Source organism: Macaca thibetana, chromosome 5 (assembly GCF_024542745.1).
Source record: "Macaca thibetana thibetana isolate TM-01 chromosome 5, ASM2454274v1, whole genome shotgun sequence".
Lineage (NCBI taxonomy): Eukaryota > Metazoa > Chordata > Mammalia > Primates > Cercopithecidae > Macaca > Macaca thibetana.
In genome coordinates, this window is record NC_065582.1 from 116,382,300 (window position 1) to 116,526,478 (window position 144,179).

Sequence of the window (144,179 nt, forward strand, 5' to 3'; positions counted from 1 at the left end):
TCTCTACAGGATGTGGATTTTTCCCACAAGAGACTTTGCAGGGCTATTTCAAGGTATAGTGAATAAACACGTTTTGAGTTATTTTTTCCTTGTCTCATAATGTTATGCCAGAGTCAGACTGAAAAGTAAGTCATGATATATAGGGTCAAATAAAGTCATCTGGTGAGAATTTATAGTTCGTAGGGCATGACTCTCGAGACCCTTTAGGTAGGAATTTGGGCAAGATAAAAAAAAATCAGAGCTTATTCCTCCATACCCCATCTCGGCCAGAAAGCATTCCACAGAATGCATATATATGCAGGCCAACAAACAGCAACAGGTTCCATGGCACTAGGTAGGCTCATTCCTACAGTTGAATGATCTGCTCATTTGGTGAGGTCTTATGGAACTAGAAAGGCTCATTCCTAGAGTAGTCTGCTTAGCGGGGATAGTTTTAAATATTCCTGATTTGGATCATGGGGACAGGACATGGTCTGACCTGATGTAATAGCCAGTAATTTAAGGGTTGAGATGGAGTCAGGCCTAGGGTTTACTCTAAAAAATTCCAAATCATATTTACTTTTTTAGCTATCATGATCTGGCTCTTTAATTGTGCCTTCTTTCTTTTCCTGTATCTGGCATAACATTTACAAGAGATACGTAATGCTAATACAGTGAAAAATTACCATAAAGACAGCAAAGATTAGCCATCCAAAAAAGTTATAGGTAGAGTCAGAGGGGAGTAAACAACCTGACCAGCCATGAAAACCACTGAATGCATCATCATATTTTTCAATCAGACTCACAGTGTGTTTACTTTCCTTATAAAGGGTCGTTTGGACCTTATGATAAATCTTATTTGAGGATTGTAGGATTGACACTAAATGAGAGACCAATAAATGTAATTTCTCTTCTGGCCAATTTATCTCCATAGGTATAACATCCTGAGAAGGGTATAAATTAAATGTAAGAAATGCCTGGTGCTCAATGTCTACATTGTCATAGGACTTGTTAACAGTGGACAAATCAATTTTTCACACCACTTTTGTATTGCACCATATACTGGTATTTGGGAGAGAAAAGGTTTTGTCACAGGAGAAGTCACATCATTCTACAGTGTTGTTTCGTTGTCCCACTCAACAGAAGTGGCCCTTCCCCATATACCAGATGCTACATCCCACAGGGGTGGATATTAGAGGCCAAGTTTGGGAAAAATCAGGGTTCCAAGTGGTTTGAAGGCATAGCCATTCTCCTTTTCTGTTTTCGCAGTCTGAAATGGAGATGGTATGCTATGTGTTATTGTCAGTTAAAACAGCCCACCTATTTCCTAGGGAGGGTATTCTTGTATTGTTTACCATAGCCCCAATTCCTACCAGTTGGATGACAGAGTACCTTTGAGCCTCATTTAACTTCAGTGTCTGTGCTCTGAGAACACAGTGTTGAAGGTCACATTTACCATCTGAAAATCTCCATAAGTTTGCGGGACCATATATTTTCCACAGGAGTTTGGATTGTGCCTCAGTACTGAAGACTGTAGGCCATTGCTTTGTAGCCACCTCAGATTCTATTTGTAATTAAACAGACATGGACCCCTGTTGGGGAAGAGTACATCCTCATTCCCATCTTTGGTTTGGGAGTATGTTTTCATGGTTTGTCTGGTTTCTTCTATCCATTTGATGAGTGCTGTATTATGTTTTAAAGCAGTTTCCCATCCTTTTCCCTCTTCCTGGAATAGCATGGCCTACTTTTGATAGAAAATTTTTTTTCTAAGGAATGTCTCTCTTTGTTAGTCGTGAACTCAGATGAGGGGATGTTAGATGAGGGGATGTTACACCTAAGTATATCCTTGTCTGGGCATTCCATAAGGCTTCCTAGAGGCACCCTGGTCTTAGGGTAGAATTTGTGCCATCAAGGACCTCTGTCCACCAACTGACTCCTATAAATAATTATTTAAGGGCGGTGTCAGTGTATTTGGTGTTGGATAGGGGCATCCAGCCTCAAGCACAGGGCTGGCAGTTATTTAGCAGGCCAAATTATGGCAGTTTACATAGGAGGCAGCTAGATTTTTCCCATTGTAACCAGGCAATTGTCTCAACTAATCATCCCCAATATCTATTGGTATGCAATGTTCTACATGGTTAGACCCCCTCATTGATCATCCTGAAGCACTTTTCAGCAGTATTCCTGCAGGGCATCATATTTGGTTGTAGACCCATAATAGAGATGCCCTAAAAAGGGGCACCTCAGGGAATGTTTAGAATGGTGCTGCTCCATATAAGAGTCTTCATTTTGTCCTGGTCTATATCATACCAAATGAAGTACGCTCTGCCTGCAGGAAGATTGCTGAGGTTTGCAGGGAACCAGGAGAAATGTTCAGGTTTGAAAAGAGAAGGAGTGTTGGGCAAGCAGACAGAGGAGATTGTGGTAATGAGAAAGAACAAGTAAAACATTTTCCTGACTTTAGCAAGCGACTGTATAGCTATATCCATTTAGAAACTTATATCAATGAAGACTGCATAGATTCCGAACAGCTTCTTAAGGGACTCAGTTAAAACATTCAGGGTTTTAGAAATATTCTTTAGTAAAGAAAGTAAGAATGAGAATTATTTTAGGTTAGAGTACTGGCCTGATCCTATGTCTCTGGAAGTATGTTGGTTTTGTTTTAGCCCTAGAGACTGACTGAATCTCCAGTATTCTCTAGATTTGCAGGTGGATATCAGAGACGGGTTCAGAAGTCTAGGGGTGGTCAGGAATGTGGTAAGGTCCTCATTTTAGGTGTGAAATGTGAATCCAAGAAGCAACTCCTTTAACTTTAAAGCATAAGACTTGGTGAAAAGCACATAAGATCCTTTCCAGTGGGGCTGTACGGAATCCTTCAGTTGGTGTCTTTCTCAGTATACAAAGTCATCTGATTGCTGTAATCTGTGGTCTTTGGGGTCATCAAGCCCCTGGAGCTCACCGTGGAAAGATTCTGTTACCAGCTTTGTTTTATTTGTTAAAGTTTTGAGGCACCCTTGAGAATAGTGCAATATTTTCCCTTTGAATGAGGCCAGTTCATATAAGCCCTCATGCAGCCTTATAGGTCTCCTTGTTTTAATTTCAAAGGGTGATAAACAGTGTTTTCCGAAAGTAGTGGATCTAAGATTAAGCAAGATCAGTGGGAGTGCTTTTGGCCAAGGGTGGTTAAACGCCTCTGTCAACTTAGCTAATTGAGTTTCTATTGTGCCATTTGTCCATTCCACCAACCCAGAGGATTGGGGATGGTGGGCACAATGGAGATGTTCTATTACGGGCCAGATTTTGCAAGTGGATCGAACAACTTGTCCAGTAAAATGAATCCCACAATCACTGTGCAGTTCAGAAGGAGTTACCCAAACTGGAATGATTCTAACAAAAATTTTCCCTACTGTTAAAGTGGTAACTCTCCAACAAAGAAATGCTTGTAGCTAATAAGAAAACATACAAACTAAGACCAGAACATATTTGAAAATTTGAGATGGCAGCATCTGAAGAAAATCCAACTGCCATACTTCAGAAGGTCCTACTGGCAAAGGAAAATGACCTTGGGAGCCATGTAAGGGTTTGCCAGGGTTATGTTTTGGGCATATAGTACATTGAGAGTACACATTTTCGGTTACCATGGGAAATGGTTTTCAAAAGTATTGTCTTCCTCATGATGCCATTTTTTCAGGAACCCAGTGGATCATGTCAGGAATAAACTGAAGGAAAGGCAATTGTGCACCTATGGGAACTATCAGTTTTTTGTTAGGCTCCATCCATAATTCCTTAAATGAGTCAAACATGCCTCCCTTATGCTGACAGGTATGTTTCTTTTGAGGGCTAGATGCTTGTTGATATTGAAAAAGAATGTTAGTGAGGGTATTTGGAGGATTAAAGATACATTCCCATACAGGATCGGCTATATTTCGTAGAGCAGCATTCTTTCCTGCAGCATCAGCTAGATTATTTATTTTTGCTTCTTTAATGTTATCCTTTGAGTGCCCAGGAATTTTTATGATTTCAAGTTGTCTTGGCATCTGAATTGCTTCTAGTAACTTCTGAGACTTGTTGCCCATTTTGTATGGGCTGTCCAGATGAGGTAAGAAAATCTGTTTCCACAGCATGCCAAAATCATGGGATACTCTGAAAGCATATCAACTATTGGCATATATATTTGTCACTTTTCCTTTAGCAAATTTGCAAGCCCTAGTTAATGCCATTAATTCAGCCTTCTGGGCTGATTTGACTCCTTGGAGTTGGGCACTTTTAATTATTTCTGTTATGAAAATGATGGCATATCCTGCCTGGTAATGCACCTGGTTGTCCCTTAAATAAGAACCAACCATGAACCAAATTAATTCAGCATTCTCAATGGGAGTTTCCCATAAATCTTCTTGGGGGAGAGTAACGTATTAGTAGGCAAATTGCAGTCACGTTTCTCTTCCTTTTGTTGTTTACCTGGAAGGGGGAGAAGGGTAGCTGTGTTAAGAGTGTTACAGTGCTTTGAAGTGATGTTGGGGGCAGAAAACAGGAGTGCCTCATAAAAGGTGAGATGGCTAACAGAATAGTGTCGAGTGTGGTGAGCACTTAGAAGATACCGCACTGAGTGAGGGGCATAGATGTTAAAGGGGACAGTAGGACAAATTCTCTGACATTTTTGCGTAAGGTGGCTGCAGCTGATGTAGCCCTCATACAAGGAGGGTGCCCCCCTGCAACTGGATCTGTTGACTGAAATAACTAATTGGTCTGTGATTGTCACCATATTTTTGAGTTAATACTCCTAGAGCATTACCGTTTATTTAATGTATGAAAAGGAAAACCAGAAAACTGTAATTGGTTTGGCCTAGAGCAGGTGCTTGGGTGAGAGCGTGTTTTTAGATCTTCTACATGTTTTTGCCTCACTTCCCAGTGGATTGGGTCCAGCTGGGTCTGTTTTAGTTTTTTTTATATAGGGTTTGGGACATTAAGGAGTAGTTTGGAATCCAACTCCTGAACTAGCCTGTTAACACTAAGAATTCTCTTAATTGCTTTTTAGTTTTGGGCAGGGCAAAGATGGTAACAGCAGAGATTCTCTCAGGGTTTATTAACAGCCCACTTGGGGAATTCATATGTCCCAAACATTTAACTTGGAGGAGACAAAATTATAATTTATCTTTCAACACTTTGTGTCTCTTAAAAGCAAACTGTTTTGATAGGTGGACAGTATCTCTTCTGCATTTTCGTAGAAAGGATGAACACAACAATATATCATCCACATACTGAATTAGAGTAGATTCTTTTGGAAATTCAATATATTCTAAGTCTGTCTTTAGTATTTGAGATAAATAAGTAAGACTTTCAGAGTAGCCCTGTGGTAAGACTGTCCATGTGTATTGGCAATTTTACCCAATGAAAGCAAAAATATACTGGCTATTTTCCTCCACAGGAATACTGAAAAATGTACTACATAAATCAGAAAAAGAGAAATGGCCAGCAGTGATAAGAATATTGGTCAGTAAGGTGTGGGGTTAGGAACAACAGGGTGTCTAGGAATTATTATTTTATTTATAGCTTAGGTCCTGAACAAATCTCCAGCTTTTCCCATTTGGCTTTTTAACTGGGAAAATTAGATTATTGCAAGGGCTGATGCAGGGTATTATGAGTCCTTTGTCTAAATAGCCCTGAATGGTTGGTTTGATTCCTAGTGAGACTTCAGGTCTAAGGGGATATGGCCTTATATTTGGCATAGGTTTGGATTATTTATGGTTATCTCTATAGGGACTGCTGATTTAATTCTCCCAATATCTGTGGAAGAGCTTGCCCACAGGAAGTCTGGTACCTTAGATAAGAAAGGCTCTAATTCTTCCTGTGCAGAATCTTGATTAACTTTCACAAGCATAATATTACATGTGGATTTTTGTGATATTCTATGTCTCCCAATTTGAAAATTATTTCCCCCCTTCTGTTAAAATGAGACATGAGCATTATGGGTCTCTAGGAAATCCCATCCCAGCAGGTATAGGGGGGCACTATCTACTTTAAGAAAAATGTGATGCTCCACTAGTTATCCTAATTGAAGTGGATTTGATTTAAAGGCTATAATAGGAGAGTTTGAAACCTCTACCATTTGGACTTTTTTGTTTTCACTCTGAGGGAGAGGGTTCTTAAACAATGTAGATTTGAGGACTGACAGTGTAGCGCTGGTGTCAACAGGGACTTTGGTATTTTCCCCATTTATGGATATTTCTACTTCTCCTAAAGCATTAGTTAGATGCAGGGGGAAAACTCTCTCTATTCCCTCGGAGCATCCCTATTCTGATTTTTGAGCTGTTCTGGTGCCTTTCTCTGGGGTGCTTTGCCCACTTTGTGCAAGCACCCATTTAAGCTTTATTTATTCTTTTTAAAAATGTTCTTTCTTTTTGAAATAATGGCAAATTGCTTTCACTTAGATCTCTGGGGATCATGGGACCATTTCAAACTCCCAACTTGGTTACTAAGCTGTTTTAGTTGTAAACTCATAATTTTAGAGACTGTTTCCTTTTCTTTCTTGATGATTGTGACAGTTGGTCATTTGGGTTGACTAGGTGGCCAGTAGGCCAGGAAGGCCAAGCAACATTGTTCCTGTTTATTAGGCTTGCTAACTCCGTATCTCAACCTTGAATAAACCCAGAATTTCATAAGGTGTCACTTCTACCATACTCAGAGGTTTCAGGATGTACTTCTGAAAACTGTTTGAATGTCTATTCAAACCTGATATAAAAGTCAGGCATGGTTTTGTTTGGTCATATTTTACACTTTTGAACTTTTGCCCAATCTATAACCTTGGGGAATATCTGTGGTACAGTTTCACAGAGGTGATTGCAAGTGTCTCTGCATTTCTCTCTTCCAGTTGAATCTATTCTGTCAAAATTTTCTGAAGACTATTTCCAATCTGCTACTCTAAACCATTCTTCAGTTTTGTTTTTGGGGACCAGTAGTAACTCAATAGCTAATATAGGTCAGAGAACTCTTAATCATAAATCTTAAGTGTTAATCAGAATTCCTTAGCAAACCCAAAGGGTTCTTCATTTGGACTGGGGAATTCAGATACCAGGTCCTTTAACTCTGATTTGTTCCAGGCGCATATATTATATTAGGATCCCCTCTGCCTGTGGGTTTTTCTCTAAAAGGAGCAACTGCTATATTATTTTCTCTAGCTATTTCTGGTCACCTGTTGCTTGAGGCAAGGGAGTAGGGGAAGGAGGAAGAAAAATGAAATTGTCAGAACAAGGAAGTTCAGAGAACAGAGGGTCTGGAGGAGCAGAAGGGGAGACAGTTTCTGTAGCCTTCCTGATTTCAGAAGTTACTTCTACTAATTTCTTTAATTCTGAGACAGTTTCATTTTTTTTTTTTTTTAAACTTACTTCTTGGAGGGATGCAAGCTTATTCCTTCTTTTTGATGATTCTAGGTATCAGCTGAAGTATGACTCACATTCATTTCCTTTTTCTTTTTTTGTTTTTGTTTGTTTTGTTTTTGTTTTTTGAGATGGAGTCTTGCACTGTCGCCCAGGCTGGAGTGCAGTGGCGCAATCTTGGCTCACTGCAAGCTCTGCCTCCTGGGTTCACACCATTCTCCTGCCTCAGCCTCCCAAGTAGCTGGGACTACAGGTGCCCGCCACCACGCCCGGCTAATTTTTTTGTATTTTTAGTAGAGACGGGATTTCACCGTGCTAGCCAGGATGGTCTCGATCTCCTGACCTTGTGATCCGCCCACTTCAGCCTCCCAAAGTGCTGGGATTACAGGCGTGAGCCACTGCTCCCGGCCGAGACCAAGTTTTTATGTGCAGAAAAATCTCTCAGATAGCAGACTTCAGAGAGAGAGAGAAGTTTGTAAAATGTTTCTTGTCAGACCCAAAAGGGTGCCTGACTCTTAGGTAGTTATCTCCTGAAAACCACCTAAGAAAGGAAGGAAAGCAAAGGAAAAAGGGAATTCTCTATAGGATGTGGATTTTTCCCACAAGAGACTGCAGGACAATTTCAAGGTATGGCAAAGAAATACATTTTAGAGTTAGATTTTTTTATTGCTATAATGTTATGCTAAAGTCAGATTGAAATGTAAGTAATGATATATAGGGTCAAATAAACCCATCTGATGAGGTTTTATAGTTTGAAGGGTACAACTCCCTAGACCCCTTAGGTAGTAATCTGGGGAAGATAGAAAATTGGAGCTTAGTCCTCAGAAGTAACTAACATGCTTTTGATTTTACAGGCTCATAGGCAGAAGGGACTTGCCTTATCTCAGATGGGACTTTAGACTAGGACTTTTGCGTTAATACTGGAATGAGTTAAGACTTTGGGAAACTGTTCGGATGGCATAATTGTGTTTTGAATTTTGAGAAAGATGAGATTTGAGAGGGGCCAGGGCAGGAATGATATGGTCTGGCTCTGTATTCCTACCCAAATCTTATCTTGAATTTTAATCAGAATTGTACTCCTCACATGTTGAGGGACAGACCTCGTGGGAGATGATTAGATTACAGGGGTGGTTCCCCCATGCTGTTCTTGTGATAGTAAGTGAGTTTTCATGACTTCTGATTATTTTATAAGGAAATTTCCCCCCTTTGCTCAGCACTTCTCCTTCCTGCCACCTTGTAAATTAGGACATGTTTGCTTCGCCTTTGACCATGACTGTAAGTTTCCTGAGGCTTCCCCAGCCCTACAGAACTGTGAGCCAATTCAACCTCTTTTCTTAATAAATTACCTAGTCTCAAGTGTGTCCTTATTGCAGCGTGAGAATGGACTAATGCAGTAATGTAGGAAAAATACAACAAAGAGGCAATAATAACAAAACATGCAATTTTACACTCATGATCATGTTTCTGGATCTTTACAGTTTTATTATAGTCTAGATCTGGAATGTATGTCTTTTTCAACTTGTTCTACTGTGGACTTCTGCCCATTTCTGAGATTATTGTAAATGCCATCATATTTTGTGTTTCCTCCAATATCCCTTTTAGAAGACGTAACCACTTTTCCACGTATGTTCCCAAAGTACTTAACAGTTATTACATTGGATCAGAACTAACTTTTTGCAGTCTGGTTTATTTCTGCTAGATTCAGAAATCATCTAGAGTATATGTTGTCTTATCCATCGTAATAGCACCAACATCTATCATGGAAGAAAATCACACAGTCAATATAATCATTGATTGATTCTTAATGCAGGGTCCACAGACAAAGGGAAAATGTTCATAGATAATGAACAGTGAGGAATCTTGGGTGGGACAAATAATTACACATTTATTTTAGCTAAAGTATAAGGGAAATTTAGTATTTTATTTAGCTACAAATATGAGTAACAAACTACATTGCTGTTAGCAGTATCTAGTATCCATGACTATCACTGTGAAAACTCAAATTGCAGTTTCTCTAGAGATCTTATTTGTGATTTAAGCTTCCTGCTTTGTTGTGGTAGTAATGACTAATTAAGTCACTATATCTTTTTATTTGTTATGTGATGTAGTTTGGATGTGTGTCCCCACCCACATCTCATATTGAAATGTAAGCCTCAATGTTGAAGGTGGGGCCTGGTGGGTGGTGATGGAATCATGAGGGTTGTTTCTTTTTTTTTTTTTTTTTTTTTTTTTTGAGATGGGGTCTCACTCTGTCACCAGGCTGGAGTGCAGTGGCATAATCTCAGTTCACTGGAACCTCCACCTCCTGGGTTTAAGGGATTCTCCTGCCTCAGCTTCCCAAGTAGCTGGGACTACAGGCACCCACCATCATGTCTGGTTTATTTTTTGTATATTTAGTAGAGACAGGGTTTCACCGTGTTAGCCAGGATGGTCTCAATCTCTTGACATCGTGATCCACCTACCTCAGCCTCCCAAAGTGCTGGGATTACAGGCGTGAGCCACCACACCCTGTTGAGGTTGGATTTTTATGAAAGATTTAGCACCATCTCTCTTAGTACTATCCCCATGATAATGAGTGAGTTCTCATGAGATCTGGTCATTTAGAGGTATGTATCACCTCCCCGCTCACTCTCACTCCTGCTTTTACCATGCAATGTGACTGCCCCTCTTTTGCCTTCTGCCATGATTATAAATTTGCTGAGGCCTCCCTAGAAGCTAAGCAGATGTCAATGTTATGCTTCCTGTACAGCCTGCAGAACGATGAAACAATTAAACCCTTTTTCTTTATAAATTACCCAGTCTCAGGTGTTTCTTTAAAGCAGTGCAAGAATGTCCTATGACACTATGTTAATAGAGAAGAACTAGAAAGCTGGATAGATGATTGCATTTTAACATAATTTTTATAATTTGAATTTATTTTACATATTTAAAAAGATTATTCTGGGAAGATGATCCATTAAGTTCACAGAAATGACAAAAAGGTCCATGGCAGGAAATGTTTAAGTTCTCCTGGAAACATGTTTGTTTGAAGGGAGAATGTCAGAAATACTTTACTACTGTTAGAAAATAACTTGCTCTCTTTTATATTTAAAATTAAATTTTGCATCAAGTTTTTTTGTTTTGTTTTGTTTTTTGTTTGGTTTTTTAGATGGAGTCTCGCTCTGTCACCCAGGCTAGAGTGCAGTGATATGATCTCAGCTCACTGCAAGCTGTGCCGCCCGGGTTCATGCTATTTTTCTGCCTCAGCCTCCCAAGTAGCTGGGACAACAGGCACCCGCTACTATGCCCGGCTAATTTTTTAGTATTTTTAGTAGAGATGGGGTTTCACCATATTAGCCAGGATGGTCTCGATCTCCTGACCTCATGATCCACTCACCTTGACCTCCCAAAGTGCTGGGATTACAGGTGTGAGCCACCGCGCCCGGTCTGTATCAGGTTTTAAGTTTATATCTTAGCCTAGCTAGTTCATTGTGGAAAAATGCAAACTGAGTTTAGCATTCCAACTTTTGGATCTTGAAGAACAGAAAATTTAGGCATTGAAGTATATTTTCTTATGCATTACATGACTGGACATTCAAATTGAAAACACTAAGCAGAGAAACTCCTAGAAAGTCTCATTCTACATTGATTTTTTTCTTTGCCTAACTTCCAAAAAACATGAAGAGTGAAAGCTTCTACCTCTTAAACTATACTATATTTGAAAATAGAAAATAAAGGGTAACCTACTGTATCTCTCTCTCTCTCTCTCTCTGTGTGTGTCTCTCTCTCCTTTCTCAATTTTTCTCTCTCTCACTCTCTTTCTCAAGAGATGCAGAAATGTTGGATGAATTATCCTCAGCTCTTTTAGCCATATTCAAAAAAAATTTAGCTGTACTAACAGTTTTCAGTAAGAACAGCAATTAAACTGTGAACCGTAAAACATAATTTGATTTAATAACAATGTAAGAATGATTCTATTTTCTTAATCAATTTGTGTTTTCCAATTAGATCATAAGCATGCACATTTAAAATTAACACGTAATGTAAAAAAATATTTTTCACTCTTTTTTTGATAAAGGCATAAGGACATTATCAGTTTAATCACAAAATTACAGAAATTTCAAGACTTTACAACAAATATGAATAAAATTGTGACTTAAAATAGCACACTTAATCACACACATATTTGAATCTCACCAAATGTTCAGTGTATTCAAATTAAATCACACATAAATTGTAATCTAAAAAGATCAAGAAAAATGTGCACTTCTCTCTACTATACAAAAACAAAGAAAGGAAGAAAGAAGGAGACAAAAGAGAGAAAAACAAAGAGAGGAAGGAAAGAAGGAAGGAAGGAAAAATGAAAGGAACAAAGGAAAGATGGATGGAAGGAAGGAAGGAAGGAAGGAAGGAAGGAAGGAAGGAAGGAAGGAAGGAAGGAAGGAAGGGGGGAAGGAAGGAAATGGGGGAAGGAAGGAAGGAAAGAAATCAGCCAAAAGCAAAACTAAAACTCAGAGGGAGAATGGGAAAAACAAAACAAAACAACAACAGGAAAAACTATAAGTACTTTTAAAACTATGTGCAGAACATTGTAACTTTACTACATTGAAATCCACTGCTCAAAAGCCTGTATATGTTGAAGTTCTTTACTGTAAGACACACTTTATTGCAGACCAAAACCCTTTTCTAGAATTAATTTTCATTTATTAGCAGGTTAACAAGAAGCTTATTAGCGTTTTTTTGTTGTTCTTTGGAGATATTCTAAAAAAATAAGAAACAATAATCTTGACACATGGCTTAAAATGATGATGAGAAACTTTACTAAGCCAAAAATGCAAGGAATTGAATGTATGTGTAACAAATATTTCCCAAAGGTATTAGAATTCCAGTGCACACTGTGCTCATACATAAAGCCAAAGGCTGAATTGTTGCATGTGAAGTTCCTTTGCCTATTATAATATCTTATCTACAAATTGAATATGGTCATGTGTCACATAAATTTTTGAATAAGAAGCTAAAATGTCAATTTTATCAAAGTTTCATCTGATTATAATGCAGAATAGCCTTAAGCAGAGGACTTTAAGGACCCTGCTTCAACTAATAGAGATATGGATAAATTATAAGCTTGCTTGCTGCGGAGACCATAAGTCATACTGTAGCCACTTCTGTAAGAGAAGCAAGGGAATGAAAATGAGATTTCACAACTTGAGCATTTTTTTATATCAAGGTCATTATACTAGTTGATGAAACTCATAAAATATTAACAATCAAACTAATTTACTCATAATCAACTCATTTAATTAAAATAACTTATTAAATTCAGAAAAGTTAATGTTAAGTTGAATATCATCAATACGTATAAAATAATAAAGACTTATAGTAATGAAATGGGTCCAGGCTTTGACATTTCACCAATTTTAGTTCAAACAACCCAAGCTATATTACTTTGGGGCAAAGTCATCTAGAACCAATTACATAAACTCCTGAATATAATTGTTCTTATTTATAAAATGATATTGGATAAAGTATACAAATTATTTTATTTTATGTATTTCCTTCTTTACAAGATCTTCTTCTACACACTGCCTGGATGAACAATAAGTAGAAGGATATGCATTATCTTATATAACCAAAAATTCAATAATGTAAAGCCTCGTAAAAAAATCTTTAGATTTATTATTTATGGGAGACTTGCAACTGTCTTGCTTTCTTAAAAAGTTGCCTTGAACACTGAATTCATGAATATTGAGGAAACATAGGAGTAGGGTTCTACAAGCTTCTGGCCATGACATTTTCATCAGTCTGAAACCATCTCCATAAACTTTATAAAATTAATCAGAGAAGAAAGGATGGGGGGAAATGAAAATAAACTAATCATGCAGCACATTCAGTATTAATCATGAGGTCAGCTTGCTCTCTTATCTACTTCCTCATAGGAGTTTGGTGACTACTGCCTCAGAATACATAGAGTAAGTTTCCCTTAAATAATGATTAAGTATTAATTTGAACATTATAAAATGCAAAGGCTTCATTTGAGTTAGTCCTTCATGTCTTGTGTACCAATGAATCTACTGATGTCAGTTGGTCTGTAGAATCCCACTGACACCAGCTGGTCTGAAAGACTCCATTGATGTTAGCTGATCTGAAGGACCCCGCGGAGCTGATTCACCAAGGAATCCAGTTTTCAAATCCTTATAATTTAATCTCCCTTACCCATCAATCAACAACCTCAATTTCCCAACCTTTTATATTCCAGGATCCCTTTACAAGTCCCAGCCCAGAACCCCTCAGGGAGATGCATTTCAGTGTCTCCTCCCATCTCCTATTTCAGCACCCAGTGATCAATAAACTCTTTCACTGTTTGGAAAAAAAAAAAAAAAAAAAAAAGAATGTGTTTTAAGAAATTAACTTATGCAATGTAACATATAACTATCCTGTGATTCCTTGAATAATGGCTATCAAAAACAAAGGACAAACTCAAAAATTGCATTCATTAAGAAATTCATTAGAAGGTCTTTGAAAACATTAATGTTAAACCATGAAATAATATGTATCTAGTCTTTGCCTTATTTCTTTTGATATATTTGCCATATTATACAAGTAGTTCCAGTTTCAAAGTGTGCAGTTAAAAATGAAGCATTGCTAATACAATTAATAATAAGATTGATATTTGATAGCTAATAGGCTTTTAATTGTCACTAAATTCCAACATAATTGGACTTCATTGTCTCAGAGTTGCTAAATTCTTTTCATAATAGAAGATTTTCCCTACTTATTTCTTGCTGGTGCTTTACATAGTAGCATGGTTCATTTCTCATCATTCTTTTCTGTATAAGGAGCATCTCCTTACAGGGGCCTTACTTGAATAATCTATCAGATTTGATCTTCTGCTATTCTTTTAAATCTTATTCTATATTTTTATTTATCGTTTTTAACCATACTTATAATTGCACATTATCTTCCTTCTTTGTTTTCTGTCACTTCAAAAACGTTGGCAGGTCTACTATATGAAAACCACCTTTGTATTCTAAAACTTATAGTCTAAAAACTAAAATAGTATTCACAAAGTAGTTGCTCAATATTTTCAAATTAATATATAATTGATGAATCATAATTGTATACATTTATGAGATACAATGTGATTTGTTTTGATATGTGTATACTTAAAAGAATAAGTCCATATGGCATATGATTTATGATTTTAGGATGTGATAAATAACATTTATAACTCCTTATATTTTTTAATTATTGGAAATTATATTGTATCCATGTAGACTCATACATTTTTAAAGCCTAGTAGACATGATACATTAACTATTCTAAAGCCATGATTTTCTTGTTTTTTCCTCTTTGCACAGCAGTCTGCTGCCTAGAAACTATGGACACTTTGAAAGCAAAAAATAAAATAAATTGAATTAACTTAAATATATATTTTTAAATCCCAGCCCCCTCAAAGATAAGGTTATCAATGCAATATGTTAAGGTTCATAATTAATCTCTTATAAGCATGCTCAAATCTATTGTCTTTTGCCCTAAGCAGAACTCACTAGGATCAAACCAAGATTCAGACCACTCAGGTGAGGAAACTGAGGAGAGATAATATTCCCAAATAAATATTTTAAAGACCTTGAATAAAGACAGCTTAGGCCTTTCTGATTTATTTATGCCAGAATTGTGAATGTAGGGCCTAGAAGTACAGTAGACTCCAGCAATATGAGAATTAAATCATATACTAATGAAAGAAGGAGAACCTGGTTCCCTGATAGCAAGGCAGAGCTGCAATACTACATCCAAACTGTCTTATCCCTTAACTTGTTTGTTAAGCAATATAAATGAACTCATTATCTGCTTTTAGTTATCCGTAGTGGATTACACTTCTAACATATGTTTTAAATATTCACATCACTTTGTCATATAATAGATCTTTATATCAATTTTCATGGAATTCTGCATTCCAAAATCATAAAAATTATAATCCCTGAAATATTGAAGAATTATATTTACTGTAGTCATGCTATATCTAAAGTATGTATTATATAAAATAATATCAATACTAATAATGAACACTTTTAATGAAAACCATTCATGTATTTAATGTAGTATTTTTTTCTGTAGTAGTACCCATTAATACATGACAACTTTTATAAATAAAAACATTTCCAACTTCTATACATTACCATTTATTTCTTTGAATTATGCTTAAATCTGCATAGCCATTATACACACTTTATCATTATGTGACAAATCCACATTATACATATTAGAAATATGAGTACATACAACAAATATTATCTTGAATATCCAAGAAACTAGTCAGATCTATATATGTTGTTTATTTAATGTTCTCAGAATATCTAAAACATCCAATTCAGTGCATGATATTTATATGAAATTTGCAGTTAATTTAAAAATTGACCAGTAGTTACAGATGAATACTATTTTTCATTTTGTTTCTAGACACTTTAATCAACCTGCTGGCATGTTGGGATCAATCACTTGTGGCAATTGTGTTCATTCATCTTCGTCCTGCCATTCATCCTATGGCAGCAAGGAGCACACTGTGTAATTGAATTGGTTGAAATCTAATATAAGAGCAAACTGTGACACAGTAGCTATAACCAGTTTGATTCAAAAATGTGAGCACATGTTTTTGTTAGTTGCTTGCAGGAAGAGGAATAGTAAACTGCATTCTGTAATAGTACTATAAATGAGAGCTTTGGGGAAAAGGCACACACATGCTTTAGGATATACCAGGTGTTCATGAATTCTCAGTTGAAAATTACATATAGTGAGAGGAAGAGAGCAATGAGAGCAATACAATGTTTATAGACTCGAAGGAAATAAGTCTTTAGGTTTAGAAATTTTTCCAGGTTGTATAAATAAGATAATGTCTTAGATGTTTCTATAAGCACTGTCACGTGTTTAGAAAATTCATGTGATGCAGTAAAGCTCCCTGTTTTAGAGATTTGGAGAGTCTGAAAATTATATTTATATTGACATATCTACCAATCTACAGCTATATCTATATCCATGTGTAGTTGTGTTCTGCAGCAAAGTTTTGCCTCTGGTTGTGTTTTTTTAAAGTTAATTTTGAAATCTGACCAAAGCTAGTTTATATGGATAAGACTAATCATCTTGAATTATTTGTTTTTATATTTGAGGCTAGTAACATGTTTCTTTGTGAAGAAGGTTCACAGTGCACTCGTCTTCAACTTGTCTCTGTCTTGCGAGGCAGAACACACTCATACACAACAAGTAACAGGAAGTGGATTTGTTGCTTCCATGTAGGTAACAAGGGCAAACAGAAGCCTAGGACCCATTGTCAGCTAGTCCCTCACAGCTAAAGAAACCTTCCTGGGTCAGATGGAGACTCAGCTTCTTGTGCCCCACTAGCACAACTGTTGAGAGACCCTGACAAGGAGTCCACTCTGGTTCATAGTCCTCAGGAGTCATGTGGTATATTGTGAAAAGCTTCGAAGGATCTTCTGCTTCCAGGAGAGAATAACAAAGCCTGGACACTCTCAAGTAGTTTATTCCTATCTTATAATAATGCATTCCCAGCACATTTTACAATTAGTTCTTCGAACCACAAGAAAGGAAGGGAAGACAAATGTGTCCATCCAAGGTCACCTGGGGAATTGTCATGCCATTCATCTCCTGACCCATATATCTCCCTTAGCAGAGCTAGTGCATGTCATAGAACCATTGACCTCCAAGATCTGGAGGCAGAGATTTGTCTTGTCATATAGACATAACACTTTCTCTGACACAATCCCAATGTAGAATCATTAAGTCATGGCCAGAATACACATTGCTGAGCTCAGGAGACTTACCATTATGAGCAGGATGACAAGGCCTTCCTGAAACAGTGACCTATCCCAGGGTCATAGTGATCCAATTCTTCTTTGACCTCTTAAGTGGAGAAAAATGTAGCTCTCAACTGAGTTTGAGGCACACTGCACTCCTTTCCTCATTATACTGCTGAGTGATCTATTTATGGGTATGAAAACATTGGCAATTACAAGTCAAGTCTCATTGATCACAGAGTTGCATAAATTCAGTTCACCCCATATGATATTGTTCATGAAGACCCTGCACAGAGGGCTAGAAACAGTCCAGTCCTTATTTTTCTTGTCATTGCTGGGACACTCCTCCATGTAATCAAAGTAGCTTGGTGCATCAAAGTACTAGCCCATTACACCTTGTTAGCTGTGGCAATGGCACTCTGCTACAGAGTCAAGTAAGTTAAAATAGGACACTTCCAGTTGCCTCCCATGTGGCAGGTGCCAGGTCTCCACTCAGTAAATCAAGGTTTAGGTTCTGTTGATTTACGTATAACACAGCATTAGGAATGCTATTGTAGTTTATTACTATAAGGAAAAGTTGGTTCCTCTGATTGATAAAAAAGGAGGTCTAAGATGACAGATCCAGCACTTTGTCAGATTAACCATGGTGGCCACAGCTTGGGAGAGCCTAACAAAAGTGTTATGCTTTTAGGCCTTTATTACCTCATTGTTGTGAAATAAGCATATTGACAGTTTAGTGCTCAACCTTCCACTCCTCTTGGCATCTCTGGTGTTCCCTACCTATTGCACAGGAGTTGAGCCAAATTGGTGTGGAAACCCAGTTTGTCTGTATCTGCTCTAAGGCTACTACCTCTGGTGGCACCCTTTCTCTTGTTGTTTGATTCAGACCTTTCAGCCTCAATTGTCTAGTCCATGAATAAAGGGAGGTCACATCTTGCACAAATTTGACATGTCTAGTAGCATCACTAAACTGACTGGAGGTATCACATGCCCTCAGCAACACTAGAGGAAACCTAGCACCTGGCTATTCCTTAGTTGCATCCCCCATTTTTATGAGATCCCATAAATGGGAGGCACCCTACAGAAGCATCACCTCCAGATTAGTGTTATGGGACTCTGCTGGGGTACTACAGCACCCTGAGCCACAAACCACACCCAAGACATACACTCTAAAGGAAAAACAACAAAGAATAATTGTAGACACTGAGATTGGCATTTTGCTGGCACAGCATAATCAGGTGGTTGACTTGTCCACATCTGTGTTAGTCAGTTTTTGTGTTTGTATGAAAAAAAAAAAAAAAAAACTGAGGTTGAATAACTTGTAATGAAAACATGTTTTATTTGACTCAGGATCTTCAGGCTGTTATCTGCATCTGGTGAGGACTTCAGGGAGCTTCCAATTATCCAGAAGATAAAGGAGGAGCCAGTGTATCACATGGCGAGAGTAGGAGCAAGGCAGAGAGTAGGGGGAGGTCCCTGACTCTTTTAAACAACCAAATCACACATGAACTGAGCAAGAACTTATCACCAAGGGGATTGGTGCTAGACCATTCATGAGAGATCCACTCCCATGATTCCAATTACTTCCCATCAGGACCTACCTCCAAAATTTCAACATGAGATTTGGAGGGTACAAACATTGAAACCATATCAACATCTACCTCCACTAAGCTCACTGATGCTCAGCATGAGCTGTAGTGCCCTGTTTTCTTTACATGAGTAGAGTGCAATATTTGGTGTCCATATTGCCCCAGTCAGAGTAGGGGGTTCCGTCTCACTGGTAGTCTGTCCTGATGTCTTCTCTCATTTGCTTTATAATTCAGATGTTTGTAAATTAAAATCTTCTGTAGCTCATAGATGACAGAGTATATGAAAAGTCCATTGTGCTCCATGAGAGTGTGACCTTTGTCATGTTGCTTGGGCAATGAAGAATGTTCTTTGGTTAGAGTGAAGTCTCCTGGAGTATCCAAAAAAAACATTATATAAGTTCCTCTCAAGAATGGCTGTGGTAGTTCCAGTGTCTACATGAGTCATATACGTTTGTCTCTTCCAGTTAGGAATCTGATGTGATAATCCTTATCCCCAACACAGAATCTTTAATAGTCCAGTCACTCAGTTGCCATTCTCCTGACCATATGGCTAGACTATTGACAATGCCCCATGGGTCAGTAAAATTGTAGCAAGATATGGTACTAAGAGAATGGCTTGCATGGCCATCACCATTTCATGTTGTTTGTTCCACTGGGCAGTAGGTCACCTGCAGTCTCAGACAAAAGATAGCTTTTTATCTGCCAGATGGCAGCCCAGCCTAATAGAACCCATTCACCTGTTATTTCACGGAGTTATCAGTTAGTCATGCCATACCATCATGATTCACGTCTGTAAATCTTTGGCCTCAGATAGTCACAGGAGGAGCCACAACACCTTCTGCAGGTTGCTCAGTCCCTTATGATAAGCTAGCCATCTTTTCACAGAGCCTATTAGTCCCTTGAGGTCCTGGCTGGGCCTAATCCTGAATGTACTGGTTCCATTTGATAACTGAGCTATGTAGAGCCTGTCTTATTTTACTGGTGGTTTTTACAAGCACTCAAGTAAGAATGGGCAGTTCATGTTGCATGTCACATATGACACTCCAGCTATAAGAGAATCAGTCTCAACTATTGCTCAATAGCAAGCAAGGAGTTACCATTTAATAGGGTTATATCTGGGGGCTGTCTGCCTCGGGCAACTTATGTGTCTAAAATTTGAGAAGTTGTTGCAACCTAGTGACAATTTTCTGCTGCTACAAATTTCAATTATCACATAAGGGGACTGAGAAAACTTGTAATTCCATCAGGTTAGTAGGCTTTAAGTGTTGTAAATAAAGTGTCTGGGCTGCAGTTTGTTGAATGGCTTCTAAAACCTGCTGTTATCAGGGGCCCCATTAAAACTCTGTGGCTGTGTTGGTCACGTTGACTAAAGAGGCCAAAAGAACAGATGGGTTGCGTGCTTGTATCCACTACTCAAAGAGAACTACCAGCTGTTGAGTATTCTTTTTATTAATGGGTGCTTCCCGAATTAAATGTTTTGTTTGACTGTATCTGGAATACTTGTTTTGGCTACCCACCCAAATGGCCTTGGCATTTAGTCTGTGATGGTCCATTGTTAGTCTCAAAGCCTCAAACACCTTTTTGACCAGCTATACTGGGCTGTTACTACCATGACTGGGCAGTTTGTACCAAGTCCTACATTTAAAAACGAATCCTCCATTTAATACACATTACTGTTTTGATGAATGACTCTTTAGGGATTGGGTAGCTTAGATATCAGGCAAGAGAAGATTATGCCCCACTATTAGGGCTCAAATTTTTAGTAGTTAAGGTGCATGCCTCTTCAGGCAGCAGAAATGTTATATGCCACAGTAACCAAAATGTTAATGCCTATAATGCATTTAGCAGTGGGAACCATGGTCACCAACATCCAAAACAACACAAACATCTCTGTTTTCTGTAGATAAGCACCATGAGTCACTGTGTTTATCACAAATTTCCTAATATCATCAGTTTAATTTTTCCACTAAAGGGACCTGGAAATATTATCAGGTGGGTTCCAGTATCCAAAAATGCCAGAAAACTCTGAATTACCTTCCATTCTTTTCTTACCTTGACAAGATTACTGGATCATTGACCTCTAGTTGGGTACCCAGAGACCTTGGCCCCATTTCTAACTGTGCCATTTAGCCCAAGACATTTAGATTTGTAATATTTCTTTATCAGACACATTAACCCGCCTATATGAGACTTTCCTATCTTTGTAGATGTAGACTTTGTCTACACCTATCCAAGAGATATTGAGTTTCCCTTTCTGTGTAGGTCCTCATCTTGCATGTGGGTTCCCTATCAGATGCCCTAGGGACCATTTGAAGACCTCTGCCTAATTCCCTCTCAGGTACCTGACGGTCTATTCGAGTACTCATTTCCCCAGATCTCTGGCACTAAAAGTGAACAATAACATAAGTGCCCAATAATCAGATAATCTTGCCTATTCTCCTGTTTTCACATGGTTTTTTTTTCGCTGTCCCCAGTCCATGTAACCAGCTCACTTACATCTGCAGGTGCTTGAGGAGAAACATCGAACTGCATGTTCACCACTTGCACCTCCAGGCTAATGTCTCCACCCTGGGTTGGGTACTGGGAAGGTGTATCACCTCCTCTGCTTCAACATTAAACTATGTTTCTGTCAGACCGCATCCTGCTCACTGTATCAATTTTTTAAAGCAGATTTACTGTGCACTGTTTTCAAACTTGTTTGACTGGGTGAGGCAGAACCACTTATATGGAACAAGATACATCATGAGACAGATTTAGTTCTTACAAGTAGTCAGAAAAGGACAGAAGAAGCAGCCTAGGATCCATTGTGAACCAATACCCCAAAGCTCAGGAAAGCTGCCCATGGTGGGTCGTTTCTCAACCGTACATGTTCCCTTTACATCACGGGTGAAAGGTCCTGAAAGGCAGCTTGCCCTGGGTTATATACCTCAGGGCAACATGACCCACCAAGGAAAGCCTTGAAGGACAATTTGCCTCCAGAGGAGAAAGGAACAAAATCTGTGTTTATTTTTATTTTTATTTATTTTTATTTTTTTTGGACTAGAGGTAGTTTCTCTCTACCTCAATATACATTCCCGGGAGGGGAAAGGAACAAGGCCTGGGCTGTCAGGCTGCTCCTCCCTATCTCAGGAGTTGCATTCCAGCACATTCTTAAATCAGCAGAGTTGTTTCCTGATCTTCCTCACAGGCCATGCGACAGGGGTGTGGCTCGCTTCTTTAGTGCGCAGCTGCTAAAACCCCTAGCTGGAGCATGCAGATGGGCAAGGCTTGGGAGCGTTTTTGAACTCAGACCCCACCGCAGCGTCTAGGACTGAGCGTTTACAGCTCCTGAAGCCCCAGTGGGCGAGTGTTACAGTTTGTGCTTTCTGCTTTGCCATCTGCAGGCAACTGGTGTTAATCAGCACAGTTAGACCCTCTATCATATCGCAATGAGAGAGGACTTTCTGAATCCCAGGTTCTTGCCCTAGAGTACCAGAAAAAAAATTGGATCACACGTGGACTTGGAGGATAGGTGCAAAGTTTTATTGAGTAGTTCTCAGTGAGATGGATGGGGAGGCCAGAAGGGGGATAGAGTGGGAAGATGGCCTTCCCCTGGAGACAAGCTGCACAGAGGCCAGATTTTCTTCAACCACCCCCAGCTGAATTCCACATTGTCGCACCTCGATGCCCTGCCTGTGGCTGCTGGTGTCTATCAGTATGCTCTTCAGCTCCTCTCGAGTCCAGTTACTTGTGTTTGTCTTTTAAAGGTCTCATGTTGGGGTCCCTGCCGGGGGTGGTGGAGAATGAAAGAACACACAAAAGACAAAGACACACAGAGAACATGGCGGCCGCGCTCAGAGCCTCCGCCTCACTTTATTTATACTCCATAAACCCCACGTCAGCAGAAAGAATGCAATGCAAAACAAACTTTCTTTTCCCAGATGTACCTTCTACTCAGTTCTTTGTTTCTATGCTCTTCCTTATCTGCCCGCCTTCTTGGCGCCTACGGGAGTTCATTAAAAGTTCAATTGGAGATACTGTCCTTGAGCCCTATCTATTCTCAGCATACTGTTTTCAAAGGCCCCTGCAGTCTCAGGCTTATATGGGCACAGGATGGGTTTGTGGCAGGTCAAAAGGCAACTTTTCTGGCACAAAAACGGAAATGCTTGTCCTCACTTAGGTTCGTACCTACAGGGCCTAAGGTGGAACCCTCGCCAGGACCTCCACCCTACTCTACCCAGCACTTCCCTGCCTCCCTGCTCCTGTATCAATTCTATAGTTATTCTTGAGAATAATAAGCAAGAAAGAGTGGAGAACTAATCAAGTTGGTCTAAAGCCAACTGAAGAACTATCCAGTGTTCTCCATTCCCCTTTCAATCAGGGCTTAAAGTAAATCTTCTTAGAGTATTTGAGTCTGTATTATCCACATTGTATTCAATACATTGTTTTATAGTACTTTCTGGATTATGTTTAATTTTTCATTTTCAATTGTTGAATGTTGTTTCTTATTATATAAGTATATACCTGGCTTAAGTAGGTAAATGTGTATGTCTTGATCTCAAAATAATTAAGACTACATTTTGAGATAAAATATACTCAGAAAACAAGTATTTCTGGTGGATTTGTTTCAGAGAAAAATAACAATTTTTCCTGTATTCTTTTTCTTAACATGACCACCACTTTTTCCTTAAAGAGTAGGCACTGATTTCATTTATTTACTCTGTGCTTTAATATGAAAAATAACCAAAAATATTTGCTTATAAAAGATTAAAAAATAGATTTAATCACCAGGTTTAATTGAGCACATAGTTAAATTTTCTTAATCCGTGAAAGAACATGTATTAGTCCATTCTCTCACTGCTATAACTGCTATAAAGAAATACCAGAGACTGGATAATTTATAAAGAAAAGGGGCTTGATTGGCTCATAATTCTACTGGCTATACAGGAAGCATGATTCTAGCCATCTTCTTGGCAATTATGGAGGGCTCAGGAAACTTACAATCATGGTGGAATGCAAAGGGAGAGCAGGCACGTCTTACATGACTGGCACATGAGGAAGGAGCTGAGGGAGATAATACTTACTTTTAAACAATCAGATCTCATGAGAACTCACTCATCACAAAAACAGCACTTAGAAGATGCTGTTAAACCATTCAAGAGAAACTACCCCCACGATCCAATCATCCCTCTTCAGCCCCAGTGTCCAACACCAAGGATTCCAATTTGACATGACATTTGGGTGAGGACCCAGATGCAAACCATGTCAGAACATATTTTCAAGTATCTTCCAATTCTAACATTTGATGAGTCTGTGACTATATAAATTACCTCACTTATTTCTCAATGATTTATCATACCTCAATATTTTATGTTTTGTTTTGTTTCTTTAAATTTTGTGATGCATTTGATTGATTACATCTTCTTTATCCATTTTAAATACCATTTTTATTATTGTTATTTGATTTTCTATGAAGAACAAATGGAAAGGAGGGCTTACAAGAATATTTTTTTTCCATCTCTAAAATCCTATTAAATATGAGATTGATCTTATTTCATTCCCTCACCTCCTGTGTGGTTCAGCAATTGGAGGGAAGAATGTGTAACAAAAAATACACCTAATTCATTGTCCCCACACAGAACTCTTTTAAAGACTACTTTGAGAGAGCAGCTTAGATTAAGTGGTTTTTCTTGTGGTTTCTATATTTGTTTTATTTTGTTTAAATTTACATTTTGATCTGCCTATAACATCTTAGAGTTTATAAAAAGCATATTCTTCAGGATTCCTTCAGGAGATTTGTGTATTTTCAATTAGTGTACATATGAGCTCTGATAAAATGTTAAACTGTTTTAGTGTGCCAAGTATTTTTCTGGGAAAAAATATGCTAAATTAGAAAATTTGAAATGCTATTGTTCCTAGAAAACATATGTAAGGATAACTTTCCATGAACAATGAGTTTACCGTTAGTATAATGTATTGAATTGTTTCATTAGTTGTGAAAATGTTTTAACACTAATTAACTCTTATTTCTTCACTTTTGGTTGGTAATATCAAAGTACTCAATATTACTTTATTGACTAATCTTAGTCAAGTTGTAAATAGATACTTCTTTTTTAGAAATAGCTGTATGGTTACATTGTTTTGAATTTAGTCCCTATCTGTCTGCAGTGGTTGAGTGTGTATTTATTAAATTTTTATTAAAAGATTTAATGATTTTTTTTACTAAGTATTCTTGTTTATTTCATTTTGTATTGGTTAAAATAAACGGATTCAATACAGTTTATAGAATCATCTGAGGAAGGAAAATAATGCACCGTGTAGACAGTCATAAGCCATAATAAGAAAAGCATTTTGTGAGCTGAAACACTTATACCTTGTCCCACTTTGCAGGTTTTAAGTAAAAAAGAAGTGTAATTATACTGAGCAATTTTAAATGCAAGAGTTTAGAACTTGAGTAAGTTTGGATATAAAATATAAAAGATTAATTCAAGACCATTTGTAGTAAGTGATAAATGGATGGTTCATAATGAATAGAAGATATAAAAATTCATATGTTTACCACCATTAGGAATGGGTAGGCTGGTAAAAGCAGAAGATAGTGGATAGCAGTTATAAATTTTAAATCATTTTTGAAGATAGAAGTAAAAATAACACTGAAGCCTTTTTGAAATTGATTTACCCTGATAAGATTCAGAAAATGTGTTTTCTGCTTCTGATACAAAAAACCAGTATTGTGATCTGTAACTTTATATTGCTACTAAAGAGTTGGATAAACAGGAAATGTCAGTCCATTTAAATTCAAGTGATTATAGGGCTATAGATAGTTTAACCCAAAAATGAGTATAAATTCATTTCTTCCAAATGATTCATTTTCTGTTTCTTCACATAAAAATAAGCAGTATTTAATACAATCTTTTTTAGTGCCTTGTAATGTGAAATCCTTCAAGAATTTAGTTGATATTAATTTACACATATGATTTTCCGTATGAATAAAAGTGTTTGCCAGAGTAATCAAATGGGAACATGTTCAGTATGCTGGGAGTCTTTTAAAATTGTATTTGATGTTCTTTACCAAGACAATGTGGATTAAAAATATCACTTTTCATTCTTCACTAATTGCTCAAGGTTTACAAATTGATATTGCTATAACTAATACAAATTTATTTAGGGAAAGAATGAAACCTTACACTCTGCACTTGGCAAATAATATTTCGTGTAGTGTTTGGGATATGGAAAGCTGTTCCTGGAAAGGAGTTGGGTAAATTAGCATTACAACCAAGTAACTGCTTTGCAGTAAATAAAATAATGTATTATATTTGTGTATTTGTGTGTGTGTGTGTGTGTCTGTGTGTGTGTGTATATATATGTATATATGCATAGTGTACACACAGATTGAGAGAGAGAGAGAGAGAGAGAGAGAGAGATTCTTTTAAGGAACTAGCTTGTCATATTATAGGGCTGGAAAATTCAAAATCTCCAGGGCAGATTGGCATGCTGAAGACCCAGGGAAAAGTTGATATGGCAATTTAGAATCAAAATACAGTCTTGAGGCAGAATTATTTTTCTTTAAGAGGTCTAAATCTTTTTCTTAAGGCTTTCACTTGATTGAATGAGACCTATCCACACTATAGAGGACCATCTGCTTTAGACAAAGTTTACTAATTTAAATGTTAATCATATCTTAAAAATACCTCCACAGCAACGTCTAGATTGGTATTTGAATAAAAGCTTGACATTATACATACCCTAGCCAAGTTGACACATAAAATTAGCCATCATGCATGAGAAAGACAAATCTAATTAACAAAAATTTCTAACCAATTTAACCAAATAATATTTTAAAATTCTCTAATTGCTTTATATGACAGAATGACTTAATTTAGACTTAAAGAAATATAAGCATAAAATTAAAGAAGAAATATTACATAATACTAATCAAAGAGCTGGGGAAGATATTATTAATATTAGACAACACATACTTTAAAGTAAAAATTGTTACAAAAGGCAAAAATAACAATATATATTGAAAAAAGTGTCAACTGTCAATTCGTAAACATCATATAACAAATATAAACATACATACATCAAACAATAGAACCCCAAAGTATATGAAGCAATAATTGACAGAATTTTTTAAAGAAATACATAATTTTGCGATAACATTTGAAGACTTTAATACCTCACTTCCAATAGTGAATATAGCACCAAGAATGAAGCTCAATACAAAAATAGAGAACCTGACTAACATTATAAAACAATTAGAACTGACAGGTCTATATAGAACTCTCTCTCTACCTAAGAATAGCAGAATATGAGAATTTTTCTTAAGTACACATGGAACATTCCAAGATAGACCATGTATTAGGACAAAAAGCTGCTCTCAATACATTTAAACATATTACAATTTTACAAAAGATACTATCTGACCACAATTCAATGTCAAAGGAATGTTGTAATGAAAACTAAAAACTCAACAAATCCCTGTAAGATAAACAGCACATCCTTAAACAACCAATTGATCCAATTAAAAATTTACAAGAGAAATTAGAAAATACTTTGAGATAAATGAAAACAAGAAGCCAACATTCAAAAACTGTGAAGTAAAGCCAAAGCAGGATCACATAGAATTTTATAGCTGCAAATACCTACCAAAATTATGAATCGCAAGCCCTGAAACAGAAAAACAGATCATGTTTCTAGTTATTTAGGATAAGGAGCCATTGCAGAGTCCTCTTACCTCTTCCACTTCAGAGACCTCAGTGCAGTTCACCAGGAGCTCCTTTCAACCACCCTCATCAGGACTGGTGCCTGTGTTCAGCCCTGGGATATTCATGGGCAAGCCAGAGGCTTCAGCTCTGCCCAACTGTATCCTGCTAACCCCGCAAAAGAAGTTCAAGACACCAGGCATCCAACTATCCAGCCCTTCACCTCAGACAACAGAGAGCACCTCATAGTAAATAAAGACTAAGTCTATACCCCTCTGCTTCTGTGGCAGCTGGATTTCACCTGAAAACACTATCTACTGGTCAGTAGGTCAAAGTCCACAGCCCACCAGAAAAACCACTGACAGAAGTGCATAGGAATGTAGAAGCAAAGTCAAAAGATCCTACCCAACACAACCCTCTCCAGATGAGAAAGAACCAGTGTAAAAATTTTGTCACAATAAAGAATCTTAATTTGTGATACCACCAAAGGCTCATTGTAACTCTCCAGCAATAGTCCCTAGTAAAAATGGAGGCACTGAGATAACAGATGAAGAATTCAAAGCATGTATTGCAGTGAAACTCAATGATATCCAAGATAATATTGAAAATCAACACAAAGAAACCTGTAAAACCATATAGTAAATAAGGGAAAAGGTAAATATTTTAAAAAGAAACTAATCTGAGCTACTGCAGTTAAAAAAAAAAAACTCATTTAAGGAATTTCAAAATGCAATAGAAAGCTTTATCAATACACTAGACTGAACAGAAGAAAGAATTTCAGAGCTTAGAGATCAGGCTTTCAAATTAACCAAGGCAAACCAATATGAAAATTGAACAAAGTTTCTGAGAAATATGGAACTCTGTAAAGCTGCCATTCCTAGAAATTGTTAGCATTCCTGAAAGAGATGGAGAAGTAAATTATCTGTAAAACATATTAGAGGAAATATTTTTTTAATTTCCTAATGTTGCAAGAGAAGTAGGCACCCAGATACAAGAATTCTAGAGAACACCTGACAGACATTATACAAAATGAACATCACCAAGGTATATAATCACCAGACTAAGATTAATGCTAAAGAAAAATACCTTAAATGCAGATAGAGAAAAAGGTCAGATCACATACACAAAGAACTCCATTAGACCAACAGCAGACTTCTCAGCAGACCTACCAGTCATGAGAGACTTGGGGCCTATTTTCAGCAGTTTCAAAGAATGATGCACCAACCAACAATAGACTTTAAACCAACAACAGTACAAAAGTACAAAATGCTACTACATAATGACGAAGCAGCCTTGTTGTCTGGGGTAAATACAAATGTTCTTGGTCTTATGTCCAAGAAGATTGAGGTCATGGACACATACACACAAATACACACAGAATGAGTTTAGAGCAGGAATTTAATAGGAAAAAAAAAAAAAGAAAAGAGAAGTAAAGAAAAGCTCTCCATCACAAAATGGAGTCCTGAATGGGTTTCCAAGTTGTAGTAAAAACATCTGGGTTTTTATAAATTGGCTGATGAGGAGGAGGCTAGTGAGGAGGGGATGTCACATCCTCTTAGGGTCCAACAATTTAGTTGGGACCAGGTGTGCTATCTGCATAGAGTAGAATTTTTAATGGGAATTTTAGTCTGTGTTGCTTATCTGGGAGGGAGAGTTTCTGTGTCTGTTTCCAGACATCTCCTTGCAGGTGCAGGAATCCCTGCCCCCAACCCCCAGTCTACTTTTAGCTTTCCTATCTTAGCGCCCCTAAAGGGGAAGGAATGTGCTTATTAAGGCCCACTCTTTTACTGGGGCCCATTGTATAAGTGTGAAATTCCTTCTCCTCTTTCTGTGCCCCAGCTGTTTATCTGTGATTTACAGTCTGCTCTTTGTTAGAAGAGAAGTGATCTCTTTGAATTGCATGAAATTAGAAAGGGAGATATCTCCGAGCTGCTTTTTGTTAGAAGGAAAGTTTTCTGCTAGGGACTCACTTTATCCTAACTGTCTGCCTAAGTAATTTCTTTTGGCTTCCTGTAACAATGATAAAGGGTTCAATACTACAAGATGACTTAACTACTCTCAATATATATGCACCAAACATTGGAGTACCTAGGGAGTCATACAAGAAACACTTCTAGACCTGTGAAAAAACTTGCAAAGATACACAATAATAGATAATATGGCAAAACACTAACAACACTAACTAAAAAGAAATTCTCGACTTAAATTTGGCCCTAGATCAAATGGACCTAATAGACATCTATAGAACAGTCCATTCATTAACCACAGGATATATATTTTTTTTATCTGCACTTACAACATACTCTAAGATCAAGCAGATTCTTCATCATAAGTCAATACTCAATAAATGCAAAAAATCAAAATTATATCACCATACTTTCAACCACAGTAGAATAAAATTAGAAATGAATACCAAGATCCCTGAAAACAACACAATTACATGGAAATTAAGCAAGTTGCTCCTGACTGATTTTTGCATACAAAATAAATTTAGGGAATAAATTAAAATATTCTCAGAAGTAAATAAAATCAGAAAAAAAAAAAACCCAAATCTCTCAGATGCAGCCAAAGCAATGTTAAAAGTTTAAAACAAGAAATGCCTATATGAAGAAGTTAGAAAGACCTCAAATTAATGACCTAACATTGCATTTAGAGGAACTAGAAAAACAAGAACAAACTTACTCCAAAGCTAGCAGACAAAAATCAAAGGTAAAAATTCGAGCTCAGTGAAATTGATAAGTAAATAGCTATAAAAAGAATAAACAAAAGTTAAAGCTCATTTTCCAAAGGAAAAGAAAAGATTGTGAGACAACTGCTAAGTTAACAAGAAAAAAAGGGAAGATTCAAATAAGCACAAGCAGAAACAATAAAGGTGATATAACAGCCAATCACATATAAATGCAAAAGATATTTAGAGACTATTTTTGAATATAGTCATTTTACACATCTTTAGATAAAACTGTTCTAAAATTAATACAGAACCAACAAAGAGCCCAGATAGCCAAAGTATCAGTAAGCAAAAAGTACAAAACTGGAGGTACCACGTTTCCTGTCTTCAAATTATACTACAAAGTTACAATAACCAAAACAGTATGAGACTGGTAAAAGCACAGACACAGGCAAATGGAATAGAATAGGGAACTCAGAAATAAAGGCACATACCTACAACCATCTGATCTTCAACAAAATCAACAAAAAGTAAGAAATGGGGAAAAGACCCCCTATTCAATAAAGAGTGCTGGGATAACTTAATATCTATATGTAAAAGAATGGAAGTAGACCTCTATCTATTACCATACACAAAAATTAACTCAATATAGATTAAAGATTTAATTGTATAAACTCAAACTATAAAATCCTAGAAGAAAACCTAGGAAATACCTTTCTCAATATTGGCCTTGACAAGGAATTTATGTCTAATGTCTCAGAAGCAATTGCAACAAAACAAAAATTGGTTAAGTTGGAACTAATTAAACTGAAGAACTTTTGTATAGCCAGGAAATTTATCAAGGGAGTTAAACAGACTCTTTACAGAATGTGGCAAAAATGTTCACAAACTATCTGAGAAAGGCATAATACACAGAGTCTATAAGGAACTCACCCAACAAGTAAAAAAATAAATAAAACCATTAAATTGTGGACAAAACACAGACACTTCTCTAAGGAAGACACACAAGTTACCAACAAACATAAGAAAAATGTTCAACATCACAGTAAGATATTATTTCACATGAATCAGAATGGTTTCTGTTAAAAAGTAAATAACAGACCTTTACCAGGCTGCAGAGAATAGTGGACACATGAACAGTTGGTGGATTGTACATTCTTTCAGCCCCTTTGGAGAGAATTTTGTAGATTTCACAAAGAACTAAAAGTTGAACTACAATTTAACCCAATAACACAATTACTGAATATATATCCAAGGAAAACGCATTCATCTACCAAAAAGGCATACATTTTTATGTTCATTGAAACACTATTCACAATAGTAAATACATGGAATCAACCTAGCAACACATTAACAGCAGACGGAATAAAGAAAATGCGATATACATACATTGTGGAATACTATGCAGCCACAAAAAGAATAAAATCATGTTATTTGTAGCAACAGAGATGCACCTAGAGGCCATTGTTTCAAGGCAAGTTTGTCCAACCTGGGCCCACAGGCCACATGCAGGCCAGGATAGCTTTGCATGTAACCCAACACAAATTCGTAAACTTTCTTAAAACATTATAAAAAATTTTTTCTATGCTTTATTTTTTAACTCATCAGCTATCTTTAGTGTTAGTGTATTTTATTTGTGGCCCAAGACAATTCTTTTTCTTCCAGTGTGGTCCAGAGAAGCCAAAAGATTGGACACTCTGTTCTAAGGGAATTAATGCAGGAACAGAAAAGCAAATACCACACGTTCTCACTTACAAGTGGTGCTAAACATTGGGTACACATGGATATAAAGATGGTAAAAATAGACAATGTCCACTGTAGACTATCAGAGTGGGGAGAATGGGAGGGAGACAAGTGTTAAAAACTACTTATTCATAACTATACTCAATACCTGGATAATAAGATAATTCATATACCAAACCTCAGTAACACAATTACCCAATTCTGTACTTATCATTTTGAGAAACCACAAAATGGTTTTCCACAGTAGTTAAGTGATTCATGTGCACACCAAACCTAAAATAAAAGTTGAAAAAAAAGTGAAAAAAACCATGTTGAATAGAAGAAAATATTTGCAAATAAAATATAGAGTTTATCATCCAGAATGTATAAAGAATTTCTACAGCACGAATACCACAAAATCACAAACGTGCAAACATCTTGATTAAAACATGAGAAAAATAATTGAACAAGCATTTCTCTAAAAATACACACAGATTGCCAATAAGTATATGAAAAATATTCAACATTATTTCTCATTAATAAAATGCAAATCCAAACCACTATAAGATGCCATTTTACATTCACTGTAAGACCTTAAAAAAAATGAAATTGTAAGCAGTGGAGAGTATATGGAGGAATAGAAATGTCATTAAACTGCTGAAAAGAATGTAAAATCACTTAACTACTGTGGAAAACCATTTTGTGGTTTCTCAAAATGATAAGTACAGAATTAACATATGACATAGCAATTTCACTTCCCTGTAATATCAAATATGGATTTAAAAAATGTGTCCACATAGAATCTTGTACCTGCATATTATTCAAAATAGGCAAAAGGTACAAACAACCCACATGTCCATTAATTTACAAATAGGTAAACAAATTGGAGTGCAATCATTCAATGAATGAAGTATTGAAGCAGGTTACAATATGGAAGTTTTCTTTTTTGTTGTATGTCTAGTCTGGTTTTGGTATCAGTCTAATGCTGACCTTGCAGAATGAATTAGGAAGAATGCTCTTCTCATCGATATTTGGAAGAGCTTTAGAGAGATTGGTACTTGTTCTCCTTTGTAATTTTGTTAGAATTCAGCTGTGAATGCTTCTAGCCTGGGGATGTTTTTGGTGGGATAAGATTTTTTTAAATTACTAATTCAATATTGCTATTGGTTACTGGTCTATTAAGGATTTTGTTTTTCTTTGTTTTTTTTTTTCCAGAAAGAATCTCACACTGTCACCCAGGCTGGAGTGCAGTGGCATGATCTTGGCTCACTGCAACCCATGCCTCCCAAATTCAAGATATTCTGTGTATCACCCTCCTGAGTAGCTAGGATTATAGGTATCTGCCACCATATGCAGATAATTTATTGTACTTTTAGTAGAAACAGAGTCTTACCCTGTTGGCTAGGCTGGTCTCAAACTCCTGACCTCAAGTGATCCACCTGCCTTGGCCTCCCAAAGTTATCAGATTATAGGTGTAAGCCACCATGCCCACCCTGTGCAGCATTTTTATCTCTTCCTGGTTCAGGCTTGGGAAGGTGTATATTCTTAGAAGTTCATCCGTTTTCTCTAGTTTCCAGTTTGTAGGTGTATACTTGTTCATAAGAGTCTCTGATAATCATTTTGTTTATGTGGCATCAATTGCGCTGCCTCCTTTTTCATTTCTGATCCTGTTCATTTGGATGTTCCCTCTTCTTTTCTTGATTAATCTAGCTAGAAGTTTATCAGTGTTGTTCATCTTTTCAAAGAAGCAACTTTTCATTTCCTTAATATTTCGTATTGTGTTCTAATCTTTGTTACTTATTCCCCTTTGGTAGTTCTGGGCCTGGTTTATTCTTGTTTTTCTAGTTCCTTGAGATAAAATAGTAGGTAGTTAGAAAATCTTAGGAAAACTCTTATGGAGATTGCTCTAGGCAAATAATTTATGACTAAGATCACAGAAACACACGTAACAAAAATATAAATGGAAAAATGGGGCTTAACTACACTAAAAGCTTCTGCATGACAAAAATAAATAAATCACCAGAATAAATAGAAAACCTGCGAAAGAGAAAATATTTGCAAACTATCTTATCTAAGAAGGGACTAATGTTCAGAATTTATGAGAAACTCAACTCAATGGCAGCAACAATAACAAATGCACAAATAAAAAGTGAGCAAAATACAGTTTTCAAAAGAAGACATAAAAATGGCCAACAAGTATATGAAAAAAATAATCAGCATTACTAATCATCAGATACATGCAAATTGAAACACAACAATATAACATCTTACATCAGGCAGAATGGCTACTACTATTTAATAGCCAAATGATAACAGATGTTTGTGAAGGATGCAGCAAAAAAGAGAATACCAATATACTGATAGTGGAAATGTAATTTAGTATACTGTCTGTGGAAAACAGCATGACATTTTCTCAAAAAACTAAAAATAGAACTATCATGCAATTCAGCAATCCCACTACTGAGTATCTATCAAAGGGAAAATAAATCATTTTATCAAAAAGATACCTACATTCATACATTTATGACAGTACTAATCATAGCAAATATATAGAATTAACCTATGCATCCATCAATAGATGACTAAGGAAAATAGAGCATAGATATACAATTGAATTTTATTTTACTAGCAGAAGAAAAGAAATAACTAAAATGAAAAAAACAAGTGAACTAGGCCACTTTGGGTTGGTTCCAAGGCTTTGCTATTGTGAATAGTGCTGCAATAAATATATGTGTGCATATGTCTTTATAGTAGAATGATTTATAATCCTTTGGGTATATACCCAGTAATGGGATTGCTGAGTCAAATGGTATTTCTGTTTCTAGATCCTTGAGGAATTGCCACACTGTCTTCCACAATGATTGAACTAATTTACACTCCCACCAACATTGTAAAAGTGTTCCTATTTCTCAACATTCTCTCTAGCATCTGTTGTTTCCTGACTTTTTAATGATCGCCATTCTAACTGGCCTGAGATGATATTTCATTGTGGTTTTGATTTGCATTTCTCTAATGACCTGTGATGACAAGCTTTTTAAAATATATTTGTTAATCACATAAAAGTTTTCTTTTGAAAAGTGTCTGTTCATATCCTTCATCCACCTTTTGATGTTTTTGTTTTTGTTTTTGTTTCTTGTGAATTTGAGTTCCTTGTAGATTCTGGATATTAGCCCTTTGTCAGATTGATAGATTTCAAAAGTTCTTCCATTCTGTAGGTTGCCTGTTCACTCTTACGATAGTTTATTTTGCTGCGCAGAAGCTCTTTAGTTTAATTAGATCCCATTTGTCAATTTTGGCTTTTGTTGCTATTGCTTTTGGTGTTTCAGTTGTGATGTCTTTGTCCATGCCTATGTCCTGAATGGTGTTACCTAAGTTTTCTTCTAGGGTTTTTATGGTTTTAGGTATTACGTTTAAGTCTTCAATCCATCTTGAGTTAATTTTTTGTATAAGGTGTAAGGAAAGGGTCCAGTTTCAGTTTTCTGCATATGACTAGCAAATTTTCCAAACACCATTTATTAAATAGGGAATCCTTTCCCCATTGTTTGTTTTTGTCAGGTTCATCTAAGATCAGAGGGTTGTAGATGTGTTGTGTTATTTCTGAGGGACCTGTTTTGTTTCATTGGTCTATATATCTGTTTTGGTACCAGTACTGTACTGTTTTGGTTACTGTAGCCTTGTAGTATAGTTAGAAGTCAGGTAGTGTGATGCTTCCAGCTTTGTTCCTTTTGCTTAGGATTGTCTTGACTATACAAAAAAGAGCCTGTATATTTTTACTTTTTAACAAAAGTCATTGTGACTCATATAAGATGATATCTCATTGTGGCTTTAATATACATTTTTCTGACAATTAGTGATGATGAGCATTTCTCATATATTTGTTGGCTGATTATATGTCTTCCTTTGTGAAATATCTGTTCATGTTCTTTGCCCATTTTTTAATAAGGGTGTTTTTTGCATATTGATTTTTTAAAAATTCTTTATGGATTCTGTATATGAGAGCTTTCTAGGATGCGTAGTTTGCAAATGTTTTTTTTTCCACTCTATAGGTGTCTATTTACTCCCTTGATAGATTATCTTGCTTTCTGTTACTGTCCAGAAGCTCTTTAATTTGATTAAGTCCTGCTTGTCAATTTTTTGTTTTGTTAGAATTGCTTTTGAGGACTAGCCATAAATTACAGGCCAAAGCTGTTATCAAAAATAATATTTATTAGGTTTTCTTCCAGGATTTTTATAACTTCAGTTTGTACTTTTAAGTTTTCAAGCAATCTTGAGTTAATTTTTGTATAACATGATTGGTAGGAATCCAGCTATGTTCTTCTAAATATAGATAGAAAGTTATCAGAGCACCGATCAGGCATTGTGGCTCATGCCTATAATCCCAGCACTTTGGGAGGCAGAGGTGGGTAGATCACAAGGTCAGGATTTCAAGACCAGCCTGGCCAACATAGTGAAACATCGTCTCTACTAAAAATACAAAAATTAGCCAGGTGTGGTAGCATGTGCTTGTAGTCCCAGCTACTCGGGATGTTGAGGCAGGAGAATCACTTGAACCTGGGAGGCAGAGGTTGCAGTGAACTGAGACTGCGCCACTGCACTCCAGCCCGGGCAATAGGGTGAGACTCCATCTCAATAAATAAATAAATACATACATACATACATACATACATACATACACACATACATACATAAAACCCCACAAGTTATAACAGCACCATTTATTGAATAGCGAGTACTTTCCTCATTGCTTATTTTTGTTGAGTTTGTCAAATATCATATGGCTATGGATGTGTATCTTTATTTCTAAGTTCTCTATTCTGTTCTATTGGTGTATATGCCTGTTTTTGTAACAGTATCATGCTTTTTTGGTTACTGTAGTCTGGTAGTATAGTTTGAATTCAGGTATTATGATACCTCTGGAACTTTTTTTTGGCTTGAGATTGCTTTGGCTACTTGGGATCTTTTTTATTTCATATAAGTTTTAGAATAGTTTTTCTTCTAATTTTGTGAAAAATGACTTCAGTAGTTTGAGAAGAATAGTATTGAGTTGGTAGATTGCTTTGGGAAGTATGGCTATTTTAAATGATATTAACTCATCCAATCCATGAGAATGAAATATTCTTCCATTTATTTGTGTCATTTCTGATATTTTCAGCACCATTTTGAAGTTCTCCTTATAGAGATCCTTCACCTCCTCAGTTAGACATATTTCAGTTTTTTGGCTATTAAAAATGAGATTTTTTTAAAAAAATTAGTTCTCAGCTTGAATCTTATTGCTATATAGTAATGCTGCTATTTTTTTCTACGTTAATTTTGTGCTCTAAAACTTTACTGAAGCCTTCTGTGGCACTGTTCACAATAGCAAAGCCTTGGAACCAACCCAAATGCCCATCAATGATAGACTGGAAAAAGAAAATGTGGCACATATACACCATGGAATACTATGCAGCCATAAAAAAGGATGAGTTCATGTCCTTGGCAGAGACATGATGAAACTGGAAACCATAATTCTCAGCAAAGTAACATAGGAACAGAAAACCAAGCACCACATGTTCTCACTAATAAGTGGGAGTTGAACAATAAGAACACAAGGACACAGGGAGTGAAACATCACACACTGGGGCCTGTTGTGGGGTGGGGGCTAGGGAAGGGATAGCATTAGGAGAAATACCTGATGTAGATGACAGGGTGATGGGTGCAGCAAACCTCCATGGCACATGTATACCTATGTAACAAACCTGCATGTTCTGTACATGTATCCCAGAACTTAAAGCATAATAAAAAAAATTAAAAAATAATATGTTCACAAATATTTTCTTATGTTGAGCAAATATATATAAACATTCTGTAAATACACACTCAAAAGCGCAATTCATATTAATATTACAATACCTTCTTGTGGTTAATGTTAAGGTTGGAGCATATTCGGTTAATTAAAATCTTGTACAAATTATGTGTAAAGATTTTATTGTTTTCATTGTTACTTGTCATTATTTTTGGTTCCTTCAGCTACCATGGTACAATTATTCAAGTGTTTAGGCTTCAATAAAATCATTACATGGCATCTAAGATTGATGACTCTGCTACTACCAATTCTTTAAATTTGTCACTGTAAATTCTCAGGATGATTAGAAATTACTCTTCTGGGTGGCTATTTTTTAGAAAAAGCAGCTAACCAAAGCATATCACACATAGTAGAGAAGAAGAGAATGATCAGAAAATGAGAAGCACAACACTATTAAATGCAGAGAATTCTTGACTGAAAAATTGTTTTGTTTCATTTCTTTCTGAATACAGATTTAGAAATCTTATGTGCATTGTACAACTGGTCCAAAACTATTTTTCCTGACAACACTGTGTATATTTTCTGATACTCATGTACTAATTAAACATGTATGACTGCTTGTTTATACAAAGCTGAAACTTAGCACTTGTTCAGGGTGATGTGTGGAATTCTAAGTAAGACGTAGGTCAGATAGGTAAGATAGACCAAGAGATGTCCATATAAAGAAGTGGATGTTGGTGGCTGAATCAGATCTAGAAAAGAATATTTGTGAAACAAAGAAACAAGGAGCAAATGGGAGGAAAAAACAACGTGTAAATTGGTAGATTAGCCCTGAGAAATTCTTGGGACTAGAACTGTTTTGGGGAAATTATGCATTTCTCTCTCTTTTTTTTTTTTTTTTTTTCTTTTTCTTACTCTTAATTTTTATGGGGACAAAGTGGGTGTATATATTTATGGGATATATGAAACATTTTGATATAGTCATGCAATGCATAATAATCACATAATGGTAGATGAAATATCCATGTCCTCAAGCATTTATTCTTTGTGTTACAATCAAATTATATTCTTTTAGTTATTTTAAGATATACAATTAAATTATTATGGACTATAGTCACTGTGATGTGCTATCAAATACTAGGTCTCATTCATGTATTCTAACTGTTATTTGCACACATTAACTATCCTCACCTCCTTCTCATTCCAATCACATTACCTTTCCCATTCCAATCACATTACCTTTCCCAGCTTTTTATAACCATCTTTTGACTCTCTATCTTCATGGGCTTAATATGAGGGGTGGTCTCCTCCCTTAATTGTTCTGGAGTCCATTTCTCTCTTTAATTCTGATAGTATTTGTTTTATATATCTGAGTGCTCTAGTGTTGGGTTCATATATATTTAAAATTTTATATCATCTTTCTGAATTGACCCCTTTATTATTATATAGTGATATTCTTTGTCTCTTCTTACAGCATTTGTCTTCAAATTTATTTTGTTTGCTGTAAATATAACTACTTGTATTCTTTTTTGGTTTCTGTTGACATGGAATATCTTTTTCCTTCCCTTTATTTAATTTTATGTGTGTCTTTACAAGTGAAGTGTTTTTCTTGTTGACAACAAGTTAATGAGTCTTGTTTTTCATCCATTCAGAGCCACTTTATGTCTTTTGATTGGAGAGTTTAATCCATTTACATTTAGTGTTATTAATGATGAGTAAGAACTTACTACTGCCATTTTGTTATTCATTTTCTATTTTTCTGTGATGTTCTATTTCTTCATTTTATTACTATCTTCCTCTTAGTGAAGATTGTTTTCTCTGGTGATATAATTTGATTTCTTGCTTTTTATTTTTTTGTGTATCCATTGTATTTATATGTTTTTTTGTTTTAGGTTACCATAAAGCTTGCAAAACTATTTTTTTTTTAAACTGATAACAACTTAACAGCGTTTCCATAAGCAAACAAGGCAAATAATAATAATAATAATAATAATAATAATGCTAACTCTATGCTTTAACTTAATCTTCCTGCTTTTTCTTGTTACTTTAAAAATCTTATTATACTGTCTATGTCTTGAAAAGCACTTATAGTTATTTTTAATTGGGTCATTTTTTGGTCTTTCATCTTTCTACTTAAGACTAGTTTACACAGCAGAGTTACAGTATTAACCAATCTGTTTTTCCATGTGCTTAGCATATTCAGTGAGTTTCATACCTTCAGAGGATTTCTTATTTCTTATTAATGTTCTTTTCTTTCTGATTGAAGTACTTTCTTTACGATTTCTAGTAGGACAGGTCTGGTGTTAATGCGATTCCTCACCCTTTGTATGTCTAAGAAAGTCTTTATTTCTTCTCCATGTTTTAAGGATAATTTCTCCTGATATATTATTCTAGGGTTAAAGTTTTTATTTTGTTTTGTTTGGTTTTGCTTTTCTTCAGCATTTTAAATATGTCATGAGACTTTCTCACAGCCTCTAAGGTTTTCACTGAAAATTCTGCTGCCAGATGTATTGGTGCTCTATTGTGTGTTATATGTTTCTTTTCTCTGGCTGCTTTTAGGATCTTCTATCCTTGACCTATGAGAGTTTTATTATTAAATGCCCTGTGAGAGTCTGATTTGAGTTAAATTTGCTTTATGTTCTGTAACCTTCTTATACTTGGATATGGATATCTTTCCCCTAAATTTGGGAAGTCCTCTGTTATTTTCTCTCTGAATAAACTTTCCACCATTATCTTTTTCTCTATCTCCTCTTTAAGGCCAATATCTCTTAGATTTGCCCTTTGGAGGCTGTTTTCTGGATCCTGTAGGCACCCTTCATTGTTTTTCATTCTGTTTTTTTGTTTGTTCGTTTGTTCTGTCTTTTCTGACTGTATTTTCAAATAGGCTCTTTTTTTTCTTTTCTGACTGTCTTTTTAAATAGCCTCTTTTTAATCTCACTAATTCTTACTTTTTTTGATCACGTTTTCTATTAAAATACTCTGATGCATTTTTTGTTGCTTGCATTTTAAGCTACAGAATTTCTTTTTATTTTTTTAAGTATTTCATCACTTTATTGATTTTTTTCTCTGTATCACCTTTAATTTCTTACAGTTTCCTCAGCACGACTATTTTGAATTCTCTGTCTGAAAGGTCACCAATGTCTGTTTCTCCAAAATTGGTCTCTAGTGCCTTATTCAGTTTACTTGGTTAGGTCATGTTTTCCTGTCTTCTCTTGATACTTGTAGATATTTTTCTGTGTCTGTGTATTGAAGTAAGATCTTTATTGTCATCTTCTCAGTTTAGGCTTCTTTCTACTCCATTCTTCTTTGAAAGAATTTCCAGATATTTGCAAAAACTTGAATGTTGTGATCTTAGCTCCATCTACTTTACGATGGACCCCAAGCCCAGTAACGCTATGGTTCTTGCAGAGTCACAGAGGTACTGCCTTGATGGTCTTGGACAAGATCCATAAAAATTTCTTGGATTACCAGGGAGAGACTATTGTTTTGTTCCTTTATTTTTTTCCAAATGAACAGAGTCTCTGTGTTCTGAGCTACTGGGAGCTTGGGGTGGAGTGACATAAGCACCTGTGTGCCCACTGTCCCCATGACTGTGATGGGTTAGACCTGAAGCAAACACAGCACTGGTTCTTGCTCAAGGCATGCTGTAACCATTCCTTTGCTACTGCCTACATTTGCTCAAAATTCTGGGGATCTACAGTCAGCAACTGGCAAAGCTATTCAGGCCTATATCCTTCGCTTCAGGGTGACAAGATATTCCAGGTCCCAAGCAGGTTCAGAGGTGTTTTCCAGGAGCCAAGGTCTAAAGACAAAATCCATAGAAGTCTTCCTGGTGTTTTATTGTGCTGTGGCTGAGCTGACACTCAACCCACAAGACACAGTCCCTCTTACTCTTCTCTTTCCTTTCCAAAGGCAGAAAAGTCTCATCTTCTGGTCACTTTTGCCTCAGTCCATGGGGAGTACTGCCAGACTTCCATCAATGTTCTCTTAAGGCTCAAGGTTTCTTCAATCAACTTGTGCATGAATGCTGCCTGACCTGGGACTCACCTTTCAGGTCAGTTGGCTCCTCTCTGGCCCAGGGTAGGTCCAGAAATTCCGTCCAATACTCCAGTCCTGGAATAAGCAACCCCAAGGCACCACTGGGTGCTCTACCATATTTTGACAGAGCTGGTACCAAAGATGAAAGACAAAATCTCCTTTACTTTTTCCTTCACTTTTCTGATGCAAAAGGAGTCTCTCCCCATAGCCAGCACTGCTGGAAATGTGCTGAGTTTAAACTGAGCCCTGCAAGTCTCAGCATCTCACCCAAGCCCCTCATTGTAGTACCTGGGTGTTGCTACTGGATATTTAGAGCCCAAGGACTCTTCAGTTAGCAGATGTCAAGTTTTGCCATGTGTGGGTTCTTTCTTTCAAGGTAACAGGTTTCCTTCTAGACTAAGGTATATCTAGAAATGTCCAGGAGCTACAGCCTGGAAGGGGAGCCTCATGACTCTGACCAGTACTGCATCCTACCGTGGCTGAGCTGGTATCCAAGATGCAAGACAAATCCTTCCCATTCTTCCCTCTCCTTTCCACAAGCAGAATGAAGGGGTCTCTTTTGGAGCCAGAAGCTATGCAGCCAGGGTTTAGGGGAGGAGCGATTCCAGTACTCCCTTAACTACCTTAGCTGACAACTCAGTAGGTCACCTGCCCTCTAGCCTACTGTGTCTGGGCTCAGTTCAGCCCCAGGACTTGCCAAGGTGTTACAGTTCTCATTGTCTAGACTGATTTTCAAGTTTATCTGAGACCCCAGAGCACTTTAGACTGTGATGGCAAGGCTTATGGGAATTCAAAGTTTGACTGCCGGGATTAGCTATTCTCCTATTGCTAGGACTGGTTTAAATATTCCCTTTGTGGGAGAGCATCCGGTAAGTTTGGTCTGGTTTTGCTTTCTGCTATAACAGGGGCAGTACTGAGCTGAGTTCAATGCCTCAATATTGCTGGCTCTGTCTATCCCCAAGGCACAGAAATGCTCTTCACACCATGTCACGGCTTTCGGGGATGGGGGAGCAGTGGCTTTGCTCACTGCAAATGTCCTTTCTTATCACTTCATTGCCTCTTTTAGTGATATAAATTTAAAATCAGTTACCGTGAGTGCTCACCTAATTTTTGGTTCTTATGAAGTTGCTTTTTTGGTGTCAATAGTTGGTAAATTAGTGTCTTTCCTGGGGGCAAGATCGGTGGAACCTTCTATTACACCATCTTCCTCTACCTACTCTTAACTTGTATGTTTCTTTAAAATGCTTTTTACATTTAATGGATCAGAGAAGAGATAATTTATGTGTCATTCAATCACGCACATACACTGTAGTAAAAGACCCAGAAGCTTAAGAAAATACGTAATAATGGGAAAATTACTTTTGACTTAGGTACTTTATTCCATTTTCTCAAAAACATCCTATAAATGTATTACAATAAAAATGAACATGATGAATTCACCAAATCTTGAATGTAAAATTATTTATTCTAAGTTAATTTTAGCCTTACGAATTAACAGTAATGAAAGCAAAACTGAAACTTATAAGAATTTTTTAGCAAGATTACAGGATACATATTTGACATAAAAATGTCTACTGCTTTTCTTTTCACCATCAATGAAAAATTAGATTTTGAAATTCAAAACCTAAGAGCATTTATATTAGCACCAAAATGAATGAGGTGCTTTTGTTACAAACATTGTGCAATATCTATTTGAAGAAAATGTTTACAAATTACTAATAAAAAATAAGAAATCTGAATATATGGTAATATATTCCATGTTTCTGAATGGGAGGAATCAACATTGTTGTCAGTTTTTCCACCTTGATCTAAAAACTCAACACTATCTCGATCAATATTATAGCAAATTACTTTATGATAGCAACAAACTGATTTTAAGATTTATATGGAAAGCCAAAAGATCAAGAATATTTAACATAGCCCAGAAAATAAAAATTTGGTGGACTGACACTGACTGACTTAAAGACTCACTGTAAGACTCCAGTGATCAAGATAGCATGATATTGGCAAAAGAATATGTAATAGATCAACAGAACAGAATTAAAAGCCCAGAAAGAGATCCCAAGATATAGTAAACTGATTTTGACAGAAAAAAAAAAAAAAAGCAATTTAATAGATGAAGGATGATCCTTTCCACAAATATACTAGGAAAACTGGAAATCTGCATGTAAAAAACATAAATATACACACAGAACTTTTACAAAACTTGACTCAAAATAGAACATACACCTAAATGTAAAATTTAAAACTCTGAAAAAGTATAGACAATAACATTAGAGAAATCTAGGTGACTTTGTCTTGGTGATGACTAAACACCAACACAAAAAGCATGATCTATAAAAGAAAACATTGATAATTTTGACTTAGTTAAAATTAAAAACTTCTAAAAAGGGCACTTACTCAGAAAGTGAAAAGACAAGCCACACAATGAAAGAAAAGATTTGCAAAACATATATTTTATAAAAGACTGACATCCAAAATATAAAAACCATTAAAACTTACCAATAAGAAAGCAATCCAGATATAAACTGAGTAGAAATCCAAGTAAACATCTCACCAAATATACACAAATATCAAATAAACATATGGAAAGATGTTTAACATTATATATCTTCAGGGAATTGAAAATTAAAACACCAATGAAGTACCACCACACACCTATTAGAATGACTAAAACACAGAACATTGAAAACACTAAATACTGACAAGTATTAAGTATTGCTGGTGGAAATATAAAATAGTATAGCTTCTTGGGAAGATAGTTTGGCAGTTTCTTTACAATACCATTAATATAATTAAATTTTGATTAATTGCATATGATTATTACATAATAATGCTTGTAAGTACTTTTCAAAACAGTTGAAAATTTATGCCCACAGAAAAAGCTGCAAATGAATGGCCACTGAAGCTTAATTCTTACTATTCAAACCCTTGAATCAATTAAGATGTCCTCCAATAGAATAACAGATTTAAAAAACTGTGGTAGAGTTATACAATGGACTTATTATTCATCTATAAAAAGTAATGAGTTATACATGCCACAAAAAGACATGGAGAAAACTTAAGTATGTATTGTACACTGAAAGTAGGCAACCTGAAAATGCTGTATACTGTATATTTCTAACTATAGTATTGTAGAGAAAGCAAACCATGGAAATATTTTAAAAATCAGTGATTGCCAGAGGTTAAGGAAGAGTGTAATCATGATGAGCAAGTGGAGCACAGCAATTTTATGTTGTGAAACTTCATATGATATTTTAAAATTAGATATATAACATTTTTCATTTACAAAACTCTATAAAATGAGAAAAAAGAAAGAGCTAACTCATCTACCATAACAAATGTACTACACTAATTTAAGATGTTAAAATAGGATAAATATGTACAGGAAGTGAGGAGGTATATGGGATTTATCTGCAAACATAAAAAATTCTCGATAATTTTTTTTTTTTTTTTTGACAAAGTCTCGCTCTTGTCTCCCACACTGGAGTACAATGGCGCGATCTCCGCTCACTGCAAACTCCCGCTCTTGGAAACAAGCGATTTCTTGCCTCAGCCTCCTGAATAGCTGGGATTACAGGCACCTGTCACCACACCCGACTAATTTTTGTATTTTTAGTAGAGACAGGGTTTCACCATATTGGCCAGGCTGGCCTCAAACTCCCAACCTCAGGTGATCTGCCTGCCTTGGCCTCCCAAGGTGCTGGGATTACAGGCATGAGCCAATGTGCCGGCCTGTAAATAATTTTTAAATAATTTATAATAATATTAATAATAATATTCATATTATTAATGATAACATATTTTATAATAAGTACATTATTAAAATATGTTGGGTATTTTAAAGACACAAATTAATTTTCTCCCTCAGTCTCATTTTAAAAAATCATATTTGCAATAGATTCGAGTTAAGGAGATAATTTTCATCTGTCTTAACCTTGTCATTTTCTTATAGATAGGGTCTTGTTACATTGCCCAGGGTGGACTCCAACTCCTTGGCTCAAATTATCCTTCCACCTAAGCTTCCTGAGTAGCTGGAACTTTAGTGCATATCACTGTGCCCAGCTTCCTTTGGCCTCGTCATTTTATTTTTCCATTTGGTTAAATCAAATTATTATTCAACAAAATGGTTAAATAATAATTCAACTCTAATTTATGACCTTCAGTGTCCAAAATGTTTATCTTAGCTCTAGCCAGGACACCAGGAAACAGCCATATCATAGAGGATTTGGGAGATCAATCAGCGATGCAGTGGTTTTCTGTGAATGTGAGACACAAATTGTCACTTTTGAAGGAAGGTTCTTAAGCTAAGGAAATTCTGAAATCTTTAGTGTTTTAATGATATTCCATATCCTGCAATTTACTATGAAATTATATGAGAAAAATATGCTAAAAAAAGCAGTGAGTCACTTGCTTATATCATTTGACTTACGAATTAATTTTTAAAAGTTAACACCCTTTAAACTTTTACAGAGTTATTGCTTTTCTAGACATCTATTACTTTTTAAAACTGCTTCATTTTTAAATATGACAATTTGAAATAATATATTGTGCTCAATAATTACCTTGCTTTTAACCTACACGAGGACGGCTTTCACAATGTGTATGCGTTAGAGATAATTTATTTTCATGTGCATCACTTCAAGAGAAAGTACCAAAATTATTTTAATATGATGTGAAATTTTATACTTATGGGTTATAATGTAAATATATAAATGCTTAGGTGGGCAAAGCGATTATGTACAATATATATTTTTTCTAATTTGAAAAAGAGAAATATTTTATTTTGAGAAAAAAGAAACAGGAATTACAACAAAATTAAATGCTGCTAATCTTACTGATTTTCCTTCATAGCTATTTGCCTATCAGCATCAAATAAATATCCATAGTTAATATATAGATTAAATTGATATAAAAAAATTGCTACACATTTGGAATTCCTGAGGATTCCAGCTTAATTGCTTTACATAGATCAAATAAATCTATTTATCTTCTCTTTTGCTTATTTTATTCCATTTTATTCTGTTTCAATTCTATTTAGAAACTACATTCAAATGATAGTCATTAGTAAATAAATTCAGAGTTTAGTGCAATGTATCCATTATTCATCTACCTATGTTCACTGAACTAGTGGTTTTATTATTTTTTTTGAAACTGAAAAAATTTTCAGAAGTATGATATCTTGTTAAGATTTCTCATATAAGCCCATGTTGAATTTCACTGAGTGAATGAATGTCTAAGCCTCTACTCCTTAACTACATGTCCTTTAGGAAAAAAAAAAGTTTATCTGGAAGTACATAAGCGGAAGTTGAAATAAAATAATTTGAAGAAATTATAATTTACCTCTAAAAATATTTTTTGAAACTAATTCCTGAAAAGTAAATAAAGTTGAGTCTCTCATATAGTAAAGTATACTCCTAAATTGAAAAAAATAATTTACTAATGAACACTAACTTAATAAAAAGTGGAAACTCAAGGGAGAATAATGTATTCAGTGTGAAAATTCCAAACGAAAAAAAAAAAAAAAAAAAAAATCATTAAAATTATTTTAAAATTAAGACATTGATTTTTTAGAATAATATTTGTTAAGAATAATAAATTTGGTTTTATCTTTAACCACTTATTAGTTGCATATTTAGCAAAGATTAATTTTGACCAGACCTTATAAAAAGAAAATACATATAATGAAGATATTAAGCAAACACATTTTCAATATTTCCATCTGAATATAATAGTAAAAATAACAGATAAATATATACTTTTCTTCATTCTTTCCCCTAGGAATTTTATGTTCATTTCATTTGTCATGCACACACAAACTCACTCACACACATACCCCAGGAAAAATCCTTTATTTTGATACTTTTTTCACATGCATTTAGTTTTCTTCACTTTATGACTTTACAAAGTAGTTTTCTTTGCTATGTTTTTTGTGATACTAATTTGATAATTTTAGTAACTACCTTTTTTAGAACAATTTAATTTTGGAAGACTGTATAAAATTTTTATATGTTATAGAATTGGGTTTTTATTTAATTTCTATTGTCTTTTAATTGTACTATGTATTTGGACTGCAAAATAGCATTGTAAGACATTTGGTCCATCACAACTATCCCAGGTGGAAATTGGGTATTGATGGCTTCATAACTTACTAAAGCCTGAAAGAAATATATGTTCACTATTTTCAAATGAACCTGTTTTGTTAAGTATAGTTTGTTAAGTTGCATGCTTAAGCCAACAATAGAAAATTTAAATATTGGTTATCCCTTCAAATTTTAGGGAAGATAATTAGTAACAAATATGATGGAGAGCTCTAATTATCTCCTCCTGCACTTGTGCTTTAGGATAGATGCCCTATCCATTCAGATCATACTATGCAACATTAATTAGGTGTATTCTGTGCTGATTGAACTTTGTGTAGTTAAACAAAGTATATTCCTTTCTCTAAAACAACATCAAATAATTGTAATTTTTGAAAAAAAAAATGTCAAAATCTCCAATTTATAACCATGACTGTTATTATAGCTTTATAATATTCTGTTTAATATTAAATAGCTAGATGGATTCATAGCTGAATTTCACCAGAGGTACAAAGAAGAGCTGGCACCATTTCTACTAAAACTATTCCAAATAATTGACACAAACAAATGAAAAAACATTCCATGCTATGGATAGGAAGAGTCAGTATTATAAAAATGGCTGTAATGCCCAAAGTAATATATAGATTTAATGCTATTCTCATTAAAGTACCATCAACATTCTTCATAGAATTAGAAGAAAAAACTATTTCAAAATAAAAATGGAACAACAACAACAAAAGCCTGAGTAGCCAAAAAATTCTAAGCAAAAATAACAAAGCTGGAGGCATCATACTACGTGACTTCAAACTATACTATAAGGCTCCAGTAGCCAAAACAGCATCGTACTGGTACAAGAACAGACATATAAACCAATGGAACAGAATAGAGAACTCAGAAATAAGACTGCACACATACAGCCTTCTGATCTTCTCCAAACCTGACAAAAACAAGCAATGAGTAAACAACTCCTTGTTTAACAAATGGTGCTGGGAGTGCTGCTTAGACATATGCAGAAAACTGAAACTAGACTCCTTTCTTACATCATATACAAAAGTTAACTCAAGATAGATTAAAGACTTGAATGTAAAACCCAAAACTAGAAAAACCCTAGAACAAGATTTAGGCAACACATTTCAGAACATAGGCATTGGCAAATATTGCATGACAAAAATGTCAAAAGCAACAGCAATAAAAGTGAAAATTGACAAATAGAAAATAATTAATCAAAAGAGCTTCTGCTTGCACAGCAAAATAAACTATCATCCAAGTGAACAGACAACCTACCAATGGGATAACATGTTTGCAGTGTATTCATTTGACAAAGGTCTAATATCCAGTCTACAAGGAATTTAAACAAATTTTCAAGAAAAATACAAACAACCCCAGTAAGAAGTAGGCAAAGGACATGAGCAGACACTTCTCAAAATAAGACATACAGGCAGCCCACAAACATAAAAAAAAAAAAAGCTCAACATTGTTGATCATTAGAGAAATGCAAATCAAAACCTCAATGAGATACCATTACATGCCAATCAGAATGGATATTATTAAAATGTCAAAAAACAACAATCGATGCTGGTGAGGTTGCATAGAAAAATTAGCACTTTTACATTTTTACAGTGTAAGTGTAAATTAGTTCAACCATTGCAGAAGACAGTGTGGTAATTCCTCAAAGACCTAGAGGCAGAAATACCATTTGCCCCAGCAATTCCATTACTGGGTATAAACCCAAAGGTACATAAATTGTTCCGTTATAAGAACACGTGGATGTGTATGCTTATTGCAGCACTATTCAAAGTAGCAAAGACATGGAGTTAAGCTAAATGCCCATCAATGATAGACTGGATGAAGAAAATGTAGTACATATATACCATAGAATATCAAGCAGCCATAAAAATGAATGAGATCCTTTGCAGGGATACGGGTGGAGCTGGAAGCCATAATCCTCAACAGAGGATTGGTTATAGAAGCATTGTTTAGTAAATTATGGGAATTTGTTTGATTTTACTACTATGACCATTTGGAAAATATATTAAATGCAGTATGTAAGTAAATGCTAACGTGTAAAGAGCACAATTAAAACTTACTATAAAGATCAGTATGTGCTCTTTGCAAATTTTGGAATTAATAAAAATGAACTTCTTTTCTATGTATGTGTGCATATAATGAGTTTTTGGAAAGAGTGTACAAATAGCATGAAAAGTTGTTACCTGGATGGAACTAGAGGCAATTATCCTTAAGAAAACTAGCTCAGGAGCAGAAAATCCAATACCGCAAGTTCTCACTTATAAATGGAAACTAAACTAAATGATGAGAACTCATGTTTATGTAGTGGGGAACAACAGATACTAGGGCCTACTTGAGTGTAGAGGGTAGGAGGAGGAAAAGAATCAGAAAAAATAACTATTGAGTACAAGACTTAGAACCTGAGTGGTGAAATAACCTTGATAACAAACCTCCATGACACTAGTTTACCTATAAAACAAACCTGCATATATACTCTTGAACATAAGATAAGAGTTTTTAAAAAGTACTTACTTTTGAAACGGGATTATCTTAAATTAGGTTGGTCAATAAGTCCAATAACAAGTGAAGCATACTTATAGGGATTTTGGAAGAAAGACATGTGAAGATGGAAAGGATTGGAGTGATTTATCTATAGGCCAATGTATGCCAAGAATTTCAGAACCTAGAAAAGAGGCATGACGTGGATTACCCCTAAGAGCTTCAAAAAAGAACTGGCCACCACCTTAATGTCAGACCTCTGACTTCTATAACTTTGAGAAAATGAATTTTAAGAAGACCAAAAATTACAATATGATATTCATCCAATATCATGAACAAGGAGGCAAGAGTAGACACTGTTCTATTCAACGCACTATGTGAAATACTGAACAGAGCAATTAGGAAAGAATAAAGCAAAAAGTCTCAACTGAAAAGGAGAAAGGGAAATTTGTTCTATTTACAGTGAGGATGCAATCTGGTATAGATAAACTAATAATTTCACCAACAATTGTTTGAACTAACAAGCAAATTAAGTAAAGTTGCAGGATAAAAAAGTCAACATACAAAACTGAGTACCTACGCATTCCCAATGAGCTATCTGAAAAGGAAATTAAAGAAACGTCCTTATTTACAAAAACACAAAAATAATACAATACTTAGGAATAAAATTAACTAAGGGGTGCAAAGCCTACAGTCAACCTGGAAAACATTAGAAAAAAAAAAGTGAGAGAAGACAGAAATAAGTGCAAAACAACATGTGTTCATGGATTTAAAAATCTCATATAGTTAAAATATTCATACTACCCAAAGCAATCCAAATTTATTGCAATCTCCATCAAAATTTCAATGGCATTTTTTCAGAAATTTTAAAAAATTCAAAATTTTATGGAACCACTAAGGATCACTGTGATTGTCAATACTGAGTATCAACGTGATTGGATTGAAGGATGCAAAGTATTGTTTCTGGGTGTGTCTGTGAGGATGTTGCCAAAGGAGATTATCATTTAAGTCAGTGGACTGGGAAAGGCCCACCCACCCTCAATCTGCGTAGACACAATCTAGTCAGCTGCCATCATGGACAGAATAAAAGCAGGCAGAAGTACAGGGTTAGACTGGCTTAGTCTCCCAACCTACATGTTTCTCCCATATTGGATGCTCTCTGCCCTTGAACATCATACTCCAAGTACTTCAGCTTTGGGACTCAGACTGGCTTCCTTGCTTCTCAGCTGGCAGATGGCCTATTGTGTGATCTTGTGATCATGTGAGTTAATGATTGTTGATAAACTTCCCTTTATATATACATCTATCAGATTAGTCCTGTCCCTATAGAGAACCCTGACTAATACGATCACCAAACTACAAAAACAATCTTGGAAAAAAGAAGAAGGCTGATGACGTCACACTTCCAGATTTCAAAATATACTATAAAATTACCATAATTAAAACAGTAGGTCACTAGCATAAAGACAGATATATAGACCAATTAAGCAAATAGAGTCCAAAAATATATCCACACAGATACTATCAACTGATTTTTAACATGAATACCAATAATACACAATGGAGAAATAATAGTCTTTTAAGTAAATGGTGCTAAACTAGATATCTGCAGGTAAAAAGAATAAAACTGGACCCTTACCTTACACCATAGACACAAATGAATTGAAAATGGATGAAATACTTAAACATAGGACCTAAAACTATACAACTTTCAGAAAAAAAATAGGTGAAAAACTTTATTACATTAGCCTGGGCAGTGATTTCCTAGATATGACAGAAAAAACACAGGCAACAAAAGCAGAAGCAGATGTTAGAGTACATCAAACTAACATGCTTTGCTATGAATGGTTTATGTCCACCCAAAATTTATATTTTGAATTCCTAATCTCCAAGATAATGATATTAGGATGTGGGGCCTTTGGGAGGTAATACGGTGATGGGACAAAACCTTCATGAATGGAATTAGTTCCCTTTCAAAAGACACCCTGTAGGGATCCCACCCTTCGACCATGTGAGTACGCAACAAAAATACAGCTTCCTGTGAACGACAAGACAAGCCATCACCAAACATCAAATCTGTTATTGCCTTTTGCTTGTAGTTTTCAGCTTCCAGAGTTGTGAGAAAAAAATTTCTCTTGACTACAAGCCACTTGGTTTATGGTATATAAACCATATACATATATATACACACACACATATATTTTATATATATGTACGTATATATATAATATCAGTATATATGCATATCAGCCAAAATGAATTAAGAAAAACTATTTTTACAGCAAAGGAAATAATAAATAGAGTGAAGACACAATTTATGGAATGGTAGAAAATATTTGCAAACAATGTATCTAAAATATGCAAGTAACTCCTACAACTCAATAGAAAAAAAAAAGGCCTGAATTTAAAAATAGGCTAAGAACTTAAGTAGACATTTCTCCAAAGAAGATAACACAAATTGCCGACAGGTGTATGAAAAGATGCACAACAAAACTAATCATCAGGTAAATACAAATCAAAACTATAATGAGATATCACCTCATGCCCCTTAAGATTGTTATTGTTAAGAAAAAAATCAAAGACAAAAAGTACTGGTGAGGTTATGAGAAACACAGAATCCCCATAAACTATTGATGGAAATGAAAATGGTGCTGCAGCTACAAAAAAAAAAAAAACCCAACGATGGAGGTTGCTCAAAAAACTATAAAATAAAGTGAAATTAAAAAGTTTAAAAAAGTAAAAATAAAATAAAAACTTAAAAAGAGCTTAATATGTTATTTTATAAACTGATAATTGAATTCATGTATCTGCTTTGCACAATGAATTCAGAAATATTCCCCAATTCAGTTTGTTTACATAATCTATTATCCTTGATATTTTACTTTTTACTTATTCTGTATGAAAAAAGATTTATGAAAATTTGTTAATTTTTAAAATCATCTTTTTGTGGTCAATTAGTTGGTAACACATACATTTGAATAGAGATATAAAACATGATACAATGGAGTGTACTTATCTACACATACATAGAATTACACGTGTATATATATATACTTGATAAATGCATGTATGCATATAAACATACACACACATACACATTCATTTCTTGGTATCTATAGGGGATTAACTCAGCTGCCCCACTCCCACCCCGCCAATACTACAATATGCTAATGCTCAAGTTCTTTATATAAAATTGCATAGCATTTGCATATAACTTATGAACCATTCTCCTATTGTTACATGTTGTTTTAAAATAAAGTTCATCAGTATAAGTAAAGTCTTGGGGATCTGGCAAGCTCTGATTGGTGAATGAAGGCAGTGAGTAAAAGTTTCAGTAACTGTTAGATAAAACTGATCTCAGGTTACAAAAGGCATTTTTAACAGCCGGGCTTGCAGAAAATTGCATTTTAGAGTAAGTTATATGCCCCGAGTGGTTTTCCCATCTCAATCTCTTGACTCCATTTCAGTTGTTTATGACAAAAATAACCCAATTCTTATGATCGACTTTTATAATATATATACACTGTTTCTAGTAGATATATAGATATGTAATTTCATCTATTGAATACTCTCTACCTGTGAAGAAATTTGTGAACGTAAGAAAAGAACTTTAATGTGTGTTTTATTTCCCACATATATATGATATAAATCACACATACCAAAAATAGTCAGCTAGCCATCCCCAAATTTATGATATGTTAGAAGTAGATTCTAGTTCACTTTGGATTTTCATTTAGCAAATGAGCACTGAGATTCTGTGCCTTATTTGTATAAATTCTATATTTAAAGCAATATGTAGCTCATTTAGCATTTGTAAAAATTAAGTACAAAAATGAATGGTGTGAGCCTTCAAATTAATATTTGTATATGTTAGCTCATATAATTGTCATAATTGTAATTATTAATAAGATCTCATTAGTAGGACAATATAAGATACTGTCTCACAAAATTTTATGTCTCCAAATTTCCAGAAGCATACATATTTTTAATTTTGTTGGACATTATTGTAACTCCAGTTGTAGATACTTTTACATTTATAATTCAAAATTCTGAGCAAAAACATCAGCTTCAACAAGCACCGTCATTAGTTTTGAAGAAAAATATTTTAGAATGTTGATATTAAAATAATATTAAAATGGCATAGTTATTTAAGTGTATTGGACATTGTAAATAACATTTTTTTCAAGGACATATATTTGAGTCTACGATATATGAATCACACATGCATCACTGCTCTTTTACAAAGTATAATAAATATTTTTACTAGGGTCCTAAAATTTTATAATGATTATTGAAAAACCTACATGTTTATAGTAATTTACAGCTCTATGTGTGTGTGTGTGTGTGTGTGTGTGTGTGTGTGTACATATATACACACATACACCATTTCTTTGCTAATGCTTAGAGAATTCACATTTAAAAGAAAATCTTCACTAGTTTAAATATGTGGGATCTCTCACATCATAGCCTGTGACCAAAGGACTGATTTTTGTTCTACAGGAAGTGCTCTGAATGGCACATGCCCACGGACTTGTTATTCTAATAACCACATTACCTAGAAGGTCTCAGCCTGATGGAACACCAGAATGGCTTATGAAAGGCTCACCAAATGCACCAAATTGGGTATTACTGAGATTAGGTCTGGAGGCAAATTCTTCACGATGCCATATATCCATAGAAACAAAGGATGAATTATTGTGTGGAAGTAAGGGTGGTGTCTCTCATCATCATTCCCAGTGTCCCCTTTGCAAAAGCTTTGCTTCTCATTCCCACTGGAGGTTGCATAAGTTAGAGACTATTGCTCTGTAAATATTCACTCTCTCTACTCCTCCAGCCCACTTGCTCACTCTTATTTGTTTTACTGATGTTGGACGTGGCAATGTAATGTTCTTGGCCCTTTGGAGAATATCTTAGAGTATCTGCACCCAATTTGACTCTGGACTCAGACAAGTGACCTGCGTTAGCCAGTTTTATTGTAGAAGAAATGACACAAGCAAAAGCTTGGTATGTATTAGGGCAGTTGACCATTCTACCATTCTCATGGGAAGCACATGTCCAAAGAAGAAAAAGAAACACGTGGAGCAGAAGCAAACCAACCAATCATAGGCCCACAGTTTAAAGCAGAGATTTTCTAGTAAATATGTGAGCATGATAATAAATGTTCATTAATGAAGGCTAAAAATGAATATATAAATTCACAAGTATATAAAATAAAATATTCAGGTTATCTATAGCCTCCTAGATACTACGACAGTCAACCTGGGCTCAAAAATTTAAATTAAAAATGGAAGTTTCTGAAGGGCAAGGAGTATAACATGATTTTTCCACTCTATTTTTCACTACATTTCTTTGAGCACATTTGGGCATTTTGGGGGAAATTTTTGTAATTATGGATTTACTATACTTGAAGAAAACATGTGAGAACTCAGTTAAACATATTATAATATCGAATGTGAGGATATATTATGCTTACCTTTCTTTCTGATTTTAAAGTATATTTATTAGTGCTGTAAAACATAAGTCAGCTTTTTAAGTGCCAACATAGCTGAATCAATAAATATACCAAATATTCACATTAAAGTAAGTGCTGAAAAATCCATGAGTTGTTAACATCTTATAATAAGGTCTATTCTTTGTGATTATTTTTCACCAAGTAATAACACAGGAATAATCAGTTTCATCAGTTCATGTGTGCTTGTATTTTCTTCTTTGTTATCTGGAGGAAGAATGTTATTTGTGACTGATTCAACCTACTGAAAAATGTGGAAGTGAATTTCAGACATTATTTTGTAATGTGAAGGAAGGAAGCTTTAAGCTGTCACAGCCTATGACAGGTATTTAAAACTTCCGTTGCTAGTTCTCGGTCTATTATAAACATATTTAGTAAAAGTTGACATTTCTGAATTCACTAGTTCCTGATTTCAGCTCCCAAGAATATTTATTGATTTTTTTTTTCTTTTTCCTTTTCTTCTTTTTTTTTTTTTTTTTTTTGAGAAAGTGTCTCACTCTGTCACCCAGTCTGGAGTGGAGAGGCATGATCTCAGCTCACTGCAAACTCTGCCTCCCGGGTTCAAGCAATTCTCTGGCTCAGCCTCCTGAGTAGCTGGGATTACAGGCTCCCGTCACCATGCTCAGCTAATTTTTGTATTTTTAGTAGAGACGGAGTTTCACCATCTTTGCCAGGCTGGTCTTGAACTCCTGACCTCATGATCCACCTGCCTCAGCCTCCCAAAGTGCTGGGATTACAGGCATGAGCCACCACAACCGGCCAATATCTTTTCTTTATTGAATACAATTGTGTATTGAAATGGAAATGGCTAGAAAAAGTAACTTCTGCAATTGATGTAGTATAATTTAAATACCAAAAAAATGCTTTTTATTTAGTATAAATGGGCAACACCCAATTTTCAGGATAATAATTTAAAACGTAAATCAGCCAGTCCTTCCCTCTAGCTCCAAATAATTGACCCATTGCCAATTTGAAATATTAACAATAGGTAAATTGGCCTATTGTTAGATCTAATATAATGTTGCTTTATGAAAAACAGCATCAGTGTCCTCTGTTTGTGTTTTGTGTACACGGAATTTTTAAAACCTTGATTATGAAATTACATATATAGACATTGGTCTATAATATAAATCAAATGTATATGTTAATTTTGAACTTTTTTTTTTTTTTTTTTTTTTCGAGACAGAGTCTCACTCTGTAGCCCAGGCTGGAGTGCAGTGGCACGAGCTCGGGCTCACTGCACTCTGCCTCCCAGGTCCCTGTTCAAGCAATTCTCTTTCCTCAGTCTCCTGAGTAGCTGGGATTACAGGCATGTGCCACCATGCCCAGCTAATTTTTGTATTTTTAGTAGAGACGGAGTTTCACCATGTTGGCCATGCTGGTCTTGAACTCCTGACCTTGTGATCCACCCGCTTTGGCCTTCCAAAGTGCTAGGATTACAGGTGTGAGCCACTGTGCCCGGTCAAAAGTGAAATTTTATAAGAAATATTTTAATTCGATATTCGCAAAAGTGTTGTACAACATTAAAACAAAAGATAAAATTCTCAGAAGCAAAATAGAAAAATCTAATGATTTTAATTAAATAGTTTTAGTGACATAATTTATGTTAAAATCTTTGATGTCATAGCCTAGTTACTCACCCAGGTGTTTTATTACACTCTAGATGAATCACATAAAACATATAATATTACTATATAATCATGTGTATTATATACAATTATATAATATATGAAATAGGAAGTTTAAAATATGTAACAGTTAACATAATAAAATAAAATACTATAACAAAAACTTTTTTTCAACTTTTATTTTAGGTACAGGTCATGCACATGCAGGTTTGATACATGGGTATTATATATTGCAACCAGGTAGTGAGTATAGTGCCTAATGCTATAGTATGAGGTCATTTTTCAACCTGTACTCGCCTGTCTCCCTTCTCCTTATAGTAGACAACAGAGTCTATTACTCACATATTTATGTCCATGTGTACTGAATGTTTAGTTTCCACTTATAAATGAGAACATGCAGTATTTGTTTTTCTGTTCCTGCATGAATTCACTTAGGAAAATGGCCTTCTCCTCCAACCATGTTACTGCAGAAAACATAATTTCATTCTTTTTTTATGGCTGTGTAGTATTCCATAATGTAGGTGCACAGCATTTTCTTTATTCAATCTAGTTCTGATGGGCACCTAGGTTGATTTCATGATGTTGCTTTTGTGAATAGTGCAGTGATGAACATATAAGCATATGTGTCTTTTGGCTTAATGATGTACTTTCGTTTTGGTATATACCTAGAAATGGGATTACTGTATCAAATGCTACCTCTTTTTTAACTTCTTTGAGAAATCTCCAAACTGTTTTTCACAGTGACTGAACTAATTTAAATTTCCACCAATAGTTTATAAGCATTCCTTTGCTCCACAGTCTTGCCGGTATCTGTTGTTGTTTGACATTTTTTGATAATAGCTATTTTGACTGGTATGAGATGGTATCACATTGTAGTTTCGATTTGCCTTTCTCTGATCATTAGTAAAAAATGTGCATTTTTTCACGTTTGTTGGCCACTTGTATGTCTTTTTTGAGAAGTGTCTGTTCATGACCTTTGCCCAGTTTTGAATGGGGTTCTATGGCTTTTGCTTGTTGATTTGTTTAAGTTCCTTATGGATCCTGGATATTAGAATTTTTTCAGATGCATAGTTTTAGAATATTTTCTCCCATTCTATAGGTTGTCTATTTATTAATAGTTTATTATGCTGTACAGAAGTTATGCAATTGAATTAAGTCCCCCTTGCCTTTTTTTTTTTTCTGTTGAAATTGCTTTCGGAGAACTAGCCAAAAGTTCTTTGCAAGGGCCAATGTCAAGAAGGGCATATTTCTTAGGTTTTCTTCTAGAATTTAGATAACTTAAGGTCTTACAGTTAAATTGTTATTTCCTCTTCAGTTAATTTTTACATGGTGAAAGGTAAGGGTCTAGTTTCATTCTTCTGCATTTGGTTAGCCAGTTATCACAGCATAATTGATTAAGTAAGGTGTTCTTTCCCCATTGCATATTCTTGTCAGACTTGTCAAAGATCACTTGATGGTAAGTGAATGGCTTTATTTCTGAGTTTCCTAATCTGTTAAATTGGTTTAGATGGCTATTTTTGTACCAATACCATGCTTTTTTGGTTACTGTAGCCTTACAGTATAGTTCAAAGTTGAATAGTTTGATGTGTCCAGCTTTGTTCTTTTGGGTTACAATTGCTTTTGCTATCCAGCCTCTTTTATGGTTCCATTTAAATTTTAGAGCAGTTTTTTAAACTCTATGAATAATGACATTACTTATTTGATAGGAATAACATTGAGTCTGTAAATTGTTTTGGACAGTATGGCCAGTTTAATAATATTGCTTCTTTTAATCCATGAACATAGAATGTTTTTCCACTTACTTTTGTTGTCTCTGATTTTTCTTTTTTCTCTTTCTTTTGAGCTGGAAGTTCTTGGTGACATTTATTGACAGCAGTTTATACACTTGTTTTCTTATGATTTCTTTCAACAGTGTTTTGTAGTTCTCCTCATAGAGACCTTTCACTTCCCTTGTTAGCTGTATTCCTAGGTATTTCATTTTCTTTGTGGCTATTGTAAGTGCGATTGTGTTCTTGATTCAACTCTCAGCCTGAACATTATTGAGGTATAGAACTGCTACTAATTTTTGTACAATTTAAGATATCCTGAAAACTTACTAAAATTGTTTATCAGTTCTAGAAGCCTTTTGATAGATTGTTTAGGTTTTTCTTGGCATGGAATCACATCATCAGTGAAGAGAGATAATATGACTTTTTCTTATCCTATTTGGATGCCTTTTATTTGTTTCTCTTGCCTGATTGCCTGGGTTAGAACTTTCAGTAATACGTTAAATAGGAGTCATGAAAGTGGTTATCCTTGTCATATTTTAGTTCTCAAGGGGAATGGTTCCAGCATTTACCTGTTCAATATGATGTTGGCTGTGGGTTTGATGTAGATGGTTATTATTTTGAGGTATAGTTCTTCAATAACTACTCTGTTGAGGGTTTTTATCATAAAAGGATATTGGATTTTATTGAAAGTTTTTGCTGCATCTTTTGAAATAATTATATGATTTTTGTTTTTAATTCTCTTTCTGTGGCGAATTACATTTATTGATTTGCATATGTTGAACTAGGCTTGCATCCCAGAAGTAAAGCCTATGTTATCATGGTGTATTAACTTTCTGATGTCTTGCTGGATTCGGTTTGCTGGTATTTTGTTGAGGATTTTTACATCTATGTTCTCCAGAAATATTGGCTTGAGATTTTCTCTTTGTATTGTCTCTGCTAGATTTTTGTATTAGACTGATACTGGCTTCATAAAATGAATTAAAAAGAAGCTCTTCCTCCTCACCTATTTTTGAATGATTTCAGTAGGATTGGTAGAAGTTCTTCTTTCTATATGTGATAGAATTCAGCTGTGAATCCATCTGATCCAGGGCTTTTTGTGTGTTTTCAGGTTTTTTGTTGCTTATTCAATATCAGAGATCAATTTTGGTCTATTCAAGTTTTCAATTTCTTTCTGATTCAATCTTGGTAGTTTGTATGTTTCTAGAAATGTTTCCTCTAGATTTCTAACTTGTGTGCATAGACTTGTTCATAGTAGTTTCTGAAAATCTTCTGTATTTCTGAGGAATAGACTATACTATCATCTTTGTCATTTCTAATTGTAATTATTTGGATTTTCTTTTATTTTTCCTTTGTTAATATAGCCAGCAGTCTATCAATTTTGTTTATTTTTTTAAATAATCAATTCATGATATTATTGATCTTCAATTTATTATTTTATTGATCCATACAGATTTTTACATCTCAATTTTATTCATTTCCTATCTAATTTTACTTCTTTTTTTCTCATAGATTTGAGATTGTATTCTTCTTTTCATTTTTTTCTAGTTCCTTGAGGTACAAAGGTAGATTATTAATTTGAGATTTTTCAAACTTCATTATGAAGGCATTTAGTGCTAAAAAATTTCCTCTTAAGACTGCATTCCAAGGAGAATGGTGTGAAACCAGGAGGCGGAGCTTGCAGTGAGTCGAGATTGTGCCACTGCACTCCAGGCTAGGCTGGAGAGCCAGACTCCGTCTCAAAAAAAAAAAAAAAAAAGACTGCATTCCAGAGATTTTCACAATTTGTGTACCTATTTTCACCAATAAAATAATGATTTATTTCTGCCTTAATTTCAGTGTAGACTTTGCAGTTGTACAGGATCAAATTGTTTAATTTCCATATATTTGAGTAGTTTTGAGAGATCTGGTATGGATTTCTATTTTTAATTGCATTGTGATCCAAGAGTGTGCTTGATATGATTCTAAATTTTTTGAGTGTATTGAGATTTGATTTATGGCCGTGCATGTGCTTGATCTTGAAATATATTCCATGTACAGATGATAAGAATGTATATTCTGTGGTTCTTGGGTAGAGAGTTCTGTAGATGTATATTAGGTCTAATTGGTCAAGTCTCAAGTTTAAGTCCAAATTTTCCTTGTTAGTTTTTTGCCTCAATGATCTGTCCAATGCTGGCAACAGGACTTTGAAATCTCCCACTATCATTGGTTATCTAAGTCTTTTTGTAGGCTGAGAAGTATTTGTATTATGAATCTGGGCACTCCAATGTTGGGTGTGTATGTCTTTAAAATAGTTTAGTCTTCTTGTTGGACTGTATCTTTTATCATTATGTAATGTCTTTCTTGAAGGTTGCTTCTTTAAAATCTGTTTTATCTGATATAAGAATAGCTGCGGCTGTTTTTTTTTTTTTTTTTTTAATGGTGTCTCACTTTGTCACCAGGCTGGAGTACAGCGGCAAGATCTCAGCTCAGTGCAACTTTCAACTCGGAGTTCATGCGATTCTCCTGCCTCAGCCTCCCGAGTAGCTGGCACTACAGGCACATGCCACCACACCTGGCTAATTTTTTTTTTTTTTTTTTTTTTTTTGTATTTTTAGTAGAGACAGGGTTTTACCATGTTGGCCAGGATGATCTTGATCTCTTGACCTCATGATTTGCTTGCCTTGGCCTCCCAAAGTGCTGAGATTACAAGTGGCCTATGAGTATCATTAAATGTGAGATGGACCTCTTCAAGACAGCAGATTGAGACTGATTGGGTCTTTGTCTCAATACAATGTGCCACTCTGTGCCATTTAAGTGGGGTGTTTAGCCCATTTACATCCAGGATTAGTATTGATATTTGAGATTTGCTCTTATAATTGTGTTGGTAGTTGGCTGTTATGTAGACTTGATAGTGTGATTGCTTTATAGTGCCTGTGGGCTATGGTAACAGATGTCATTCTTTTGGTTCCACATTTAGCACTCCTTTAAGGACCTCTTATAAGACTAGTCTAGTGGAAATGTATTCCCTCAGCATTGGCTTTTCTGAGGATTTTATTTCTCCCTTATTTAATGAAGTTAGTTTGTCAGGACATAAAATTTGGGTTGGAATTTTTTTTCTTTTAGAGTCCTGAAAATAGGCTCTCAATCTCTCCTGGCTTCAAGGTTTTTCTTTTGTTAAACCTTGGTGAATCTGACGACTATATGCCTTGGGAATGGGGATCTTGTATAATATCTAACTGGGTTTCTCTGTATTTCTTGGATTGGTAGGTCAATCTTGCTAGCAAGATTAGAAAAATTTTCATGAGCTATATCCCATTTATTCTCTCTTTTTCTCTCTCAGGAATGACAATAAGGCACATATTTAGTCTCTTTACATTATCCTTTATATTTAGAAGTTTGCCCATTTTGTAAAATTCTTTTTAACTTATTTGTATATGACTGAGTTGATCTGAAGAAATAATCTTCAAGGTCAGAGATTCTTATTTCAGCTTGGACTATTCTGCTTTTAATATTTACAATTGTATTCTATAATTCTGCAGTGGATATTTTAGCTCTAGAAGTTAATTTGGTTATTTCTTAAAATGACTATTCCATCATTCAGTTCTTGGATGGCTTTACTGGATTCTTTGGATTCCTTGAGATGGATTTCAACTTTCTCCTGAATCTCAATGTTTCCTTGCCATCCATCCAGACTCTGAATTCTATATGTGTCATTTCTGTCACTTCAGACTGGTTAAGAACCATTGCTGTGGAGCTAGTATACCGGTATGAAGGTAAAGGGACACTCTAGCTTTTTGAATTGCCAGAGTTCTTGTGCTGGTTGTTTTTTATCTGAGATGATTGGTGTTCATTTAACTGTGATGTAATTTGAGTATGGTCAATTGGCTTATGTCTAGATGTTTTCACAGGGCCAAGGTTCTGTGCAGAGCTTTTATTTGTGACTAAATTTGTGTCCTTGTTTTCACAGGTATGTATATTAGCATAATATTTTTGGTGCTTTAAAAAAATTAAGTATGAAAAAATTATTCAAATTTATTTTACTAACTTATAAAAATAAATATCAGTTTTCAAACTTGTATATATTTGCAAATTTGAAACAACAGTTGCCTGCTTTAATGCCTTTGAGTAGAGGTGATGATTCACTGCCTTTCCATACATTTACTAATAAAATGTGGGTTGTTTCTGGCTCCCAAGGAATAAAACAAAACTTACACTCTTTCAAGAAATATACTTTTTTAAATCACCCCCAAAGTTATTATGACCTCCTCTGTAGAAATACATCAGAAAATCAAGGATATGGGAAAATATTCAGATTAAAAAAGGCAGACCCAGAAAAAACAATATGGGAAAGGTAAACTTTTCCCAAAATAGCAAGTATAGAAGACAAATAATATGTTGAAAAAACTTATAAAAGAAGCAACAATCATTCTCAAATATGACAAGAGCACCATCTAACAGGCCAGTGCTAGGCAAAGAGAACAAATAAACTATCCAGGTAGCATTTCTGATGGAGAGTTCCAATGTGTATACAAATTAAATAAATCCTTCACAAAAGTGACAGCACCATGAAAAAGAATAATTTTATTTTGTTTTACATAATCATATTCCCAGCACCAGGCACCCCACTTGGCATTATGGTTAGCATTGATAAATACTAAATGAATGGACAAATGAATGAACTACTTGGATAGAAGCCACTAATAATTTACACAATGTGGTAAAAATAAAAATTTCATTAGGACAAAGTCATATTCTAAACTTCCATGATTTAAAGGGACAAATTTTATGAAGTGGTATTCAGAATGATATTTTTTAAAAGCATGCAAATCACAAAAGAATTCTAGGTTTCCTTAGAGACATAACAGATTCTAGATATGGTAGAACAGTACAAGATAGACCTGAAACAAGTTTTTTCAAATAATAATGTAAAGGACTTAATAATATACATGTTTAGTAAAAAATATAGGGGGCCAGAATAAAGATGACCACTGATAAATACTGAAATATTTATAGATAATATAATATAATATCTACAGTCAGCTTCAAAATAATCTATTGGGTATGGGTATAAGGCAGGATTTAGAGATGAAACACAATTGATTCTGAGCTGATAAATGAGAATTAGGTGGTGGGTCCAAAACGGCCCATTATACCAGACTCTACATTTTTGCATATGTAAACTTTCCTCTTATAAAGTTCACCAGTGTACTTGATAGGTAATGTATCCTGATGTACAGGTAGCCTTTTTCAAAGATGAAATTTTGTTTTAAATGATACTTTGTTTCTTCAGGCTGTATATGCTGGATATTCAAGTAAATATTTAAAAATTAAATATAATAGACAAATAAATATATAGTACACATATTATTTGTCCCTTTCTGACACCTTGGCCAATCTTTTTCTTATAAAATGACCTGTCTTGCTTAGACATAGGTAGGCAAGTCAAGCCAAGTAGACAACTCCTCTGGAATGTTATTCCACAATTTTGAATAAGCTTAACTATTCAATATTGCTATTGTCCTTGAAACGTTGTTAAGATGTGTATAAGATATCAGTGGCCATCATGTCTGGCAGTTAATAAGAAGCTGTCCAGGAGATGCAGTGATTAACTGGGATCAGATGAGTCTTTTGAGCATTTGAATTCGGCCATACCTGAATGCCTGCGTGAAAATAAATGTTGCTTATTTTTTCAGTTATTTTAATATTGAATTCTTTAACCTTCAATCTAAATATATATATACACACACACACATATATATATATGTGTGTATATATATGAATAATGAAGCTTAGTTACACAGTCAATAGATAACTTTTTTGAGGTAGGTCTTGTAAATAGACTAGTTTCCATACTGTATGTGGAAGGGACTAGACAAATAGTACATATTTAATCTGATGCAGGAAGGTGAAGATTTAAGCTAAAATGAGGAACAGGCCCAAAACAATTGGCTTAATGGATTAATAAGAATATTGTCAGTTAGTGGACCAGCTGTTTAAGGGGACAAGGTCAAAAGGATAGCCAGGATTACCTTTAGTGCAATGTATATGCAAATACCTTAGATATGTCAAACTTAAAATTACTGAGCAAGTAAAGATTTGAAAAATGGGCTCTCAGACACAAAAGAGAAGTAAAGCAGAAAAATCAGAACAATGGTAAGTAGAAACTGGAAAGAAAACTCCCAATCATAATTAATATATTTTTTAAGCCAGACTTGCAAAATCTTCTCCTCAATTCTGCAGTAAGGAGGAGGTAAAAAGTTTAACATCAGAATCACAGTTTACTGTATTAGTAACTATAAGGAAATAATAGTGTAAAGAAATTTATAGTTTTAGAGCATATTCAACCTCAACTTTGTTAAAAGATTGGTTTTATGGAGATAATTTACTTACTTTTTCTCTTCATGTTTTTAATGTCTAGTTTATAAACAATATAAAAACTAAACTTCCTGGTCAGTTTTATACACAAAAACACATGAATTTTTAGGCTTTTATATCATTATTAAAGAGTGAAAATTTTGATACCGAGATGAGGTAAAATCATGCAAATACACATTAAGGAACAACGCCTTATTAAACTTCCTTTCTTTTAGTTATTCTATGAAATATAGTAAACATAGAATCCACTGTTAATTATACTAGAAGGCAATGAATAATTTGTTGGAATAAGTAATATTTTAAACTGTAAATGACTGTGTTGCTTTGTGAATATTTTGTTTTACTCAAATAGTATTCAATGTTTGGTTAGAAAAATATAAACAAAAGTTTCAAAAAAATAGTGTTTCCAAGCATAAATTTGTCAACAGAAATACATTTCCATTTCAAATATAAATGTATGTGTATTCTACTTATTTTTATATTCATGAAAATTCTCATTTCCATTTGTACAGATAAGCAAAGTTTAACTTCAATTTTCTGCATTTCCCACCTATTTCAACCAAAAAAAGAGGCTAAAATGTTTTTATTCTTTTCTTTAAAGTTGTTAAAAATGACCATAGCAAAATTGTGTGGCTTTCTAACAGTCTAATTTTAATGGATTAATCTATATGGATACTGAAGGAGTTAAGGACATAATACCCTAATATGCCACGACCTGGCATATAGATTATTTAGAGCTGAAAGCACTTAGGAAGTAGCAGTTGTAAAAACAGCCATCTGAACTGCCCTTTGCTTATCTATAGCAAGCCATAAAAATCCCTGTGAGAAAGCTGCCTTCCCTGCAATAACACTAGAAGATAACCCTTATTGCCAATGAGACTGAGAATTGATGCTGCAATGGAGCTGCATAAATAAACTTCCTAAAATATCCCTTATCTCCCACTAGCTTTACACCTATCCACATATCTCTCAGTGAATCCCCTGGAATTTATTGCCCCTAGCTCTGACCCCTCTTTCTTGTCATTTATTCACAAAATTCATCATTTTTTGATGAAAAAGTGTAAAAGCTTTCTATTTTTGCCATTGCTTTGGATCCCCACTCTGTGAAAATCCCCATGTACATGTAAAATTAATAAAATGTGTGTTTTAATCCCATCACTCTATCTTTTGTCAGTTTAGTTCCTAGACCCAAATGAAGATCTCACTTAAGAACCAAGATGAGTAAATGGGGATCCCCTAGAATACTTCACCAATATTTAACATAGTTCCACAGGAAACAAATCAAGAAATTAAAACCTTGATATTAATATTTTGAAGCCCTCATGATAATGAATTTAAGTGGATAAATATACATCTACTAATTTACAGAAGGACATAAATTTCTCTTTAGAAATTGTCTCTGTAACTATTGTCTAATTTTCAAAGAAAGGCTTAAATTGAAGACATCTCAGTATGCCTTTGGGAGATTTTAAATGATTTCTCTGATAGTAATCAAATCCGATAATTAATTACTTAACATACAGAGGTAAAAGACACTTAGGCAACTTTATAAAGCATTGTCTTTTAATTGTGTTTTTATTCATTATTGTATTTATTTGAGAACTATTTACAATAGTTTATTATGTGCCTAACCACCCTTTTGGGTTCCATGTACATGGCAGTGAAAGCAACAGATACAATCTCTCCTCTCCTAATATGGGGTTGGAAAAAAAGTCAAAGTCCTAAAATTTATGGAAATTATAAATGCACAGATAACTGTAAAATGTAAAGTGCAGATGGAGGAAACTTATTGGAGGGTATTATAGAGGATTGTGGGACATGCACATTCAAAGGTATCACACAAAAGTTGACTGAGGAGATGATATATAAGGTGAAACCTCCAGAATGATTTATCACCATAGAAGTGTACTCCAGACAAATAGCCAGGCTGTCTGATGGCCTTAATGCTGAAAAGTTATTTGTATAGTCATTTAACTATATGAAGGCCATGGTGACACTGGCTGTTGGGGAACAAGCGTCAGAACATCACAAGATTTGGCTGGGGTGTTACAGCCCCAGACCAAAGAAAACCCATACGACAGACTAGAAAGCGTAGATTTTATTCTGAATGGAAAATGTCCACAGTATAAAGCAGATGTTTGGGGTGGCGTTGGAAGTGTTTCCTGGTGTTGCTGTTACATAATGTGATTTATGTTGTAAAACTATCACTTAGGTATGTATGAAGAATGCACTGGAGTTTAGAATTCTAGTGATTATACCTTGGGTATTCTACCTATAAAAATACAGTATTGAGATGTGTGGTGGTTCTCACCTATAATCCTAACACCAGAAAGTCAAGATGGAAGGATCAGTTGAGCCGAGGAGCTTGATAATTTCAACACTTGGCTCAGTTCCAGCAACATAGAAAGATTCCATATAGAAAAAATAAATAAATAAAAAAAATTAGCCTGGTGTGGTAGCACATACCCATTGTTCCAGCTGCTTGGGAGGGTAAGGTAGGAGGATCATTTGAGCCCAGGAGGTAGATAATGCAGTAAGCCATGATTGCTGTACTGCACTCCTCCCTCAGTGACAGAGTAAGATGCTGTCTCAAAAAAAATAAAAATAAAAATAAGAAAAATCATTGGAACCTCATACAAATAAGTGAGAGTCTTTCTGTACATAAACATAATTATATAGAATTCTTTGAAGTGACACTTCCAACTTAGGTGAAAATTGATATTCAAATGTATCATTCCTCTGAAAAACTATATACTGAGCTACAGATGAAAACATATGTTTTAACACACTGTATTTGACACTTTGGGAGCTTGAACCCAGGAGTTTAAGGCTGCAGTAAGCTACGATTGTGCCACTGGGTGGCAAGATGAGACCCTGTCTCAAAATTGCATTACATTAAAAAATAAAATAAAAACACTGCATTCTAATCTCTCCTACTACTATGTTTATGTATGCAGTTATTTTTATTCTTGTAAATACATACTTCTGAATTTATTTATACATGGGTGGGTGTTCTGACTCTAGAGTAAAGTGGGAGCTAAATGTCACACAATGAACAAAGCAACCCACCACAACAAAGAATATTCCAACCTCAAATCATGTCAAGTTTGAGAAAGGCTGATATACCAAGACCATGTAAGTAATATCAAATGAGAACAATAAAACATAGGGTTTTTTTCTTACAAAATCTATATTTTTAAAAATCAAAGATATATTCACAATGATGAATGTCAGGGGTCAATGGTTTTTGTTTCAGACTGTCAAAGGGAATGGTATAACTCAGGTTATAGACTGGTGTGTGCTGGCTCCGATTACAATGGCCCTTCACTTTTAGTCCATTATTTAGGCACACTTAGGCATTTCAGAAATAACAAAAATATAATTATGATGTCTTAATTTTTAAATGTTGCCAGTAAAACCACATTTGTTTTTAAAGTTGATATGGATTGTCTAAACATGGGACAAACTTCAGGTTTAATTCAGCAGAATTTAGTAATACGGTGGTATTTGATGCTTTTTTTTTTATTTTTGAGAACTATTTCAGTGTTATATTGGGACTAAAACCTAACTGAAGTTGTCTGGGAAGACATAGGGGAGGTGAGGATGCAGATTAACTTTGTATAGATATGATTTTTGAAAATTTTGCTCTGAAAAGAAATCAGTAATGAGTTTATAGCTAAAAAAAAAGGCATGAGTTCAAGTTTGAAATATTTTTTTTACATTTGCATATATGTTTTATTTTGTGTTGGGAATTTTAGAGCATGTCTGTTTGCTAATAGATATGATTCAATAGAGAGTTACAAACTGAAAACATGAGAAAAAATCAATCATTTCAATAATCAGTTTTGAAAAGATAAAAATAGAATCTAGAGCAAAATGGAAGGCTTGATTCTATAAAGAGAGATTACAAATTCACACAAATAGGGAAGCAAATAAAGATCAGGTAGCTAGTACAGAAAGGATCAAACATTTGGAGGTGAGATTAAAACAAAATCTGTTTCTTTTTAGGTTATAGCAGCATATACTGGCTAAATGTTATTTAAGTATATATACCTGGAATTTCACCTGGCCATATATTCTAATAATAGCAATAAATATCTAGAGAAATAAACATTTGAGGTGCATTGAATTTCTCTGTATTATAAGTGTCCTACTGATGCAACTGGTATAATGTCTATAACTTATTTCTATAATCTTAAAAAAATGTGTAGTAGTCTTTGGACATGTTTGTCAATTTTTCAGGCAGTCTGATTCACTATAAATCCAGTTATTAATTTTGCATGCATAACTATGCTTTATTATGGTTGATCCCAAAATTGTTGTTCACATGGGAGAAAAATCTCCTAATGGATACAAGTGTGTGAGATATATTTATACACACATACATATGCATATGTTTATGTCACTCATTTGAAAAATAACCTATTTAAGAAAATGAAGGGAAAATAATACTGAAAGGAATACATAGTATTAAATTAGAAATGTAGACTTAATTGTGAAATTAATATTGTAGGTAGCAGCATACAACAGCATTTTATTTTTGAATAATTATTTAAATAAAAAAGAAAACCTGTAATACTTTACTCTTCCTTAGCAGTTGTTTTTGCACAGCTGCATGTCATTAGTGTTTTAATCTGCTGATCAACCAAAATGATAACTTGACACAGAAATACTGCTTCCAATTATCAACAGTAATAGAATTGATATTGGTATTAATATGTGACAATTTCATAGTCACAATAGTTATATATATATACACACACACATACATATATATATGGGTTCAGGGTCATAATAATGACTCTCAATATGTTAAAAATTCTTTTCAAAATGCTTCCATTTACAATAAATTTGAGTAGTGTTAATATTGTTACCTTTCTAGACATTATCAGTTCAACTTAGTACATTAAAATATTATAAATGTTGCAATAAATAAAATGCAACTGTTTACCACATTGTCTTAAAATATATTTAGTCACAAAACTTTATTTACCCTCAAAGATAACTGGCTAACGTTCCCTGAGAAATTAGACACTATTGTTTTAGTCATCAAAGAACAAAATGATGTTTTGGGGAACTTGCCATGCCTTCGTGTTTAAGGGAAAGAGAAACTGCCTCTGTAAATACTTATACTGATTAATGTCAAAGTTGTGTGTGTTTGTGTGTGTGTGTATGTGTGTATGTTTATTTTAATGATGTCCCCTCTCTCCTGTTGAGCCAACATTATAGTAAGCAATAAAAAAAAATCTGACAACCTTTAATATAAAATGTCTTTTTATAAAATCAATTCCACCACTCCTCCATAAATTTCTCTCCCCTCAGTCTCCCAGAATCAGAAACTTTTCCTCCCTCACTATTCTGTGATTGGATTTGCTAAAGAAAAAGGGGACTTTTAACAAATTCCAGTAGCCAGGAAAGTCATGAATTGCATAAGAGAACATTTTAATAGTACTCTTTCTTTATGAATAGTATGCATTTAACTTCATAGAAAATTGAATACAAAATGTTGGTGACAACAACTATATAAAAGCATATTTTATGGTGACCTGGTTGGCTATAGAGTTGCTTGTACCCAGTAGTAACTCAGTTAGACATTTTGTAACATCAAGATCCCACCCAATGGAGTGATGAGGCTGGCTCATACCATCTCTTCCCAAATTCATGCTCAGTGACATCATATGGGTAGCTTGAAATCAGCAATAGCCATCAGCAGCACCACAAATGAGAAATGAGAACCTTTTTTTTTTTTTTTTCCCCCAGAAAGCCAGTTGAGAAGCACTACTGGTTTAATGAGTAATAGCACAATATTTTAGTTGCTTTCCAGCATTCGTTCTGAAAGTGAGGTTCTTAGGCCACCAGCATAAATTTCACAGAGAAGTTGTTAAATATCTATATTTTGGGGTTTCTTTCCAGACCTACTGAATCAGAGTACATGGAAAGAGACCAACAATCCGTTTTTACAAGCCTTTGGGTTGATTGTAATGCACACTGAAGCCTGTAAAGTCCTTCTCTAAGAAGACAAAGTGTGTATGTGAGTGTGAGTATGTGTGTGAATATGTACATGGGTGGTAGGGGAGGAAAAGAGAGAGTATATTGAATGATGAACAAGAAGCCATTTTCTAGATCCAGAACAGGAACTTATCACTACTTAAAATTTCTGGGGAATTTTTTATGTTACTCTAAGAGTGCTTTAGGATAGGAATTAGTATACTAAGTTACATGTGTATATTTAAGTGGCCTTTGTTCCTGTCACAGGCATGTCTCACATGAACTTGGATCAGTTCTTGATTTTAGATCTTTTAGGGAGATTTACTACTGCAACAGGTACTATGACAAATGGTGACTGAGGTATATGAATTTTACTTTTCTGAATTAGGTCTACGCCTTGATGTTTAGGTTCCCAACTGGAGGAGAGATGAACTAGAACTCTGCATTTGGAGATAGAAGACAGGACTTCATAAAAGGCTTTATGGAATAGTGGAGAAACTCCTGGACCTCCACAATCCTTAGCTTTCACAGCTGTAAAATACATTATGAATTAAGAATAAAATAATAAACATTTTGACTATTTTGTTTGGAAATCACCTTAAAATAAGCTGTAAATGTGCCGAGATTTTTCCAGATACACTTCAAAAGACAAAATATGAAAGCAAAAGTAATTCTGCCTTATAAAAATAATTAATATAAAGAATGTCTTTCATTGCATTGTAATGTTCAAACAAACCACATCTATAATCAATATTATATAGGTGACTGGCCACTAAGTATTGTTTTCTCCTTTAAAAAAATCAGTTTCCAAATAGTAGGATTCCCTTTCGTTTTTCAGTCAGATTTAGAAACTTGAACCCAATCTATCTTTCCAAAAGATAAAAACTAAGAGAGCTGATCTCCTCGTTTACCACTAAATTATTTATAATTAATATATGTTATCACATATATGTTATCAATTTATGTTCATACCTTATAAGTTTGAATTCTGATTTGCTGCATGTAACTTGTAAGATAGATATTAGAATGTTTTTTTCTGGATATCCTAAAATATACCTGTAAAGGAAAAATGCTTTACTAATTCCTATAACAACTTGACTCTTCTAGGCAGACACAACATCCTTTTAGCCCAGTGTTTGATACTATGCCATCACCCAACTTCAGATTGAATCCTGATTCCACCTCTTACTAGCCATGTTTCTATGCCTCATTTTTGTTATCTTTAAAGTTGATATGATCATTATGCTTACCTCAGAATAATGCTATGAGAATTAAATATAAAAATTCTCAAGATAATGTCTGAATATGTTAAAAGATTCAGTAAATATCACCTATTCATTCTTACATTATCCATCTACTTTGAACTTCACAATGTAATTCACCATACTAATCAACTTAAAAAAGAGATATCACATAGAATATTCATACAAGTAGAAAAAACTTTTGATAACATTTAATAACAATTTATGATTTAAAAATCATCAAACACAATGTAAAGGAAATTTTTGAACCTGATTAAAGTTTTCTGTTTATTTAAAAGCTAACATCATATTTAATAATGGAAGACAATGTTTTCCCCTAACATCAGGAAAAAAAAGAAGAATGTGTACTCTCTTCAGTTCTACTGACATTTTACCAAAAGGTCTAGTCAATATAATTAGTATAGATAACAATATATAATGACATTCAGATTGCAATGAAAAAAGTAGAACTCTGTCCACAGAGAATTTTGGTGAAGACCAATTGATCAGCGTTTCTCTAGAAGTAAAATAGATGGGTAGCCTAATGAGTACTGTTTTACCTATGTGAAAAGTCTGGTTGCCAAAAATTTGACTTTAGTCTCTATGCTGAAGAATCATACCTTCTCTCAACTTCCCAGAATGATATACTTTGGCTCTGCTTCTTCACTCAAATTTTATGTCAAATAGTAATTTCCAATGTTGGGGGAGGAACCAATGGTAGGTAATTGGATCATAGAGGTGACGTCCTCCTTGCTGCATTAATGACAATGAGTGAGTTCTATAAGGGTACCTGAAAACGGTAAGGTAACTTTGGAATTGGATAATTGGTAGAAGTTGGAACAGTTCAGAAAGCTCAGAAGAAGACAGGAAGATGTGGGAAAGTTTGAAACTTCCTAGACACTTGTTGAATTGTGACCAAAATGCCAATATAGATAATGAAGTCCAGACTGAGGTGATCTCAGATGGAGATGAAGACCTTATCAGAAACTGGAGCAAAGTTCATTCTTGTGTGCTTTAGCAAAGAAACTGGTGGCATTTTGCCACTGTCCTAGAGATCCATGGAACTTTGACCTTGAGATAGATGATTTAGGGTATCTGTCAGAAGAAATTTCTAAGCAGCAAAGCATTCAGCATGTGACCTGGTTATTTCTGAAATTGTACCTTCATATGCATGAACATAGAGATTATCTGAAACTGGAAGGGAAGCAGAGCATAAAAGTTAGGAAAATTTGCTCCCCAGCCATGTGGTAGAAAATAAAAACCCATTCTCTGGTGAGATATTCAAGTCTGCTTCAGAAACTTTCATAAGTAAAGAGGAGCCAAACATTTCTAGCCAAGACAATGGAGAAAATGTCTCCAGGGCATTTCAGTCAGCTTCATGGCAGCCCCTCTCATCACAGACCCAGAGGTCTAGGAGGGAAAAATGGTTTCATGGGCCAAGCCCAGGGCCCAGAAACTTTATATATCCTCAGAACATGGCGCCCTGAGTCTCAGCCACTTCAACTCCGGCCATGGCTAAAAGGGGTCAAGGAATAGCTCAGGCCATGGCTTCAGAGGGTGTAAGCCTCAAGCCTTGGAAGTTTCGACATGATGTTGGGCCTGTGGGTGCACAGAAGGCAAGAGTTGAGGTGTGGGAATCTCTGCCTATATTTCAGAGGATGAAATGGACATATCTGCATGTCCAGGCAGAAGTCTGATGCAGGGGCAGAGCCCTCATGGAAAACCTCTACTAAGGCAGTGCAATGGGGAAATATGAGGTTGGAGTCCCCACATAGAGTCCCCACTGGACTCTACCTAGGGGAACTGTGAGAAGAAGGCCACTAGCCCGCAGACCCCAGAACAGTAGATCCACTAACAGCTTTTACCATGCATCTGAAAAAGCCACAGGCACTCAATGCCAATCTGCAAAAGCAGCCACAAGGGCTGTGTCCTGCAGAGCCACAGAGGCAATGCTGCCCAAGGCCTTGGGAGCCCATGCCTTACATCAGTGTGGCCTAGATGTGAGACATGGAGTCAAAGAAGATTATTTTGGAGCTTTAAGGTTTAATGACTGCTCTGCTGGGTTTTGGACTTGCACAGGATCTGTAGCCCCTTTGTTTTGGCCAATTTCTCCTTTTTTGAATGGGAACGTTTACCTAATGCCTGTATTCTCATTGTATCTTGGAAATAACTAACACTTTTTTTTTTTTTTTTTTTTTTTTTTTTTTTTTTTACAGAATCATAGGCAGAAGGCAATTCTCTTGTTTCAGATAACATCTCTGAAACATGGGGTATAGATCATTATGGAAAACTCAATGAAAATCCCTGGAACATCTCCTCCCAATAAAGATAGTAAAATTCAGAAAAAAAAATTATAAAATAATGTTTCCACCAAAGACCTGAAAGAAGCAGAAAAGATAAAATAATAACACTCACATTTAATTCACCAATTTGACCTGGCAGAAGTGAAGTAGGTCTTGGAGAATGACCATGGACTATCATAAACTTAAGCAACTGGTGACTGCAATTTCAGTTGCTTTCCTGATTGTAGTACCTCTACTGGAGAAAATCAACATTATTCCTGCTACAGTATACGTAACTATTGACTGGACAAATGTCTTTTTAACCAAAATTTGTAAGGACTATCAGAAGCAATTCACTTTGAGAAAAAACAGTGTACCGTGACAGTGTTGCCTAAGAGTTATTTCAATTCTCGTTCTTTGCCATAATATATTCTGCAGAAATCGTAAATGTCTTGAGGTTCCACAAACATTATATTGATCCAATAAATTGATTAAATTATGTAAATTATGAGAAAAGAGTAGCAAGCAATATAAATGTCTTAGTAAGACCTATGCAAACTGCAGGATGGAAAGTAAATCCCATAAAAATTTGGGGCCTGCAACCAAAAAGAAGTTTCTAAAGATTTAGTAGTATTGACAATGTTGAGATATCCCAGCAATATGAAAGACAAGTTGTTACACTCTATGTTACATATCATGTATAGGAATCACGATGGTTGGAAGAACTTTTTGGATTCTGGAGGCAATGTACCACCTTTGAGTGTTTCAATTTGACTTATATAAAGATCACTGATAAAGCTGCCAGTTTTGACTGGGGACCTGAGCAAGAAAATCCTTTATAGCAAGTTTCTGCTGCAGCACAAAACACCCTACTGGCCCTTATGAGTCAGGAAATTTAATTATATCTGAAATGTTCATTGCAAATAGGTAGCTATAGAACCCTCTGGAAGGAACTAATTGGAAAAATCACAGTACATAACTCTAGGACTTTGGAGCTAATCTATGTCATCTTCTTCAGACAAGTCATTTCCTTTCGATAAATAGAATCTGGTCTACTAATAAGCTTTGGTAGATAGTAGACACCCAATTATGAGACACTGGCTGACCAAGCAACTTGACCTTTGCATCATGAAATTCTCTAAGTTAACAGTACTATGTGCTGTGAACCTGGTTATACACTTGGTTCCAAAAGAAAATTGTCCCTAAATAAGAAGATATAGAATTTCACAGAATGGTTAGTTGGAATCTTGGAAGAAAAAAAGATTAGAATATATGGACAAAAAGCTGTGGGGAGGAATCATGTGAATTGACATGTGAGAGTAACAAAGTGTGAGGAATTTTTAGTTGCATATTAATTTTCAAAAGAGACCTTCATCATAGATGCACTAAAAACAACAACAAAAGAACAACAAGTAGACAAACTAACTCAACCTGTTAATATTAATCAGCTTTTGTCTTTTTGCCCCGTCTTTGCCTGCATTGTACCAGTGTTGGTAAAATGAAAACATAAATACAGTAATGATGAAGGGATGAAGGGCAAATAATATGCAGAGGCTCCAGCACATGGAATCCCCATCACCAACAATTATCTTTGCTCTGGCTGCTACTGAATATTAAATCTATCAGCAGAAGAAACATTAAGCCCCAATACAACACTATTACTTGAAGCAACCGATGAGTCACTCAACAGCAAATTAATTATTTTAGAGCCCTTTTGTAAAGCATAGCTAATAATATTGACTGGAATTAATACAAATTTAAACTATGGAAATTTAATTGATTATTATGTTTATTATTTTGCTTACAAGGCAGTAGCCATCGCTAACATTCAAGGGCTTAAAATGCATTTGATATGCTTTCAAAAAACACTGATTAACATAAGCTGCATAACAAGAAGTCCACTTGTTACCAAAATAAATGTTGAATGGGCGAATGTATTGGTCTTATCATTGTACCCAGAAAGTGCCCGGCTGATAAAGCATTGTAATAGCCATTTCTTATGTGCAGCTTAGGCACTAGCTTGGGTTTATGCACTGGAGTGAGGGGATGTCCATCATATCAAAAAATGTGACATAAAGTCTAAATCAAAGGGCATGATACGATGTTGCATCTTAAGTTGTCAGAATATTATCATTTGGGAAATGAGAGATAGAAATGAAATTATTCTCACCATCACTTCCAGTAATTTAGTTGAAAAAAATTTGTTCTCCATACTAATATATAATGGCTTTATAATTCTAGAGTTCCTCCTTCCCAATGGAGGAATGCTTATACATGGCCATATTATGAATTCTATTAAACTTCAAGTTAAAACTGTGACCCATTCACTCCTACCTCCATTTTTACCAAGAAACCAGGAGTCAAGGAAAAAAGTTGCAATCTTGGCATAGGTAATTATTTCCAATTATCAAGAGGTTGCAGAGTTGTTCTAATGTATTGTGTACAAAATTTGTCATTTCAACACCATGATTATTTCATAGAGTAACTATTGGTACTTTAGAGCTTAGACAGTAGCATAAATTAAAATTTATGAATGTGGAATCTTAAGTTCCTAATTTTGATGGTAAATTGACAATGTAACAGTGAAGAGGTAAGAGGGCTATAATAACCAGGGACTTAGACACCATTTCATTAATTCTGATTCGCCCCACCAGATAAGCAACCTAGAGTAGAGCTGCAAGACAAATGTGAATGGATCATAAGATGGATGGTAAAAGAAGGAGGTGTTGAGTATCAGATAATGAGTCAAAACCAAATGCAGTCTTGGGAGCTATAGTTGTCCCACTACTTTTTCTGAGATAAGATTCCCAGGAAAGGAAATAAACCAGAATCCTTAAGTAGTCATTACTAAACAAGGATAAACTTTTTCAATAAGTAAACGAATTTTAGCAACTCAAAAGGATTTTAGTTAACATCGTGGTAAGCCACCAAGATATGGCTTCAGGATGAAAGCATCTGTTCTTCCATTTCCTGGAAGTGTAGACTGCTTATTGTTCACATCGGAGTCTCTCTTCAGGAATTGTCTCCAGTCAAAGAGAGTTTGGAAACATCACTCTTCCTGGGATCAGACCAATCTTAACACTGGTGGCTGTGTAGTTATGAAGTTCATGTTCTTGCCTTAATTTGGACAACTCTACTAACTCTAGAAACTTCCATGTTATTAGACAGATACATGATAGCTCAATCTCTGTCTCACTCTCTTGCTCTTTCTCTGATTTGTTCTTCTTATTTACCATCAGTGTAGTTTTTAAGAACAATCCCTAATAAACTTTTCACATACAAACTCCATTTTGGAGTCTGTTGTTTGGAAAAATCTACCTTGGAATTGTGGCTCATACGATCTCACTGCTTCCACAAATCAGAAGTCCAAGCACAGGTTAATGAGTCTTCTCAGGCTTTAGTTAAGTTGCTGGCCAGGGCTGTAATCCGATCTGAGGTTTTTAGTTATCTTTCAAGCTCCTGATTGTTGGCAGAATTCAGTTCTTTGTGTTGTAAAAGAACTTTACTTTTGTTACTTGTCAGTCAATGATACCTCTCAGCTTATGGAAGATCATATCAGATGATTGCCACATGACCCCTTTCATAAGTTCTCTTTCACTGTGATGACTTACTTACTCAAGGTCAAGAGATCAAAATAATTCCTCTGATGGTGTATCTTTTTTAAGTGCTCTCCTGATTAGGTAAAGCCCACTCAGGAAAATCTTCCTTCTCATTCACTCAAGGCAACTAATTAATTAAAAAACACTCATGGGAGAAATATCCCAACATAGTCATAGTTTCTTTTTTTATATACTCAAGGTGCAGGGAGTGTTTTACACAAAGGGAGAGTAATAAAAGTATGTATCTTGGGTGCCAACATTCTGCCTGCCACAATATTTATTTATTTTCCCTTTATCTGATTATGTGATTTTGAAAATGTTGTCCACAATAAGTTAAAGGATATTACATTTCACAAATGAACCATAGAGTGCAAATGGAATGAAAGTGTTCAACCACTGTTATTGCCATAATTGAACTGTCGGTAAATTTCTCTGAGAAAGAAATAAAGTAATGGAGAGTAAGAGTGAGGAAGAAAGTAAACAAAGGCAAAGGGGAAAGGGAGGAGAGAAAAAAAAAAAAAGAAACAAAAACTATTAGACTGAGTTATCTTCTGTAATGCTGTCAGAAAGTTTATTACTTTCCGAGATTGCTTACACTAGAAAGACCAAAAGCTGGAAGTGGTAACATTTAAGTTTCCAGAAGCAATTTATGATATAGTATAATGTGTCATCCTTACCATTTTCATGGTTAATTTTGCAATGTAACAACTGGAGGAAATAAACTCAAAAAATTTACTTTCTCTCTTGGTCCCTGCAGTTTATTCTTTACCATAGCATAGGAGTGATTTGCCAAGTGAATGAGTTCTGCAAAAGAAATTGTGCATGCTCCAATTGTCTGTTCTGGAAACTTCTTTCCAAATTTACCATCAGAGAGGACATCACCCTACTCTGATGTCCAGCCCATGAAGGTTTTTGTGTGGGAAGCCCATGGTTGTCCACTTCTCACTAGTTCTGAATTTGGAAAATACAGACAAAAATACTGATCACTGGCTCCCTAAATTATCAAAAACCATTAAAAAAGCATTTAGTGCATGTGCATATATAATTATAAAGGCCAAGTAGAAAATTCCTAGAAGATCAAGTCCTCATGCTTTATAATTTTGAGAAAGGTTAATAGCTTTAAAATGTTGTGTCTTTCAATTTCTGAATTCTGTACAATTATTAAAGGATGCATTTTAATCTTTTAATAGTTTTTTTTTTTCCCAACTTTGTTAGTTATGCATGCTTTGCATCTGTTTCCACAGATGTTAACCACTGTGTCCTCAGATTGCTTTCCTGGACTGCATTTTTAAAAATTATTTTTCTGGTTCCTCATTAGTACTCTAATTTTGTGTCATGGAGTAAATTTCCACTTCTGAACTGATGATATGCTAATTTGCCTGAAACATAATTTCCAAAGTCCTAAGACTTTTGTTCAATGTCATATTTACTGTAAGGCATCAAAGTTTGACTTATCTGTTAATATTGGATAAACTAGTTGCTTTTAGAAGTTTTTTGACATAGTTCCTATATCTACATCCTAATTCTATCATATCCTCATTCATAGAGAATAGCACATTGATATTCCCACTGTGTTAACTGCATTATTATTTATAGAATTCTATTATAACTGTTCATAAAAGTAACACTAGGTACAATGATAAAGGTGACATAACTATTATTGTGCCTACAGAATTGAATATATGGTTAATGCATGGCTATTATAAATTTATATTTTAAAGCTATTTCATATTATTTTTGAATATTTCCAAAGTCTTATCATTACATCAGTTTTTAACAACATTCTAAGTAGCACTGCTTTTTAGAAATTAGTATTTCAAGGCAAAATTTTAATTATCATCTAGGCTTAGAAAGCGAACCTAATATGGTTTCATACATTTCTCTCTGTTGTCTCATCTGGCTTCACTGATTTATTGATTAAAACACTTGATAGTCTTTGATCTCTTACAACCTCAATTTATTTGTGCTATATGGTTGATTACTTTTTCTCATCAAAGAGCTGCAGATAGGCATGGCGTACTTGTAATATATATAATTCCAAATGAAAGTATAATGTGAAATTTATAAATAACCTAATAAATATCTTAAAATTTATCATGCTTTATGATATGTGGGTAGTTTACAATTCTAAAATATTTGTTTGCATTTAGTAAATTTAATGAAAATTAGGAATTTACTGCATTAATGTACCATTCATTCAACAAATATTTTAACTGTATGTATGATGCTAAAACTGAGGTAAATTACAATACTACATTTCAAAAGTTTTTATATCAAGTGATTTATTCATCATGCTTACTTTATGAAAATGTATGCTGGCCAGGCACGTGGCTCACGCCTCATCCCAGTACTTTGGGAGGCCGAGGCGGGTGGATCACCTGAGGTTGGGAGTTTGAGACCAGCCTGACCAACTTGGAAAAACCCTGTCTATACTAAAAATACAGAAATTAGCCAGGCATGGTGGTGCCTGTAATCCCAGCTACTCAGGAGGTTGAGGCAAGAGAATCGCTTGATCCCGGCAGGCGAAGGTTGTGGTGAGTCGAGATCATGCCATTGCACTACAGCCTGGGCAACAAGAGCTAAACTCTGTCTCAAAAAATAAATAAATAAATAAATAAAATAAATATAAAGATATATGCTCTAACGAACTGTTGTTACTATTTCTAGGTTAAATAATCGTAACGTTTTTACTGCATTAAAAAATTACAATTTTTATAAATCTCACAATACTGGAGTCTATGGCACACTACTTTTGTTGATTCTCATCAAAAGCCCATTCATTCATTAATGTATATTCATTCAACAAATATGAAGTTTTGTTCTGTGCAATGTATCCCACTAGACATAAAGATACAACAGTGAACTACATAGCTGTGCTACTTAATTTCATGACATTTCAAGTAGCTAATAAAAAAAACTATATTTTACAAATGTGGAACCTTGAGTTTGTACTGTTAAACCCATGTGTTCAATCTCCAAATCGAATACATTCTTTCTTATAATTTTATTTTGTTGGCACTCCTAGTTCTATTGAGCAGACCGGGCCAATTGAGTATGTAATGCTAACAATAAAACTGTTATTTATTCTTCATTTTGTCCCTGAGTCCACTTCTCTATAAAGATATTCAGAATATTTGCTTGTTTTTAATACATTTAGTCTATGCCTATACTTTATACTGCTATAGCCTTGCTTATTAATTTACCCAGAAGTTTTTACATAGATGTGTATCTGGTATGCCTCTCTTTTCCTGCATTAAGACTCAGTACCTACCTCTCCCAGAAAACACACATCTTCAATCCCCTGACATCACATAAATAGCTATTTCTCTGTCCAAATAGGTAAAATCTACTTTGACTTATTTTTTCTCAACTTTTGTGGATATTTTCTTTACTTTTGTTTTTTTTTTTTTTTTTTTTTTTTTGAGATGGAGTCTCGCTCTATCGCCCAGGCTGGAGTGCAGTGGCCGGATCTCAGCTCACTGCAAGCTCCGCCTCCCGGGTTTACGCCATTCTCCTGCCTCAGCCTCCCGAGTAGCTGGGACTACAGGCGCCCGCCACCTCGCCCGGCTAGTTTTTTGTATTCTTTAGTAAAGACGGGGTTTCACCGTGTTAGCCAGGATGGTCTCGATCTCCTGACCTCGTGATCCGCCCGTCTCGGCCTCCCAAAGTGCTGGGATTACAGGCTTGAGCCACCGCGCCCGGCTTCTTTACATTTTTTAATCTGCCTTCAAGAAATGACTTATAGTGTACTAATCAAGAAATAAGGCTTTTAAGGGAAAAAATAATTATAGGTAGTTATGGGAAAATTTATATCCAAATGTATCTTTTCACTTTTTTAACGTATTTTTATTCACGTGGGTTACTGATTGTCAACTTACCATATGAAATCTTAGCATATAAAAACTCTCTTAATCTTTATGTGTATATTTATTTTATTTTCCTATTGTATTCATTTCAGAATATGAGCTCCAATGTAGTTACGGCTTCAGTTATTTTCTCAAGAAAAGTTTTCCATAATTCCTAATTCCATTTCATATCCTACAGTCAAACCATTGGGGATGTATATAGGAATCAAAATCATTTTCTGTATATTCAGAGACAAACTCATAATTGTACCTTCTACGATTATTTTCATATCAGCTTCTTCTTTGCCAATACATTTTCATTTTTTCTATTTTGACTATTTGTTCTCATTCATGTTTGCATAATACTCAGCACCAACACTTGTCATTTCTTTCTTTATGTGTTTCACCTCATTTATAGCCATGTGTGAACGTAGAAAAAACAATGGATGTTCTACTTTACTAGACATATTTAATTCTAAAAATACAAGTACATTTCCCCTTTCATAATTTGAATAGTTATATTATTTGCTCATTAAACCAAATTCTTATTTTAAAGATAATTTTAAGTAGTTGATAACTTGGTTATTAAAAAGACAGGAGAAAAATTAATAAATAATATTTTAAATTTACAGCATTAGATTGTTCTGATTAAAAAAAAAACTTACAAAGGTAGAGATAAAAAACAACATAATTATTTTCTTTCTCCTAAATTGAAGATTTTAAATATTTGCTTATGATTATCTAAATATCGTGTCTAATATCCCTATAATGAATTTAAATTAATAAGTTCTCTTTTATTGTTTTTGGTCACATTAATAAATACTGGAATAATAGGAAAAATTCATTAATCTCTTGGATTTACTTAATAAGATGTCAGCGATCTTGTGATCCTCAGATTTTCTAGGTTGTATTTTGGAAATTTACTTGTAAGTTCAGTCACTGCTTACAGAAAGGAGAAAATACAAAACTTCGAGCCTGATTCCTCTGAAGAATAATGTTTAATATCTTTTTAAAATAATAAAGAAGATGTAAACAAGAACATTATAATTTTTGAACAAAATAAATATTTCAATAAGATAGTGAAGATTAGCATTCATCCTTGGTTAGCTGAATACATCCTTCCTTTTTTATAGCAACACCATGGATAATTTTTAATTTGTAGATATAAAACAAAATCTACAATCTAAATGGAAAGATAAAGTGGTTTGCTTAGTAACATGAAACATTGACTATAGGTAACATTTTACATCTATAATCTATAAGTTATTCATCTGAAATTTATAATTATGAATATAGTAATAACTGAACTTGAAAATCATTGCTAATTCTGTGTGTATGTTGTATGTATGCATTTATGCACATCCACAGTTGCACAGACCTGTGTACGAGAGTGTTCCGGTTCAAAACATTTCCTGAAGGATATTAAGAGCACAACTGAAAGAGAGTAAAACAAAGTGGATATGGATCTTTACCCCAAGCTGGTAAAGGAAAAAAGAATCTTGTCTTTGATTTTCAAGGTCTAGTGTGGAATCTACTATTCAAGTTCTCAAATATCCATTAGGTATTAGACCACAGTGAATAATTATACGTTAATTAAAAAATGGTATTACCTGAATGGTTGTGTCTCCTTACAATGTATATGTTGAAATTCTAACCCCTAGCTGGTGATATTAGGAGGTCAGGCTTTGAAGAAGTGATTAGGCCATGAAGGCAGAGCCCATTCTAATGGGATTAATGCCCTTATACAAGAGGCCTAAGGGATCTTACTTGCTCCTTTTCACTATGTCAGGACACAGTGAGAAGGTCTCATTTCTGAACCAGGAAACAAATCCTAACCAGACATATTGATCGTGGACTTCCCAGGCTTCTGAACTGTGAGAATATTAGCAAAAACGAAAGTTATGAAAACACATGGTAGTACATAGAGGTACTCTTGGAAAAAATATATTAATATTATTTTCTGTTTATCATTTCATACTTTGTTATAATCTTAGATAATATAACATATGGACATCTTTTGTAATATAACTTGACCATGTTGTGTAGATAAAGTTATAGTAGTAAACTAATTTTATCATTAAAAAGTAAATCTAAGTTTAACTTTTTAAAAATTGATGTTATATGTAAATATATGGAAGTTTATAAACTTGCATGTATTTAGTACCTAAAATACAGTTTACACATGTCATTATGTACATATTAGATTACATGTTTCTGCAAAATAAAAAACATGTAATATTCTGTTATTTTATAATAATGACATAATTTAGTTTACAAATGAAAATTTTACAATACACATTCTGAACTACATAGGATCTTCTATCAACAATAATGCAAAATGTGCTTATTATCTCATTAATCCTTAAACTGGTATATTAATATTTATTCAATCCCCTTCTTTTAGAAATTCTTAAATTAAAGGTATATTACATTGTCAGCTGGGTGTTGTGGCTCATGCCTGTAATCCCAGCACTTTGGGAGGCCAAGGCAGGAGGATCACTTGAGGTTAGGAGTTCGAGACCAGCCTGGGCAACATGGCGAACCCCCTTCTCTACTAAAAATACAAAAATTAACTGGGCATGGTGGCACATGACTATATTCCCAGCTACTTGGGATCCCAGCTGAGGCTGGAGAATCGCTTGAACCCAGGAGGCGAAGGTTGCAGTAAGCCAATATCGCACCACTGCACTCCACCCTGGGCGACAGAGTGAGACTCTGTCTCAAAAAAAAAACAAAAAAAAAGTCAAGTTTGAAAATGTGAATTGACTTACAAAGTCAAATAAAAATATTTTGATTATATATTAAAATCTTCAGTTAAAGGCATTTGAAGATGATAAGGAATTAATTAAAAGAATTAGAAATATTTCAAAAGCAGGGTACTTTCAGAAATAAATTATTGTAATAGTCATAGATAATATTCTCTGATTTTTATGGTAATCATATAAGCAATTCGCTTGTCTCCCTTTTAATTCTGTGTCTATACACTTTACTCCTCATGGCAATTTAAAATAGAGACCAAACCTGCTTTTATTAATAATGTGAATGAATGCTTTTCAAAATCACTACACCACACAAAAGTTATGAATGACTGACAAATAATCATGAATTTGACACCATTTTATTACACAAAATGTTATAGTGTATCCTGAAATTGTTACCATGAAAGGTGATTTAGAGCCTTTTTTCTCTTATTGTTTATAGGAAAAAATCTAATACTTAATGTACTTATGTCAGTTTTTAAAAATAACGAATAAATTGAACATTAATGAAAATACATAACTCATGTCTAAATTGTCAATATTGAAAAACATTTTTAATGATTTAAGTACATGTTTACTCCATTCTTATACTAAAAAAAGTTTTCATTATCATGTTTTTATTAAAATAATTCTTATGTATTAAAATTATTTAATGATCTTTATGACTTCAGTGTACTTCTATTTTTTAAAATGATAAAGAAGTATATTAGTTTATATATATAGTGTTCTAGATTCGTTGGATTAGAATTAAAACACTACGATCATCAGATTCTCTTTCAATAATCCTTTAAATAAGGCATGCAATGTTTTATAATTAAGACTTATCTATTTTCCAAAAAATTATGAATTATCGATGTCTGATTTTATATCAATTTTAATATAGAACTAGCAGAAATATACTTTATTAAGTATAATAAAATATTTTAACAACAGTTTTGACATTTAGTTGGTAATATGATATAACAAAAAAGTAATCAAGAAATACATAAAAATAATTTCAAATTCCCAGAGAGATTTGGAAAGATCAATTACTCACAAAAGACAATAAAAGGTAAATTGAAGGAACAAATGGGAAATAAAACTATTTAATATTATATGTTAAAATCCTGCAAATTATTATAGTTATAAAATCACTAAGAGCGTAGTATGATATACTAGTTACAATTAAAAGTTGAAGAGATACATTGTATTTTATCTCTCTGGGGTTCAACTTCGATTTTTAAAAACTGACTCAGAAGAGCAAAGATTTTTGCAATTTTGCTTTCTCGATTGTCCTAAATAAATATCTTCTTAATTGTATACCTGAAATTTGCTTGCAGAGTAGATCTTAAGTGTTCTCACCACAAAAAAATGGTGATTTTGTAAGGAGATGGATATGTTAATTAACTTGACTGTAGTAATCATTCACCATGTATATGCATATCAAAGTAGCATACCATATGCCTTAAATATATATAATTTCCACTAAAAAAGAAAGAAAAAATGTTCAGAGATAGTTTATTCAAAGAAAAGTGTATTTATCAAGATATAAAACATGCAGATAAATACGTCCAAGAAATCTATAAACAAAGTGTTTAGTCAAGCTAAAATGTATGGCAAGTTATTGCTTTACTTGGCTTAAATCAGAAAGTCTTAATATTGATTTCAAGAAATCTTATTTTGAAAATAAAATGATTATACAACATAAATGCTTTAAGCCACTGGAATATTTTACATTATTTTTCAGTTGTAGGTTGTTTTAAATGACAGTTTTATTGAGAAATAATTATCCCAACATAAAATCTATACTTTCAAATGTACAATTCAATTTTGAAAATATATTCAAAGAGTTATGTAACCTTCATCACTATGTCACTATATAAAAAATTTAACACCTGAAAGAGAAACCCTATACTTATTAGTAGTTACTCCTAATTTCCCCCTGTACCCATGCCCCGTAAATCACTAATCTACTTTCTGTTTCTATGGATTTTTCTATTGTGGACATTTAAATGTAATCATATAATGTGATGCATTTTGTGCCTAGATTATTTCCCTTAGCATAACAACATAATTTAGTTTTAGATTAATTTAGTTTAAGGTATGGCTATGTTATAGCATGCATATTTCATTCATTTTAATAGATAGAATGTTCCATTGTATGGACATATGATGCTTTATGCATAAGTCAGTTTAAAGATATTTGTGTTACTTACACTTTTTGACTGTTACGAAGTGTGTACATTTTTCTTGGGTGTATGTCCAGGGGTGGAATTGCAGGGTCATATGGGAAGTCTGTGATTAACTTTCATAGAATTTTCGGTTTTTCAAAGTGGCTGCATATTGCAGAATCTAGCAGTGTATGATGGGTTCTATTTCTATCAATACTCCTCTATATTTTATTGTTTGTTTGATTTGTTTTAGCCATCCTAGTGTGTGTGAAGTGGTATTTTATTGTGATTTTGATGGCAATATTGAGCTCATTTTCATGGGCTAATGTGCCATTTGTTTGTCTTCTTTGGAATAATGTCTATTATTGACATTTAATTGACAATTTTATGTAACAAAAAACTAAACAAATCATTTACCTTTCAGGTCATTTACCCAAAAATTGCTGTTGTTTAAGAATTACATACTTTGGAGTTAAATACCTTTGAAAACATACCTTGTAAATATCCTATGCTTTGAGTCATCTTTTGATTGTGTAGACTTTTCCTATAAAGCACAAAAACTGTTTTTGTTTTTTTTTTTTAATTTTGGTTATGCCCATATACCTATTTTTTTTTTTTTTTGTCACTTGTACTTTTGATGGAATACCTAAAAAAAAAACCATTGCTTAATTCAAAGTCACAAAGATACACTTTTTTTTTTAAGCGTTTTTTAGTCTTAACTCTTATACTCAGGTGAGTGTTTAACTTTCAGGTGATTTTTTTTATATTGTGTGATATACACTGCACATTTAGTCTTTTGTTTGTGGATACTAGATTGTCCCATGACGGTTTGTACAAGATTTGTGCACTGTGTATTAAAAAGTACCATATAAATAAATTGGAGAAAACAGAAATAAATGAAAAAACTCACAAGATTAATGAATTGGACAAATTGATATCATTAAGATGGCAATACTTCTCTAATTGATCTACAAAGTTAAAGCAATTTATACCAAACTCTCAGATATTTTTGCAGAAACTGATAAATTAGTCACAAATTAGGAAACTCAGGGAACATTGAATATCAAAAATTGACCAAACAACCCTTTAATAAACAAAATTAGAGCACTCACACTTCCCCATTTCAGAAATTTCAGAATTTACTTTAGGGTTACACTAATGAGGATAGTATGGCACTGACATTTGGATGGATATATAGAACAATAGAATAGAATTATGATTCTGTTTCTTTTTAGGTCACTTTTAGCACTAGGTATCTTTGTATAGGTTATTCATATCTTTTAGGTTACCTAATTTGTTAATATAAAATTGTTCATAAAAATACTGTATAACTTTTTTTATATCTGTGATGTCAGTAGTGATGCCTTCTGTTTTAATCCTGATTTTATTAATTTAAGTCTTCCTTTTTTCTTGATCAGTCCAGCTAAACATTTATTAATTTTCTTGATTTTCCAAGAAATAAAATTTTATTGAGTTTTTCTATTATGTATTACTTTCACTTTTATTTTCATGCTTGTATTTATACTTTCTTTTTTTCTTGCTTTTTATTTTTTTTTTTCTAGTTTCTTAAGTAGGAAGAGTAGAAAGCCACATTTCTTATCATCATTTTAGCTCTATTCTTTAAGTTTTGGTGCACTGTGGTTGTATTCTCATTTATCTCAAAGTATTTTTGAATTTTACTAGTGATTTCTTCTTTGACTCATTTGTTACTTAGCAGTATGTTAATTTGTACATTTTTATAAATTTCCAAATGTCTATCTGTAATTGATATCCAATTTCATTTCACAGTGGTTCAAGAATATACTTCGTATAATGTTAATCCTTTACAATTTTTAATTTATTGTGACCCTTTCTAATGATTTAACATATGGTGTATGGAGAATGTTTGCTGTGCCCGTCAGTGAATGTTTATTTCTTTTTTATTGACCGAAACAAAATAAGCCCATTAAGTTTCATTGGTTTATATTGTATCTTAATCTATTTGTGTTGCTGTAAAAGAATATCTGAGACTGGGTGATTTATAAATAAAAGAGGTTTATTTTGCTCACAGTTATATAGGCTGTACAAGAAGGATGGTGATGGCATCTGAATCTGGTGAGAGACTCAGGCTGTTTCTACTCATGGCAGAAGGTGAAAGCCAGTGTGTGCAAATCAAATGGCAAAAGATGAAGCAAGAGCGATAGAGTAGAGATGCTAGACTCTTTTTAACAATTGGCTCTCAAGAGACCTAGCAGAATGAGAGCTCACTCACCCCCACCCCAAGGAAGGAATTAATCTATGAGAATCCAACCCCTCATAACTCAAACACTTCCCATTAGGCCCCATCTCCAACCTTGAGGAATCAAATTTCAACATGAGGTTTGGGAAAACAAACATCCCAAATAGAACATACTGCTTTTCAAATCTTGTTTTTACTCTTTTCTTCTGGCTAATAATTTTTTAAAGTGCATTATTTAAGCCTCCGTTATGGTTTGGCTGTGTTCTCACCCAAATCTCATCTTGAATTGTACTCCCATAATTTCCACATGTTGTGGGAGGGAGTTGGTGGGAGATAATTTGAATCATGGAGGGGGGGGTTCCCCCATATTGTTCTTGTGGTAGTGAGTAAGTCTCACGAGATCTGATGGTTTTATCAGGGGTTTTTGCTTTTGCATCTTCCTCACTTGCCGCTGCCATGTAAGAAGTCCGTTTTACCTCCCGCCATGTTTCTGAGGCCTCCCCAGCCATGTGGAACTTTAAATCCAATTAAACCTCTTTTTCTTCTGAGTCTCAGATATGTCTTTAGTAGTAGTGTGAAAACGGATTAATACAGCCTCCAACTATTACTGTCAAAATGTTTATTTCTCCGATCAATTCTGTCAGTTTTTGCTTCATGTATTGTAAGCTACTTGTGCTAAGTGCATATATATTCATAATTTTAAATTATAAAATCCTAGTGAATAGACTCCTTGTGATTTGACACGTTCATCATTTTAAATTTCCTTCTTGGTCTCTAAAACGATAAAACAATGTTTTTCTTAAATGTTACCTTTTTTCCTGATATCACCATTATTTCTCCAGCTCTCTTTGTTTATGTTCCACGGTCTATGGTTTTTCAGTTCTTTCATTTTTAACCTATTGAATCTAAAGTTTGTCTCTAGCAGAAAACATATACTTGGGTTACGTTTTTATTTTTTCTGATTTTTGTAATCCTTATCTTTCAATTGAAATGTTTCATTCAATTACACTTAACTATTATTTTGCTATTTGGTTTTTGTATGTCTGATGTATTTTGGAGTGTTATTCCTCCATTACTTCTTTTTCTTGTTTTAATCAAATTTTTTCTAAAATACCATTTTAATTTCCTTCTTTTTTTTTTCTACATTTTTGTGAGATATTTATTAATGGCTTTCCTGATAATTAAAATTACCAACTTAGTTTAATACAATTTCAATTAACACCAACTTAATTTCAAATTATACAAAAAATTACAGTACTATGGCTCTATGTCCTCTTCTATCATATCATTGTCATGTGAATTATATATTTATGCATTATCAACCCTTTAACTTAGTTTTATACTTACTACTTTATTATTTTTTAATACAAATAGCAAGAAAAATTAGTTACAAACAAAAATGCATTAATGCAGTCTTTTATATTTATCTGTGTAATTATACTTACCAATGCTGTTTATGTTTTCATAAAAATTTGAGTTATAGTCTACCGTCCTTTCATTTCAGGAAAAACTGTTTTTAGTATTTCTTGTAGGATGGGTCTTCTAGTGATAGAATCTCTGGGTTTTGTTTATATGGAAATCTTTCTCTCTCTCTCGTGTGTGTGTGTGTGTGTGTGTGCGTGCGTGTGTGTGTGTGTGTGTGTGTTATTTTTAAGGATAGTATCAACGAATGAAGAATTACTGGTTGACAGTCTTTCATCATATGGAATATGTCATCCACTGCATTAGAAAACTGACTTCTGCGGTTTCTAAAGAAAATTTAACTGATGATCTAACTGATAATCTCTTTTACATGATGAGTTGCTTTTTCTCGTACTCTGTTCAAGTTTTTCTTTTAGTATTGGTATTTGGCAGCTGACTGTCATCTATGCATATATGGATCTGCTTGCATTAATCCTATTTGGGGTATCTGGAACTTCTTTGGTGTACAAAGTAATGTTTTTTTTTTTTTTTTTTAATTTTTGAAGATGTACTGTTATTTTTTTCAAATATTCTTTATCACCCTTTCTCTCTATCCTCTCCTTCTAAAATTCCTATGATGCCTATGTTAGAACTATTGTTGGTGTCCCAAAGTTCTTGGGCTTTTGTTTTATTATTATTATTCATTATTTTTTTTGTTCTCTCCTGTGCATTGAACAAAGTCAATGGACCCGTTTTGAATATACTGATTCTCTGTTATGTCAATTAGAGTATGCTGTTGGGCCTTTTTTTCAGTTATTTTAATTTTGATTTACAATATTTTTATTTATTTCATTTTTATAACTTCTATCTCTTGATGTTCTGTGTTTGGACAGAAATTATTTTCATGTTGTTCTTCATTCCTTAGTCATAGTTTCCTTTCTTACATATATTTTAATAACTGATTTAAAGAAGATCTTTTGTATTCCTAACACCTGGCCTTTCTTATAGACTTCTTCTATTCATTTTTTTTTTTTTAATGTTAGTTATAGTTTCCTATTTTTTTCACATCTTGGAAATTTTTGCTGAAAATTTTCATTTTAAATAATATATTGTGGCAATTCAGGAAATCAGGTCTTGCTCCATGAACCTTTAGGTTAAAAGACACTTAAAATTCTTGAACCAATGAGTTTCTCAGTGTTTGCCAAAGGTGTGTGTGTGTGTGTGTGTGTGTGTGTGTGCCTGTGCCTGCATATAGGTGTGTGTGTGTGTGTGCACACATGTGTGTGTATGTTTGCATGTGAGTCTGCTTTCTGAAAATTAAAATTTTGGCAATCATTTGTGTCCTCATTATGACAAAGGGTTTTTGTTTGGCCAAACTTTAGTTAGGTTTCTGAAACTTCTAGGCTCATCTGTGTTCTTCTTTGTAAAATTCAGTTTTAGCAAAGAACCCTGCTAAGTCAGTTATCAGGACTCCCCAAACTTTATATCTGATCATCCTCAATATCTGATCAGATTCCTCATTTTCCACCATCTTTTAGATGATATTTGATCACCAGGCCTGTCTTCAGCAAGAATCCCCATAAGTCAGTTTAGCCAGAATCTTCTTTATTGCTGATATTTCTTCTTAGTAATTTTCTCTTCACTGTGGTCCTTGGCTATAAATTTCCACTTACCAATGCTGTGTTTAAAGTTGAGCCCAGTCTCTTTTTCCCACTGCAAAACTCCATTGCAGTAGTCCCTATATCAATTGCAAATATTTAACAAGGATCAATGGATAATTATTTTTTTAACAATTGCTTTTGTGGAGGACCATATTTTTCTTACTTTGCTATTCCAAATTTAAGAAATATTTAATAGATATTCGTAAGTTTAAGAAAATGCTCAAATGTTTCATATGTCATAATGAACTTATCTTGGAGAGGATTCACAGGAAGAATATATTACTAAGATGATGAATTGTTCATTATTATTATAAGAGTGTAGTAACGTGTTCATTGTGTACAGCAATGATCTACAACCAAGTCATTATATAGAGCCCAGTAGTGAATAATTTAGATTATCTATGAATCTGGGTATCTCAAATAGCGTTTAATCTCTAAGTAATTGCCAAAATATTTTCTGAAGTATTATAAAACTGGTGATGTAATGAAAATGACAGCTGGTTAAATAATAAAAAAAAATTACTCAAAGTCTTTACTTTGTGGAAAATAAACAGTATAAGACAAATGCTTGAGCATTTTCCTGGATTGGTTATAACAACATTTTGAAGACAATGAACCAAACCAACAATAACAAGAAAATATTTGGAATCCAAAATAATAGAGAGTGCTACGCCGGGGAGAAAAATATTCATGCAATAGAAGTTAACGTTCTTCATTAAACAACAATGGTCTTCATAACTAAAAATTAGTTTAACACATAAATAATTTAATGCTTTTATTTAGAAATCAATTTTAAGTTCCTCCTTTTGTAAAGCACTTTACTTATCCACATACCCTACTCTGGAGGATTGCTTATTCTGCATGAAAATCAATTGTGAAAGCAAAAACAATAACTGAAATTCAAGTAACAAGTAATTAATTCAATTGGCTTCTGTGAAATTCCTTAAAAAATAAATAGAATTTTCCCAAGCAAATTATTGGGAGAATATTGAGAAAGAGTACATTGTAATCAAAAGCACAGAGATGCAGAAGAACATGGCATGTTGAGGACATATAAAAGATGGTCAAGTGTGAACCTAACCAAAGGCTGTGCTGGAGGAAATAAAGCTAGGGTGGTACGTAATGGATAAAATATAAAAAGTGTTTTACAAACAAAAATTCTTCCACCTACTTCTCCAATCATGTTTATTATGTATCTGAATTATATAATTTCTCACAGAGGCTTATTCTCAAATAATAAAACCTTCAAACTAAGAATATCACGTTTACATGTAGAAATGACAAGGAAGGAATCTGGAAGGGATTTTATAGGGCACAATCATAGATATTAGCCTATGGTGTGTTACATTTTCTGTAATATGTTTGCATTAATTTTATGTAAAAATTGATTCCTTCTGAGATATTGATAAAATCATACCAGGAAAGTCAATAACTAAGGCTTTCTATCTTCAGCATTAATGAAATATTGTTAGTATGTGCTGGCTGCATTTCAAAACAATTCCTTCAAAATACCCCTTTAAATATATTTATGGTTAATTATATACATAAATCTAGAATATAGATTCAATATGAAAAAATAAAATAACAATATGAATTAAATGTTGAGGTGCATATAATTTATTTTTTAGTGGTTTTATATTCTGTGAAACAAATTACCAGAAGTTTGGTAGATTAAAACAACAACAAAAAAATATTATCTCACATCTTCCATGGGTTAGGCATCTGGTGTATTTCAAATGAATCTTCTGTTCAGTGCCTCCATATTGTAAATGTACTAGATTTGTCTATATATTATGATGTTTTGACATATTAAAAAGGCTTTCTGACTGGGGAGAATCTGCCCTTCGAGATTGGTCAGCTCTTAAAGATAACAAGGGTCCCAGCCAGGAGTATGTCTTTGATAATCAAACTAACGAAGCCAAATCCATACATCCCGCATCTGTCCCATATACTCCAGGAGACAATATTCGTCTGCTTTAATCATCCTAGGCCCATGTACCTGGACCACCCCTACCACCTAAAACCTGCCCATATGATTCAAAATAGCCAATCTCAAACTCTTCATCCTATGCTGTCTTACCTTTAGCTGGAAAATTCCAATTAAAGTAGTGGCCTAAAACTTCCCCTAGCTCTTGTTTCCTGCCTTCTGTCTCCACCCAGGCATCCTTCCCATATGGCCCTGCATGGCTTGTCTCTAGGGCCTGTGAGTATAACAAACTTTATTTTTTTTCTAAGCCTCTTCTCTGTCTCCTTTTGTGACGACATCTGACTCACCGTCTCACAAAAAATATATATGTAAAACAGTCTCACAGACTGGAATCATGGTATAAGTTGGTTAGGTCCTCATCTGACAGTACTAGGGAAAGATCTGGTCCATGCTCCCTCAGGTTGTTGGCAGAATTTATTTTCTTGAAACTGTAGGCCTGATACCTCCTTATCTATTATCTGTTAACTGAGTACTACTCTCTATTTCTAGAGACCACCTTCAGGTTCTCGCATGTTATGCCTTCCATAGGTAGTCTCAGAATCTGGCAACTTATATTTTCAGGACCAGTAGCAGAATTTCTCTTATGCTTCAAATCTTCCTCCAGGCTGGACATTGTCCATTTTAAGGATATAACTGATTAGATAAGGCCAACATTTTTATTAACTCAGCTTAACTAGTTTGGGCCAGAACTCTGGGTATGATATTTCATCATATGTCCAGGTTTTGCTAAACTCAAGAGGAGGGTATTATATAGAGGGTCTGCATGAGGGAGAGGAGCATTATCCTTTTTTCATAATGTATAAGGTATTTGCCTAAGACAGTAAATATGCTTTATTTAAAGTTGAAATTTCCATAATTTTGAATTGACCATTTTAATATAGTTTTAATTTGAAGACACTTCTCTGTACTGTTGGGATTAGAAGACATGCATTAAAAGTATTCATGGTAGCAATATACAGGTCTTCTCTTAGCTCTAAATTACAATTAAAGGCTATGCTTTAATAAAAGTTTATTCCTAGTAGGCTTTAATACCAAAATGTAATGTCTAAACTGTTATACATGGCTTGTTTGATAAACTTTTTAGCTTGGATTATAGCATTAAGGCATTAAGCTTTAGTATACTGTATATATTTAGTATATACAGATATAACTAATGTAATATCTATATCTATCTATCTATCTATCTATCTATCTATCTATCTTCTACCTATCATCTCTCTATCTCTATCTCTTTCTTTCTAAGATTACAGTAGTATTCCTTCATCCTTTATCCATGTGGAATACTTTCCAAGACATCCCAAACTCACAAAAATTCAGCAATTACAGTGAGAAATTGTGGAGCAAATATTGCCTGGAAAAGACTGGCCTTTTTATACTGGCTAACACAGTGAAACCCCGTCTCTACTAAAAATACGAAAAAAAACTAGCCGGGCGAGGTGGCGGGCGCCTGTAGTCCCCGCTACTGGGGAGGCTGAGGCAGGAGAATGGCATGAACCCAGGAGGCGGAGCTTGCAGCAGTGAGCTGAAATCCGGCCACTGCACTCCACCTGGGCGACAGAGCGAGACTCCGTCTCAAAAAAAAAAAAAAAAAAAAAAAGACTGGCCTTTTCACTCAAAGTCTTGACCTTTACACACCAATTTAATGACCAATTTGTCACCAAATCAGTCAGTAATAGTGCTTCCTAATAGCAAAGTAGCTTGTAGGAACATGAAGTACCAACATCATTAGGTATCAAAATGTAAAAAAAATAATGAAGGTGTTTAATGAATGAGATACCTTCTGGAGTGTTACTTTATGTTATTTTTTTGACAGATGTTTCAAATAATCTGGTGCATCTAAGTGCTTTCAATAACAAACTGAAAAATTTATGCCTAAGACCACATTAGTGAACTAAACAAAAATCTCATCATAAAAATTAAAACTTTGGTTAATTAAAACTAAATATAGAAGAAAATGTCATTTTTTTTCTGAATCAGAAAGGGTAGCATATTCAAAAAATAAACTTTTAATTATTCAAAAGAATATGATTCCATACACTGATGGTTCAGGATAGACACCAGATATCATAAGTCTTATAACATCAAATGGTATAAAGAAAAAAATACTGGAAACATGTAATAGTATAACTCATCGCTTTCTAAATAGCATAATTACTCTGTAATTACACTTTTATGTAATTATGTTTAACATGTAATTACTCTGTTTTGGTGTTATAGCTTTGAGAGATATAATTAAAGAGATATTTTCATATGTACTGAACTTTGGGATATATCTTGTGAAAGAAAAAGTGTTTTAAAGCAAATTTTTAGCAAACATAAGTAGATACTGCTGTGTGTTTCCCAGATCCCCACTTGAGCATGCAGGCACTCAATCCTGGAGCATTATTTCCTATGGACTCAAAACTTCTTACTCTGGAAATTGCCCTTGGTGGAATGAAGCAGCCTCACTCAAGTATATCACCTTCGGGGCATATCACATTCAAGTCACTGGCTGATAGGAAGTAATAAAGGTAAGAGGTCCCCTTGGCTTAATTGGGACAATTCAGAAAGACCTTCTAGCTGACAGATTTTCTGAAAGTTAGCTGAGGACTATTTACAGATACAACAAAGGTCAACTTGTGGCTCTTTCCATCCTGCTTCCTTCGCTCTGTCATGGATATTGCTGCTAATAGTATTGTTCCATAAACTTTCTGCATGCAAATCTCTTTCTTTGACTTTGTTTCCGGAGCACTAGCCTTGGAGACAGAATATGTAGAATTAACCTGAGAGAAAATGTAAGAAACTCTGCAAGTAGCTAAAACAATGTTTTCTATAGATCATGAAAGTATATCAGTCCTAGAAAACATATTTCAATTACTTACTTGCATATTTACTTTCACATTTCAGTTATCTTCAGTATAGTGTAGTGGTTGAGGGCTCTGGCTCTGAAGGTAGACTTGGGTGTGAATGCAGAATATACCCCTCACTAAATCTGTACCTAGACATTTGCAGCTTCATAAGAATATGACGGCAAGAGAAATGTATATAAAGCTCTCAGCATAGCACTCAATAAAAATAATAAAAATAACAAAATCCTTGTCAGATACAATTGCTATTATTAATAATTATAATATGAATATTACAAATTATGCATAATTTTAACAATATATTAATGGACATAGAATCTTTCGCAGAGTAGACCTATCCTTTTTTCATAATGTATATTTGCCTAAGACAGTAAATATGCTTTATTTAAAGTTGAAATTTCCATAATTTTGAATTGACCATTTTAATATAGTTTTAATTTGAAGACACTTCTCTGTACTGTTGGGATTAGAAGGCATGCATTAAAAGTATTCATGGTAGCAATATACAGGTCTTCTCTTAGCCCTAAATTACAATTAAAGGCTATGCTTTAATAAAAGTCTATTCCTAGTAGGCTTTAATACCAAAATGTAATGTCTCAACTGTTATACATGGCTTGTCTGATAAACTTTTTAGCTTGGATTATAGCATTAAGGCATTAAGCTTTAGTACACTGTAATCTTCCCTTTAATCCAAATAATAAAATATCTGAGTTAAAATCCACAAATAGCAAAGAAGCTTATCCAGAGACAAAAAACTAAGTAAAAGTTTGTAAGAAACAGATCAGTGGCAAGGGAAATTGCTTAGTATAATAATATGATATATTCAGACCCTCAAATGTTTTTGTTTTCCTATTGGTGCCACGAAGAACCAGTTAAAGAGTAAACACTCATCATTACTTTCATTAAGTTTTCACCTCAGTTGAAGAAATGTAGCCCTATTATATTTCTTTAACCAAATTATGACATACTAAGTAAAGCAACAGTACCATTTTCCTCAGCCATCATCACTAACATTGGGGAAACAATTTAGCCATTTATTGGGGTAGTTGTTCTTTGTTATGTATCTCTAGTATTGAACTAGTGTTTGGGAATATTATCAGAGGGTTCTTAAAAGAAACCTCTTCCTGTGCTTGCCTGGGTCAAAGGAGGAGGAGGATGTATACCAGTCTATTTCATTAATGCATTAGTGCAGAAGAATAGTAATCAGAAAACACTTCTCAACCCTCAAAGGCCCCTCAGCCTCTTTTCTAATAACTTTGAATCAGAAGTATAAATGAGCAAGGAATTCAACAACTTTACAGTATTTTTGTGATTCTTTATAATGTTTCTTTGTTCTCTTCTTTAAAAAAAGTAATAGAAGTCCTAAATAAGAATTTTTAAAAATGGGTAAGAGAGTCGGGAGTTGTGGCTCACACCTGTAATCCCAGCAATTTGAGAGGTGGAGGCAGTCGGATCACCTGAGGTCATGAGTTCGAGACTAGCCTAGCTAACATGGAGAAAACCACCGTAGTAAAAAATACAAAAAAAAAAAAAATAGCTGGGCGTGGTGGCGGGCTCCTGTAATCCCAGCTACTCCGGATGCTGAGACAGGAGTATCACTTGAACCCAGGAGGCGGAGGTTGCAGTAAGCCGAGATGGCACCACTGCACTCCAGCCTGGGCAACAAGAGTGAAACTCCATCTCAATAAAAAAAGAAAAGAAAAAGAAAAGGTGGCTAAGGAAGGGAGATGGAGTGGACAATTTATAAACAAAAACCTCCGAGAAAACCTATAATAAACATGAGCGGCATCTAGCTTACTATCAGGAAATTGCTTATTTTACAGAGACATAGATGAGCACCATCAATGTGTGGGCAAAAAGACCATGCAGAGTAACTCTTCCCTGATTCTTACTGCTTTCAAAGTCCATCTGTACTACTCAATGCCTCAGAATCCCTCTTCCTATTCAATCCTTTTCCTTTCCCATTAAAAAGACTGAAGAGCAACTTATGTCAAAATAGGAAAAGTCTCAAAATGGCATGCCATTTTTCAATTAATTTAAATATTACTTGAATTATGATTATTCCTACTTGGTGACAGAAATTGATATTTGTGTTTTAGTCAACGAAACATTTTGATTATTCTGGTTATGCAATAAATTTTCAAAATCATTTCTTTATTTCAATTGAAATGCTTCTGACTGTGAAATAATAAATAATGCATGCAATTTTATAAGTTTAATCACAGTATGACTAGACATCCAGTTGTATTAGAAACATGATTAAAAGTAAATTGTGTTTTATACTGACTGTAAATATTTTACACTTTTCTATTTTTTATTTTTTTCTAAGTTTCTCATCTTATTCTTTTACTTTTAATCACTTGTAACACTTTCTAACTTTTTTATTGTGTTCTTTTAATTTCAAACAATATTTTCAAAATTGCATATTTTTAAACATTGTCAAGAAATAGAGGGACAAAAATATGGAAAATGCCACATAAGATGTCCTTATTTCTTCTAAATTGACCATTTAAATTATAATATCTCAATTATAATTAATTAGTAATATATTATTCATATTATAACAGCTACATAAGAAACTGGAGATACATATGCAAATCAAAATGAAATAATTTGAAAAAAAATTGAGATTTTAACTGTCATTTTTATAGGTATAAATACTAGTAGAATTAATCATTATTTATTCAATATTTAAATATTCTTGCATGATTTCTGTAATTCTGATGACCCATTATTTGACTGTTACATTAGTTTGCTATAATGTTGGAAATCTCAATGTATCCTGAATAGAAACATATTCACCAGAATCTGAGATTAGTTATTAGTACACTTCGTGCCCTAGCATGCCCTAGATAATGTGAAGAAAATTTATCCAATGTAAATTGGCTTACTTGCAGATTAGGAAATATGAAATACATGATTATATCTACTAAACATTCTGAAACAAATTTAAAACGGCGATATTATATATAGATAGATAGATATAAGTGCTGGAGTCTCATGATCAACTCCAAGTTAAGTTCAATGCAGATTGTATTTATCACTTTTTCAATTGTATTTTAATTTGGTGCTTAATTTTTAAAGTAAAAACTCTGCATTTTGGTATAAGATGGTAGAAAAGATCTAGCAAAAATTTTCAAAGTGATTATGAAATTAAATAATTTTAATGTTAAGTAAACTATTTATTCCTAGAGAGGCTTTAATATAACAATGATATAGGACTATCTTAATTAAATTAAGTACATTTATTTTATTAAACCAGTGTATTTCAAACTCCTTGAAATTTAGGCTCTGCCATTTGATGTCCATTGGAGTTTCCAATAATTTCAGATTCTCTCCAGTTGTTGAAGATCTACATAAGTGTCAGATTTTTACTTTTATTTCTAATTCACACTTTATATGCAATAATATCTTAAAGATGTTATTTTCTTTGCATTACGTCATGCATTAGTTGGCTAAACTTTTGATCTTTTTTTCACATGAATTATCTGGTCGGCCAATCTTGACATTAATAAGACATATTTAAAAAGTTAATATAACAAAAATAAATAAATAATATAAAGCTTACCCTTTTATGACACACTAAGTCACAAAACCTTTTTTCTTTTTTTTTGAGACAGAGATCTGCTCATGTCACACAGGCTGGAGTGCGATGGCATGACCTTAGCTCACTGCAACCTTGGCCTCCCAGGTTCAAGTGACTCTCTTGCCCCAGTCTCCCAAGTAACTGGGATTAGAGGCATGCACCACCATGCCCGGCTAGTTTTGTACATAAAAATATTTTAATAACTCGAATTAATTTAAACTTTCATGGTTTCATTGTTTGCAGAAAAATTAACAAAAATATGTTTAACCCACACAATTTCTCTACACTATTCTCTATATTATTGAAGATAGTCTGACTCCTGATATTTGTGTCATTCCTCACATAAGTGAGATATTTCTTTATATTTACTTCCTTTGATTTGTTTCTACGTAAGTTGATTCTCTCATAAAACTGCATTTGTTCATACAAATTAGTTCTACTTAATTATTTCAAACAAGATAATTAATAAACCTATTATTCTAAAAGTTTGCAAATTCTATCTTAATTTGCATATAAACATGAGGCATCACCTATAAATTTTTCTTCTTTTTTTTCTTTTAGGATGCAGTGCTTTTTATCTCATAATGGAATTTCCTATCGACACAGCAAACAACATATCAGAAAAGAAAGTGAATTTATTCACTGAAAATTAATTCTAACTATATAGATCCCAAATACGCAAACAAGGTTAATGTCAGGCACTGCAGTGAATGACTGATAGAAATCAAACAAACTCATTTTCACATATTCATTTTTAGAGTGCTTCTGCTTAAAAATATTGGACCTGACTCCTTAAAAATTTTAAAGTGGCAAAGTTTTTACAAATATTTTCTAGCTATGATAGATAAATTATGAGAATATGAACATAATCCTTGTAAAGAAAAAGAGCTTGATTCTTTATTTTGATTTATTTTTAAGAAAACATTTGCTTTCAATTTTTTCTTTGAAAACAATTTTGGTAAATAGTAGCAAACAATTAAATAAAGGCCAAATGTTGCCTTATTTTGCATGTATTATTAGTTTTACATTTTTTATTGGTGTGAAAATTGAGTATCATTAACGGCAATATATCATGATCTTTTAGTATGCATTGTATTTTCCAACTTGTAAACTTTATTGAAGAATTCTAAGGTAGTTTTCACAACATTGTTATTTGTCAGGATTTAAGAGTCTTGACATCCGTTGCTACTTTTATCCAAATTAGGTTTAGTGTAGCTCAGGAAATGGGTTTAGGTATCAAGAATTCTGCTGTTTTTACTTAAAGTTAATTTTAAAATGTGTTTAATCAATCACATTTGTTCAATCATTTTAATGAAAGTAACTCAGAAATACAAAGAAATTTAAGTATATATGTTAGTTTTGGCCCAGTGATGGCTAACAAATACCATAGCTTGTTTTTGTTTTGTTTGTAATTATCTATATGTCCTGATTATGAATGAGGAAATCACTGTAACTTAAAAGGAACACAGATGCAGAAGAGCTGGTTTTACATAGCATATGTTACATCTGTCATAGGGATTCTATTTTATGACTGTAACATCATATTTAGCACAGCAGCATTCATCACATGAATATAATGCTATTAATTTAATATTTTGCATTATTAGTACTGATTTTGAATTTTTATGGATTTTGTGTTGATTTATGTCTACCTTTTTGTCTAGATTTAAATTTTTACTTTTGTAGATAATACAGTAAGGAAATATAATTTTAAGACCATATTAGTGACTAGAATTCTACTTACCATGTAAAGGTTTCTGTAAATTACTCAATTTATTGTTAACATTTGAAGTACCAGCATGTCAATTTAGGGGACTTAATACTTTTAGCCTAAAGGAATTACCCTTGTCAAATCTTAGAAATTGGGTGTACTAGGATGTTATCCACTTTCTTCATCCATGTAAGTAGGAATAAGTATAAAACATAGATTTTAAAAAAAAACATGGCAGGAAGATCTTTTTTGTAAGTATTCTAACTAGATCAGTGTATAGATAGAGAAGACTTAACATTTTTTCAATACATTTCTTATTCGTGCTTTCCATCTCTATTGACATGAAATAGATTTATTGAAATTTCCCATCAGATTTTGTACTCAAACCAGTCATTTATCACAGAAAGATATCACAGTAAAAACTTGCATGTAGCACCTCTCTGAGGGTAGTACTTCTAAATGACGTTCTGAGAGAGGTGATTTTCAGTCAACAAGAGTTTGCAGGTATAGGAGCACTCTAAAAGATAACTACGTGAAAAGAAATAATCTCTTTTTAGATTTTTTGTTGTTGGCATGCCTTTTTTTTTTTTTTTTTAACTCCTCTATGTGTTTATTTCACAGGATGAGATTTCACGCAAAGTCAAGGCACCGTCATTATAACAACTTCAATGCTTTCGTGAGTCTTTTTTCTCCATTTTATCAATGAGAGACACGTAAACAGTCTCTTTCCCCTAACACTTTGTATTTTCCCTTGGAATTTTTTGCTTTATATATGGTACCTACAGAGCATATATATTTAATATTTATGAATTATACCAAGAAAAATAAGAGGAGCCAAAGATAAACATAAAACTTGAAAGGTAAGGGTTAAGATAATTTGACTCCATTTAAGAACTTTTATGTTGAAATTCAGAGGAGTACTTCAGACATTTACGCAAACAAAAAGGCCAATACTTGGATTTTTCTGCTAGGACTGCCATAACAAAATACTACAGACTGCATGTCTTAAACAACAGAAATTTACTACTCAAAATTTTGGAGCCTGGATGTCCGAGATAGAGGTGCCAGCTGGTTGTTTATTCTTGAGGCCTCTCCTTGGCTTTCAGATGGTTATTTTCTCATTGTCTTCACGTTGCCTTTCCTCCACATTTTCTCCATGTGCACATCTTCAGGTTTTTCTCTTCTTAGAAGGAGAGCAATTGTATTAAACTAGAGCCTTCCTCTTATGAACTCATTTAATGTTAATAGCCTCTTTAAAGACCTGTCTCCAAATACTTTCACGTTGAGCATTAGGGTTTCAACACAGGAATTTCAGGGGAGTGTAATTCAGCCTACCACAATATTCCTTTTAAGTAAATGTGTTCACTGGTTTAAAAAAGGAGGAAATATTGAGATAATATTTCCCATCATGCAGATTTTTTTTTTCTACGTAAGATGTGGTCAGGATAGACAAGATGCTCAGAGGTCCTCAGAGGATTGTAGAGTACATGTCCCCATCTCCTTGACAACAAGCATGTTCTGAGAGAGGTTCAATAAGCCTGGGTAATAGAGGTGTATATTACTGTGGGCAGGCCAAGAGATCTTCTTTTCTTGCTGTCTTTGTTTGTAGACCAGATCAAAGCAGTACAATCAGTGTCTAACTTTTAAAAATCCAGAAGGATGGAGATATCGCAAGAAGGAAGGCACCGGGATCTCCGATTTTTTTTTTAATTGGACTATTGTTGAGAAATTGTCCGCAATTATTCATTAAGATTATGTATTTCTAGCCATTTACTTGTATTGATTTACAAGTACTTTAATGTTACATACACAGAAAGAAAAAATTGAAATAAAGTATAATTATAACTATGAATAAGTACACTGACTCAGGGAATTGTCAAAACTATTATGCTGCATCAGAGAAGAAAATGATATGTACACAGCCTTAATTGATATAAGGAAAAAGTTTTAGAGCTGTGTAGCATTTTTCCTTTATGGATATATCTGAGAAACTCCCTTTTTCTTGAAGGAACATAATTACTTAACAGAGTTCCTAGCAAAGTGTGACGCCTAATTTCTTGCTGGCTCTTCTCCAGTATGCACCTTGGCTTTGCAAAGCACTAAAATAAAGAAAACCTCTATCCATTTTTGCTTCATAATGCTTATGCTGGAAAAAAAGGTAGAAATTTATTGTCCCTTCAATTTGTAGAATATGAGAAGGTTTAAGAGACCAGGGGAAGGGGTGTCATGTACTGAGATGATAGTGAGAGCAACTGAGGTGGGGGGTATAAATGCAGGTACTTCACGAATCAAATGAAAAAACTGTTAAACCTCATGGGAGACTTACTTATTGCCATGGCAAATAATGACAGAATGAGTAGATCTTCCAGGGCTCTTTCTCTTCTCCCTTGTCTTTATGAAATGAACCTGCCATCTTTTATATTCTGGAGTCTTCATATAAAAATCATGAACCTGGCTGGGCACGGTGGCTCACACCTATAATCCCAGCACTTTGGGAGGCTGAGGCGGGCAGATCATGAGGTCAGGAGTTTGAGACCAGCCTGGTCAATATGGTGAAACCTTGTCTACTAAAAATACAAAAATTAGATGGGCGTAGTGGCATGTGCCTGTAGTTCCAGCTGCTCGAGAGGCTGGGGCAGAAGAATTGCTTGAACCCGGGAGGTGGAAGTTGCAGTGGGCCCCAGCCTGGGAGACAGTGAGACTCCATTTCAAAAAAAAAAAAAAAAAAATTCTGTCTCCTTATTGCAATAAACACATATGAAGCTTTTCCTATAAACTTACTTTTCATCTGTTATTCTATGGCACTTAGGTGGGCCTTTGGGTTTTTCTATCTTCTTCAATAATCCAAGACAGGAGAAAGATGAAAAAACTGTTGTATATCCATCCTTACTTGGTTCAATGTGAAGGGAAGACAGAAAATAGCAGAAAACTCTTCATCAACCTCTCACTTAGTCAAGCTCACAAAATATAGATCTTTCTTTTGAAATTCTAATGTCATATTATATGGGCTGAATCTAGTATTGAATTTAGAGTCAAAGATTTTCAGTTTGTTCACTTTGCGATAGGGACAGGAGTATGTATTGCAATTCCTTGGCACTTTAAGACATGGAGATGCTAATTACCTTCTTTTCCTAATGTATCTTTAGCTGAAGTTCTGAAATAAGGAAAAACATTTGCCCTTATTTTTTGTTCAATGTATTTGATCTCTCACAGGACTAACAATTATGTCTACAACAGTTTGAAGGATCAGATACTGTCTTTAAGATTTTGCTTACATGACATTTCTGTTTTTGTTAATTTTTTTGGTCTGTTTTATATTTGATTATATGCTTTTGCAGATTTTTTTTTGGTTGTTTTTCCTTTAGGTTTAGTGCCTGAGAGACACAGTTGGTTGGTTTGCTGTTCCAATGAACAATGGATAATTTATTTAATTCTCTGCCTTCTTAGTTACAAAACAAAGATAATGTTGACACTACAGTGTTTGTGTAAAGGGAGTAGAAAAAATCTATTTACCGTTTCTGCACACTAGTACAAATTTCTACAAGAGAAGACTCCTTAACAGGATTTACTTGGTCACAGTTGCCCTTTTCCCCCATCATCTGGCAAAGTGCCTACTCAGGCTAGGTGATCAATTAAACTCTGAAAGATTAATGAAAGAATAAGTGATTCAATTATGTTTTATAGCAAAACATTGTATATGCTGGAAAAGTTCCACCTAATAGCCTAGGTAACAATTCATTTTCTAGACAATATTAAAGAGAACAAACAAGTTTCAGGGGGAAAGTCTCTGGATCAGTTACTGCCAGAACATAAAACAATGTGTGTCACTGAGGATTCTGTGCATCCCAGGATACAGAAACATGTTGAAAACACCAGCGTATGTGGTGAAACAATTAAAAGTCGGGAATAAATTACAGGATATGTGTGCATAAAACATAATCCTTTTAGTTTTTATTTTTCCTTTGGATAGAATGAAGCATGCAGATGACATTGCTAAGTTAACAGTGAGGAGGTAGAAGCACTGGAAATTCAAATGCTTTGTCAGTGTTACTGTCAAATATTAAAAGTGGTCATTTTAAAATATTAAAAGTGGTCATTTTAACTTAACAGTGAGGAGGTAGAAGCACTGAAAACTCAAACGCTTTCTCAGTGTTACTGTCAAATATTAGAAGTGGTCATTTTAAGACTGAATGTGGCACTCTTGTGAGTGAGTCCCTAGAAATTTGGCGCTACTTTATATCCAGCAGAGTTATCATATGAAGTTCTTAAAACTCACCTAACTTTTATCTAATACCCAAGGAAAGTCTTTCAAATCTATTAAGAACATATGTATCAAAAGCAGCAACTATTTCTGTGCTATACCCAGCATTCCAATACTAATGTTTCTCAGAAGACTGAATATTGTAAGAGTCTGAGGTAGCAGTTAGCAATAGCTTTACCTTTATGACCTTGCCTTTTCAATTTAATTTGATGAAACCAGAATATGAATATGTGTTAAGGCAAATTTATCAAATTATCTCACCTACAAGCACTGGAAGGCGGTGACTATTACTACTGAAATAACGTGATGGCATTAGTATGAATTCACTTTTCTTATTTCAAAATTATCCCTGGATTTTACTTAAATTGAATTTTGTTCTTGTGGATCAGTAAAGATGTAAGTGCAAAAGCATTTTAATGTTATCTTACTCGTGGTTTTGATTGTTTTGAGAAATTTCTATTTCACCGTCCTGGTTACCTAGGAAACAATCATGCGAGAGAGCCAGACTTCTATAATTTGGGTCTTACTTGATTGTCTTATGTTTGTTTTATATTTTCTTAGAGAGTTGGTTATTACTAGTTTGCTCCAAAACTCATATCAAAAATGGTTTAATGGGCTTTGTGATGCTTGTATGTGCTCTGGCTATTCATAGATGTCCCAGAGTTTCCATGTATTTAGTTTATTTTTATATAGCACTACTCCCTATTGATTTGCATCAAAGAAGGGTTTATTATGCAGGAGTATGTTTTATTATGTTGCTGATGCATCATATCTAAGCAGCTATGAAAATTAACTGCAGTGCATGCTCAGCAGCTAATTTTCAAACTCATAGCTTTTGGGGATATGCTGGTCACCCATATATTTCAAAGGCAAAAAGATTTAGGCAGTTTATTGCCGACCTTTAATGATATTTTGTGAATGTTTTTTATGATGCCATTAAACTAGTTTGTAAATAGTAGATTTAATGCTGAAACTCTGTTGGCTGCACCTTCAGGGCAGAGAAAAACACATTATATATAGAGTGAGGAGCTGAGATTAACAAAATGCCACTGGCGCATGATCACCTTTCAGACATCACAGAATCAGAAGAAAGCGTAATTAACTGCAAATATGTGGAATTATTTATAGATACAGACATTTTTTATTTGAATGTACATATCAGTGAAGTTTAGTAATGTGTGATGCCTCAAGCAGGACACATAATTCTGTCTCCAGGATCTGTCTCTCCAGTTTTCCTGTCTCTACTGCTTTTCATTATCTGCACCACACCTATTTTATCATGAGATTAACTAACTACCCAGTGAGGTTACAGAGAACTAGTTTAATGCAGAGAACAACTGTTTCAGACTTGCCGACTTCTATAATTCATGCAACAAGTTAGTTATTTCTACATTATGTTAAAATGTCCTCGGTTAATTGCCTTTACACAAAAGTGGCAGTTGATAGGAAGTTAGAAAATGGCTTGCAAAACATGGAAGCATCATTAATCATCTGAGTAGTATGAATACTCAAATATTGAGTATCATGAGTAATATGGTGTATAAGTTGCCATCTACTTAGTTTCCAGCTGACAGATGTTAACTTGAAATCTTAGTGTTCAAAACCTGAACATTCTTCTTGTCTATGGTTCCTGACCTGACTACTAATAATCAATTGTTATCCAAAAAAAAAAAAAAAAAAACACTAGAGGGATGATAAATTGATATACTGAAAGAAAGCATGCTGGGAGCACCTTCCATTATTAACTAAGTAAGTCTATTCGCTTTCTCTGGGCTCATTGCCTTTCAACAAAGGAAAGTTTAGACTAAATGTTATAACTTTATCACGTGACTTATTTTACTGTCTTTGGAGATATCTTTAGAAATATGGATTTGCATGTATATGTTCATTAATGTCTTTATGTATAACTTAATTTCAATTAATTAGTAGATATCTTAAAATACCTTTATCTGATATTCTGATTATACTGTAAAGTTAGTATTATTTTTATTCTGAATTGTATATGCAACCAATACTGAGTCTTCTTAGAATTGTGGAAATTAAGTAGAAAATACTTTATTTAAACAGATACAACAAACTGTTCCTGACAGTAATATAATATAACACACACCTCGTAGCATTTTGTTACCTTTTAGCTGATCTGAGACTAAAGCAGTATTGCTAACTTCAATGAATTTTGACCCTGATTTTGCACCAGTAGTGGACATAGTTGTGGTTGTTGTTTCATAAGCAAGTCTATATAGTCCCCATGTGCAAGAGATGCTAAGTGAAGAGGCAGAATCAAGCATCTCTACATATATTAAGCTCCACATGTGTCTAATAGACTAAGGTTAAAAATTGTAGCAGTGGATATCCCTGTCCCTCAAGGAATTAAAATAATTTGAGAATACCATGATATTTAACCAGAAATGCAAAGTATGCTTATTGTTTGAGTTCTCTACAAAGACATAATGTAACATTTGATTCAGAACAGAACTTTTTGTTAACAGTTAGGCATTACTTGACCTGTGAACCTAACAATAAAATGAATAAATAAACAATATAAGGCAATAAAATAACATTTTACCTTTATGCATACCTAATATAGGCAAAGATGTTGGGGAAAAGATATATTTGTTCTTTGCTGCATAAATAATATTTTCTTTTTATCTTGCAAACAATCAGAAACTCTTCTGCTAAGAGATACTTAGTTGAAACTTGACATGGCTTAGATAATGACACAATGAGTTTGCTCCTTATATTGTAGACATACATAACAAAAGAGTGAGTTACAAAGTTTGGTAATTTATCCTTTAAAAAAATACTCAAGTAACACTTTAAGCTTTGCTGTGACATGGCTAAACCCAAAGTTAAGAGGCTAGGGAGTGCATATCACTATCAGAACACCATAGAAAAGAGGGAGAATGAAAATAATGAGGGCAATATTTCAATCCACAAAAGTTATCAATTTCAGAAAGATTAATAATCTATTAATAGATTTTAAGAAATATGATTTTAAAAATAAATACTAATGATCCACTAGCTATTTTATGTATAGCATATATTAACTGCTTGTTTCTGAGCTAGAAATTACTAGTGAACTATCAAAATTTATATGCAGATTGCTCTGATACTTCTAGAATAGCAAAGTGGACTAAGTGCTAAATACAGAAACAGTACATTTATAGCCTTGCCTCTAAGTGATATAATAATAGTTTATATTGGGCATATCTTTTAAGTGTGGTGATGATTTTTAGATGATGTTTAGATTTACATGATGTACCACAGGTATGCAGCAACTCCTCTAACTGATGAATCTTATTTATAAGTTGAAATATTTCTTACAGATAAATCTGAATTTACCTGAATCCACACACCATCAACTATTTGGACTTGGCTTGGACAATGAAAACTATTTGTAATTTCGGATGAGATTATTCTTAAAATCCCTTACATTTGTAATATCCGGGGATTTCTAAGTGTCCTTCGATGCCTAAAAACCTCTTCTCCAATCTAATATAGATTCCAGTTTTGAAGGGGGAATCATTAATCTTGGCCCGGATTTGGATATATAAGTTTGAACTGCATTGTATACTAGCACTGTTGTCACCTATTCTTATCAGATATTACGTTTCACTGCAAAACACATAATTTTTTTTACGAACTGGAGCAAAACTATCTTGTGGTTCAAAAGAAACTGAATGTTTAAAGTCCTCATCTTTTTTTCTCTTCTTCGGTACAACCAGTCTTATCTGCCTAATGGCTCCTTATCCAACCTCCCAATTCTGCAGGACTGGGTTATCTAAAGAGACCATTCAAAGCAATAGCAGGACAGTAAACTCACTCCTGACCTTCCAGGAGACTTTTCTAGCATAAATTCTTCATAAAAGGCTAACCACTTCACTGAGCGAATATGTTTTAAATTACAAAAACCCTTATATTTTTTAGTTTAAAGAATTGTTGAAGTATTTTCCTTGTGGTCCATCAGACTGAAATGAGTTACTAAATTTAAGAGAGTGCAGTGCAGCTGAGATAACACAGGAGGGGCTAGAACAAAAATATGAAACATGAAGTTTCTTAGAACTTCCTCAGCACCCCAGAAGGGCCCCCAAAATTACTTCAATTACAGTACTTTAAGAATGTTTACATAATTTTCTACATAAATAGCTTATTTCAATAGTTTTAATTTTTATTTCAATATATCTAATGCAGATTGGACAAAACAAACAAACTGAGCCTACATCCCACTTCTAAACAAATGTGGAGATAATATTTAAACGTTTATATTATAGCAGACTTCCTGACATATATCATTGGTGCTAGATACTCTTAAGCAATAAAGTATAATCTTTCAGGCAGCATATATTCTTGTTGAGTAACAAATTATATTTATTTAAAGGGAACACAAGATCTCTGCTCAATTGAACAATTTAAAATAAAAAAAAAAAAGTTTTTTGAAGGAATGCAATGGATTTTTATTTGTTGATTTTGTATTCTACAATTTAATTGAATTTGTATATTATCTCCAAAAATTTTTGGTGAAGCCCCAGCCATCAATATTCCATATTTTGTTAAATATCAAAAAATACAATATTAAATAAAAATATTTTCACATAAATTGTCTACCAGAGCTTAAAAATCTATTGTTATTATTAGCAGCACTTTTGAGGTTTTCCTCTGGTTAAGGTGACTCTGCTACATATTGTTTCACAAGCATGGAAGTTAAGCCACAAGTCTAAAGAGAAGTTTTTCAAATGGAAGTTCTAGAAAATGAATTTTGTCTCAGTTCACAAAAATATCAAAGGCAGGGAAACAGATAAAGGCAAGAAAGATGTAACTGGTTCTCACTAAATATCATTTTTAATAAATGACATTTTATATAATATATTATAATGCATAATGTATATATGTGCATATAAGATTATCTAAATGATCATCTTTGAGTATCATGCTAAAATACTCTTTTTATAATGAATAACACTTTATTATTTGGTAAATAATAGAGATAACAATTCAGCAGTCATTTTCAAAAATTTCCTTCAGCCTGGTTCGTTATACTGACTCTTTTTTATTATAAAACGGAAATATTTCTATGAAAATTGTAACATAATTTCAATAGATGAAAATTGATAGTGTTAACATTCATAAAATGTCATTATTTTGGACTAACCTTCCATATTAGGTCCCAATAGACCAGATCAAATGATGCCAATTATGCTTAGTGCCATTTGATCAAACTGAATTTGAAAATAGGTCACTTTTTGTACAAAAACAGAAAATTTTACTCACCCTAAATTAGCATAGTAAGGAAGTCTCCTCTGTTTTAAGCCTGTAAAGCAAGTAACTTTTAAATAATCAATCCATTTTTTGTTCTTTGATTTTGCTTTCTTCAGCACTTTTCTGCCTATAAAACCAAACTTCTCAGTTCAGTTTATTGAGATACTCATGTCATTTTATAGTCAGAGGTGTTGCCTAATTCTAAAATTACAAATAAAAGCCAACTCAATCTTTAATTGTTTTTTTTTTTGTAATTTTGTCTTTTAACAATAGGTTTACATGTATATTGTAGAGTCATATTTTAAATAATTATAATATTTGTGACTGTACATGTATGAGCACTTTGGAAATACAATCTTATATGGTGTTTTAAAAATTATATGTACTGCATAGAGTACATACATTTTGAAAACATGACTTGAGTAAAATTAGTTCACTTTTAAAGAAAATGTAATTCCAGCTCCATCTTGTGGTTTATAATTTGTTTTCTAAAATGATGCATTATTACGATTACATTTTATTCCTATTGCAGTATCTATTCATTAATTGAATGTCTAATCAATACTTGCAGTTCTATATACTTAAGAAAGTTATATACATTTTTCCCTATAACATATTAAATAGACTGTTGATTTTAAGGGTATCACAAGATATTTCCTATTTAAAATATTTACACAAATTGTCTACAAACATAAACAAAAGTAAAACAAGTATTCATGTTATACTAATCAATATTTTAAGCCCCCTTGAAGTATATAATCTGAGATGTCTAACCAACATAGGACTTAAATTTATTTAGAACTTTTAAAAGTATAGTATCAGTATAACATTACTTCTTTCAAAACTATTTTTATTTGTTTTCTAAATCACTATATCTATATCACATATCCTAGATAAATTACAGACTACCTGAATAGTCTAGGTAAATTAAGAGTATTACATTTCAAATATGATCTCTGTTTTTTTTTTTTTTTTTTTTTTTTGTACTCTGCAATGAAATGAATTTAATGTGGCATAGTTATTTGATAGTGTGGTTAGTCATTCCCAACTGGATTATTCCCAAGTGGATTAACCTTCAAGCAATTTTGAAATTAAACAGTATTTATGAAGTGCCTATTTTAGTAACAATGTAAATTATCCTGCTTTAGGTATTAATTTAATTAATATTTACACTAATTTCAGGTCTAAAATCTCATGAGTTTTTTAATGATACCATCAAAAAATGATGCCATTTAGTATGCCTTATTTAAATTTCAACCTATTTCACTAATTTCATTAGTGAAGCTTTATGCCTAGACAATACATAGCCAATCAGAACCCAAGATTAGTCCTGCAACTATACTCTTGAAGTCAGAAGAAACAATATGATTCATGAAACACTTTTAGTTAATTTTAATAGTTTACACACAGTCATGTAGTCTGTCTGGCTATAATAATCAGAAGTAAAAATGGAGTATGACAGAAATAATCAATCTGTGAACTGTTGTGTTTGTCATGAATATAATTGACATATGGGATAAATATAACAATAATCTAAGATCTATTTTCTCTTTTATCTGCAGTTTTTTCCATGTAGTATGTTATATTTCTTGTATGTCCAATGATAAATTATTTCTAACTTTATGACAGTTTAAATACCAATGAAAGCAAAATAATAATTTACATCTTACTAAATAAATTTTAATATAAATTCAGTTATCCAACCACAAACAGAATAGGGCTTTACAAGTTAAATGTAAATATACATGTACAAATGCAAAAATAATAAAATATTCTTTAATAAGTTAAAAAATAGTCAACTTAATCAACTAAAGTATTTTAGGAGAAAACATATGAGAGATTATGAAGCGTCTTTTAGCTCTTTCTTGGTATGTTTTTTGATATCGTAGTCTGAGAAAAGGCATCCTGGCTCATAAAATCTTTTGGTTAAATAAAATTTTATATAAATTATTGAGTCTCAAAAATGTACAAGAAATTCAAGCATAATGACATATAATTAAATTTATGTAGACTATAATAAATATAAACAGAATTTTCTTCCTGCAAAGATTATTTTCCGGCACCGGTCTTTTGATCTCCACCTCATTTTCTCGTCTCATGACTTTCAGCAAGAAGACCTTATTACATAAATTGCCTTTAAGCCAGAGGTTTTGGTCTGATATACAATACACTACAAAACTGGACAAACTAATCATATGTTTCTTTATTATTATGGATTGGAAAAAAGAGTATAAGCTGGGTTTCTCTCCTAGCTGAAAGAAAATTATGGAAAATCATAGAGTTGCTTGGATTCATGCTTCTTGAATTGTATATTAAAGTAGCATAGGAAAAACATCTCTACTGGGGACAGTAAAGAATGGACGGGAACAGAAGAAATGAAGATAGCCCTCAGGCCATGGAAGTTCCGATTTCCAGTTTTTACTGGACCCAACAATTGGAAGTTCCTGTTTCTAGTTTTTATTGAGATCCAACAATGTATCTACACTTGCATTTGATAAAAAATTGCTATATTTTCATAATGATTGTTCCTTTTTGCTTATGCCAATTTAAACTGCATTTGAGTCAGTCAAATCCAAAGTCACCTAACATAAACAAAGCTAAATTGTATTTCATGCAATATTTAGAAGGCACTTCAAGGCTGCAAAGTGTTAAATCATCATTAACCGAAGGTTTAAAAATGCAATGTGCACATCAAATTCAGGTACTAGAATTTTTTTATGTAATTTACCATTTTATATTAAACTTATTTCTCAATATTGATAAGTAATCCCCTCAGAAGAACGGTGTACCATATTTGAGAAGTTTGTAACTACATATACAGGCACACACATACCAACATGAATGTATGTGTATAATGGCTCAGAAAATGGTAAGAACAAACATAGTTGTCATTCTACCAATGTTTTCAGTCCTCAAAATGATATGTTACATTTCTTACATAGAAAATATTATTATGAAATTTTAAAGTCAACATTAAGGGGTCAGGAACATAAACATGATAAGACGTTTGCCAAGATATAAGGCAAAATTTTTGTTTACTCATTAATGTGATCAAAATTTAGATGCTACTATTTGAAAGGTCCATATTTGTCAAAAATATTTTGATTAATGCAAGTTTTGAATCTATAGATGCATACCTTCACTTGTCAATGAGCTTCTCCCCTCATTTTCAGCATAAGAAATAAACCAATTCCTCATCTGTAAATTTCCATCACTGATCATAATGTAACACACAAGATATCGCATACTCCAGCATTGTGCGTTTTGAAGTAAAACAGACATGAAGTGGAATCTTGGATAGACCATATATCTGATGTGTGCATTTGTATGACTTATTTATCTCTAAACCTCTTCTATTTTTTCATCTATAAAATATCAGTAAAGTCTACTTTTATGCTAAAATTAAAGACTTGATTTGATATAAAGCTTTTGATTCATTGTCTAGTTGATAATAGATGTTGAATTTAAGAGGGGTAGCTTTTAGTCTTCTTTTTATTTTTAATAATTATGTTCAATGTTTCTATAAATGAAATTGTGAAGTACTTTTATAAATAAAAAGAAGTCTGAAAAAGATTTATGTGACTTCTGCTGAATTTAATTAAGCTAAATACTTGCAAGCAGTTTGAAAAGCAAAAGAAAAAATGCTTATTTAAATTATAAAAATCTCAATAGTATTATCTAATCTCATAATTGGAGACTTTATCACGTTTTTGTACCAACAAATGTAATTTTTACATCTTTCTCTAAGGATAAGCATATTCAAACTAACGTTCTAGGCTATTTAGTATGTAAGTAGAAAATACACGTACAAATTCAAATTCAGAAAATAGCAATGAAGGCCGGGCGCGGTGGCTCAAGCCTGTAATCCCAGCATTTTGGAAGGCCGAGACGGGCGGATCACGAGGTCAGGAGATCGAGACCATCCTGGCTAACACGGTGAAACCCCCGTCTCTACTAAAAAATACAAAAAACTAGCCGGGCGAGGTGGCGGGCGCCTGTAGTCCCAGCTACTCGGGAGGCTGAGGCAGGAGAATGGTCTAAACCCGGGAGGCGGAGCTTGCAGTGAGCTGAGATCCGGCCACTGCACCCCAGCCTGGGCGACAGAGCAAGACTGTCTCAAAAAAAAAAAAAAGAAAAGAAAAAAGAAAATAGCAATGAATAAGATCATTTCCAGCCTTTTATGATTCTATGATTCTATCTGCTTCACTTTTATCCTATGTCATCTACCCCACAGAATAGCAAAGATCACTCTCTAAGAATTCTTTGAAACTGATAATGTACTAAATTCTGTAACTGGTTGAAAAGGTGGGAATTTCCAAATAACAACACAGTACATAGACTATATGATTAATAGTTTTTATGTTATGACACTCCTAATCCTTTTATTTTCTGTGTGTGTGTGTGTGTGTGTGTGTGTGTGTGTTTTCCTTTAATAATGACAAATATTCCGGCCTTTTTTTAAAATTCTCAGACTTGCAAATCTAGTTCCATAATATTTCGCATCACATGCTTCAAAAACAGTTGCTTATTCTTCTTGTCAGTCAAATCTTAGCTAAATGTCATCTTCTCAAAGGGCACTCCTCCAAAACCTCAGCCTCCCAAGATCTTGTTATCATTATGTCACTAATTGCCTATTACCCTTTCTTAATTCTCTGCATCATAGTTACTAGTATATAATATTTTTATGTATTTATTTAGTTGACTGAAATGTATATTCCTTTTATTAATCAAATATTAAAGGCTAGGAATATTAATGGACATGTCAATGAATGTATGAATGAATGAAAGAATTTCTACAAGTTTCAGATTTTTAAAAAATGTTATCCAAATTCCGATACTAATAAATATAAAAATTTTGCTTTGTATCCATGTGTCTGACTACAAAATGTGAACATTCTTCTAACTTAATTTTTTCTCATTTTAACACTCTAGTCAATATTTCATACCACTGCTGCTTTTCAGAAAATATGATCTGATTGTGACTAGCCTAATTTAAAACACTGATTTTGATACTTTTCTGCCTCCATCTTGCTTTTTTAATAAAGGTAAAGTACCTTAGAATGGCTTATCAAGAACATTTACAATCTAAAATCCAGTCACATTTCTAACCATAATTCATAATGTAACTTAGGCTGTATTTTTACATGGCTATTCCTTGATTTCTGAAAATAAGTATATACCTACTTAATTTATTTCTACATTATATTAAGCTTGTAGGAAATGCTCTTTTCTTTATTGTCTTATTCATTTTGTCCACTTAATGAGCTCTTCTTATTTTTCAAGAGTGATGGAACAAACATTCCTCAACCACCCACTCAGGAGTACTTTATTTCTCTTCTCCATTTAATAGTTTCATGTATCATTAACAGGACAATAGACATTGTGAAATAACTTTCTACTTTAGTATCAACTTCTCTTTCTTCCCCTTAAGGTAGAGAGTACCTCTTTTAAAACCAAAAATATTTTCTTCTATCAACATACGTTGACAAAGAAAAAAATGCTCACAATTCAACAAATATCTAGTGGATTAAAGTGAATTTTCTAGTCCTTCTACTTATAATAAAATAAAATTTTTCCTAAGAGATAACATGAAGAAACAGGATTTATGTTTTTTATGCTTTACTTAAATGCTTATATTTCTTTTTTTTTTTTTTTTTGGAAAGATCTTAGTTTTAATACCAGTCATATTTTGAGACTAATTCCTCAATTAAATAATTTCTCTGAGCTATAAAAAACTTTGAAACTCATTCACCCCAACCTCTTATTTACAGATTAAATGTGTGCACTCTGTCAATTCCTAAAGTAATTGAGTTACCCTAAGCTAATTAATAACAGATAGACCTTGATCCCAAATATATGCACTTGTAATTTAGTGCAAACACCAGGGAACTGCAGTTTAATACAGATGTGTGTTTTTTGCTGTTGTTGTTGTTGTTTGTTATACTTTAAGTTCTAGGGTACATGTGCAGAACACGCAGGTTTATTAGATATGTATACTTGTACCATGTTGGTGTGCTGCACCCATCAACTCGTCAGCACCCATCAACTCATCATTTACATCAGGTATAACTTCCAATGTCATCCCTCCACACTCCTCCCTCCCCATATTAGGCCCCTGTGTGTGATGTTCACCCTCCCAAGTCCAAGTGATCTCATTGTTCAATTCCCACCTATGAGTGAGAACATGTGGTGTTTGGTTTTCTGTTCTTGTGATAGTTTGCTGAGAATGATGGTTTCCAGCTGCATCTATGTCCCTAAAAAGGACACAAACTCATCCTTTTTTATGGCTGCATAGTATTCCATGGTGTATATGTGCCACATTTTCTTTCTTTTTTTTAATTTATTATTATTATTATACTTTGAGTTCTAGGGTACATGTGCATAATGTGCAGGTTTGTTACATATGTATACTTGTGCCATGTTGCTGTGCTGCACCCATCAACTCATCAGCACCCATCAACTCATCATTTACATCAGGTATAACTCCCAATGCAATCCCTTCCCCCTACCCCCTCCCCATGATAGGCCCCGGTGTGTGATGTTCCCCTTCCCGAGTCCAAGAGATCTCATTGTTCAGTTCCCACCTATGAGTGAGAACATGCGGTGTTTGGTTTTCTGTTCTTGTGATAGTTTGCTAAGAATGATGGTTTCCAGCTGCATCCATGTCCCTACAAAGGACACAAACTCATCCATTTTTATGGCTGCATAGTATTCCATGGTGTGTATGTGCCACATTTTCTTAATCCATTCTGTCACGGATGGACATTTGGGTTGATTCCAAGTCTTTGCTATTGTGAACAGTGCCGCAATAAACATACGTGTGCATATGTCTTTATAGAAGCATGATTTATAATCCTTTGGCTATATACCCAGTAATGGGATGGTTGGGTCATATGGTACATCTACTTCTAGATCCTTGAGGAATCACCATACTGTTTTCCATAATGGTTGAACTAGTTTACAATCCCACCAACGGTGTAAAAGTGTTCCTATTTCTCCACATCCTCTCCAGCACCTGTTGTTTCCTGACTTTTTAATGGTTGCCATTCTAACTGGTGTGAGATGGTATCTCATTGTGGTTTTGATTTGCATTTCTCTGATGGCCAGTGATGATGAGCATTTTTTCATGTGTCTGTTGGCTGTATGAATGTCTTGTTTTGAGAAATGTCTGTTCATATCCTTTGCCCACTTTTTGATGGGGTTGTTTGTTTTTTTCTTGTAAATTTGTTTGAGTTCTTTGTAGGTTCTGGATATTAGCCCTTTGTCAGATGAGTAGATTGCAAAAATTTTCTCCCATTCTGTAGGTTGCCTGTTCACTCTGATGGTAGTTTCTTTTGCTGTGCAGAAGCTCTTTAGTTTAAGGAGATCCCATTTGTCAATTTTAGCTTTTGCTGCCATTGCTTTTGGTGTTTTAGACATGAAGTCTTTGCCCATGCCTATGTCCTGAATGGTACTACATAGGTTTTCCTCTAGGGTTTTTATGGTATTAGGTCTAACATTTAAGTCTCCAATCCATCTTGAATTAATTTTTGTATAAGGAGTAAGGAAAGGATTCAGTTTCAGCTTTCTACTTATGGCTAGTCAATTTTCCCAGCACCATTTATTAAATAGGGAATCCTTTCCCCATTTCTTGTTTCTCTCAGGTTTGTCAAAGATCAGATGGCTGTAGATGTGTGGTATTATTTCTGAGGACTCTGTTCTGTTCCATTGGTCTATATCTCTCTTTTGGTACCAGTACCATGCTGTTTTGGTTACTGTAGCCTTGTAGTATAGTTTGAAGTCAGGTAGTGTGATGCCTCCAGCTTTGTTCTTTTGACTTAGGATTGTCTTGGCAATGCGGGCTCTTTTTTGCTTCCATATGAACTTTAAAGCAGTTTTTTCTAATTCTGTGAAGAAACTCATTGGTAGCTTGATGGGGATGGCATTGAATCTATAAATTACCTTGGGCAGTATGGCTATTTTCACGATATTGATTCTTCCTATCCATGAGCATGGTATGTTCTTCCAGTTGTTTGTGTCCTCTTTGATTTCACTGAGCAGTGGTTTGTAGTTCTCCTTGAAGAGGTCCTTTACATCCCTTGAAAGTTGGATTCCTAGATATTTTATTCTCTTTGAAGCAATTGTGAATGGAAGTTCATTCCTGATTTGGATCTCTGTTTGTCTGTTACTGGTGTATAAGAATGCTTGTGATTTTTGCACATTAATTTTGTATCCTGAGACTTTGCTGAAGTTTCTTATCAGCTTAAGGAGATTTTGGGCTGAGACAATGGGGTTTTCTAAATATACAATCATGTCATCTGCAAACAGGGACAATTTGACTTCTTCATTTCCTAACTGAATACCCTTGATTTCTTTCTCTTGCCTGATTGCCCTAGCCAGAACTTCCAACACTATGTTGAATAGGAGTGGTGAGAGAGGGCATCCTTGTCTTGCACCAGTTTCCAAAGGGAATTTTTCCAGTTTTTGCCCATTCAGTATGATATTGGCTGTGGGTTTGTCATAAATAGCTCTTATTATTTTGAGGTACGTTCCATCAATACCGAATTTATTGAGCATTTTTAGCATGAAAGGCTGCTGAATTTTGTCAAAAGCCTTTTCTGCATCTATTGAGATAATCATGTGGTTCTTGTCTTTGGTTCTGTTTATATGCTGGATTATGTTTATTGATTTGCGAATGTTGAACCAGCCTTGCATCCCAGGGATGAAGCCCACTTGATCATGTTGGATAAGCTTTTTGATGTGCTGCTGAATCCGGTTTGCCAGTATTTTATTGAGGATTTTTGCATCGATGTTCATCAGGGATAGTGGTCTAAAATTCTATTTTTTTGTTGTGTCTCTGCCAGGTTTTGGTATCAGGATGATGTTGGCCTCATAAAATGAGTTAGGGAGAATTCCCTCTTTTTCTATTGATTGGAATAGTTTCAGAAGGAATGGTACCAGCTCCTCCTTGTACTTCTGGTAGATTTCAGCTGTGAATCCATCTGGTCCTGGACTTTTTTTGGTTGGTAGGCTATTAATTATTGCCTCAATTTCAGAGCCTGCTATTGGTCTATTCAGGGATTCAACTTCTTCCTGGTTTAGTCTTGGAAGAGTGTGAGTGTCCAGGAAATTATCCATTTCTTCTAGATTTTCTAGTTTATTTGCGTAGAGGTGTTTATAGTATTCTCTGATGGTAGTTTGTATTTCTGTGGGGTCAATGGTGATATCCCCTTTATCATTTTTTATTGCTTCTATTTGATTCTTCTCTATTTTCTTCTTTATTAGTCTTGCTAGTGGTCTGTCAATTTTGTTGATCTTTTCAAAAAACCAACTCCTGGATTCATTGATTTTTTGGAGGGTTTTTTGTGTCTGTATCTCCTTCAGTTCTGCTCTGATCTTAGTTATTTCTTGCCTTCTGCTAGCTTTTGAATGTGTTTGCTCTTGCTTCTCTAGTTCTTTTAATTGTGATGTTAGAGTGTCAATTTTAGATCTTTCCTGCTTTCTCTTGTGGGCATTTAGTGCTATACATTTCCCTCTACACACTGCTTTAAATGTGTCCCAGAGATTCTGGTATGTTGTATCTTTGTTCTCATTGATTTCAAAGAACATCTTTATTTCTGCCTTCATTTCGTTATGTACCCAGTAGTCATTCAGGAGCAGGTTGTTCAGTTTCCATGTAGTTGAGCAGTTTTGATTGAGTTTCTTAGTCCTGAGTTCTAGTTTGATTGCACTGTGGTCTGAGAGACAGTTTCTTATAATTTCTGTTCTTGTACATTTGCTGAGGAGTACTTTACTTCCAATTATGTGGTCAATTTTGGAATAAGTGTGATGTGGTGCTGAGAAGAATGTATATTCTGTTGATTTGGGGTGGAGAGTCCTATAGATGTCTATTAGGTCTGCTTGCTGCAGAGATGAGTTCAATTCCTGGATATCCTTGTTAACTTTCTGTCTCGTTGATCTGTCTAATGTTGACAGTGGAGTGTTGAAGTCTCCCATTATTATTGTATGGGAGTCTAAGTCTCTTTGTAAGTGTCTAAGGACTTGCTTTATGAATTTGGGTGCTCCTGTATTGGGTGCATATATATTTAGGATAGTTAGCTCTTCCTGTTGAATTGATCCCTTTACCATTATGTAATGGCCTCTTTGTCTCTTTTGATCTTTGATGGTTTAAAGTCTGTTTTATCAGAGACTAGTATTGCAACCCCTGCTTTTTTTTGTTCTCCATTTTCTTGGTAGATCTTCCTCTATCCCTTTATTTTGAGCCTATATATGTCTCTGCATGTGAGATGGGTCTCCTGAATACAGCAGACTGATGGGTCTTGACTCTTTATCCAGTTTGCCAGTCTGTGTCTTTTAATTGGACCATTTAGTCCATTTACATTTAAGGTTAATATTGTTATGTGTGAACTTGATCCTACCATTATGATATTAACTGGTTATTTTTCTCGTTAGTTGATGCAGTTTCTTCCTAGCCTCGATGGTCTTTACATTTTGGCATGTTTTTGCAATGGCTGGTACCAGTTGTCCCTTTCCATGTTTAGTGCTTCCTTCAGGGTCTCTTGTAAGGCAGGCCTAGTGGTGACAAAATCTCTAAGCATTAGCTTATCTGTAACGGATTTTATTTCTCCTTCACTTATGAAACTTAGTTTGGCTGGCTATGAAATTCTGGGTTGAAAATTCTTTTCTTTAAGAATGTTGAATATTGGCCCCCACTCTCTTCTGGCTTGTAGAGTTTCTGCCGAGAGATCTGCTGTTAGTCTGATGGGCTTCTCTTTGTGGGTTACCCGACCTTTCTCTCTGGCTGCCCTTAAGATTTTTTCCTTCATTTCAACTTTGATGAATCTGGCAATTATGTGTCTTGGAGTTGCTCTTCTCGAGGAGTATCTTTGTGACGTTCTCTGTATTTCCTGGATTTGAATGTTGGCCTGCCCTACTAGGTTGGGGAAGTTCTCCTGGATGATATCCTGAAGAGTGTTTTCCAACTTGGTTCCATTTTCCCCCTCACTTTCAGGCACCCCAATCAGACATAGATTTGGTCTTTTTACATAATCCCATACTTCGTGCAGGCTTTGTTCATTTCTTTTTCTTCTTTTTTCTTTTGGTTTGTCTTCTCGCTTCATTTCGTTCATTTGATCCTCAATCGCTGATACTCTTTCTTCCAGTTGATCGAGCCGGTTGCTGAAGCTTGTGCATTTGTCACGTATTTCTCGTGTCATGGTTTTCATCTCTTTCATTTCGTTTATGACCTTCTCTGCATTAATTACTCTAGCTATCAATTCTTCCCCCTTTTTTTTTTTCAAGATTTTTAGTTTCTTTGTGCTGGGTACGTAATTCCTCCTTTAGCTCTGAGAATTTTGATGGACTGAAGCCTTCTTCTCTCATCTTGTCAAAGTCATTCTCCATCAAGCTTTGATTCGTTGCTGGCGATGAGCTGCGCTCCTTTGCCGGGGGAGATGGGCTCTGTTTTGAATTTCCAGCTTTTCTGCCCTGCTTTTTCTCCATCTTTGTGGTTTTATCTGCCTCTGGTCTTTGATGATGATGGTGACGTACTGATGGGGTTTTGGTATAGGTGTCCTTCCTGTTTGATAGTTTTCCTTCTAACAATCAGGACCCTCAGCTGTAGGTCTGTTGGAGATTGTTTGAGGTCCACTCCAGACCCTGTTTGCCTGGGTATCAGCAGCAGTGGCTGTAGAAGATAGAATATTGCTGATCAGCGAGTGTACCTGTCTGATTCTTGCTTTGGAGGCTTCCTCTCAGGGGTGTACTCCACCCTGTGAGTTGTGTGGTGTCAGACTGCCCCTAGTGGGGGATGTCTCCCAGTTAGGCTACTCAGGGGTCAGGGACCCACTTGAGCAGGCAGTCTGTCCCTTCTCAGATCTCACCCTCCATGTTGGGAGATCCACTGCTCTCTTCAAAGCTGTCAGACACAGTCGTTTGTGTCTGCAGAGGTTTCTGCTGCTTTAGTGGTTGTTTAGCTGTGCCCTGTCCCCAGAGGTGGAGTCTACAGAGACAGGCAGGTTTCCTTGAGCTGCTGTGAGCTCCACCCAGTTTGAGGTTCCCAGCGGCTTTGTTTACCTACTTAAGCCTCAACAATGACGGGAGCCCCTCCCCCAGCCTCGCTGCTGCCTTGTGGTTAGATTGCAGACTGCTGTGCTAGCAATGAGGGAGGCTCCATGGGCATGGGACCCTCCCGGCCAGGTGTGGGATATAATCTCCTGGTGTGCCTGTTTGCTTAAAGTGCAGTATTGGTGTGGGAGTTACCCGATTTTCCAGGTGTTGTGTGTCTCAGTTCCCCTGGCTAGGAAAAGGGATTCCCTTTCCCCTTGCGCTTCCCAAGTGAGGCAATGCCTCCCCCTGCTTCAGCTCTCTCTGGTTGGGCTGCAGCAGCTGACCAGTACCGATTGTCCGGCACTCCCTAGTGAGATGAACCCAGTACCTCAGTTGAAAATGCAGAAATCACCGGTCTTCTGTGTCACTTGCGCTGGGAGTTGGAGACTGGAGCTGTTCCTATTCGGCCATCTGGCTCCGCCCCCCTCGTGATCACCATGCTAACTAGTGTGAGATGGTATCTCATCGTGGTTTTGATTTGCATTTCTCTGATGGCCAGTGATAAGAGCATTTTTTCATGTGTCTGTTGGCTATCTAAATGTCTTCTTTTGAGAAGTGTTTATTCATATCCTTGGCCCACTTTTTGATGGGGTTGTTTTTTTTCTCTTAAGTTTGTGTGAGTTCTTTGCAGATTCTGTATATTAACGCTTTGTCAGATGAGTAGATTGCAAACATTTTCTCCCATTCTGTAGGTTGCCTGTTCACTCTGATGGTAGTTTCTTTTGCTGTGCAGAAGCTCTTTAGTTTAATTAGATCCCATTTGTCAATTTTGGCTTTTGCTGCCATTGCTTTTTGTGTTTTAGACATGAAGTCCTTGCCCATGCCTGTGTCCTGAATGGTATTGCCTAGGTTTTCTTCTAGGGTTTTTTATGGTTTTAGCTCTAACATTTATGTCTCTAATCTATCTTGAATTCATTTTTCTATAAGGTGTAAGGATGGGATCCAGTTTCAGCTTTCTACATATGGCTAGCCAGTTTTCCCAGCACCACTTATTAAATAGGAAATCCTTTCCCCGTGTCTTGTTTTTGTCAGATTTGTCAAAGATCAGATGGTTGTAGATGTGTGGTATTATTTCTGAGGGCTCTGTTGTGTTCCATTGGTCTATATCTCTGTTTTCGTACCAGCATCATGTTATTTTGGTTACTATAGCCTTGTAGCATAGTTTGAAGTCAGGTAGACTGATGCCTCCTCCAGCTTTGTTCTTTTGGCTTAGATTTGTCTTGGCAATGTGAGCTCTTTTTTGTTCCATATGAACTTTAAAGTTGTTTTTTCCAATTCCGTGAAGAAAGTCATTGGTAACTTAATGGGGATGGCATTAAATCTATAAATTACCTTAGGCAATATGGTCATTTTCACGATTTTGATTCTTCCTATCCATGAGCATGATAGGAAGAGTTTGTGTCCTCTTTGATTTCACTGAGCAGTGGTTTGTAGTTCTCCTTGAAGAGATCCTTCACATTCCTTATAAGTTGGATTCCTAAGTGTTTTATTCTCTTTGAAACAATTGTGAATGGGAGTTCACTCATGATTTGGCTCTCTGCTTGTCTGTTATTGGTATATAAGAATGCTTGTGATTTTTGCACATTAATTTTGTATCCTGAGACTGCTGAAGTTGCTTATCAGCTTAAGGAGATTTTGAGCTGAGAAGATGGGGTTTTCTAAATATACAATCACGTCATATGCAAACAGGGACAATTTGACTTCCTCTTTTTCCTAATTGAATACCCTTGATTTCTTTCTCTTGCCTGATTGCCCTGGCCAGAACTTCCAACACTATAAGGGGTCTTTTTTTATTGTAAATTTGTTTAGGTTTCTTTTAGATGCTGAATATTAGACCTTTGTCAGATGCATAGTTTGCAAAAATTATCTCCTGTTCTATAGGTTTTTCTTTTCACTCTGTTGATAGTTTCTTTTGCTGAGCAGAAGGTCTTTAATTTACTTAGATCCCATTTGTCAATTTTTGGTTTTGTTGCAATTACTTTGGCACCTTTGCCACAGAATCTTTGATCATTCCTATGTCCAGAATGATATTACCTAGGTAGTTTTCTCAGGTTTTTATAGCTTGGGATTTTACATTTGAGTCCTTAATCCATCTTTAAACCCAGTTAATTTTTTTAACATGTTGTAAGGAAGGGGTCCAGTTTCAATATTCTGCATATGGCTAGCCAGTTGTCCCCAGCACCATTTATTCAATAGGAAGTCCATTCTCCATTGCTTTTTTCTTTTGTCAGATTTGTTTAAGATCAGATGGTTCTAGGTGAGGAGCCTATTTCTAGATTCTCTACTCTGTTCCATTAATCTATGTGTGTGTGTGTGTGTGTGTGTGTGTGTGTGTTTGTACCAGCTCTATGCTGTTTTGATTACTGTAGCCCTGCAGTATAGTTTGAAGTCAAGTAGTATGATCTTATTACTTAAGATGGCCTTAGTTATTTGGGCTCTCGTTTGGTTCCATATGCATTTTAAAAGAGCGTTTTCTAGTTCTGTGAAGAATGTCATTTATTGTTTAGTAAGAATAACATTGAATCTATAAACTGCTTTGGCCAGTATGGCCATTTTAATGATATTGATTCTTTCTATCCATGAGCATGGAAAGTTTTTCCATTTGTATGTGTCATCTAATTTCTTTGAGCAGTGTTCGATAGTTTCCCTTGCAGTTATTTCACCTCCCTGATTAGCTATATTCCTAGGTATTTTATTCTTCTTGTGGCAATTGTGAATGGGACTGCATTCCTGATTTGGCTTCCCACTTGACTGTTGTTGGGTTATAGGAGTGCTAGCAATTTTTGCACATTGATTTCGTATCCTGAGATTTTGCTTAAGTTGTTTATCAGCTCAAGGAGCTTTTGGGTCAAAACTATGGGGTTTTCTAAATGCAGAATCATGTTGTCTGAAAACAGAGATAGTTTCACTTCCTCTCTTCCTATATGGATGCCATTTATTTCTTTATTTTGCCTGGTTGCTCCGGCCAGAACTTCCAATACTTTTTTGAATAGGATTGGTGCAACAGGACATCCTTGTCTTGTGTCTTTTTTCAAGGGGAATGCTTCCAGCTTTTTCCCATTCACTATAATGTTGGCAGTGAGTTTGACAGAGTTGGCTCTTATTATTTTGCAGTATGTTCTTTCAAAAACAGGATTGTTGAGAGTTTTTAACATGAAAGGGAGCTGAATTTTATTGAAAGTCTTTCCTGAGTGAATTGAGATAATCATGTGATTTTTGTCTTTAGTTCTGTTCGTGTGGCAAATCATATTTATATATTTTAATATGTTGAATCAACCTTGCATCCCAGGGATAAAACCTACTTTATCATAGTGGATACACTTTTTGGATGTACTGCAGGATTTGGTTTGCCAGTATTATGTTGGGGATTTTTGCATATGTGTTCTTTAAGGGTGTCAACCTTAAGTTTTCTTTTTTCTTGTTGTTGTGTCTCCGCCAGGTTTGGGTATCAGGATGATGTTAGCCTCGTAGAATGAATTAGGGAGGAGTTCTTCCTCATTTTTTTGAGGAAGGCTTGGTATCAGGTCTTCTTTGTATATCTGGTAGAATTCAACTGTTAATTAATCTGGTCCTGAGCTTTTATTATTTATTTATATATAATAATATATACTTTATATATAATATAATATATATTTTATTATAATAAAAGCTCTGGTCCTGAGCTTTTATTATTTATTTATATTTTGTTGGTTTGGTTATTTATTACTGACTCAATTTCAGAGCTCATTATTGATCTGTTCAGGGATTCAATGTCTTCCTGGTTCAGCTTGGGAGGGTATATGTGTCGAGGAATTTATCCCTTTCTTCTAGATTTTCTAGTTCATTAGCATACAGGTGTTCATAATTCTCTGATGGCTGTCTGTATTTCTGTGGTGTTAGTGGTAATATACGCCTGTTTCTTATTGTGTTTATTTGGATCTTCTCTGTTTTTTCATTTAGTAGTCTAATAAAGGTGGGTCTGGTGGCAATGAATTCCCTCAGCATTTGCTTATCTGCAAAAGATTTTATTTCTCCTTAGCTTATGAAGCTTAGTTTGGCTGGATGATATTCTGGATTGGAATTTCTTTTTTTTTTTTTTAATTTATTTATTATTATTATACTTTAAGTTGTAGGGTACATGTGCATAACGTGCAGGTTTGTTACATATGTATACTTGTGCCATGTTGCTGTGCTGCACCCATCAACTCGTCATTTACATCAGGTATAACTCCCAATGCAATCCCTCCCCCCTCCCCCCTCCCCATGATAGGCCCCGGTGTGTGATGTTCCCCTTCCTGAATCCGAGTGATCTCATTGTTCAGTTCCCACCTATGAGTGAGAACATGCGGTGTTTGGTTTTCTGTTCTTGTGATAGTTTGCTAAGAATGATGGATTCCAGCTGCATCCAAGTCCCTACAAAGGACTCAAACTCATCCTTTTTTATGGCTGCATAGTATTCCATGGTGTATATGTGCCACATTTTCTTAATCCAATCTGTCACTGATGGACATTTGGGTTGATTCCAAGTCTTTGCTATTGTGAAGAGTGCTGCAATAAACATACGTGTGCATGTGTCTTTATAGCAGCATGATTTATAATCCTTTGGGTATATACCCAGTAATGGGATGGCTGGGTCATATGGTACATCTACTTCTAGATCCTTGAGGAATCGCCATACTGTTTTCCATAATGGTTGAACTAGTTTACAATCCCACCAACAGTGTAAAAGTGTTCCTATTTCTCCACATCCTCTCCAGCACCTGTTGTTTCCTGACTTTTTAATGATTGCCATTCTAACTGGTGTGAGATGGTATCTCATTGTGGTTTTGATTTGCATTTCTCTGATGGCCAGTGATGATGAGCATTTTTTCATGTGTCTGTTGGCTGTATGAATGTCTTGTTTTGAGAAATGTCTGTTCATATCCTTTGCCCACTTTTTGATGGGGTTGTTTGTTTTTTTCTTGTAAATTTGTTTGAGTTCTTTGTAGGTTCTGTCTTTTCTTTAAGAATATTAAATATTGGCTCCCAGTCTCTTCTCACTTGTTGGGTTTCTGCTGAGAGGTTCACTGTTAACCTGATGGACTTCCCTTTGTAGGTGACCTAACCTTTCTATCTCCCTTTAACATTTTTTCTTTAATTTCAACCTTGGAGAATCTGATGATAATGTGTCTTACGTATAATCTGTTTGTGAATATCTTACTAGAGTTCTCTGCATTTTCTGAATTTGAATGTTGGCTTCTCTAGCTAGGTTAGGGAAGTTCTCATGAATTATATTCTGAAATATGTTTTTCAAGTTGGTTCCATTCTCCCTATCTCTTTCAGGGACGCCATTGAGTCGTAGAATCGGTCTCTTCACATAATCCCGTATTTCTCAGAGGTTTTGTTTGTTTCTTTTCATTCTTCTCTATTCTTGTCTGACTGTCTCATTTTAGAACAACAGTCTTCAAGCTCTGAGATTCTTTCCTCTGCTTGGCCTATTCTGCTATTAATACTTGTGATTGCATTATGAAATTCTTATAGTGTGTTTTTCAGCTCTATCTTATTGCTTACCTTCTTTTTTATACGGGCTATTTTGTCTGTCCACTTCTGCATTGTTTTATCTTGTTTTTTAGATTATTTGGATTAGGTTTCAATGTATTTTTGTAGCTCAATGATCTTCACTCCTATCCATATTCTGATTTCTATTTCTGTCATTTCAATCACTAAGCTACATTCAGAAATCTCACTGGAGAAGTGATGCAGTCATTTGGAGGGAAGAAGGCACTCTGGATTTTGTCAGAGTTCGTGTGCTGTTTTTTTCTTATCTTTATTGGATAACATTCCTTTAATCTTTGCAGTTCCTGACCTTTGGAATTTTTAAAAAATCCTATTTGATGACCACAAGGGTTTGATTGTATTATGTGGTAGATTCAGCCGAGTCACATCAGTTGTCGGAGATATTAGGGGGCAATGCTTAGCTCCTAACTCCAGGACTAAATTCTCTAACTTGCGGGGGACTTGCATTGAGCCCGACTTTGTTCTCTAGCTCCTTGAGGTTAGGAATCCACTGCTCTGTGGCAAGCTAAGTTGCTCCTGGAGCACCACTAGTGGCTGGTGTCACCCAAGGTTTTCATAGTGTAGTGACAGTGGGATTTGTTCTCCTTCACCTATGCCAGCAGCAGACACAGTGGTAGTGCTGTGGGGTGAATGCTTTTTGGCTGTGGCAAGGCGCTAGTGGGTGCCAGGGTACCTGCTTCCCTGCAGACATTAATCACAGTGGAGGAAGCCAGGAAGTTAGGGTAGGAGAGAGTGAGGGGGGAAGGGGGGTCTCTGCTGGCAACTGTGTTCCAGTTTCATTGGTGCTGGTGTTACCTCTGGAGTGAAGCGCTGGTGGATCCAGGTTTGTGTTCCTTCTCTGTGTACCACAAGCAGGAGTAGGCACTGAGGGCGGGGGAGGATTCATTGTTCTCTCTGCCTAGTATCACTCCTGCCGTAGAGTTAGTGCAAGGGTTGGATGGTTAGCTCTGTGCCCTCCAAGGCTCCATCTGCAGTTGCCAGGCGTTGAGGGGATGGACTGTATTCACCTGGCAGCAGTGTCCGCGGGCAGGGCAGGGTGCACGCACATTTACGTACTGGTGGAGCAAGGAAAGCAAAACCCGCCTGTTCAGACACACACCAGCAAAGTAATGCGGGGAGTTGCGATGGGTCCAAGGGAAGTTGCAGTGGGGGAGGGAGCCAGTAGGCTGGTGTGTGTGTCCGTGAGGGCTGCCTGCTGAAGCTCTCCGCTGGTCAGGCAGAGTCCCGCCGGCACAGAAGCTATGATAAGTATCCCCAAGGCACTGAGGCTGCCCTGCAACTAGATGTGACCAGGTTGGGGCTCCTGGAGAGGCCAACAGACCAAGGGGTGCTCAGGCCCCATCTCATGGGCAAGACCACCCTGCATAGTTCAGGACCTGCAGTTCCCTTAGGGTTAAAGTCTCGTATGGTAGCAAGTCTGGCCTATGGGTATGGCTTTCTCTATCCACGCATGCTACGGAGTTTCCTGCACCAAACCCTCCAGGTCCATTTCAGTAGGTGTGCTGCCCCTACCACTTCTCTAAGCAGATCTCCCTGCCAACTCCAGTCTCCCTGGTGATTGAGGGATCTCCTCTTGCCAGAGTTCCAGAGGTCCCGTAGCGAGAGCTGGTTGCTCCTTGCCAGTTCAACTCACCCATGCCCCTGGAGTCACTGGGGGCCAGGAATGAGTCCAGGTGCTCAGTAGCACCGTGTAGGGTTCCCAGCTTTCTCCCTATTCACCCTTGATTCTGTATGTTTCCCTCCCCTCAAGGGAAGATCTGTGAGAAGCACAGCGGTCATCTGGGTCCCTCGATGGCAGCAATTCCACCTGGCTGTGTCTAGTCAGCCATCTTGCCCTCTGAAAACCCAAGGATTAACTCTTTAATGCTAGCTCAGTTGCCTAAGCATCTGCCTTCATGAAAATGTGATATGCAAAAACAGCCTTGAAAAGGGTAACTGGAATTTAAAAATAGGAGAAAAATCCTGAAAGAAAACCAAATAAAATAATCTGTAAATTCAAAATGTATTATATAATGTGTAATTTAAGTACTTACACACTAACTCATTAAAAAGTAAATATATGTATAATATTTATAAATATATATTGCAGATGAATAAATATAATGCATGTTTGTGTTTTTTATATATGTGTATTTCATACACATTTAAGAAAATGTATACATAAGACAATAGTTTTGGGTGTATATGTGTATATGTTTTATATTCTGTCATTTACTTAGAAAATTAGAAAATATTAGAAGATTCAAATCTAAACAAGTTTGCATATATAAATGTTTAAATATCTTAAAATATAATTTTTTTACTAAATGTAGAATAAGATCATTAGAGGTTTTTATCTCTATTATAATTTTTTTCTATTTAAATATGAAGTGCTTAGAACTAAAGAGGAAATATTTTAATAATCCTGACTGTAGCTTTTTGATTGACAAATATATGTTAAATATTTTGTGATAAATATTCTATAAATGATTATTAACTATTAGTATTAATTAAGCAATTATGTTTTAACAATTTTAGGATTTTTTGTATCATAACAGTTGAATCTGAGAAATAACATTATAACGAGGAAACTAAAGTGGATATTCATTAGATGTGATCATTGGATATGCCAAAAGTTTTATATAGTTTGGCTCTGAAATCTCAAATTAAGAAACACGGTACAAGTATAAAATGTCATGACTAAGTTATGGCCTTAATGAGACAAATTATGATAGATATAAAGAAAATATTTTGTTCTTCCTTTAGGGATAGCTAACCTTTCAGTTTGATTTTCATATATTCAGTGTGACCAATTAGAAGTAAATGTCTGTGGACCCTGTTAAAATAAGCTATTATATTACATGTACAGAATCTCTCTACTTTACAAAGAGCCCCAGAGGAGTGATTGACAGTCCATAGAAACCAATTTATAAAGATTACAGAAATACGAATTTTGGATATGACAGAAGGTAGGACATTTCGACAAAGCAGCAAATCTCAGTCCTGGTGTCCTAGCATTTAGGCAGTTAAATGTATGCAATTTGATTTAAACCCTGCTTTTAACACAATGAATAAACTGAAACCAAATTCTGGAGTCACAGTATAAGCGACTGGAAAAATATGAACTAATATAATGAATAAATTACATTTGTCTAGAAACAATTAAAGTAAATTTATATTCTTAAAAGAATTACATTAGGTGACATATTTCTTACAGGTTTTTATGATATCTCTAAGTATTTATTGTATGGTATATTTAATATTATCATATTCCTCATTTGAGCTCTTTTAAAATTATTTAAATTCAAAAATAACCAATAACAAAGAAGGTATTGTAAAAAGCTTTATCAGAAGTATCAATTGTACTTTTATACCAACTGGAATTAGTAATATTGACAATAGCCGATGAATTCGTAGGTGACTTGATGAGCAATTATCATTTAGCCACCTAAAAATCTTCCACTGTTTCGGTTTCTCTGTTTATCATTCCTGGATTTAAACAGTAAGTAAAATTATCTTTTTTCATTGGAATTCCTCCAAGCATAGAAGTCAGCTGTAAAACAAAGAATCACAAAAGAGAAAACCAAGCAAAATCAAAAGAAAAACCTTTTATCTTATCCCAGTTGTGAATCTTTCCTTTGTCTAGACCTTACTGTATTTTGCCTTTTCTTCCCCTTTCCTTCCTAACATCTGGGAAGCTACAATACTGAAAACTCATTACCTCTTTAATTTACACTTTTTGTGGAAGAGGAGGAGACGGAGACAAATTATTTACAAAGCAGTCACAGACATTAGTACTAAGGAGAAAAATTCTTCTCAAGTGAACCCATATCATTTCTTATGTCTTATTTTTTTTAATGAATTGACCTTAGAGACATCTCTTATTTCACACTAGAAAATAACTGAGGTGCTTTTAAATAATAAATAGATATAGTAAAATGCTCATGACTAGCTTCTCTGTTCAGAAATGCTGATTCAGTTGGTTTGGGGTAGACCTTCGGAATCAGTATTTTTAAAAAATCCATGAATACTTCTAACGGGTGAAAGATTTAAGAATCATTTCTTAATTGTTCGTACAAAACATATATTTTAACTACAACCTGCCCCCACCCAACTCTCTTGTGCTTCTGTATATAGTTTGTCCTCAAAATTTTACTAGTGTATCCCCTAAAAGCTTCTGAAAAAACGAAGTTATCCTTTTCTTTATAAAAATCATACTTTTATTTTAAAACACAGTAAATAATTTAACTTGTCTTTACATAATTTAGTATTTTAATAATGTATACTTTAACAGTAAAATTTTAATATAAACTATTGCCTCATTTTTCAATGAATCCAGTGCTATCTAACCATCAAGGTGATTTGATGTGCACTAACACTCAATGAAAAATACAATTTAAAAACAATCTCTAATTTAATCCTTTTCAATTATACTTCACTAATAGATTATGTCATGATGACATTGAGATATTGAAAGTCTTTCCTTGTACATCTTTTATATTTGTTATTATAGCTATGTAAATTTTAATACAGACTTCTAAAGCCTGAATATTTATGTCCCACAAAATGTATATGTTGAAACTAATCCCCAAGATGATGATATTAAGACATGAGGACTTTGGGAAAGTGATTAGATTGAAAATGGAGGATTTTATGAATGGAACTAGTGCCCTTATAAAAGATGCATCAAAGAGCCTAGACCTCAGAAAGCCTAGTCCCTTCCACCATGTGAGGACACAGTGAGAAAGGCACCATCTGTAAATCAGGAAACATTCTCTTAGCAGACATCAAATCTGACAGCACCCTCAATTTGGATTTCCAAGCCTCATGAACTGTGACGAATACATTTATGTTGTTTAGAAGTTTCCCAGTCACAGTAGTCTGAACAAAGAAATACATATGTTTAAATTTGAAAAATAGTTTTTCGTGTTAGAGCTTTTTATGACTTAAATTATGTTTCAACATATGATTAGTATAAATTTAACCAAAATTATACAGATACCTAAAAATTTTTATAAATATTTTGTAGATAATATTTAATTAGATATACTTCTATTAGTGAGATTACTATAATTCATGCAAAATTGGTTGTTGTGTTCATGGATAAATATTACTTATACTGATTCAAGGAGGTAAAAATTATTACTTTTTTTCCTCAAAATTATTATTTTTTTTGAGACAGAGTCTCACTCTGTCACCCAGACTGGAGTGCGGTGGCAAGATCATGGCTCACGGCAACCTCCATCTTCAGGGTACAAGAGATTCTCCTGCCTCAGTCTCTGGAGTGGCTGGGATTACAGGCATGCACCACAATGCATGGCTAATGTTTGTATATTTAGTAGAGACAGGGTTTTGCCATGTTGGCCAGGCTCAGGCTGGTCTCAAAGGCCTGACCTCAAGTTATCCGCCCTGCCTCAGCCTCTCAAAGTGCTGTTATTACCAGTGTGAGCCTGCACCTGGCCTGTTCCTCATTTTTTTTATACATGTAACTGTTGAAGAAACTTTTCACATAAATGTTTATATAGAAGTAAGAAATTATAGCAATGAAACTCAGTTTTTAAAAAATCCTTGAAAAGTATACAACTTAATCTCATATATCTGCATCATTAGAATTAATTTAAATCATTCATTGCCTAAAAAATTAAATTGAATCTCCTTTATTTTATTGAAAACAGATAATTACAAACACCTACATGTGAAAACAACTTTTGAGCCATTTTAGAGTCATTCACTTTTTCAATAAATGCATCAATTATTGCCAGTTTTTTGTGACAGTTTTTTTGTACCCTTGAGCAGGTTAAAAGTTTGAATGGATAAATGTTTGCCTTTCTAATGTAAAGTAGAAGAAGGAAGATTACAAACATGCAATTCAAACTGGTGTCATAAAGCCAGGACAACCTATGCACAGTCTCAGGAAGATAAATTTTAGGAAATAGTGCAAAAAGAATTTGAGTTCTGGAAATTAATTGCATTAAAACTATCCAATCCTTCAGTCCCCTTGGAAACATCTCTTGTATCCCAATGGTAACCCAACTGAAAGATTGCTATTCAATGTTTGCCTATGAAACACTTCCATTATGATTTTTTAACAAGAATAAACTGGGATAACTTATCCGGAAATATAATTATTCTTTCTTCAGGAAAATATATATATATGTAGTATATAACAAGAATAGCAACTGTAAATTTTGAAATTCAAAATTGATTAACACTTTCGTGGTTAGTTCTTATTGTTACAGAAAATATTCTAATGAACAATATCAGCACAGTTTTTATTTAGAATTAGACATTTATGTTGAATTCTCATTTTTTTAATTATCTATGTCTTTACTTTCCATGTTTTTGTAATTGTTATTATTTTTTCCTAATCCTTATAAACCTTTCTTTTTCTTTTTTTAATGGTATAATAGAAAATATCTATTTAATACAAAAGAAGTCAGCTAATGGCAGAATATGCAAACAAAAAGGAAATAAGACATACGGAAATGAAATAGCAAAATTACAAATGTAAATTCTACCTTATCAACAATTACATTAAATGTAAGTGGTTTCAACACTCCAATTTAAAGGCAGAGATTGACAAAAAATAGATTTTAAAAACTGTAAACCACTTCCATGCTGTTTACAACAGGCATATATTTTAGAGTCAGACACAAATAGGTTGAAAGTTTAAAGGATTAAAATACAAACAGTAATCAAAAGAGAGATAGAGTGGATATACTAATATCAGGCAAAATATACATTAAGATAAAAAAATATTACTGAAGCAAAGAATATTTTATATTCTTTTTATTATTTTTTATTATATTTCTTAAATTTTATTTTATTTTAGATTCCAGGATACATGTGCAGAATGTGCAAGTTTGTTACATAGGTAAATGTGTGCCATGGTTATAATCCTTTCTTAATGTGTTCCAGCATTTCCAAACTGCCACTTGTTTAATTATTCTTTATTTTTTAAACGCTTCTTTGTATTTAGTGTCATTTAATACTTTTTCACTATGTATTACACGTATATCATCTAAATTATTTTTTAAAAAATAATTTTTGGCCGGGTGCGGTGGCTCAAGCCTGTAATCCCAGCACTTTGGGAGGCCGAGACGGGCGGATCACGAGGTCAGGAGATCGAGACCATCCTGGCTAACACGGTGAAACCCCGTCTCTACTAAAAAAAAAATACAAAAAAACTAGCCGGGCATGGTGGCGGGCGTCTGTAGTCCCAGCTACTTGGGAGGCTGAGGCAGGAGAATGGCGTGAACCCGGGAGGCGGAGTTTGCAGTGAACTGAGATCCGGCCACTGCGCACCAGCCTGGGCGACAGAGCGAGACTCCGTCTCAAAAAATAAATAAATAAAATAATTTTCTGCTTAGTGTATAAAATATACAAGAAAATGAAGAAAAAATAATGTTACTAATTACTACTAATGCAGAGATAGTTACAATCAATAATTTGGCATGTAGATTAAATGTTCTTTTTTGATGTTATTGTACAATTATTAATATTTTACTGGTAAATCATAAAAATATGCATTAGTGTATATTTTTCTTTGCAATTCGTCAATTTGCAAAGTTTTCATTAGTTCCAGTAAGTTTTCATTTCTCCTAATGGCATTTCTGTGAAAAATAATCATGCTATCTCGAAAATAGTAATTTTCTTTCTCTTCCCATTGGTAAACCGATTATATTTTTCTGTTTCAAAAAACATATGTTTATTAGCAATAACTACTATACATATGGCTACTATATTAATATTTATAATGCTTATCTCCCTACAAACATCTATAATTGAATGATCTACTCTATGTATCCTCTTTTAGTTCTTCAACTGAACTTATCATATCCTTGTTCTTCCTTGTATCTGACTGGATTTCAGATAAATAGTATCTCTTTAGCCCAATCTCCCATTTCTTAGAATTTCATCTGCTTCACTCTTCATGTAATTAGTTGTTGTATCCACTGATCACATTCCTGTAATTCTTGCACCCTACTTGCATTTTTGGTGTCATACCTTAAGTGAGCTCCTATTTCCTTCTCAAAATCAATGAATTCAGTATATTTTATTTGATTATCAATTAAAATATTTGTCAAGAAAATGTATGCACACAATTAAAAATTCACCTTTTATACAGAAAAGCTGATAACCAAAATAAACCCTCTGCCTCATCCCTCAGCAGACGTTTTATTCTTCTGGTTGATAGGAATATTTTATGTATTTTATACATTTTTAATATGTAACTATATATATATTTCATACCAAATATATACATATTTATATATTTTTATTATTTTATATATGTGGTTAATGGGAATAGCCTTATGGAGAATAAAGAAGACTAGGTTATCACTTAAAGAAAGTTATGCATATCGAGGTCTAACTTACTTGTAACATTACCTATCTCTGCTTTCTCTCTTTTTCTATTGTTACATAATTCTTCAGTGTGGAATGACATTCTAAATTTCTTTTTCTTTTTCAGCAAGTATATGCAATATTTTTTGACATAGTACTTTATGAGATGAGGATGCTTGCAGTCCCAAAATCTCACTACCATTTCTCTACTATCTGTTTTCTTAGGCTCTGTCATGGGAACATCCACTTTTATAGTAAAGATAATAATAGGTATGTTTTGCCCTGCAACCAAAATATACTCCATGTGATTTGTGTACAAAAGTTTAATCTAAGGATGAAAAACAGTACATATTTATTTTCTGTGTATCACATAATAAATATCATTTACCACAAGTCCAAGTAAAATACAAAGGACTTAAAATACTTGAGTTATCACATCTATATGGGCAAATTTAGTCAACTCTTTTTTAAGTGCTCACATAATCTATGGATCAGGAATTTGGATGAAAAAATGACTTGTTCTGCTCTGTGTTTGGCCACAATTGGGAAGACTTTCACATCTAAGCATAATTAAAATGGCCAGGAGCTGAAAACATTGGGCGGTTTCTTTTTTCATAAGTGTGATGATTGTGCTATGCTGAAACAAAGACTGTGCTCAACTGGAACTGCCAACCAGGGCTGCTACACGTGGCTTCCCATGTACCCATGTGGTTTGAGCTTCCTCATACCATGGATGCTTCAGAGTAGCTGAACTTCTTGCATAGTGGCTAAAAGATCAACAAAAGCAAGAGAGGTGTTACATAATCTTTTATGACTCAGTCTCAGAAATCACAAAATATAACTTTCACTATTTATTGGTGAAAGAAGTCATTAATAAGGAAACCTGTCTTCTTAATAGGTGACATGTCAAAGAATTTTGAGTGTGTATTGAAAATAACATAACATTCACAAATTCAAAGTGTTACCTGAAGACATTATATGTATGCAAAATAGAATAGTTTAGCCTTCTAACTATACAGCATATTTTAGATTGCAAATTTAATGAAATTCCAAACTTCAACTTTGGAAAACTGTAATGCCACATGATCCTGAAGCAGCTTTGTCATCTGTGGTAAATACCCAGGATTCGTTGTCTCGTGGCAAGAATATTTAGGACATGGATGACACCCATGAGGACTTTAGGAGTGGAGAATTCATAGGCAAAAGAAAGAGAAAGGAGACAGCTCTCTCTCTAGTGGGAGAGAAGGACTTCTGAAAGGAAAGACTGGCTAGCAGTGGAATTTGTCGGATTTTATAGGCAGGTTTGAGGAGGTGGTGTCTGATTTATGCAGGTCCCACAGATTGGTTTGATCAGGTGTGGTTTACATAGTGCACAGGGAAGGCTGGCCACCCTACCCTAATCTTATTATGCAAATATAATTTCCAGTAGACTGGCACCATCTTGCTTGCTCTTCACTGTACATGTGGCTGGCAAAGGGAAGGGAAGATGAAGCTTGAATTCTGAACATATCTAGTCTCAGACAGCTCCCTTCTGCTGGCATTAACCATTGTAAGTCTCCAGCTTGCTTGTCTGTGTCCACAGCTTGATTTTACAGGCAGCTCTTCATTAGAAAATGATCTGGGGCTGCTTTTCATTAAAAAGGAAAACCATACCGAGGACTCCAGTATCCTCACTATCAGCCTAAGTAATTTCTTTTTAACTCCCATATCAATCCTAAATGTGGAAGAAAATTGTAAGAATATTCATGGACTGGATATTAGTTACCTGACATATGACATGTTCAAACATTACTTGTGTCTTCTCTGAATACCAACAAAATTGACAAAGATTAAGAAGCAGTGATAGCCACAGAGATTAGGAGTCAGTTTCCTTCTAATTTAGGTACGTATTTTTCAGTACCTGAAAACATCTACAACATTTTTAAGTGTCAAAACTAAGACAATCTTATTAGTGCAGACTATAGTAATGACTATAAATTGATTTGTGTTTATATATTATGTAATTTTTTCAAATCCAATTTGTATCAGAAGGATGCTTCCGTTTGAATCTGTTATTAACATATGTCGAGTAAAAATGCTGCAATAATTTAATTAATTCTGAAATGTATATTTTTGGAACATGTATCAAAGGCATATCAAGGATTATGCCTTCATTATAGTTGGGTTATAAAGAAATATGACCAGCCCATAGCATATTTCCATAAAAAAAACACACAATAACTTAGAATGTTTCAATAATTAAATAAAATACTTGTGAAATAGCATTATTGTTTTCATTTTGTTGATTGCAAAGTTGGTCTTCCTGCAGGGGATATTGGAAAAATTTATGGTTTTAACCTTTAGTTTAGAATTAATGTTATTGCAGAGCTTTGGGATTACAAATAGCTATCTATTCCCAACATAACTACAGACAACCTTTACAAAAGTCATTTAGTAAATACTGCCTTTGCTAGGAAATAAAAAAAGTTTATTGTGTGACAGCTATTGACAAAGGGCAGATAATCTAATGAAGAATGGTTATAATATTAACAAGGAAAAAAGTAACTTTACTTTTATCGATACTTTCTATCCAAAGGGCAATAATAGAGCCAAATTTTCTAGCAAAGATCCTCTTTTAAAAATTTTCTGAAAACATGCTTCCTAGATGGCATTTTATTTAACAAAATTAAAAATCACTTATATATTTCTAAAAGCAAGAAATATCAATGCTTATGTTAAGTGGGGAATGTTTTGAAATAAATGTTAATATTTAATTTATATATTTTATTTTGCATATAAAAAAGAAATAATTAAGCCAAAAACTTATCTTCAAAGTTTTTAATAATCTTAATTAAAATTTTATAAATATACAAAATTAAGCTTCGGGATAGTGTTTTTTAAATTATTTATCATTTCATGCCATTCCCTGACTAGTATATATTCATTATATAGTTATATCCATATTTCCAGCATAATATATTGTTTTTGTCTTTTGTTTCTATTAGAATACTGAAAATACCCTGGTAAACTATTGTCTGTATCCGTATGTGTCACTTTTTTTTTTTCTGGTGTCTGACCAAAAATTTTGTAAAATTAGCTATTTTAACATGGAGTGCATTGCATATTATTTTCTTTAGGCAGTCCTTTGGTTCAATAGTGCACAAATAATAATGTCTGAGTTCAAGGATGAAGGATGAGCTTCTTAGTAAAGATATAATTAGCTCTCTGATTGTGTGATCACTCAATGTGCAGTGTAAAATGACACAAGGGCGCTAAACACAGAACACAAGGCAGAACGTGAATATCCTTTAATGTGTCCAATGTAATTTGTTGTTTAAGATTAGCACAATTGGCCGGGCATGGTAGCTTACGTATATAATCCCAGCACTTTGGGAGGCTGAGGGGAGCGTATCATCTGATGTCAGGAATTTGAGACCAGCCTCTCCAACACGGTGAAACTCCGTCTCTAATAAGAATACAAAAAAAAAAAAAAAAAATTAGCCAAACACGGTGTCACGTGCCTGTAGTCCCAGCCTCTTGGGAGACTGAGGCTGGAGAATCGCTTGAACCTGGGAGGAGGAGGTTGCAGTGAGCTGAGATCATGCCACTGCACTCCAGTCTGGGCCACAGAAGGAGACTCTGTCTGAAAAAAAAAAAAGAAAAGAAAAAAAAATAGCACAATTATGCACATTTAATCATCTACATAAATTTAAATTTTATTATTTTTAAAGAAAGGAGATTTGCAAATAGGTCTATAAATTTCTTATTCAGAACAAAACACAAGAAGAAATATATAGAAACATATTTTAGTGCATGTTGTTACTTTGTCATGTTCCATATTATAGAAAACTCTTTCGTTAAAAAGCAGCTCAGTCAGTGGCAACATTTCAAGTTATGGTTTAATACTATGATATTAGGTAAATATGCTAACAAAAAGGTTTTTTTCTCTTTATTCCTTTCATTAATATTGTTCAAACCCTTGGTGAGTTTTTTCCAGTATCATTCAAAGAAAAAAGTCTAAGTAAAGCTTAGTTCCAAATTAAATAGAACAGACCAATCAAACAGTGAGGCGATGTTGGCTTATAGTGAGTTTTGTTTATACGTTTGATTGTTTATTGTATACATGCTATGTATGTACATTTGTATATATATATCATAAATATATATACAAACGTGAACGTACTATATTGTGCTTATATTTTAAAGTTTTACAAGGTATATATGAATCATGATTTATTATTTAAGGTAAAATAGTGAATTATACATAATTTATAAATACTATTGCCCATTTTGGGTGCAAGTACTAATTGGAGAGAAAAAAATACATTTAAAAAAAAAGTTGTAATGACACAAGTTACAATAAATGACAGCACTTTGCCTTTCTTCACGCAAATAATGTTTTTGCCTAACTTTAAAACAATAGAATAGCTCATGGAAATCACATTATTTTTCAGTTCTTGTCACGACTGCATTTGTTCTCTAATTTTAAACAAAATCCAATGTTGCTATAAGACAAAGTATACAGAAAAAACATTTCAGAATGTAGTATGAACATAAATTCATATATACTTGACAATGTGAATGAAGCCTAATTTTTTTTTTTTTTTTGAAACAGTTTCACTCTTGTTGAAGAGTGAAGTGCAATGGCACCATCTCAGCTCACTGCAGCTTCCGCCTTCCAGGTTCAAACGATTCTCCTGTCTCAGCCTCCTGAGTAGCTGGGATTACAGGCGAGCGCCACTACGCCCCGCTAATTTTTGGTAATTTAGTAGAGATGGGGTTGCACCATGTTGGACAGGCTAGTCTCGAACTTCTGACCTCAGGTGATCTGCTCCTCCCCGGCCTCCCAAAGTACTGTGATTACAGACGTGAGCCACTGAGTCCAGCCATGAAGCCTAAAATTTTTAAAATTTTTAGTTTGCAAATGTTTCCCCATAGAGCAGGCAGAAGACTACTGAAGAGTTCAGGAATTGGCAGAAATAATCTTACAACATAATTTACATAAAGGGGCAATGGGTTTTTAGGTAGCCAAATATGAATTAATTACAAATACACTGACAACTAAAATTCGAGTTTGCTTTTAATTACAGTTATTTTATCATAAACTTTACACTGCTTTTCTACTTGCTTCAATGTATTATAAATTCCAATAGCTTTTAATTTTTCTCAGAAATAATACAACCAAGAAAGAACGTAAAATTTTTGTCCTTCAATTACGGATGTGGGGATGGCTAATGGGTACAAAACAAAAGTTTTAAGAATCAATAGGACTTAGCAATTGCTAGCACAACAGGGTTACTATTGTGAAAATAATTTAACTGTACATTTTAAAATAACTAAAAGAGTACAATTAAATTGTAACATAAAGGATAAATACTTGAGGTAATAAATAACCATTTTAGCCCAATGTAATTATTATACATCGCATGCCATATCAAAATATCTCATGTAACCCCAAAAATATATATACCTACTATGTACCAACACATTTCTTTTAAAGATGAAAATACTTGTTTGGGTAATGTGCTTGATCCTGTGAATAATCCAAAAGGCAAGAGAATGTTGGCACAATATAGTATTTGATTATTTGTCATTGTCAAGTACAATCAACTGATCAGAGTAAGGAGTGAGCATTACATGCTTTTTGTTTGAAGACTTTCAATATAAAACTTTAAATAGTTTCTAAGTAAAAAATGCTCATTTCAGAATGTGAAAATGTGTGTTGGGAAAACACAAGACCTAGGGAGAAAACAAAAGTAAATATAGTATGAAGGGAATAGAGAGTTCTAAATAAGAATAAGAGTATAGAATATGCATATTAAAGCCTGAAAACAAACAACCCCTTGAGGGGAGCAGAAAAATGAAATGAAAACTTTTAAGCGGTCTTTCAGGAAATAAATTTTCTAAATTTCTTTAACTCAGGGTTTCCCATGCTTAATTGACACCATACACAGTATTTCTTATTTTTTCTACATCACTTTTGATGTCTGGACAAAC